General features: G+C 50.7%; 3 protein-coding genes across 17 annotated transcripts; 2 read left to right on the forward strand and 1 right to left on the reverse strand.

The window, feature by feature from the left end:
* The first annotated feature begins 2,824 nt into the window (after nt 1-2,824).
* On the forward strand, nt 2,825-7,926 carry PAFAH1B3 (platelet activating factor acetylhydrolase 1b catalytic subunit 3). Of its 3 annotated transcripts, none has more exons than XM_035117950.3 (6): nt 2,825-2,961; nt 3,715-3,810; nt 5,405-5,494; nt 5,589-5,705; nt 6,952-7,074; nt 7,289-7,926. In XM_035117950.3, exons 2-6 carry the CDS (start codon nt 3,730-3,732, stop codon nt 7,553-7,555), a joined length of 678 nt encoding a protein of 225 aa, XP_034973841.1. In that variant the 5' UTR covers nt 2,825-2,961; nt 3,715-3,729; the 3' UTR covers nt 7,556-7,926. The 3 variants fall into 3 exon arrangements, with proteins under 3 accessions (XP_034973841.1, XP_060131612.1, XP_034973842.1); XM_060275629.2 differs by lacking the exon at nt 2,825-2,961 and adding an exon at nt 3,099-3,344; XM_035117951.3 differs by lacking the exon at nt 2,825-2,961 and adding an exon at nt 3,262-3,620.
* Nucleotides 7,927-9,470: 1,544 nt separating this feature from the next.
* Nucleotides 9,471-53,518, reverse strand: CIC (capicua transcriptional repressor). 6 transcript variants are annotated; one of them, XM_060275626.2, is made up of 21 exons: nt 52,593-53,518; nt 44,670-47,267; nt 28,153-28,302; nt 27,765-27,981; nt 27,310-27,439; nt 26,917-27,099; nt 26,172-26,331; nt 25,888-26,078; nt 25,248-25,467; nt 22,377-22,477; nt 20,432-21,701; nt 18,931-19,151; nt 17,773-17,939; nt 17,422-17,615; nt 16,989-17,258; nt 16,197-16,651; nt 15,211-15,485; nt 13,443-13,594; nt 12,648-12,779; nt 12,252-12,383; nt 9,471-10,788 (listed from the first exon to the last, which is right to left on the reverse strand). In XM_060275626.2, the coding sequence occupies exons 2-21, from the start codon at nt 47,233-47,235 to the stop codon at nt 10,448-10,450; spliced, it is 7,527 nt and encodes a 2,508-aa protein (XP_060131609.1). In that variant the 5' UTR covers nt 47,236-47,267; nt 52,593-53,518; the 3' UTR covers nt 9,471-10,447. The 6 variants fall into 6 exon arrangements, with proteins under 6 accessions (XP_060131609.1, XP_034973833.2, XP_088528733.1 ...); XM_035117942.3 differs by having other exon boundaries at nt 13,443-13,597; XM_088672607.1 differs by lacking the exon at nt 52,593-53,518 and adding an exon at nt 51,334-51,493 and having other exon boundaries at nt 13,443-13,597.
* A 7,210-nt stretch (nt 53,519-60,728) lies between these two features.
* On the forward strand, nt 60,729-98,496 carry ERF (ETS2 repressor factor). 8 transcript variants are annotated; one of them, XM_088672613.1, is made up of 7 exons: nt 61,086-61,214; nt 65,099-65,276; nt 66,472-66,553; nt 67,503-67,595; nt 90,889-91,123; nt 94,218-94,333; nt 95,424-98,496. In XM_088672613.1, exons 3-7 carry the CDS (start codon nt 66,493-66,495, stop codon nt 96,641-96,643), a joined length of 1,725 nt encoding a protein of 574 aa, XP_088528739.1. In that variant the 5' UTR covers nt 61,086-61,214; nt 65,099-65,276; nt 66,472-66,492; the 3' UTR covers nt 96,644-98,496. The 8 variants fall into 8 exon arrangements, with proteins under 8 accessions (XP_088528738.1, XP_088528740.1, XP_034974455.1 ...); XM_088672612.1 differs by lacking the exon at nt 65,099-65,276 and having other exon boundaries at nt 60,729-61,214; XM_088672614.1 differs by lacking the exons at nt 65,099-65,276; nt 67,503-67,595 and having other exon boundaries at nt 61,075-61,214; nt 66,472-66,558.
* Nucleotides 98,497-110,587: the final 12,091 nt, after the last annotated feature.

Here is a 110,587-nt window from a genome sequence, read left to right on the forward strand (position 1 = left end):
TAAAGTGAGATTTGTTCTGCAGCAGTAGATCATACTATGATCTCCCTCACCCCAAACTGGACTGTTCTGTTGTTCCGCCTTTCTGCCGGAAAGGGGAGAAGGCTGGATGTATTAGCAAGAGGAGGTGGGGGAGGTGGGGCCGTGTTCTGTTGGTTCTCACTTCTAGAAAGGCTTTCATTATCAGCTCTCCAAACCAACAGAGCCCACATCACAGTTTGCCACAAGCAATAATTCCAGAAACAAGTAACTCAAACCACCCCATTTATTTATTAGAAAAATGGGCATCCAGGCCTTCCAATGCAGTCATATTGCACAAAGCAACTTAAAACGATTAAAATAATGTACAAGCCTTGGTTATTAATGCAAGATAAGCAGAAACATTATCTAAAATAGCTTAGAGACCTTTGAATTTCAGATACAGGGACAGCAACACTAATTTAAGTTCTACATGTATGTGAGAACATCCTCAGGACATGCCTTCTCTACAAACAATGTCAGTGTTTTACCTCTTGAAGCTTAAACCTTGCATACTATAGATATGAGAAGAGGCTGAGAATTATCTGCTATTGTTCTCTAGACCCCTCAGAAGGCTGTAGGACAATCCACCTAGAGTGTGGTACAGGCATGCCTACAGTACCATGCCTTCAGGGTTGATCTACAGCACTATTCCTTCCTATTGCTGTTCTGTTGAGATTCTCAGGAAAATGGGTCCCCTGTGTGGCTGAGAGAGAGAATGCAACAGCTTTCCACTGGTCAGTTCCTATTTGGATATACGGTAGGTAAAAAAGGACCCCTGGATAGTTAAGTCCAGGCAAAGGCAACTGGGGTTGCGGTGCTCATCTTGCTTTCAGGCTGAGGGAGGCGGCATTTGTCCACAGCTTTCCAGGTCGTGGCCAGCATGACTAAACCACTTCTGGCGCAACGGAACACCGTGACGGAAATCAGAGCGCATGGAAACGCTGTTTACCTTCCCACCACACTTGCCACAGCGGTACCTATTTATCTACTTGCACCGGTGTGGTTTCGAACTACTGTAACACACAATGTTTCTTCAAGTGCCATTGCAGGAGTGGCTGTACCACCATGGGGTGGACTAGGCCTCAATATACAAGAGCTGGGAAGTCCTTGGTTTAAAACTTGCATCAGCAAGGCCACTATTTCAGGCCAGCACAATCCTGGAGCTAAATGCAGTGCTTTATCAGGTGTATAATATGGCCATCCAGCTGCTTGCAGCAAAAACAGGAGGTTCATCAACTTGGTGGCCTATTGTATGTGGCCAATTGGCTGCATTCAGATTAATGTGTCACACATTGTGCAGGCTTGGAGTATTTTTTCAGCCTCAGCACCTCATTCTGCAATAAATTGACAATACTGATCCACCTTACAAGGTTGTTGCAGGGATGACTGTGTCAAAGTATTTAACACATTATTAACAGTCTGCTGTACAAATGCTAAGTTATTATTTTCCACCACCAACATCCAGAGATTCTAAAAAGAATGAGCTGTGCTAACTTCTGAATGGTTACAGGAATACACTGGGCTTCCAAATGGTTGTGGGAATGCATTAAACCAGGAATGCAGAACATCTGGCTCTTCAAATGTTGGGACTCCCAACTCCAGCCAGTCCCAGCTACTATGAGTTGGAGAGTTACAGTCCAACAAAATATGGAGAGCCAAATATCCCCTGACTTTTTTTAGCTTGCTCTCTCCCATTCTCCCCAAAATAGAAAGTGTTGCCAATTTTATTTTTACCTGGCAGGGCTGCAGTGCCTTTATTTCAATACGTGAATTTCTGCCCGATGTGCAGGAGCAAAGGCAGTTCTGGGAAACAGAAGCAGTAGCCTTATTCTCATGGTGCCTGCAGGGTGTGGTGAGCATTATATAAATGAAAGGAAATGCAGAAATCTAAGAATGTACACTACACCAAATAGGAAAACATTATACAAATATTGCTCCCAACTACTGTACTATCACACACAAAAACCAATCATGAGCGCAAATGTTGGATCCTGATACCGAGTTTCAGATACTTCAGTTGGTTAGACCAGAGGTTTTCAACCTTTTTGAGTCCACGGCTCCCTTGACCAACTGCATTCTTTCTGCGGCACCCCTGTGGGGCTCAGGAGCCCCTTTATGTTACCCCTTGCCTGCAGAACTGGCAGCGCCTCACCCCTTTTCGAACACCCCTGTGGAGCTTTCTCTCAGCCTCCTCTCCTCCTCTTGGGAGTCCTCTGAGCAGCAGCTGCTGCCTCCCCCCCGTCTCTGAGCTGCCCACCCCCTGCTCCACCCCAAAGAGAGGTGCCTCCTCCCACTGCCCCACAGGGGCATGGGAAGCACCCCCTGGCCAGCCCCAGAGGCACTATTCGCCCTGGGGCTGCTGCAACAAACAGATGTGCAAGCCTTTGGGAGGCAGAAACACAAGAGGGCATCAGAGGAGGGAGGGAAGGAAAGAGGGACAGAGGCCAGTGGTTCCCGCGGCACCCCTGACCATTGTTCAAAGGCACCTCAGGGTGCCACGGCACACTGGTTGAAAAGTACTGGGTTAGAGCATGATGCTGATACTGCCAAGCTTGTAGGTTTGATCCTGGACTAGATGATCCTCAGGGTCCCTTCCAACACTCTGATTCTATAAATCCTGCCTGCACCAACTGCTGACGCGGAACCTAGGAAGCAGCAGCCGAGGGGAGATGCATAGCACAGCCCGATATAGGAAGGGAGGGTACCAGGAACAGCCGGAAGATGAATGGAACAGCGGTACCATTTCCTTCAAGAGATGGGGGAGTGGCGAAGGAATGCATCCTCCCCTCAAATTACGGGGTCAGATGGTTCCGCCGAGGCCACACAAGCAACCGCTTCCAAGAGCGGAGCTGTGGCGGCTTAAGCGTCAAGTCAGTCGGCGGCTAAAGGGGCTTCTCCCGCCGCTGAAGTGTTGGACCAACTGGCTTCTTTCCGATCAACCCCGTGAGTATTTCCCCCCCTCCGTTTCAAATGGTACTGCCTATATATAAAGCGTAGAGCGGATGTCAGAACGAACCACTGCGCACGATAGGGGGAGGAAATCAGGCAAACTCGCTTTTCCCTTTGCTTGGGGAAACCTATTTCCCTCTCGTCAGTAAGAGTGTTTTAAAAGGCAAGCAGGAGCCTTCAGTCATTTCATAACTTTGGGGAAGGTTCTGTGAGCAAACCGCTCCCCCCATTGTGTTTATTGGTATTTCCCACTCGCCTTGAGGGGGCATCTTTGGATTTGTACCACTATGCGCTACACAGAGGGGGAAGCAGTGGACAGAGCTATTGTATCAAAAGGGGAGCCTGCAGGAAAATTAGTCGTATGCTCTGCTTCCTAGGTATTTCCCTCACCACCACTCCCACAAAATATAATTTTACTATTACGCTGCCTAGTGCTGTCTTCTTTGAAGCGGGAGGATCCACCAAGGAAGACCAATGGCATAAGACAAACCCCCCTTTTTTGATAAATGGGACTGTCGATTCATAGTGAAGCCGATGAGAAAGGACTAAACCACGCACGCCGACAGGAGGGTGAGAGGGAAAGGTTTGCACGCATGCAATTAGCCTGCCTAGACTGGGTGCTCTATGCACAGTCCCCTCCCTTCCCTGGCTAGGTTAGTGCAGTCCCCTGTGTAGGGCAGGTGGGGCGGGGACAGAGGTGGGGGGCTTTCATTGTGTGAAGTCTCATTATTGCTCTTGCCTTCCCAGGCGCCATAAGGGACCATGAGTGACGGCGACAAGAACCCAGCCAGCACCCCGACCCCAGTCACTGATGTGCAAGGGGATGGGCGATGGATGTCCCTGGTGAGAAGCCCAGCTGACTCAGTGGCCCATTGGGAGGAGGGGGGTGGGGGGGAAGAGAATAATTTTCCACCTTGGGAGGGTGCAGTTGCATTTTCCAGGGTTTTCGTTTGCACGTCTCCAAATGGTGGCAATCAGTTACGAGCTTCGAAAGGCTTGCAAGAGATTTGTATTTTTAGGTTGAAACGCATGCACCCTCCCGCAGCATTTTAAAAAAACAAAGCAAATGCAGGATAAGGTGAAGAGGGGAGGGAACATCCTTATGAATGAACCACCTGTGAAACAGACAAAAGACCTGAAGTAGACTCCTGCCTCTCACTTGCCCCAATGGGCTCTTTGAGTAGCCTTATTAGTTTTCATTGTCTCTGATCTTTTTGGTCACTCAGTGCCCTTCCTGGAGAAGGCCGTGGCCGTTCTTGCCTTTGCAGTTTTCATTTAGTATTTGTGACCCACTTTTTCTCCCAAAGTGGAAAATAACAAGGGAAACTCCAAATGACTTACAGTAAAGGCGATAGTGCATTGTGGTCCTCAGGCAGTGTACAGTTGCTTGTGTGCTCATTTCTTGTGTGCTAGGCCAGAATTGCCAATGTGCTAATCCTGAGGAGGATGCAGAATGGAGCCCCATCCCTGCAAAGGGTGCTGTTGTGGTGCAGAGTGATAAAACCACCTACTACCACCTCAGTTGTAGGGCTTTCATTTAACCATCAACATGGGACCTATTTTTAATGTTTCAGAAGTGTAGGCCGTGTCAAGTCTCTTGCAGCAAAACCAACAGACCACCTTAAATATTAACATTTTCATTGTATGTGCCCTCCTTTTCTCTTCTTTCTTTCGTTGAGGGAAAAACCCCAACAACAGTACTTAATCTTCATAATCACAAAAGAAAATGGTGCTGGTATCACCAGTGTGGCTCACCTGAAGCTGCAAAGGGGGTGGGCCCACTCTTATGCCACCCACTAATTGACGGCCAGTAACGGTTCCATTTCTAAGTCTAATTTCTCACCTTTGGCCTGACTACCACCTCACACATTACGATGTGGAAAGTGCTTTATGTTAGGTACCCCTTTTAGCCTCCTTTTCAGCTACTCCTTTCCCATCAGGGTGGACAGTAACAGTGGAGTTTTTTTCTATTTCTATGTCTTGGCATGTAAATATACGGCAGTCTTTTGTGTGGTAAGTGAACGGGAAATGGTTGGCGGTAACAATGCACAAAAGCTGCGTATGCAGTATTAACTTTTAAGGTACATTCTGAGCACATTTTGCCCCCTCAAAGAATTCTGGGCACTTTCGTTTGTTAAGGGTTGCTGGGAATTGTAACACTGTGAGGGGTAAACTACATTACCCAGAATTATTTGAGGGGAGGAAAATGCTTCAAATGTGATTTGAAGAATTGGTGTGTGCGCAGCCTTAGCGCAGCAGGGATTCAGGCGGCACTCCTGTGCAGAGTTAGGCATATTTTAAAGACTTTAGTGAGTCTCACCTGCATCTCATTTTGAAACGGGTCTGCACGTCTAGGTTGCTTCCACTCTCCACCCAACAGCGTTCCTTTTTTTAGCTTCGTCTCTTGAAATTTGCCCTCTTTCTCCCCATAAAACAGCACCATCGCTTTATTGCTGATAGCAAAGACAAGGAACCAGAGGTTGTCTTCATTGGAGATTCCTTGGTGCAGCTGCTGCACCAGTTCGAGGTAAGGTGGCTCAGAAAGAAACTTGTAAGGGGCGAGGTGGGTAAGTGGAATTCTCTTTTAATAGTCTGACAGCTGATTTGTTTCCCCTCCCCAGATCTGGAGAGAGCTTTTCTCCCCTCTACACGCTCTCAACTTTGGCATTGGGGGTGACGCCACCCAGCATGTGCTCTGGCGCCTGCAGAATGGGGAGTTGCAGCACATCCGACCAAAGGTAACCTTTATGAAACAGTGCTATGCCCACTCAGACCATTGGTCCATCCAGCCCAGAATTGACTGACTGCCATTTCCCAAGATCTCAGAGGCATTGATCAGCAAGATCCTTTAAAAACTGGAGATGCCAGGGATTGAGCACTCTGCCCGTGATCCTAAAGCTTTTCCCAAGAGATGTCTCCTTACAGGAAGCGTCCAAGGAAATTGTTAGTGGTGGTACAGGAACATAGAGCAGGATGAGGAAGTAACCACTGATCTTTAAGGAGAGTTAGGTTTGTTTGTATTCTTCACCAAGAAAACCAGCAGGAAATCATATAGATTTCCATATTTTCTCAATAATTTATTCTGCCTCTAGGAGTGTGTGTGTGTGTGTGTGTGTGTGTGTTTAAATGTACTTTGGCATTTTTTCCGAAAGGACAAGGAAGTATCCAAAAACTCACAAGGACTAAGAGAAAAGAGAAAAATTGACAGTAGCCCTTCTTGTATAATCTCTATGCAAAAAATATTTAACTCAGTTTCTGTGGCGCATGCATCATATGCCTATGTCTCTTTATTTTGCTTAATTCTGCTTTCACTAGTTAATGGGCTTTTGGGGGGAAAGTCCTGGAAATACTGTTCAGACTACTTCTCCCGATTTGCTGAGATTATCTACAACACCTCTTAAAGCAGGCATCCCCAAACTCCGGCCCTCCAGATGTTTTGGCCTACAACTCCCATGACCCCTAGCTAACAGGACTAGTGGTTGGGGAAGATGGGAATTGTAGTCCAAAACATCTGGAGGGCCGAAGTTTGGGGATGCCTGTCTTAAAGCATATTCTATAGCTGCTAGGCCTAAGGACTTGAAACAAGCTTTTAAAACATCAGCTAGGGGCTTCCATCCTTGCTCACCCACCCCATTGCCAACCCCATTCCCTTTGCAGCTTGCCCCCCCAACCCACCCCTTCACAGCTTGCCCCAATCGCCCCATCCCCATACTGTTTGTCGCTGCCACCACTGGTTAGGGGAGGGACTCCCCCCACTTTGTCCACCTTTGCTGAGAAAAGAGAGCACAATTGTGGTTTTAAAAACAGGATGGGGAACCTGTGGTTGATGGGAGTTGTAGGGAGGGAATCTGCAGGGAGGAATCTTCAGCTACAGGAGAAAATGATTGTTCTAACAATATGGGTGACCTCCTTTAGCCCAGGGCAGCAACCTCTCCTTTCCCCAAGCGAAACTGATTCCGCACCCCCCCTCTTCTTTACGCATAGATCGTGGTCGTCTGGGTGGGCACCAATAACCACGGCCACACTGCCGAGCAGGTGGCTGGCGGCATAGAAGCCATTGTGCGGGTCATCCATCAGCAGCAACCGCAGGCCCGTGTGGTGGTGTTGGTGAGTGCCGAGGGTGTCCGGGCGGGACTGCTCTGGTGGGAGGGACGAAGGTTTAAGGCAGTTGCTGTTGGACTGCAACTCCCATCATCCCCAGCTAGCTAGACCGGTGGTCGGGGATGATGGGAATTGTAGTCCCAAAACAACCCCAAGTTCGGGAAACCCTGGGGTAAGGTCTGCACTGCTTTCTGATCGGCTTGTGTCTTCTCCGACGCAGGGCTTGCTGCCACGGGGCAAGAACCCCAACCCCTTGCGGGAGAAGAACAGCAGAGTGAACGAACTGCTCGAGGCGAAGGTGCCGCTGCTGCCCAATGCCTCCTTCCTCAATGTCGACCCGGGCTTTGTGCATTCGGATGGGACCATAAGCCATCACGACATGTACGACTACCTCCACCTGACACGCAACGGCTACGCCAGACTCTGCCCCGGCCTGCACCGGCTGCTGCTTTGCCTGCTGGGAGAATGCAACGCTCAAAGCCCTTGACCAAATGCTGTTGCCCATGGCCAAGATGGAGCCACGCTCTGGCCTGCGTTGGCTGCAAGGGGAGACCTCCCCAGAAGTTAGAATCCTGTCTCTCCCGCCACCTCTCCTCCGGTCTTCAAGTGGGTATGCAATAAATACAGCTTCCCTCCCAAGCTGTTACGTCTTCATCTACCTAGTATTCGGCACTGAATGCGGATTTCTCTTCCCCCCCGAATCCCTTTTCTGCATGTTAGTTCTGTAGATTGTTAAGTGATTGTGGGAGACTGTGGGGTTGAGGGCCTATTGGCCGGCATCTGCCAAAAACGTAAGTTGGGCACAGGGCAAGTTGATGCAAACTTGCTTATGTTTACTTAATAAAAGTGGTGCACAAAGTTTCTGGTCTCCAAGACTGGCTTCTTCTTTTTCTCCACCCGGTAGAACACGAGACCCTTAATCTCAAGGCTGTGGGTTTGAGCCCCACCCTGGGCAAAAAGATTCCTGCATTGCAGGGGGTTGGACTAGATGGCCCTTGGGATCCTTTCCAAGTCTATGATTCTGAGTGGGTGTGGGGTTTTTTTGTCCCAGATTTGCAAGCAGCGACTTCTCAAACAAAAATGGAGGTTTTGCCAAAGCACTATCCTAAGCTCTGGGGGAGGCCTGCCTTAAACAGACTTTGAAAAATTACAGGGATCAGTATAGATCTGTCAAGCAGTTGGCCGCAGGATGTAATAGCAGGGGTGGAGAACGCGTAGCCCTCCAGCTCCCATTGGGACTCCAAATCCCATCAGCCCCAGTAAACATGGACAGTGGTCACAGATGATGGGAGTTATAGTTCCCCACCAGTATGTATGAACCTTCCATGGAGGGCCTGTTATGTCTCTGCAGCCGGGAATAGCACCTTCTCTGTTCTCTGCAATCTTTGCTAGGTAGTTGAATATTGAATGAGATGGAGCACATGCCAGCACCAGAAAGCTGGTTCTTCTGCATAATTGCACCCGCTCCCTAAAGCTGTTCCCTCCCAAACCTTTAGGTAATTGAAGAGCAGGGTCTCATCTCTAAATGGACAGGTGGGGCTTACTAGGGATACTGTTAATCGCCGTGGTGCAAGTCCCATATCGCTCCTTACAGCCACAGCAAGCAGTGCAGCTCTCCCAATGGTTGACTTTGACCCTGACGGCACTCTCTTCGGATGTCTCCTGAGACAAGACAAGACAGATGCCAACAGCACAGCAGGGTTTGAGATGTGGTGGAAGCCGACGTTACACAGCATCGGTGCAGAACCTCGTAACGCTATAAACACCTACCCAACAATCCTACCGTTCACCACCCACAAAAAGAAGTTGCCCCTCCTTATCAGGAAATGGCTGATAAACAGGCACAGGTCATCTCTCTTAATATGCAGAAATCTAGATTTTGGAGGGCACCGTCGTCTATACTGATTGCAACCTGCTGTGCTGCCTCCTCCTTCTGCCACTTGAGGTCCATTTGAAAATGAATCATTTTGAACAAGGATTGCAACCCAGAGAGACCTGTAAATCAGATGCATAGAAGGGCTCGATTTACACAGCCAACTCCACATCCTGCTGTTGTTGGTTTTCGAAGCATACACGCCTTGAGGTTTGAAGCCTGCACAAGTTCGCTGCAAATATACATACTCTTATTCTGCGGCTGCAAAGTCGCAGAAGGGAGAATGCCCAGGGCAAAGGCTCTGCTCACAGGAACCCCTCTGGCTTCAGACTCCTACACTCATTTCGAACATACCTTTTTTTCCTTTAAGGGTTAAAAGCCTTTGGAGGATGCTGCAGTAGAGGTTTTGGAAGGAGCTGGGTTCTGTGCCACTCTGCGCCAGACTTGCAGGAGAATTTGGTGGAAAGCATATCCCCCACTGGAAGATGTTCTCCAAAGATGTGCACAACTAAAACTTCACGGCCAAACGGATTGTTAAAGAGCTTTAATAGCATGTGAGGTGGGAGCACCCCAATACAGAAGGGGTTACACACATGGTCAACATGTGACGTGGGGCCGCCAGGGCACTCACGCTCGGGGGGGGGAGCCCCCCAGCTACCCACACTTGCTCTCTCTCGCTTCTTTGAGTGCTGGGTCAGCCCCTCAACTCACAAAAACTCCTCTCCACCTCCTGTCCAGACGGAAGCTGGTCTGTACGCAGTCTCTCCCCCAAATAACGCCCTCTTCCCTCCTTCTCATTGCCAACGCAGAGCCTTGACCGGTCAAGAGAAGCAGGCGTCGTAATCAACTGATCCCAGCAGCAGTCTGGGTGTGCTTTCTTCTTCCTTCGCCTTCCGAAGCAATAACCTGTCCAGGACGCAAGGCCGCAAACTACCCGCCCGACCCCCTGCAGCGGGGTGTGTGTGTGGAAAGACTTCCCTCCACCCCGGTTACGGACACAGAAGCAACGAATATGTGGGTTCTCAAAATATTTTACATTATTAAAAGGGCAGGGAGAGGCGTTGAAATTGGAACCTGACACTTCGCACGGGTCCATCGCTCAAGGCCCTTTGTAAAACTGTCCCCCAACTCGGCCCCATCGCCAGTCTCCACTGCAATGAGTGAGAGAGAGAGCAAGGCCTGTGTGTCCTGGAATGGTTTTTCAGCACCACCACTCGAGTCCTGGGGTGGAGGGGGAAGGGAGGGGCCTGGCAGCAGTCCAGAGCCCTTCCCTTTCGGAGCAGACTGGCTGGAGAGAAGTGCAATAAGAAAGGGGAAGAGTCTGCATAGGAAGGACAGCTGCCTCCCCACTTCCAGTCCCGGAGCAGGGGCACAGACAATGGGGGAAGCAGTTAGCAGGGGAAGGAGGGCAGGAGTGACAAACAGAGATGGCAGCGGGTGGGAGGGGGGAACCTCCAATATCCCCCCTCCTTTTCCACAAGGCTGTTTCTCTCTGCTCACGGCTGTTCATCTGCTGCTGGTGTTGCCTCCGCTGCCTCCTGGGGAAGGCTGCTGGTTAGAGTCCCAACCGGCAGCTGTGGTAGGAAGGGGGGCACTTGCTGTGGCAGCAGAGGTGGCCTCTGCTCCTTGCGCACAGTCCTGTGCCGTGGTCAGCTCCAGAGGCTGCCCCGCTTCCACAACGCCGCCCTGGCTGGCGGGGCCTCCGGGCTCCGGTGTGCTCGGGGCCTGCTCCGTCGGGGTGGCTGCCTGCATGATCTTCTGCCGCACTTCCCGGATCTTGAGCTGCAAGCAGACCTTGGTGGGGAATATGTCAGAGTAGCGGGCCTGGAAAGCCGCGGTGGCTTGGGCTGCGAAAGAGGAGGGGAGAGAGGAAAGGTTGTGAGTGCCGCAGCAAGGAGGATGGGGTGGAGGAGAACAGCTGGGGAATTTAAAAAAGGGGGAGCCTACCAACAAATGCAGAGAACTGAACTAGGCCACAAAACAGAGAGAGAGAGAGAGAGAGAGAGAGAGAGAGAGAGAGAGAGAGAGAGAGAGACTAAGGAATATCACAATAATCTCTGAAATGTTTTGAACGCTAGGGTCATGGGTTGAAGCCCCACATTGGGCAAAGATTTCTGCATCTCAGGGGGTTGGACTAGATGATCCTTGTGGTCCCTTCCAACCATATAATTCTATGGAGCGTATTCCCTCATATGAACCTTCCCTGGTTTTGAGATTTTCAGGGGAGGCCCTTCTCTCAAGTCTCACCACCCTCAGAGGCACTCTTGGTAGGGATGCGGGAAATGGCTGCCCCAGTGGCTGCTGCCAGACTTTGCAACTCCCTCCCTAGAGAAGTTAAGACTGGCTCCCTCCTTGTCCTCCCTCCACGCACTTGTTCCAACAGGCTTTTGAGAACTGAGTGCTTTTAATGAAAGGGCTGGCGCCATGCTGTTGTTATTTGTATGATTTTTATATATTTTCATGCATAGATAGATAGATATATTTAATTCTATTAATGTTCAATTTTAAAAATGATTGTTTTTTCAAAGGCAGGGCATATGAATGAAGTGTGATTCCTCTACAGAGATGCAGACACCCTTTCTAATAGAACAAATACAGAAACTCTTCCCCAGGCAGTGCAGTGTGCAGAACCTGGAGCATACACCCCACCCACCAGCAAAGCCAAAAAAATATACAGAAGAAGCCTAGAGGGGTACAGTCAGTCTCAGTTCCTGTTCCAAACTGAAAGCTGCCATTCAGATAGCAGCAGGAGGACACACAGTTATTATACGTCAGTCTTTCCTAACCTGCTGCCCTCCAGCAGCTGTTGGGACTACAACTTCCATCATCCCCAGCTACTGGCCTTGTCGTTGGGCCTGGTGAGAGCTGGGAATCCAAAAAAATGAGGAAAGCTGCTCTCAATTACATTTCCATGACTGTCTGGTGGACCCTAAAATGGCTGCTCAGTTGGAACCCAAAAACTACAGGAAGAACTTCCTGACAGTAAGAGCTGTTCGGCAGTGGAATTTGCTACCAAGGAGTGTGGTGGAGTCTCCTTCTTTGGAGGTGTTTAAGCAGAGGCTTGACAGGCATATGTCAAGAATGCTCTGGTGGTGTTTCCTGCTTGGCAGGGGGTTGGACTGGATGACCCTTGTGGTCTCTTCCAACTCTATGATTCTATGATTCTACAGTCATTTTTCTTGCAGTGGAGGAAGAGTCCAAGGGCGGGGGGGGGGGGGAGATGAATCCCCTGCAGGAAAATGAAAGTCCAAACTTCTACTCCCCCAAGGACAATGTCAGCTGGGAAAGCCGGGTTCAGCTTCCTCCTTACCTGAAGGGAAGAAGCCATGATCCTGGAAGAGCTGCATGACCAGAGCCCTCCTCTGGTCCAAGGTACGTCGGAGTGAAGAGTACGGCACCTTCTCGTATTCTAGCTCCCCGAGTACGTCTTCCGTGTCTGTGCCTAAATTCAGAAAGGATCTATGATGCACCTGGAGCCAAAATGCCCCTTTAAAAAGTTTGGGGCGGTCAAATGTTAGTGGGTACTTTGCTAGCGGATAGTTGGGAGGTTGCCTGCTCTGAATGGGGTCACCCTCCCTCTGAAGAAGCAGGTACACAGCTTGGGGGTATTTCTGGACCTTTTCAGTGTTGCTTGAGGCTCAGGTGGCTCCTCCTCCACTGCCAACTTTTCTCCCCAATCATCCCCCTGCCCTCCAACCTTACTCACCGGGTTTGTCAAAGGTGAAGATGTCTCCTTCACACTTGGCACTCTTGGGAGTGTTGGGCTCCGAACTGCAGCTGGAGCGGCGCCGAATCTTCCGCTTGGGGGAGATGGGGTCCTCTGTAGAGGAGTCCAGGTCTGAAAGGGACACCCGCACACAAATCGTGTTACCAAGTCAGGGAAGGGGAAGGTCCTGCCCCTAAAAAATCTGCACCCAAAGAAACCCAAGGATGCAGAATTACAGGAGAGCTTGGAAATAGGAAGCACAAGTTACGCTTCCTTTCCCACCTTATCCCAGAAATTTGAAAGGGGCAGATATCCCACATTGCTTTTTGACTCCAGTAACCTCCTGGGCAAACCTGTCCTGGCTGGAGACTCTCAACAAAATAGATGGAACCCCGTCCTCCATATCTGTCAGACTTCAGAGAATCAGATCCCTCCCACGGTGGCAGCCCAGAATCGGAGAAACTATAAAAGTTCTTACCAAGTAATTTATTCAATAATTCACAGAGAATGATGAAGGAATGGAACCTTCCCTATAATGGCATTGCTCCAAGTCCCCCCCCCCTCGTCTCTCTTATCTTACCTACGTCATCCCTGCACTGGTTGGTCTGGGCTTTGTGTCTCTGAGCCTTCTGTTCTGGGGGCGGCCACCACCATTCCTCCGTCCAGCCCCTGACAATATCTATGTCCACCGTTCTCATCTGCTCCTGTGTGTTTGTCCCCTCTGTTGCCTTGGACTTGCAATGCCCAGCAGCCGCTACCACAGAAGGCTATTCCTGGCCCTGCCCAGCTCCTTACCAGTGGAGTTCTTGCGCTTCTTCCGGTAGCTGCCGAGGATGGCACGGGGTGAGGTGGCAAGCGACTGCAGGGTGGGCGAGGGAAGCACCTCCTCGGGCTTGAATTCAGGCAGCTCGGCAAAGCGCTCCTCGAAATCCACCTCCGACAGAACCCTGCTGGGGAAGGGGACAGGGTGTGGGTCACACCATGCAGTCAGGGGCTCCCGCAGAATATGCCCCCTCCAACACACACGCTGCCCCCCAACCCAGCAGCCTCCTCATGCTTTGCTCTTCAAAAGAACAGTGCTTTCCTCCAGGGTCCCACCACCACCACCAGTGGCAAGCCTTTGTGGAAAACCTTGTCTACGGAAAAGGCCGCTTTCACCTGTGAATTGAACTTGCAACACCCCCCGTTCCACAAGAGAGTGCTAACCAACGTGTGTGTTTCTGCAGGATATAACACTGGCACATACTCTCTTACCGACGTGGGAGCTCAGACCAAAACAGGGCACTTTGCACACTTATTTGCACATTACGGAGGCACGTGCCTTTTCTGGAATTGGGCTGTTAGTTCGGCACAAGCAGCAACAACTGTGTAGAAAAGAGTGACACGGAAAGTAGCCTTCACGCATTCAGCCCAAGCTCCAGCCCTTCCGGGGAAGTCCGGTGGATGCCAAATCAAGCTCAACTCCCCCCTGGTGTCTGCAGCTTCCCAAGCTTCCTAGCTGCAAAGAGTTCTTCACACATTAGAATGCACTGCCACGGAACCTCCCTGGCTCCATGTCACTGCAGGGGCAGAACATCTGGGAGAACCAATCTCAAATCTCCACTTGGCCATGAAGCTCACTGGGTGGCCTTGGGCCAGGGACCCACTCTCAGCCTAGTCTACATCACAGGCTTGTTGGGAAGCTCTAACTGGGAGAGGAGCCCTCTTCAGATATCTCAAGGGCTGTCACATGGAAGATGGAGCAAGCCTGTTTTCTCCTGCTCTGGAGGGTAGGGCCTGAACCCATGGCTTCAAGTTAAAGGAAAGGAGATTCCAACTAAACATCAGGAAGAACTTTCTGACATTAAGAGCTGTTTGACAGTGGAACGGTCTTTCTCAGGTGGTTATGGACCCCTTGGAGGTTTTAAAGCAGAAGTTGGATGACCATCTCTCATGGATGCTTCAGCTAAGATTCCTGCAATGCAAGGGGTTGGACTAGATGACCCCCATGGTTACCTTTCCCACTCTACAGTTCTATGACTCTAGGAGAACCATGTGATAATACATATAATATAAATACAACCAGCATGAACGGAAGGTAGTCCCTTCAAGCTAACTGCGAGCAGCCAACTGCCCATTGAAGGAAAGGAGTGGCTGGGGCAACCCAGTCAGATGGTTGGCATGTAAATAATAAAATTATTTATTTATTTATTTATTTATTTATTTATTTATTTATTATTATTATGGTATCAACAAGCAAGCTGCCATTGAGGGGTAGGAGGGGGGAATTTGGCAACCCCCGATGAAGAACCAGATACCCCAGAACAAACTTTCCAAAACTTGAACTCCTGGGGAGGGATGTAACTTGGTGATAGAGCATCTGCTTTGCATGCAAAAGGTCCTGGGGTTCAATTTCCCGCAACACCTCCAGGGAAACACTCCCTGCCTGAAACCCCAGACAGCCACTGCCAGTCAGTGCAGACCACACTGAGCTACTTGGACCTAATGGTCTGACTCTGCATACAGCAGCTGCCTGTGCTTTAGTTCTTTGGCAACCCATTCCTGCAGCTCCCCAATCACTCACTTGTCGACAGAGTCGAAGGTTTTCTTCAGTGGTGGAGGCCGGACCTTGACTTTCTTCCCTACGGGGACCTCCTTCTGCTCGGGCCCTGCTTCGGATGTAGAGGCTGCTGCTGCTGCTGGAGCAAGGGTCGAGGGGCCGCCTCTAGGGGCCTCCGTGGAGCTCGAAGGGCCAGGGCTGAGCGAGGAAGTCAGCGGCCCTGCAGATGGGGTAGACGCTTCGCAGCGGCCCTCAGCACCGGCCATTCTCCAGTCTGGGGAAGTGGAGAACCTGAGGGCCTGAGGAAGAAAGGAATAGGGTGTTTACTACCAGAGAGCAGCTGGGAAGAGGCATTCAGAAGGAGGGCGGGCCAACATGGAGGCAGATCAGCAAGGCTGGCAAATGGGGAGGTGAACTACTAGGGGGAGACCTTCTCGCTTGCTTCGCAAGGCAAGGTGATTATGTGCAGGAGGTTATTATATAAATGCACAGCCCAGAACCCTCAATCCTGATGTTCAAAACCATGTTCAAACGCCTGTAACGTTTCATGAGCTTAAAACTGGGTGAAAGCAGGTGAAAACTGGGAAGATCTTCCAAAGTCTCCAGGAGATGCTCAGGCCACAGCTTGTGGGAATCTCCAGGGACATGCAGCTGTATTCCTACAGCTGTGCTGGTTGAGCTGATGGGAATTGTAGGCCAAAACATTGTCCAGGGGCAGAGCACACGTTGGTCAAGGCTGGCACAGAGAGAGGGATTCTCAGTGGCTGTGCTCTCCTGACGCAGAACCATCCATCTCCTTGGAGCTTCTGCTGGAGACTTTGTGGAGGATTTTTCCAGATTTCGCCTGCCCTAGTGAAACGTTTGGCGGGGGGCCTGGGTTGGCAAAGACGGTTGCAGGATTTCCAAGTGCTGTGAAGTGCTTGGTTACAGTCTACATCCCGGGCTAAAAGCACAGCAAAAGCCTGGCCAGAGGCCGGAGGTTGAGCAAAGGCCTCCTGTGTCCTTCTTACCGTCTCAGTCCCTTTGCTGCCCAGTGGAGGGTCACGGACCACCCTCTCTTCGCCGTTTCCTGCCTCCCGCTGGCTCCAGATTTCCGCAGGTGCCGCCTCCATAACCTGCGGCTGCTGGGGAGATGGGGGCGACACTGGCTCCCAGGACTCCCGCTTCAGATCCTGGGCTTTGGGCGGGAGGTTCTGTTCGCTGCCCCGGCACACGGGGGAAAGAGGTGGCTCCTGGGGCCCCGCCTCCCGCAAAGTCCGGGCTTCTCCTGTGGCTTCGGCCTCCCGGTGGCATTGCGACCCTCCGGGCTCCTGCTGCTGCCCTCCGGGGGGCCGGGCTGGACCTGGCGAGGGGGAGGATTCGTAAGAGCCCACTGGGATGCTGGCGATTGTTGCCTTCACCTTCTGGAGGGGCTTGAGCGGAGGCCGCTGAGGTCGGGGAACTGTTGGAGGAGCGGCAGGGGTAGCTGAGTAGGAGGCAGGTGGAAAAACGAAGCTGGTTAGAGTCAAGTCAGAAACGCCGGAAAGGGAAAAAAAGCCCGCCCAATTCCGGGCCGATCCAGCATCACAGGAATGTAGTGCTGCCAAGCAGGAGTGCCCTGCACACTTTTTTTAAAAAAAGAGCACGATTTCTACTCCTTATGGACTTCAAGTGATGCAAAGCGATGGGCAACATTTGCCAGGATTACAAACTGCAGCCTAGGTGTAGAATTTGTTTCTTTTAGCCCAGTGTCCTCCCTGGCTGCCTCCCTTACTTCTCAGTTTCCTCCCCCTGCTGCTGCTACCCACCCACCCACCCCATACCTGTGGAAATCAGGCCCTGGCTGGGGCCCCCTGGGCTCTGAGTGCTGCTGCCCCCCTTGGGCAGGATGGCTGTGGGAGATGAGACTGTGACGGTGCTTGTGGCTGCCACCGTGTAAACCACACCGTGGCTGGCGGGCTGAGCAGGACTGGTCCCCGTGGGGCTGGGGTAGATGGCAGTGATGACCTGCCCTTGTCCAGCGCAGGACGCCGGGAGCTGGGGGCTCTGCAGTGGGGACACCACTTGCCCTGGAGCCAGCAGAGGGTTCTGACCTGCAGGAAGCAGAACAGGCAGTGGAATCAGAGGCAGGGCACTAAGGCAAGCCAGTCGACCCTCGGCCCCATCTCTCGTTGCTGCCATACCCCTTGCCAAGTGCATCCGTCCAGCCTGGCCCCATCCGCCACCCCCCACCCCCCGCCGCTTTGCCAACCTTACCTGAGAGCAGCGGCTGCACTATGGCCTGCCCATTCGGCCCGATGGCTGTGAAACCCAGTGCCATGGGGGCAGGGCCCACTGGGGATTGAACGTAGGTTGTGGCAGATGTGCCCTGGGGGGCGCTGGGCTGTGTGTGGGAGGCCGAGGTGCCCAGGGAGAGGGGGTGCCCGGCTGTTGACTGCACGTAGGTGATCCTGGGGGCAGAGAGAGAGAGAGTGAGTGTGTGTGTTATAGCAGAGGCGGCAGCTGATGCTGAAATGAACAAGACCGCACCCCTGCCACCTTCCCCACCCCCCAGGCAGGGTTCCCCCAGGATCTGGCGCAGCCAATCAGTAGGGGGATGGTCTGTACCTGGTGGAGGAGGGCAAGAGGACTTTCTGGGTTTGGCTCGGGGAGCCCATGACGGCAGTGGCCACAGTGCCCTGGAGAGCAGCTGGGCTAAGGGGTGGAACCAAGGTGGCACTGCTTTGCGAGGAGGGCTGGGGCTGAACCACGGGCACCGGGGTGAGCTGGATGATCTGGAAAAGCAGAAAGACGAGGTGGCCAGGCAGACCTGTCAATCAGTGCTGTCAACCAACATCATGAAAACACTGTTTCCGCACGCTGTTCAGGTCTGATTTGTCAGAATCAGTACATCTGCAGTAGTAGGAACGGTATTCATGTAACCTATGCTGCCTTAGGTGCCCTAACTGGAAGAAAGGAAGGAGCGTTGAAGTGTGGGTGGGAACTGCAGCCTGTGATCAGTAGGGGAGAAACTGTCTGGGCCCACCAATCGCCTTTTAGTTTTATCTCTCCTTCATTTTTAAAGTCCCTCCCCGCAATCCTGAAGATGATAAACTTGTCCAAAAAGAAAGAGATTAAAGCAGAGTTTTCTCAGCATTCCAGTCGAAGCAACGCATCCTGCACCAAAGTTTCAATCCTCCAGTGTCGCAGCATGCCTGTGGCCCTACAGCAGAATGCCATCATTCAGCTGGGTTGAGTTTTTCTTTGCTTTACTTATAGAATGAGCAACTGAATTAAGCATATACTCAAAGAAGATTGATTACACTATTTGCAAGGAAAAGGGGGAATACAAGCATCAAAAACAAATAAAAGAACTGTACTAGCCAAAGGCCTCTTGGCAGGTTATAGAAAGTTTGGGGTTTTTTTATATATATATATACATGCCATGAATTAAAGACCTTGTGGTTCAAGGGAAGCACCTGGACTTTGAAACCCAGAGGGTGACCTAAGTAGGATATGCAGAGGACAGGGAAGACTCCTACATGGAGGTAATTTCAAACCCCCATCCCTAGGCTTATCTACTGCTCCATGAATTGGCCACCTACCCACCCTTTGTGCAAGAAAGTAATAATAGCAGCCGCCACAACTACTACTACTACTGCTACTACTAGACAGTCCTGCAGCATTTACGCCAAGCGTAGTATTCACAATTAGCAGATACCACCACCTTCACCCGTCGCATAAGGTACACAGCACAGCCCACCACCCCACTCCCAATTAACTAACCTTACTGGCTGGCTGGCTGCCGTTCTGCACCGGGACGGGGAAAGGTGGGGTCACCAGAGGCAGCTGGGTGGCAGTGGAGGTGCGCACCGTCACCTGTGGGGGTGCCATGGGCACCAAGACCTTGCCTTGTACCTGGAGCCCAGCAGGGGGCACCACCTGCCCAGACACGAGGTGGGTTGAAGTGCCGGGAGATGGAGCTTGAACTGGAGACACTGATTGAACTGGGGGGGGGGGAGAGAGAGAGAGAGAGAGAGAGAGAGAGAGAGAGAGAGAGAGAGAGAGAGAGAGGAGAGGGGCACACAACAAGGTCAGTTTGCGGATCTCATAAAGCCCAGCATCTGAGTGGAGCTACTAAGGTACCAACATCTCATAAAGCACTGTTTCCCAACTTTGTGCCTCCAGCTGTTTTTGGACTACAATTCCCATCATTCCTGACCACTGGTCTTGCTAGCTAGGGATGATGGGAATTGTAGTCTCAAAACATCTGGAGGCACAAGGTTGGGAAACACTGTCATAAAGGATGTTGCAGAGCTGGGAAAAGGTGCATGACAGGGCAACTACCGGGAGGACAAAAGCACCTCTCCCTACGAGGAAAGCTATGTTTGGGGATTCTCAAGTTTGGAAGATCGATCAAGGATTACGTAATTCTACTGTTTACCTGCAATATCGCCTTACCCTGTATGCGGCCGCCCAACCACTTTAATCCACAGAACTGGCACCGTGACAGAGGCCACGTAATGCTTGCTTCCCATTTGCAAGTAATAAAAATCTTCCAGGGTGGCAGCACTCCTACGGTGGAGCTCCCTGCCTGTTGGCATCAGGCAGGCACCTTCACCATAATCTTTAAAAGGGCAGCAGTTGGGGGAGGGGGTTAGACAAATTTATGGAGGGCAAAGGCTATCAGGGGCTACTAGCTGTGACAGCCACATATTACACATGTTTCTGGAGAGGCCAATTGACCTCATGCCTTGCACTGTGGGCTCCCCAAAGGCACATGGCTCTCGCCATGGAAAACGGGATACTGGACTAGACAGGGCCCTGGCCCAATGCAGCACGGCTCTTCTTGGCTTTTTTACACCAGGGAGAGCCAATGTGCATATTCTTGTTGGCCGGCCTCCTCTTGCTTGCCCAGGGACCGGAAGTGAACTCTGCCGTACAAAACGGTGACCCACGCCGTCACCACTAACAGGTAGGTGAGCTCTGTTAACACAGAAGTGGCAGGAGCAGCCAGAATCTGGTGCTTCTAAAATGTGTAAAGCTTTGGGGCGCAGTGACACTCCAGGGATGAGGGATCCATTAATGAAAATTCATCTCTTTCTGCACTCCATCATGGGGCATGGATAACCTAGCCAGGAAGCATCCTCAACCAGTCTTAGGAATTACAGAGAGACTAGGCAGGCTGAGGTCTAAACCTCTGATGTGATGCAATTATCTTTTTTAAAAAAATAAAATAAAATCTTGGAATGGAGGGCTTATCAAGCAAAAAGGCCCATGCCCTTACCTTTGGGTGCTGAGGACATGACAGTGACATTGCTGTTGCCGCTTCCTGGAGCAGGCTGGATGATGGGGATGGCTTGGGGCGTGGCGATCACCTTCCCGTTGGCTGGCGGAAGAGTGAAATGGATGCTGGCAGCTCCAGGAGCACCCGCTCCCGCTTGCACCTTTCCCCCGGCCACCTGCAGCTGCTGAGGCAAGGTGGGCAGGATGTACTGCACCTGAGTGATGCCGCCCGCCTTGCCCGCTGCCCCTGAGAGGATGCCTTGAGGCTGCAGGATGCTGAGCGGCACTGGGCCGTTCTGCCCGCCCCCAGGCGGATTCTGCGTGATGAACTGCACCGAGGGCTGCTGTGCGATGGCGCCGGGGGGCAAGACAGTCACTGGAACGGCAGCCCCTCCCGCGCTGCCCGCTTGCCCGTAGCCTTGAGCTCCCACAAGAAGGTTGGTCACCACGCTGCCCTGGTTGGCAGGCCCCTTTCCCACAGCAGTCAAGCCTTGCCCAATGAGAGGGCCGGCTACAAGGTGAGGCGACGTGGCTTGGATCCCGGGCATTGCCGAGGGCGGCTGAGTCTTCTTGTCGGCATAGAGGAGGCCGAGGCGCCCCACAGAAATCCCTTCCGCCTTCGTGGCCCCCTCCGAGGGAGGGGGGCTGAGCAGTGGGAGCCCCTCCCCTGACCCGCGCGGGAAGGGCTTGCTGGCGATGGGCACCGGGGTGCTGCTAACCGGCTTAACCACGTTGGTGACGACGGTGGAGGCCGTGCGGACCAGGCTGGGCGCACCGCTGTAGCCAATCACTCCCACATTCGGGGCGCTCATGGATGGGGCCGTCACCAGCACAGTGCCAGAGGACAAGCGGGCAGAATCGGAGAGCACCACGGCCTGAAACATTCCACCAGGCGGAGAGATGACTGAATGAGATGGGACAGCCAGGGGGGCCATCCCAGACTCCGTGGCTGCTGCCTGGGAGCCCCCTCCAGCACTGTCTGCCCGCTTCCGCCGGTAAGAGGCCACTGCCGATTCGAAGCGTGGCTCCAGGCGCTTGGCTGGGGTGTTGTGAGGGCGGAGCCCTCCGCGGGAGTCTTGGGCCTTGAAGGTGCTGGGTGCCAGCTGGAAGGAGCCGTACGTCTTGGGAGGGGGCTGCTGGTCGAGGCCGTGAGGAGGCGGGGTTGGCTCCAAGTCCAGAGGGGGCGGCGGGCGGCAGGGGGTGAAGGCACCAGAGGAAGGAGGCAGCGCAGCTGAGCGAATCACTGGGGAGAAGAGCTTCCGCCCAAAGTCCTGCGAGCAGATGGGGAAAGGGTTAGGAGGTTGCTGGAACGCCCGTGAGCAATCTCCTCCACAGCGCTGCTTTCATACTCTTCCTTACAGCATCACCAGTCCTGCATTGCAGGGGGTTGGACTAGATGACCATCGGGAACCCTTGCAGCTCTACAATTCTAAGTCCCAAAAGAGGAATGATTTCTGAACCAGAACAGTTCGCCTTTTGAATCTCACTTCCGCCAAGAGGGCAGCAAAGTCCTCCCCTCTCGGCTCCAGCCCCTTGCCTGCAAAGGACTGTGCTTGTGTTTGCTCATCTCAACACAAAACATTAATTAAAAACCTCTAAAGACACCATGCCAAAAGCCAGGAGTTTAGCTTGCCACAAGGAAGACGCATGTGGTGCTTTGAACACTCTAAAGCAGGCATGTCAAACCTGCGGCCCTCCAGATGTTTTGGACTACAATTCCCATCTTCCCCAACCACTGGTCCTGCTAGCTAGGGATCATGGGAGTTGTAGGCCAAAACATCTGGAGGGCCGCAGGTTTGACATGCCTGCTCTAAAGCATCCCACTACCAGACCGCCCCCTCCAAAAAAAGCAAAGATTCCTCTCTCGTTGCCACAACCTCTTTATGTTGCAAGGGTGATACTCCCCGGAAGTTGCACCCTTATTCCTTTACTTCCAGCCTACTCACCTTGTTGTCGGATTCATCCCCCAAGGACCCCTCGCTGTCGCTGTCCGTCACTCGTTCCTTGCATTTGAGGTCAACATCAGCAGGGTTGAACCCATCCTCAGCTGTAAGAGGGCAGAAGCATGAGTCAGCAAGACACCTGACCACCTCGAAACATCCCTCACTCCCTTTCCAAAACTCTCCTGGAGGGGCAGAGATTTTTATCTGAGAGAGATAGGATTACTGCAAATCAGCAAATTCACTTACTGCAAGTACAGGCAAAATGCGGAGGGTTTATTTTTATTTTTTTGCGGGGAAAGGTGTGTGTGTGTGTTAGAAATTATAGCTGCTGTCCCCTGGAAGAGATCTAAATTAGGGGCGCTCAGAGTGAAGAAGGGAGCTGAGTAATCGGAGGAAAAGAAGGTGCTGGTAGTGGGCCAATAACCAGGGTACAATGAAACACTGCGCAGGAGGGAAAACAAGAGGCAGAAATGTCCATCTCTTTACCTGCCCGCAGCCCAACTTTGAAGCAGAGCAATCTGGCTTCTGGTGCATTCAGAGAATCTTATTCAGTAAATAATCAAGACTGCATTTAAATGCAGATTAGTTACCTTTTAATGCCAGTACGCACCACCACGTTCACAATCTAAAAAGCAAGTAGCATCAAGAATGGGACTATCCCACTCCTGTAATAAATGCCTCTTGGCTAAAGTAGGGATTAGGAAGACACGTTATACAGAATCAGACCACTGGCCTCATCTACCTCAATACTGTGTGCAGTAACTGGCTGTCAGATGTTCTCCAGGGTGCCAAGCAGGAGTCTACCTGGAAATGTCAATGATTAAGCCTGGGGGTCTTTTGCATGCAGGTCACTTGGCTCTACCTCAGAGACCATCCAGCCTCAATAAAGCAGCACAGCAAACTGCCTCGATCTGCATTCTATCCCATATGACGGATTGTGTGCAAGGGAATCAGGACATAGAGGTGCTTGTTTGAGAGAAGCTTATTCCACATAAACTAATGCAGGCTACGGTGATCTTCTGTGGTACAGAAAACACTTTTTAAAATAAATAAATGGGGAAGTCTGAGCCATTGTGGTTATGGGAGTAAGACTGGATCTAGACTGCAATATGGAATGGCACATGGGAGCAGATTCCACGCTCCCCAGAAGGGCGTCATCACTCCACTCCTCTGCCCTCACTTTGCACCCCCTCCCGCCACCAATATTTTGAATTTTATCCCTCTTTCTTCCCTTCTGTGGTGCAATTTGGTGAGTACATCAGCTTGCCTAAAGCTACTGTTTGAAAAGAGGTGGCTGCTTCCACTGCTGAATTGAGCTTGTGTCTAGAAGAGGAAATTCCATTCATTTATTTGAGCTAATAAAATTTGAACGGTTTCGGTAGAGGGGAACATTTGTTTAGCTTACAGTGTAATAGCACAGCGTGTCACTGCAGGTAAAGAACAGTCGGTGTTGCACTGTGACCGAAGTAAATTAAAGGTCCTCTTTATTGGCAAGACTGTATAAATCGGGAGGAGGGAAAAAACACGGTGGAATCATAGAATCGTATTGTTCGAAGGGACCCTGAGGATCATCTAGTAGGAATATGGGATCAAACCTGCAAACATTGGCGTTATCAGCACCATGCTCTAGCAAACTGAGCTATCCAGGCATTCAGTACGGCCACACTATTCTGCAATCTGCATAAATCGTGCTAATGAGCGCATATATTGACTTGGTTTGCATATTTTCACTCTGCTTCTCTCCCAATCATGGAAAGGGAGAAAGTGTTGTGCAAGGCACTGAAGCCCTAGAGATCTTACTAACTTTCTCTACCTCTTCAGCTTCTGAGAGGGCAGCATCTGGGAGACAGTCCACCAGCCCATCTTTGCAGTCTTAAATGTTAGAAGCTTAAGGAATTCTGAAGATGCTAAATCCCAATTTCCCAGTACCATTTTCCATGTCCACAAACTACAATCTCAGAATACATAGAGAAAAAGGACACCCCCATAGATAATGGAAGAGTAGCCATTTCTTCATCCTTGCACTACATTATTTGTGCAGCAAATCACAAGGTATTTCACAAAAACCTAACTCTTTCTTAAATCCATGGGGGTCGCAGCCTTTCCAGTCCCACCCAATCAACTTTAGCATTGTAGAAATGAGAGTCAAAGATAACTTAGGGGGCCCAGCTTCTTCGCCTCTACAAGCTCCCAGAAACTGCAGAAAATCCTGCCTCCTTGGCTTCACTGAATTTTACCAGATGTAACATCATTTGATAACAGATGAAGTACAAGGTTTGTGTGGCACATGGTGGATTTGCATGAATTTGGGTTTGCAGGATGACAAACTGGGCTCCCACCGCCCCAGAAAGCCACTTTAAGGCATGCCTTGCTAGTCCCAAACTAGGGGTGCCTATAACGCAGTGCTGAATAACCTCTAGTCTGCCGGGGCAAACAGATCTCCTAGCAAGAGTTGGGTCGGTGGATAGGTAAGAATATAGGGACACTGATATTTATGGCACAAGAGCAGCATCAAGGCCATACAGGACCACATGCTATTCTTGTTGCAGATGTGAGGGCAACAGTTAGCAGACCAGCAAGACTATTCCCAAAACAGTGCAGGTCTTATTGCTGAAAATCAGTCCTCTAGCTTTCAACTTAAATTTAATGCTGAACTATTAGTTCACAGTGTGCATCAAGTTCTTGAAACCACAGCATTTATTTAACATGTCATCTTCCTCACCTCCAATGTATTTGCAATGTTCCTCATCCTTTGGTTTATGAGGGGGGCAGCCATGCAGGAATTTAGGGCAACAAGTTTAAATACTCTAAGCTCCGTGTGGTTCAGGGATAAGCGAAAGCGTTGTGCTAACATTTTGGGCAGGGACTCCTTACCAATGACGTCGTCATCACCCTCCTCTTCACAGATGACCATTCGCTCCTCGTCGCTGGTCATGTCCTCGCTGGTTGTGCGCTGGGAACGGGAGGCACGGGAGGGGTGCAGGTGCAAGGAGTGCCTGGGGCCTTCACCTGGGGTTGCAAATGGGGATCCCGAAGGGCCCAGCCCCCCGAACTGCCCTTTCCCACTGACATACAGAGACTGTCCTGAGCGCATCTGGAACAGAATAGTGTCATCTGTTAGAGCCTCCCATCTCCCAGAGCAACAAGGCAATCCTTGACCTGCAACCTGAAGGATTTTTGTCAGGTCAGACTTCAGCTGAAAGAAGGAACTGTGTGGCAAAACAAAAGACAAGGAAGCCCCAGAACTAGTGTAGGCCAGAAAAGGCTATGTGTGGTACCACAACACCCTTTACAAGCTCCCAAGTCAGGGTACGTGTCTGAGTGACACTGCCTTTGCCTTGCACTCTTTCTTGTGTGTGTGCACATGTGAGCTGGGTTTGCAGCAAGCAATGATCCCTTCTCCTCCCTCCTTCCCAAAGCCTCAATTCCCCTGGAACTGATCAGAGCCCAGATTCTCCATGACTTCCTACTGCCCCGCCCCTCACCGCCAAAACCCAAAAGTATGCCAACATACCTGGGTGAGCTCCTGCAGCACCTGGCTGTCATGGTTGCTCTCCATCCCATGCACCCCACTGTGGGAGAAGGCCCGTGGACGCTGTGCGCCAGGCCCTGCCGAGGGCAGGATCCGCTCCCCATGGCCGTGGCCAGATCCTACCATGCCTGCCTTGCCCTCTGGCCCCAGCAGCACCTGCATCTCGGAAGGGCCTGGTGGGGAAGCAGAGAGTGGTAAGACAAAAAGGAGAGAGACTTAAAGCAAGGGGCTGGGGCAGGCGGGCGGGAGACAAGAAAGGAGCTCACCTCCTGGCACAGCAGCAGTACCCGTCTCAGACATGCTGCGCTCTCGGGTCTCCTTGGAGCATCCGCCTGGCCCCGAGGGCTTCACATCTGAGCTAGACTTTTTCCGATCTTTGTTACACCACTTCCAGTCAGGGTGTGCTTTGAAATGAGCTTCCTTCACCTGGTTTTTTTATGGGGTGGGGGTGGGAGAGAGAGAAAAGTCGAGAACAGAGAGAAATGAAGAAAAGATTCCCAGGCAACGTACCAGCTACTGAGGGGGAAAAGTGGGAATGGCTGTCGCAGACTCCACGCTGCAAAAGTTAAAACTACTGTGCAATGGAGATCTGAATCCCATCTAAAATGGGAAAAGAAACAAAGCAATACACCGGATCCATGGTCCCTTTAAAACTGCTGCTTCTGAGATTTTACTAGGCTTTACCTACATATTTTTCAAGCATATCTTGGCAACCTAAAGGCCGGAGACTTGCTTTTGTAATTACATGAAAGCAGATATTCCTCAGAAACTCAGGTCTGCAACCATACAACCTTGTGTACCTTTCCTGTACTCCTGAAAAGGTTACATACATACAGCCCTGGCTTTCACCATCAGGCCCTGCTTAACAGCATCACTCTTGGGAGACAGAATGCTGGATGAAAGGAGCCACTGATCTGACCCAGCCATGCTAGCTGCACTATAGGAGGCAACAGCACTTGCAGATAAGATGCCCGACTTGCTCTCCGTGTTACGCTCCCTAGGAGGTTGTACCTGGAAGGCCAGGTCGTGGTACTTCTGTTTCTCCTTGGGCCCCAGCGCGTACCACCACTCGCCTAGGATCTTGCTGACGGTACGGTTGTCTTGGTTGGGGTGCCGTTGGTGCACCAGGGCCCGGTGTCGCTTGCTGAAGATCATGAAAGCATTCATAGGCCGCCGAATGTGATCTTTTTCTCTCTGCAAAAAAAAAGGGGGGGGTGGGTGCAAAGAGCACCAAAGCCACCACTAAATTTATATTTTACCCAGGGTGAACTGTGAATACTGGTGGAGCATTCCACAGCTGAATGAGGAGAAGGGTGGCTGAGGAATATAGGCGAGAGAGAGAGAGAGAGACAGAGACAGAGAGAGACAGAGAGAGAGGAGAGATGACAGAAAAAGATCCCTCACCTTGTTAGGACTGCGCCCATCCTTCTCGGAAGATGAATCTCGGTCTTTGGGCAGAGCACTCAATGACTGGGTACGACGCTTGCCCGGCAGCAGTGGGAGTTGCATCTCAGAAGGTACAACAGACAGGAACCTACAGAAGGAGGTTCAATTTCACCATCTTCTCCAAACTATTCCCAGCACCGGCACCTCACCCAGGTCTCCTGACATCCTCCTTCAACTTGACCATGCTCCCCGTTCCCTCTCTGTTTTAGGGTTCTCTCCCAACTGCCTCATGCCGCTGCTCCACTGTGCTGCGGTCCCACCTATGTCATGGACTTATAGCTTGTGCAAGTTGCCCACAGCTATAAAACAGCTGTCTATCAGGCGGGGGGCGGCAGCTGTGACCTCGCAAGGCTGTTGGAAGGAGAAACGCAACAAAGCACGATGAAGCAGCCCCAGAAGGCAGCAGAACTCACGCATCGTCGTGATCACTCTCTGTCTCGCTGTCCAGGCGTGAGTGCCCTGGGACATCGTCTTCGTGCTGGGCTGGCCCTCCGCTCCCTCCAGGAGTTGCCGCTGAGGGCTGGGAAACTGGAGTTGGGCTGTCAGGGTGCGAAGTGTTTGGCCTCCCTGCTTCGACACCCGAAGACACGCCAGGGAGCTCATGGGCCACAGCAGCTGATTCTGGAGGTTCTGAAATGGAAAGCCTCGGGTGAGAATGAACAGCCATGTGCTCTTGCAGAGGAGGGCAAGGAGTTGCACGCATGCCCGGTCCTACCTGCTGGCCTGTCCCATAGCAGGAAGCCTTGGTGGAAATTCTGCACCCGCCCCCTTTATTCCCCTCGCCCCGCCCTGTGCACTTGCCTTTGTTCTGATTGGATGTAGACGGGTGGCTGACAGGCTGCTGGCCTTCTGTCGGCTGCACGGAGGAATCGGGCTGGCTGGGAGCCAGGAAGGGCACAAGGGAGTGCCATGGGAATACAGCCACAGACCGTGGCTCCACATTTGTCCACACTGGAAGGAACGGGAGAAGAAAGAAAGTGTTGCAACAGTCGGCTCAGGCCAGCAAGTAAAATAAAGGGAATAGGAGACTGAGAGGCGGGACTCCAGGGTTGAATCAATCCAAGTCTCCCTTCCTCCAGTTCCCTTTCTCTCTCATGCACACCTCTTAACAGCCTCATCCCAGTTGTGTTTCTGTCCTCAGTCCTAGCAGCCACAATCTGTGCCATGCCTTATCACTAGCTTCTAGGTCCCTGGGGGGTGGGAGAGATTTTCTCCTTTGCCTGCCAGGAAGCAACACCCCCCCCTCTCCTCCGCCCTTCCCAGCTGGAAACCAGGCAAAGGAATTTTACAGCTGCAGGAGGGGAAGGGAAGGGGAGGGAAGGGGTGAGGGGCCCAGCTCACTCAGACTCCCACGCTTGCTGGGGCAGCCAAGCTACTTGGCTCCATCCCAGCCAGAGCGCTTGAGAGCATCCTCAGGAGCTCAGGCTATGTGGGGCAAGGGAAGCCAAACGCGCCCCAGGGTTGTGCCCCCAGGAGAAGAAGGTCCTCCCCATCTAGAAAGAAGTGTCCATAGACATCAGCACTGCCCCCCATTAGAAGCTATTCCTTGAAGGTGGAAGTGATCTGCTTGCACTGGCTCTCCCTCCCATCACTTCCTGCTGCCCCTATATCAGGCTAAGCAAGACTTCCTTCTTGGGGTTCCAAGAAAAGGCTATTATTGCGTAGGAGAGACCGACCTGAGCTGGCTTGCATGTGTTTGCGTATGCGTGTGCACACACAATCAAATTGGCAGCATCTGTACTTCCTGGTTCTACGACACCCAAAAAACAAACCGCATATGCAACACCAGTAAGCCCAAAACATTGTGTAAACACCTCTAGGGGACACTCTCAGCTCTACGGCGCGTGGACCCACAGTGTCCACTATAGGTTAAGACAAGTGTGACTAAACCAGAGCGTTGCACCACTGCAACAAACCACATCATGTGTTGTTGTTTTTTACAGGAAACAACCCAGGACACATTGCAGGGCTGCCTAGATCAACTTCAGTCATACAGTGGCTGCAGCAGGGCTCTCTGTTTCAGCATCAAACACACAATTAGTGCCACCTCTACCACCATCCCAGGAACAGCCTCTACAAAACACAGCTGACATGCATAACTGGAAAACTACATGCTAATCAGCTGTGCACAAAGATGCCTCAGGCTTAATTCTGTGGAGTGAGTAGTGTTGATTCTAAACAACAGCACAAATTTACAGCACAACCTAACATACTTTATGCTACCCTCATCCTTGTGAAGCAACTGCTGCTTTGGATCACCTGCGTTCTTAATTCATACTTAGTTTTGACTATACTTTGGTGGAATACACAGAAGGCCGCAGGTTTGATCCCTGGCATCCCCGGCTAAAAGGGTCAGGTTGGGAAATGCCTCTACCTGATGCCCTGGGATGCTGCTGCCAGCCAAAGTAGGCAATGCTGAGCCAGATGGACAATCTGTCCTGGTATATAAAGTTTCCCATGTTCCTGTATTGCTCATCATTCCTTTGCAGGCTGGGGCCTTTCAATTTTATTTGGATTTTACTTATGGTTTGGGATTTTTAAAAAATTGGATGTACTTGTTTGATAAGAAGAATGCTAAAATCATAATAGAACCGGGTGGTGGTGGTGTGCTCTGGTTTCCAGAAAGAAAGGGATAGTTCTATTCCCACTGCTGAGCCCCTTTCCCATCATTCCTCTCTCTCTTCCTTCCTTTGCATCCCCTGATGGATCAGTCACATCGCTCCTGTGCCTGCATGTAAAGTTAACTCAATTATTAAAAGCACTCAGCGCATCGTGGTTGGACTATGCCGGGAAATGCTGGCTCAGTGGCTTCCTGTCCTCCGGCTGGTGACCACATCCCTATGCAAAGGGGGAGGATGAGAAGGGAGGGGGGCGACAGCAGAAGGAAGGGCATGTAATAGTAAGACCCTCCCTCGGGTTTCAGCAAAGCAACAAGGCTCTTAAAATGTCATGACTGTAGGCTGCCCCCACCTATCCACCCCCAAGTAAAGATTACTGATTTAGCTTCCAAGATTGAAGCCGCTGTCCATCGTGAAAAACTACAACACACGTGACAAAGAAAGTACAGACACATCGGGAAGGGGCTCGTCTCTGCACCATGTGGAATCCTGGCATCCCTTGTCCTTCCCTGACCCCCAAGATGCCTCCCCCCCCCAGCATCAAACACAAAACAGGACAAAAAATCCAGTTTCCAATTTTGCCATAAACCAACCGCAAGCCCACCACCATTCTCTAAGCATCAATTTCTCATCTACAGAGGTTGAGACAAGCAAGCAAGTTCACAGAGCTGGCATGGATGCAAGACATGGCATGCAAATTAAAAGAACTGAAAGCATGAAAACAGCAACACATGGAATCTTTCTCCAATCACCTTTTCACAGAGGATGCTAATAAAGGGGTGGGGACGAGAGGGAAGGAGTGCCCATAGGGAGGGGCTTCAGACAAAACAGGGTGCCCAGCTGTAAACTCAGTTAGGGTTGCCACCTTTACCACAGGCTGCTGTGTCTTTTTACTGCATCCAGAAATGCTGAAAAAAATGCTGCTGTTCTGTCACTTGCAACATCTCCAACTCCCCCCAAAAAGTTCACCTGAGTGCCAAGCTGCTGCTAGCATAATGGACCACAAAACACAATACTGCAAATTCAAATATCCCAACATTTGCTCCTTGTCTTAAGACAAGGAATAGAAATAATAGCCACAGAAGGGGGAGAGGGAAACTTTGAATACCATTCCATATCTGCAGCCAACTGACCTCCTGAGCTTAAAAGGGGCCTATGTGAATGAAATGGAAATATCAACGAACCCACGCCCCCTTCCATCCTGCAGATTTCATCTCTACAGTCTTAGTATGAAATGGAAGACACCCTCAATCTCTTGCGACACAAGAAAGGTTAAAGGTCAGCTTCAGGTCAACTATATCTTCCAAATCACCTATCTTTCCAGCATGAAGAGAGTAAGAGAGAAGACCAAGGCGTGCCTTGCATGTCTCCATAGACAAACAAATCCAACTTTCAGAATTACCACTCTGCAACCCAGAATTCACTGACCGAACATGCCTAGCCCCCTGTGTGGCAGAGGGGGCAATGCTGACGGGGGTCTTTCTGTGGAAAACATCCCAAGGCGTGTTGAGCCGTTGTCCTGAGGGCAGGTGGACCACATGTCTCTCAGCTGCCCAGTCCGGAGAGCATTCTCCCCCTGCCCTTGCCCTGGGGAGGGAGGCGTGGGGCTGGTCTCTTTAACAGGCCTACTGAAGTCTGCAGCTTTGGGTGTGCGCTGGGTCAGCAAGCCAGTTCACCTCCACGGCAGAGGGCCACCTTAGAAAGTCCCATGCGGGGCGAAGGCCAGCTGGATGTCAACAGTCTGAAGGCTCACCACCGCACTGCCGCCCATGTACAACAGCAGCAGCAGGAGGGGCAACACTCTTCTCCTACGGCCTGCTCTGGTCCTCCTCACAGGCGCAGTAGCGTGTCCGGCAGTCGGCATGGGGTAAGTTAGGAAACATCTCAGGGTGGGGGAGCAGAAGGAGGCGAGGTAGGTAGCCGTGTGACGGTGGCATGTGTGTGTGTGCACCCATGTGCAAAGCCGGCTGCTCTGGCAGTGTGTGCAAAAAGAGAGGGGCGTGTGGGTCCAGCAGTGTTGAGAGGAAGGTGATGGTGGGAGAGAAAGAGAGGGAGGGAGGGAAGGAAGGAAGGAAATACAGGCTGCTTTGAGGTGCAGTTTCTAGAGGTGGGTGTGTGCGAGTATGCAAGGGCACTTTAGCAGCAGCAGCCCCTCAGCGATGAAAGCGGGAGGGTAGGAAGGAGAGGGGGCGGATGGGGGGCGGAGAGAGAGAGCGCCCACACCGCCTGCCCCGATCCCCGGCCAGAGGCTGTCGCCTGGCAGGATTACGGTGTGCGCGCATTGGGAAGGCAGGAAGAGACCGGGGGGGGGAAGGGGAGGGGGGAGAGGTCGCGAGTTGTCTGCCTATTCCCGTCTGTCCGCCTCCCCTTCCTCCTCCTCCTCGCAGCTACTGTCGGCGACAGGCGGGCGGTTGCTTGTCGCGGAGCGTCTTGACGGAGACGGAGGGAGGAGGCTGCTGTCGCTGCTGCTGCTGCTCCGCCTGTCGCGCCGTCCCCTCCGGTTGTAACGTTGTAACCAAACACCATTCACTGCCTGCCCGCCTCCTCCCTCTCCCGGCCGCTCTGGGCTACGAACAAGGGCGGCCCCCTCGCCCGAACCGCCCTCCTCTCGCTCTCCTCGCCCGCTCCCTCCTCCTCACTCACTCACTCACTCGCTCTCTCTCTCTCTCTCTCACACACACACACATACACTCTCACAGACTGCCGTCGTCACGCATGCCCAATTAGCCCCCGCCGCGCCATTGGCTGCCGCCGCGCTGGGTCATTCACATGCAAATGAGCACCCCTCCCTGCCGCACGCACCGCGGCCGCCCATTGGCCGCCCCTGGAATGTCAGTCATATGCAAATCCGCGAGTCGCCGCGCGGGTGGTGGTGGGGGTGAAGGAACGGATCGCGGGGCGGGCGGGAGAGAGGGGGGGTGAAAGGGATTCCCATTGGCCGTGGTTTACTACCAGTCGCGTTCTCCTCCTCTTCTTCTCCCGCCTCCCGCCGCTCCCCCCCCCCGTCTTCTCTCTTGTACTCTACCGCCGCCTCAGGCCCGCCCGTCGGAACCCAGGGAAAGAGGGAGAGACCACGCCCGGGGAGAGGGGGGGGGGAACGGAGGAGAGAAAAAGGGAGGCGAAGTGAGGGAAGAGGGGGCAAGAGAGGCGTGATAAGGGGGGCAGGGGAAGGATGGGTGTCGGGGGGGGGGTCGCGAGAAGGCGGGAAAGGCCGGAGGGGGTAGAAGGGTATGGAAATGAGGGTGAGGGCAAGGGGGAAATGAGAGTAGGGGGCATAGGGAGGAAGGGTGAGGAAAATAAGGGTGAGGGCTTAGGGGGAAGCGGGAGACGAGGGGCAATAAAAGGTAAGATAAGGGGGCAGGGATGGGCAGGAAGTAGTGACGGGGCCAACCAGGTCAAGAGTAAGAAAAAAGAGGAAACAAATAGGGCTGGTGCAGTTTTGTTTTGTTTTTAAGACAAAGCAAAGTAGGGGGGGATATTAAGGAAAGCTGTGCAAGTTTTGTGGTGTTTCGTCCCCGTCCCCGCTTATTGACTCAGCGCACAAAGGTCTCTAGGACCTGGGAGAGACCAGGGTTCAAATCCTTGCTCAAGAGGTGAAGCTGGCTGGGCCTGACCTTGGACCAGTCACCACCTCTGAGCCTGGGCTACCTCCTAGGGTTGTTGTGAACTTGTGGCTTGTGGGGATTAAATGAAGGATGGGAGGGGGGGGAGAACCAGGTACCCTACCTTGATCTCCTTGGGGAGAAAGGTGGAGTGTAAATGCAGTGCATACATGCCCCTTCCCCACCCACTTTGTGCCCATGTGGGCACCCGCTTGGATCATGCTCACTCCTGTGGCCACACATGCCCTGGCAGATGCCTGTGAGGGGGGCACCACATCGAATAGGTTCGCACGCAGAGACGTGGACACACACATACACATCAGCATACCCTTGATAAAGCGCACACCTGGCTAGCTATACGCATGGACAGACCCACATGTGGGATTAAGTGCATCCTTGTGTAACACCTGAATGGGGCACATGGGTGCGAGCCCAGTTTAGCATGCAGGCTGATGGAGACCCGTTAAGATGAGTGCCTCACCGTCACGCTCCCAGATACATACGTGTCTCTATATTAAAGTCACTCCTATCATACTACTCACACATATGCACTGAAGCTGCTTCTGCTGGCAGGCAGCCCAGTGCGGCTGGGGATTAAGAGTTTGCAGCACAGACGCATTCCTGGGATAATCTATCCTCCCTGGGGCAGGGTGGCGGGAAAAAGGAGTGGGGGGGGGCAGAGAGGCAGTGAATCCTGAGTGTCGTGCACTCCAGGGCACCCCCCCCCTCCATGCCTCCTCTTCCACAGAGCTGCCTCCGCTTGCCTCCCTATGACTCACACTCGCCTCCCCCCTTAGCCCCTTCCCCTCCCTGACTACCACAGCCCCTTCCCCCGCAAGACTGACTCAATGCTGCCTCTGCTCACAGCTGGGGGTGGGTGGGTTGTAGCCAGCCTCTTTCCCCCAGCAGGCAGCCAATAGGCTATGAGGTGAAGTAAGGAGACACGTAGGAACACCCCCCCAATCTCTCTCACTCACTCACTCACTCACACACACACACACACACACTCACCCCAATACACAAGCACACACACTAGATCTGGGCACAAGGCCAGGCCTGGGCGAGGATCCCATTGTTGAGGGAATTGGGGGGGGGGGTGAGAAGGAGAGGACACAAACACACCACTCCCAGCACGCACTGCCTTACGCCAAGGGCGGGTGGAGGGGAAGACTGACCATGACGCTGGGGCGCGGGGGGGGGGGGCTCAGAAAAACAATTGCACAGAAAAAGCGCCACCCACGCTCACTCTGCAATGCTCACTCTGGAATCCACATCGACTCACATGCAGATAACTCATAGGAGCCTAGCCTTCCTCATGCTTCTGCCCTGACACAGCCACGCATTCTGCATGCAGACCCGCTGCCTCACGCAACGCAGGAGCCCGCAGCAGCATAACTTTTTGTCTGCAAACTCTGCAGCCCAAGGGCAACGCACACACTCGCCTTCTCTCTCTCCCCGCCCTCGAGTGCAACGGACATAAGGTAGCACAGAGGGAGGAAAACATGACAAGCCCCTTCCCTCCTCAGAAATTCGCAGAACAGGAGGCACATGACACTCAAAACTCAGATATACCACACCTCTCTCGGTGAATGACGGAAATCAGAGCTGTATTTTAAGTTTTGTACTTCACAGGTGGCTTGAAGGGAGGGGAGACTTACAGCGCACCATCCTGACCGTCTAAAAGGAATGCAGGGGGCCTCCAGATTAAATGGACCTAAGCGTTGGCCACTAGATCCCCAACGATCCATACTTCCTCCAAGGAGTTCAGGGCCACATAAAGGGAGCTATCCCAGAAACACTGAGCCTTTCTAGTTCTCATCCACATAAACGCAAGCAAGCAGCATTAGAAGTTTCACTGGTGTGTGACTTGCTTCTGCAGTGCCCACATGCACTCTCTGTAGAGAAATACTGTACATTCTGTCTCACACACAAGCTCATGTTCTGTGAGGACACAGGAACACACTGCTAGAAATGAAGGTCTCCTTTTCTCATGGGAAGATGAAGAATCATAGAGCTGGAAGGGACCCCGAGGGTCATCTGGTCCAACCCCCTGCAAAGCAAGAATCTCAACTAAAGCATCCATGGCAGATGGCCACCCAACCTCTGCTTAAAAACCTCCAAGGAAGGAGTCCACCATCTCTGGAGGGAGATGGGCTCAACTGGGATTGCCCTCCTCTTTCAAGGCGAATGTGCTTCTGGCTTAATTCCTGCCCTGCCCTGACTGAGGCTAAGCCGTCACTCAATGTGGTCATCCCATAGCCGGGCTAAACCACTTCAAGCCTAAAGATGCACATGACTCTCAATGCTCTTCCATACAAAAAAAGCATGCACTCCGCACAGAAAACTGAACCGGGGGGGGGGGAGGGAGAAGGTGAGGCGAGAACCTTACTCCTCAACATGCTAGTAAACGGCATGAAGGGATATTGATCACAGTTATGCGGAAGATTATTCAATCATCTGAGTCACTGCCTGAGTCAAAAAATGGTACGACTCAGATACAGGTTGACCACCCCCAGTGACCACTAGCCATTAAACGTTTGTTGACCTAGTACTGTGTTGATACAAATACACCACCAGTCACTGTAGGGGAAAAGCTGCGTTCTTGTGCACACATGCAAAGCTGCGAAGAGGGCAACCGCATATGCCTGCTGCCATCTGTTCCCATCTGGATTTCCCACATAGCAGTAGGCTGTGTGCACACTCTGGCCCCTGCATGAGGAGTTTTGCATCCTGGCTGTATCTGGCTGTGTTACGTGTTATACAACTGGCTTGCTGGCTTGCTTTCAGCACTGTTGGGAGCACAATCATTTACCATACTAATATCCTGGCACTTTCCAGGGTGTAGGGAACATCCGGAATTGTGTAAGACCCCTAGCTAACAGGACCAGTGGTCGGGGAAGATGGGAATTGTAGTCCAAAACATCTGGAGGGCCAAAGTTTGGGGGGTGTAGGGAACATCCGGAATTGTGTAAGATCCCTAGCTAACAGGACCAGTGGTCGGGGAAGATGGGAATTGTAGTCCAAAACATCTGGAGGGTCAAAGTTTGGGGGTGCCTGCTCTAGGGTTTTGGGCAGGGGATCTTTCCCATAACCTGCTGCTACCTGATCCATTTTATTTTACCTGAGGATGTCAGTGGTTGCACCAAATACCTTCTTAGGTACAAAGCATGTTTTCCGGCACTGAACTATGGTTGGTCCTACTCCAAACATTGCAGAGAGCTGCATCAGAGAGCCAGAGCCTGCTGCATGTCTAATGCACATCGGAGTCCACATCCATCCCAGCCATGCTTTGCACGTTTATCATGGTGAGCATTGGTGGATCCAGGCTGGCTACTAAAGCGTGAAAAGCCTCTCAAACTCACACTGCAAGAACATCGGGGGGGGTTAGCCAGTGTGGTGTAGTGGTTAGAGCAGGGTTTCCCAAACTTGGGAATCCAGCTGTTTTTGGACTACCGTTCCCATCATCCCTGACTACTGGGTCCTGCTAGCTAAGGATGATGGGAGTTGTAGTCCACAACAAACTGGGTTAGAGTGTCCAGGACTAGGGCCTGAGAAACCAGGTTCAAATCCCCACTCAGCCATGAAGCTCATTGGGTGACCTTTGGCCACTTACTGTCTTCCAGTCTAGCCTACCTCATTTGGGGGGGGGGGTGCCGCCTTGAGCTTCTTGGAGGAAAGGTGGGATATAAAATAAACAACAGCAGCAAAAAACAACAACAACAAAACCCCAAAATGTCTGACAGCCCTTTAAACACTAATGAATCTATTGTGGTATAAGCTTTCATGGATTACTGGATACAGTGGACTCTAGTCCACAAAAGGTCATACTCCAATAAATGGGTTAGTGTTTAAGATGCCACAGGATCGTTTTGTAGTTTCCCTCCCACATGCAAGTCTCCCAAGCTTGATCGCTTTCCACAGGATGATGGTTTCCTTTTATAAAAGCATAAGACAGGTGTGGAACGCCAGCTTGCAAGCATGAAATTTGCACTTTCAGAGGAAGTGCGAACATACCCAAGGTTTGCTCGAGCGACACGACTGTGCCATGGGAAAATCCGTACACGGTGCAATTGTGGAACACACGTGTGCATGCGATAGATATGCCCATGCACACAACTGTGCAAGCACGCCCACACTCAGTGCAAGTACACAAATAAACCCATCACATGTGAGGGTGTGGGAGTTAGGGAGCTGGCACTACTGCAGTACGCGCAAAATGCACCTAAGCCCCAAGCCATATGCACAAAAGTACAACTCCCCTAAATCTGGATCTGGTCTCTCCCGTTGCTGATAAAAATAGAGATGGGGCTCCGAGCAAGCAGCAGGGAGATGGTAGCCTTGGTTACCAGTTGCCGAGAGACAGCAAACTGCAGTTGTGGTGCTGCAGGGAGATGGAGACAGTGCCTTGGGAATGGGAGAAGCACATGCCACGCTCTACCTTACCTTGCATGCTCAAGTCCTCACCTCTGTCCCAGGCGTGCTCTTCCCTTCATATGTCCTAGCACCCCAGAGCAGGATGTGCACAGACCTGAACAACCATGAGCCACGGTGTCCTGGACACACAGAGCTCCAGAACCTGCCCGTCACCACTGCCAAAATGAGGGTCCCAGAAAGCAAACCTCAAATGTAACCGCCTGATCACTAGAGTCCCCAAAGGGTGTATCTAATTGGGTGCAGAAACCTGGCAAAGCATTCTTATCCACCCCAAAAGGTCTCTCACAGGTGTGAAAGGGATGGGCTCAGAGGCAGTGTTTGAAATTAGCCAGGTGCCAGGTGCATTTTGTGCCTGGCCTTCGACCACTTGCGACCAAGTGAAGATGCCTGGGTGCCAGAAATCTCCACCATCTGGAGATCAAGAATTGGATCTGGACTGTTTCCATCCACTAATACCTCACCCAGTTATATTTCATCTGCACAATCGGGATGAATTTCTGGAAACCAATAGTTTTTTCCTATGCAGCCTGAGCAGGAGCCATTAAGAGAAAGAGGTAGAATAAGCCAATATATACGTGGACTGTTCCTGGAGCAAGAGACTTTTCTTCTTTAAGTTCTCAAAGCTTTTAACTTAGCTCATCTGAACCAGCCAGATGCTTACCTGAGAATCAATCATAGTCAGTCCATCGTCTGGAAAATAAGACTTTAGAGCCATCTTGCCCAAAAATGGCAACTAGACGTTCTGTTTTGGCGACAGCAACCTTGGTTTAATGAGCAATTTGGAGTGTAGCTTATATATCTGAGTGTCTAACAACTCCTCAGAGGTAGCCAGTGGTATGGAGTTTGGGTCTCGCATTGTGATTTTGGTGACAGCAGCCACCAGGGGGAGAAAAGAGGTCTGTGAGGCTTCTTATGGTACAGTCGCTGGGGGGGCAAACTGCAGCCAGCCAGCCGTTCCGTGTATGTTCCTCTTTCTCCGCTCACTCGTGCAAGCGTCATGTGATGCTCCAGCAGTCTTGCACATGGATGATACACAAAACACAGACTGGTGTGCAATTGGTCGTTCGTTCCTATGGGTACCTGCAGTTATATTAATGGCAGATCCAAGTGAGAAGCCTTGTCCACACATGGATGGAAGGGCAAGTGTACTGGCACATCTGGACACGTCTTCAGACACGTCGCAAACTGCACCTACCTGCATGTGGGAATGAGTCCAATGTCTAATAAAGAAAAGTCATGTCTGAATTGGTCTCTTGGCTGCGGCAAATGCTTCAACCCAGGTGTCTCAGGGTGAAGAACGGGATGGTGCAGCAGGCGTGACTTGCTGCAATGAGGGAATCGGGGGGGGGGGGGAAGGTCACAGAGCAGCCTCCATATTCATTCTGCACACTAAAGCCCCATCTGCACTACCTATTTAAAGCAGCATCATTCTGGGAACTGTAGCTCTGTGAAAAGAATTGGGGTCTCCTAACCACCTTCAGTACCCTAAATAAACTACAGCATACATGAGTAGATATTTAACCCTTACCGAGACCTCTGGGGTAAAGATTACCCCAGTGGTGCACTTTTAGTTACAGAGTTTACACAGAAGTAGGCTGACAGCAAGGGATTCGGGGAAACCTGAACCAGAATTTCTTCCTTTGCATCAGGAAAAATTCAGTTCGCATCAGGAAACTTTCTTATGCCCTGGAGAGCAACCTAATTGAGCATGTTCGTTTTACCTATATTTAGTAAGCAAAGCTAAACCGTTGGAAACTGCCGCGCTTGCCTAGCATTATACTTGGAACCAGCATCACTCCGGTGTTGCTAATGCGCTTATGAAACAGAAAATTCTCTGTGGGGAAATAAAAGCGCTTTAAAATTGCAAGTTGGAGCCAACCGGGTTCTCCCTCAGAGTGGACCCACTGAAAATGGGCCCAAGGTAGTAATGGAATCATAGAGTTGGAAGGGATCCCAAGGGTCATTTAGGTCAACATCCTACAACACAGGACTCATTGCTAAAGCATCCCTGACAGATGGCTGTCTAACCTCTGCTTAAAAACCTCCAATGAAGGAGAGTCCACAAGTGTTACTGTCAAACAGCTGTTAGCAACAGAAAGTTCTTCCTAACGTTTAGTCGGAATCTCCTTTCTTGTAATTTGAATCCATTGGTCCAGGTCCTACCCTTCGGAGCAGCAGAAAGCAAGTTAGTCATGGTCATCAAATTCAATGAGTCTTCTCCTGAGCATGATTGACATTCGATACAGCCCTTTCCATTTTGGAAAATTTTTCACCCCACATTATTTGGCTACCACATAGTCCTTCCAAGATATTACTGTGCTGGTGGCAAACAATATCCCCAAAGTTCGCCCACTTACCATTTGCAGTTCTCTTTAAGAAAGTTTCGGACATGTCTATGTCTTACACACATATATGTACACATTCCGAGAAACACAACTGACTTTTACATTAGGGGTTTTTCTAATTCTCTCAAAAAATGTAACGTGTTGGGGTAAAAGATTTCTAAGAGAAAGTGACAGGCCTAAAAGCCTTCAAGGTGGTCTTCAAGTCTCCCAGCCATTAACCATATGTCACACAGCTCTTGGCATCATCTAAGCAGGTTAAAAGCAAGTTGATCTCAAACTGATCAAAACTAGCACTTAGCCAAACTGGTTGGTTGGTTGGCTGGTTGGTTGGTTAGTTAGATAGCCCACCTTTTCCCCAGAACAAAGACTCATGGTGGCTCACAAAAAAAAGTAAACTGGAGTTGGTAGCGTGAGACTCTTAATCTCAGAGTCGTGCGTTTGAGTAAAAGATTCCTGCATTGCAGAGGGTTGGACTAGGTTATCCTTGTGGTGCCTCCCAACTCTATAATTCTGAGTTCAGACTCCTGCTCCCAGCCTACATTAAAACCCTATTGCTGTTTTGATGTGGACAAGACTAGGGCAACTTCTTTAGGCAGATTCAAGCCAAGAAAGCAGTGCCAGTTCTAAATATCCAAGGCTTCTTTCAGTGACATAGGAACTGAAGAGCAGCCCTCCTGGATCAGGCCAAAGGCTGATCTAGTCCAGTATCCTGTTCTCACAGTGGCCAACCAGATGCTGATGAAAAGCCCGTGCGCAGGACACAAACACTACCACCTGGGAACGTGCTTACTTATTTTTGAACAAACTTGTTTTTCTAGATCAGGCTTATCCGGCTCACGACCCAACCAAGTCAAATGCAACCCACCAAATGTGTACAGAGATGCACAGGATGTCTGGCTAACCTGGCATTGTGGCCTGCTTGGGACTGCAAACGGTAATGAGTGTAACCTGGCAGGTGGTTCAAAAGCAGTGCGGGCCTGTTCTCCATTCCAGAGTGCACTGGGAAGCAAGTAGCAGAACATGAGAAATCTAGGGGGGGAATATCTAGAATACTGTAGGATCTCTCTTACACAGACACACACACAGACACATAGACACACAGACACACACACTCATAGAATCAAAGAAGCGTAGAGTTAGAAGGGACCCCCAAGGGTCCTCTAGTCCAACCCCCTGCAATGCAGGAGTCCTCCATAACAGATGACACTCCATCCCTTGCAGGAGCTGGGACAAAACTTGGAAGCTCTGTGTGCCTCTACCTCCGGGAGGAGGAGAGACTCTGTTTCGTCAAACATCCAGCCAGAACCAAAGGAGACCAAAGTTGAAATCCCAACTCAACCCTGGACAGACAGGGCTGCCGCTTTGAGGACATCACATACTCTCTCTGCTTCAGATTCCACAACTATCAAAGGGGACGATTAATGGCCTTGGGCCCAATCCAGCCAAGGCTCAGTGCGATTTCCAACGGGAGAGTTCTCCGCCTACTTAAAATCTCTCGTACTGAAAACAAAGATAGGAGTGCAAGGACTTTGCTGCTGGGTCGTGATGTAGGCTAGAGACAAATTCACAGAGGAAAAATATCTCAATGGCTATTAACTACAACAGTAATCACAAGGAGGAGGAGTCTGAATAGCAGTTGCCCGAAGGCAGGCAGGCAGGCAGGCAGCGGGGTGTGGGGCTCCTTGCCCCTTGTGCCCCTGCTTCCTGAAAAACACAACAAGAATCATAGAAGCATAGAGTTGGAAGAGACCACAAGGGCCATCCAGTCCAAGCCCCTGCCAAGCAGGAAACACCATCAAAGCATTCTTGACATATGCCTGTCAAGCCTCTGCTTAAAGACCTCCAAAGAAGGAGACTCCACCACACTCCTTGGTAGCAAATTCCACTGCCAAACAGCTCTTACTGTCAGGAAGTTCTTCCTAATGTTTAGGTGGAATCTTCTTTCTTGTAGTTTGAATCCATTGCTCCGTGTCCGCTTCTCTGGAGCAGCAGAAAACAACCCTTCTCCCTCCTCTATATGACATCCTTTTATATATTTGAACATGGCTATCATATCACCCCTTAACCTTCTCTTCTCCAGGCTAAACATACCCAGCTCCCTAAGCCCTAAGATACTGGGCTACAGTAGGAGTGGGGAGCATGAACAAGAGTGACCTATAAGGAAAGGCTGGAACAGCAAGAAAACTGCTGGCACATTTGCAAAGCTGAGCAGGGTCCAGTGCAGTTCCAAATTGGATAGGAGACCGTGTGTTGAGAGTCCTGCATTTGCAGGGGATTGGACTAGATGAACATTGGGATCGCTTCCAACTCTACTATGATTTGGGACTCTTTAGCAAAGAGAAAGGTAAAGAAGAAGTGCCATGATGGAAGTTTATAAAATTATGCCTGCCATGGAGAAAGTGGGGAGAGTTTTTTCTCCCACTAGAACTCGTTGATATCCAAGGAAGCTGAACATTGAAAGATTCAAGACAGAGAGAAGAAATAACTTATTCACACAGCACAGAGTCTAACCATGGAACTTGCAGCAATGGCCAATAACTTGGGGCGGCTTTCTTGCCAGGATGGCTGTGTTTTGCCTCCACGGTTGGAGGCAGTATTGCTTCTGAATAACAGTTGCTGGAAATTGCAAGAGGAGAGAGGGCTCGGATCCCGCTTGCTGGTGTCCCCCAGGCACCTGGTTGGCCACTATGAGAACAGGATGCTGGACTATATGGGCCATGGGCCTGATCCTGCAGGACTCCTTCTTCTGCTCTCATGACCTTTGGCCTGAAGTGGCAGAACTCTCATGAAAATGTTGCCGCCAGCTCAGTGTTTGAAATTAGCCAGGCACCAGGCGCATTTTGCACCTGGCTATCGGACACTTGCAGCTAAGTGAAGATGCCTAGGTGCCAGGATAGGGCCTGACAACTCCACCATCTAAAGGTGCATGCCTGGGGATCATTGGATTCGGACTGTTTTCACGCACTAATATCACACCCTGAAGAATTCTACCAGTTATATTTTATCTGCACGGTCAGGATGAATTTCTGGAACCCAAATGCTGTTTCTGTGCAGCCTGAGCAGGATCAGCGAACAATGTTATAGTTAATTGTTTTCGGTTGTCTTCACTTACCCCACCCCACTGCCCTGCTCACATTCACAGTTGTGAAGAGTCTTTCTACATTATGAATGGTCCATAAAGAGAGAGAGGTCAGAAGAGGCCACTATATATGTGGACTGTCCCTGGATCAAGTGACTTTCCTTCTTTAAGTTCTCAAAGTTCTTAACCGAGCTCAAGGTTGTCATCTGAAATAGCCAGGTGTTTAACTGAGAATCAATCACATTCAGTCTATCCTTTGAAAAATAAGACTTGCCCAAAAATGGCAACTAGGCATTCCATTTTTCTCGACTGTAACCTTGGCTTAAGGAGGCATTTGGTGCCTAGTTTACATACCGTGTTTCTCATATTATAAGACACGTCTTATATTTATATTTTCCTCAAAAACCCCCACTATGGCTTATTTTCAAGGGGTGTCTTATTTTTTCCCTCCTCCTCCTGCCGTGGCCGGCATTGCTGCTGCACCTATCACTATGTCTTATTTTCGGGGTATGGCTTATATTCCTTGAATGCTTAAAAATCCTGCTATGGCTTATTTTATGGGTATGTCTTAAAATATGAGAAACAGGGTATCTGAGTCTCTAACATTGCACCAGCTATGCAGAGGAGGTTAGGGTACAAACCCAAAATGGAGCATCAACAAACCTTTTGCCTGCCCTTCATTGTCGCGTTTGAATCACATCCGCACCAGGCTGGCTGCACAGAGCTGGAGGAAAACACTATCCTCAGATGAACTATGTGGAAACTTTCAAACTCCCTCCTGGATGCAGCCTCAAAGCCAGCGTACATTTCCTGCTTCCGAACAGCACTGAGTAAAATATCTCTTTGTACCTACAACTCATGGAGCACTTTCAATTCACAATGTCCTTCACAGTCCTTAATGCCCTTTCTTTCACAACAACCCTGCAGAGCAGGATGCTATTGCTGCCGCTGCCCCCAAAAAGGAGTACTTGCTAACAGCAGAAGGGCAGCAGTGGCTGTTGAAATCAGATCTCCAAGACCTAGATCCAAAGCAACCTCTCTCAGCCACTAGGCCATACAGCACACTCTCTTTCCGAAACAGAGACACAGCCTCTCTCGGTGCAAAGAAGAAAACAGTTAGTGCAAAGTCGGAGCGGATTCAAAGCAGGTATATGCATAGGGCCTAACGCACAGACAAGTGCCTCATTTTCATCTTAGTTTGTTAAAGACAATAACAAACTAAGCAACCAGCCCAACTCACCTGTCCCAGGCCTTCCCATGATTATCTCCTTCTTAGGTGTGGGGTGGCTGGTGTACTCTCCAGGGACGATGACAGGGAGGAGGGCTGCAGGAGAAGGATGGAAGGCGACTGGCTGGAAGGGGGAGGAGACACTGAAGATGGGCGGGGCCTGCTCAGAGGCTGAAACCACGCAGGGTTGGCTGGAAGGCAGAGTCCGTCCCACGTTGATGGGCACCGGCATCTGCAGCTGTCCCTTGCCTGGCAGGTGCTCCTTGGAGCCGGCCTTCCCCACCCGTGGGCTGCCCACCCTCCCCTCCAGGGGCTTTTCGGTGAACTTGGAGGGCAGCGGCACGTCGGGATTGCGCACGATGACAGGCGAGTCCCTCTGCACGGCGGGCACCCTGCGCACGGTGGGGCTGGGGTCGGAGGTCAGCCCGGCCGGTGGGGGCACCAGCAAGAGTGGGGAAGCCTGTTGGGAGCGGGAGGAGAAGGGCCCCGCACCGGCGGGCGACACGGCCCGGAAGCCAGCCGGTGTGGAGGGAGTGGGCGTGTGTGAGACGGACTCGACGCCCGAGTCGAGGCTCTCATTCTTGTGGAAGTCGGCTGCCGAGCCTGTGCTGCTGTGGTGCGAGTCCCCGGCTTTCCGCTTGCTGGGGCTCATGGGCACGGTGAACGTGAGGTTGGTCTGGAAGGTGATGCCCGAGTGGTGGCGCTCGCGGGAGGCCGCGTGGTGCAGCATCTCAGGGCTCAGCACGGTGCCTCCAACGCCCTTTGGCGTGCTGGCGCTCACGTGGCGGCTGCGGGCAGCAGCCCTCTGGATGACGGGTGAGGCATTGATGGGGCTGAAGTTGGCCGGGCGGAAGCCAAAGAGGGGAGAGGGAGAGGGAGAGGGTGCCGGTGAGAAGGGAGACTGGTTGGAGACGGGTGAGAAGGAAGGGGTGCCCGAGCGAGAGCTGCCCAGGGAGACCAGCATGACAGCTGCTTCACACTCATCAAACTCGAAGCGGGACAGGTCGGCGGGGGGCACCAGGCGGGGCCGAGAGTCCCCCCGTGCACTGCTGGCCTCACTGTCCCGCGAGGTGTCATCCCAGTCAAATTCAGCGCTGCCCTCCCGCAGCCCGCTGGCCCGTCCCTCTGAGAGGCTCTCCATCTCCTTGGTGCGCATGGAGAGGTGGCGTGAGCAGTAGCCGCGCCGCTGCGACTCCTTCATGCAGCCCTCCCGGGAGCACAGCCGCCGCCACTGCTTCCCGTTGAACTTCTTGCGGATGCCGTTGGGTGTGCACACCACGTCCCCCTTCTTGTACTTCTGCTGGGCCGCCGTGAGGGGTGTCCGGGAGCGGGACGAGCCCGGGGTGCTGCATTTGTCCACGGACATGACACTGCTGCTGCGGCTTCCGCTCGCATCCGGGCTCAGCAGCGGGGACGGCTGCTCGGGGAGGCGAGGGAAAGCCGGGGACTTGGGCGGGGACAGGATCTGAGATGGCACCACCACAGACTTTTCCTCTGCCCGCACACAGGCGCTGATCTTGGAGACTTCCGCGTCTTCTGGTTGTTTTGGGTCCGGGCACGGGAGGGCCAGGGCAACCTTCTCTTCTTCTGGCAACGGAGGCGACTTTTCAGGCGGTTTGCTGTCCTCGGGGGCAGCTTCACAGCTCCATGGTGGGCGCAAGAGGCGCAGGGCCGAGCGTGGCACCCAGGCAGAGTCTTTGCGGGCTGCCGCAGTGCCGGGAAGGACGACGGGGCAAGTAAAGCGAACTTTGTAGGAAGCCGGCTTGGCGCTCACCTCGACAACAGTGCCTTCCCGGTAGGCCGTCTCCTCAGGGTCCGCGCAAGCACAGACCAATGTGCCAACCGCCAAGGCCCCCGGTGGAGGTGTGGCGTCCAGGACCACGTCCACCACGGCGGAGCCCAGAGCCCCTTCGTAGTACGCTGTGACGCGGTCGCTCACAAACTGCACCCCCAAGTCCTGCCCACGGCGGATCTGCTTCACTACAGCCGGCTGAAAGAGCCCTTCACGCCGGGCCAGCACCCGCTGTGAGCGCAGCTGCCGCAGGTCGTAGTCGCTTGGGGCCATGGCCCAGGCGTCCCCCGCCCCCTTGTCGTTCTCGTCCGCAGAGTGCTCACTGGCGGTGTCAGTGCTGGACGAGGGGCAGCGCCTGGGCTCGTCCTCGGCAGGCCCCGCTGCGCCTTCGCTGCCATTCGACTCGTCGCCCCCCGGGCACTTCCTGCAGGGCGCCCGCGACTTGAAAGTGGCCGTCTTGCGGTTTAGGGAGGCTTCCGCCCCACAGGCCTCAGTCCCCGGGTCCCTGCCCCCCTCGGGCAGCTTGTAGGGGTCCTCGGGCATCCCTGCCAACTCCTGCAGGCCGGGATCCATCTGCGTTTGCAGGCACCGGGCACCTGGGATAGGCGGGGCTTGATCTAGAGACTCCTCCCCTGCTCCTTCTTCGGGCTTGGGCCCCTCCTCAGTGGCCTTCCGCTTCTGGGCTTTGGCCGCCCGGGTGGAGGGTGGGGAGCGGCTGCTGCTGCTGCTGCTGCTGCTGCTAATAGAGGAGGAGGAGGAGCCAGCAGCCTTCCTCGCTGGTTTCATATTCCCTCCAGGCTGGGTGTGGACTCAGGGAGCTGAGGTGAGAAAGACAAGAGGCAAAGGTTACAAGAGCAGGCAGAGGCTCATTCTGCCAAGGTTCCAGCGAACCAGAGTGACAAAACCCCATACCTGCTCTTTTACTGGTCCAAGGATCTGGCCTCTCGTTCCCCACTATTGCAGCCACCCAGCTTCTGAGAACCTGGGGATTTTGTTTCAAGCTAAAGGGTGGGGATGTCATATAGAATCATAGAGTTGGAAGGGAGTCACCTGGCCCAACCCCCATGCAATGCAGGAATTTCAGCGAAAGCATCCATTATATTCTAAACATTTAATAACAGAACTCTTGGGTATCAAATGAACCTGAATGTTGGGAAGATTCAGGGTAGAAAGTACTTCGCCAGTGCAGAACTCACTCCCACAAAGGGCAGTGACAGCCACCAGCTTGGACGGCTTTAAAAGCAGCGCAGGCGAGTTCATGGGAAATAAGCCTATTGGTGGCTGTACCCTCCATGGCTATTCTCTGCCTCCACAGTTGGAGGCAGTAATGCCTCTGAACACCAGTTGCTGAAAACCACAGGAGGAGAGAGTGCTCTTGTTTACAGCTTGTGGCTCTTAATCCAAGGGTCATGGGTTCAAACCCCATGTTGGGCCAAAGATACCTGCATTGCAGGCGGTTGGACTAGATGATCCTCCAGCTCTAAGATTCTGTGATTCACGTTCTGCTCATTGGTTCCCCAGAAGCAAATATAGGGCCACTGTGAGAACAAGACGTTGGACTAGATGGGCCCTTGGCCCGATTCAGAAGTCTCCTTGTAGAATCACAGAATTGTAGAGTTGGAAGCGACCCCCAAGGGTCATCAAGTCCAACCCCCTGCAATGCAATTCTTAAAACACTCCCTGCTCCCATTGTCTTTTCCCAGCTCTAACCCTAAAAAAGACCCTTCCCGCAAGCACAAATCCACCTGCTACTTCTCACTTGTGTGAGGCTCGTGGCAACATATTCCATAGCCTCGGTCCAGTATACCTGAAGGAGCGTCTCTACCCCCATCGTTCTGCCCAGACACTGAGGTCCAGCGCCAAGGGCCTTCTGGCGATTCCCTCACTGCGAGAAGCCAAGTTACAGGGAACCAGGCAGAGGCCTTCTCGGTAGTGGCACCCGCCCTGTGGAACGCCCTCCCACCAGATGTCAAAGAGAAAAACAACTACCAGACTTTTAGAGGACATCTGAAGGCAGCCCTGTTTAGGGAAGCTTTTAATGTTTAATAGACTATTGTATTTTAATACTTCTGTTAGAAGCCGCCCAGAGTGGCTGGGGAAACCCAGCCAGATGGGCGGGGTATAAATAATAAGTGTTGTTGTTGTTATTATTTTGCCCCGTCCCATCATTCTCTGCCCACCTCCCAGCCCTGAGCTCCTTCACCTCATATAACTGTATTCAGAAACAGAGAAAACACAAACACCGCTTTGGTAGGCACTTAGCAGGCTACACTAATGGTTGGGTAGCACTTATAGCCACCCCTTGCACCACTGCCATAAAAATCAAGAACAAATGAAATAAAAAAAAGAGCATAGGTATTCCTGCATTGCAGCGGGTTGGAATAGATGACCCTTGGGGATCCCTTCCAGCTCCCACCCACCCACCCCAAGGAAAGTCAGTCATGACACTTAACTACGCTATGTTATAAATCAGGAACGGGGAACCCAAGTCCCTCTTAACACCACCAGACTACAATGCTATCCTTCCTGGCCATTGGCTGCGCTGGCTGGGGCTGATAGGAAATGGAGTCCAAAAATACCTGGAAGATCACAGGCTCCCCGTGACCATTCTACAGAATGGGAGAGCAAGCATTCAAGCAACACAGAACTCTTCATCAGATGAAGGCGTTAAAACTTACTATATAATACAGGGTTCGGTATGGTACGGCTTGCACCTTCAACATTCTGAATAAGAGGCACCTGGGTGATGTTAACACCAGGAGGAGGTCCTTTGCCTTTGTTAGGGCAAAATTTCCCTAACAGCCTTCATTTTTAATTATGCAGCAGAAGCATCCATGGGGAATAAAAAGTGAGAGGCAAGAGGGTCCTGGGGACTGGGTGTTATGCCGTAAGGACCGTCAGATTTTATGGACCAGGCAAGTTTTGCAAGGTCCCTCAAAAAGGATGTTCCCTGAGCAGCTTATAAAGAAACGTGTAAGATAACCCCCCCCCCCAAGCAAGGAGGCTTGCTCGGCCTAAACAAATCGGGCTAGCATAATAAAAAGATTTCATCCTTTCCAGCATCTCTTGAGACACACTTCTCTCCATTTCTGTTTACCTCATCAGATGCTTCCCGAGTTTGTCTGTGCTTCATTGTGCCAAAGGCCAGAGAAGAAACTCACATGAGGCAGCGCAAGAAAACGGCATATCCTCACTTGTTCAATATGGCCAACACGTATTCTCAACGGCTTTCCATAATGTGCTACCCTGGTAAGGGGTGCAGAGACCTCAGGCATAACCCAAAGAACCCCAAGTTCTGCAGGGGGAGGTTCCTTCCTTGTTCACATGTCTCCCCCTGCTGCTACTGGCTTGGGTACAGTTGGTGGGCAGGGAGAGGAATGCTCGGAGACCTCCGGAGGAATCCTTCCTAGTTCCCGTCTAATCTGAGGCCTGGAGACAGGAGCAGGGTGCAAAGGAATGTGGAAGAGTTGCAACCCATCCGCAGGGACGTAGGCCAAATCCCCTCCTCTTCCCCACACCCCACCAAAAAGGGAGGGAGAAGAGGCTTCCTGGAAAAAAACAGACTATGGTTGAACAGTCTCAAGGATTGGCTCGACACAGCATTCCTAATGTTATCATTCCGGACGCTCTCCCTGGCTTCAAGCTTCCTCGAGAGAGAGGTTATGCCAGACTCTCCATGGCTGCTGCCCCCCTTCCCCCATTTCAAACCCTCTAAACATGTTCCTCTTACTCCCACCTTTCCCCCAGATCTGCTCTGGATTCCTTCAGCTGAAGATCTGGGTGCTCTGTTCCCGAGTGGTGAAGCAGCGGCACTCTGTATGAGCTCAGAGGCACACGCTGTTACTCTACATACCTTTGGGCTGAAATGGCAATCGGAACAGGTCCGCATGCTAATACCTCGTGTGGCCGGGGAACAATTAAACCTGATCTCACTCCCACACACACCTTCTCCCTGCACAATCTCCTCCCCCCCACCCCATATAGGAAATGTTTTGAGTATTTTCATGTTACTACCCCCCCCAGAGTCATATACACACAGCCATGTCATTCTTCCTTAGCATCCCCCTCCCCAAAGGCAGCAAAGTATCACCTGCTCCTGTCCATGGCCTTATATCTGAAAGACAGACCCTCTATCCCACAGCACCTCCCACAAGTGACCTTGCTCACCCCAAATGCTGAGCAGAAGACTTTCCTTCGCTCTTGGCAATGGCCCCACCACGCAACTAACTTCCCAAAGACCCCTCCCATGTTATGCAACTCCTCTCCGCACCAGCCTGGCTCCCTCTTTCTCTCCACCCCCACCCCCACCCCAACACACACAAACACCTCCTGCCACGCACACACAATGGCCAGGCCTCCCTGCCAATCCTCCCATCCCATAATAACTGGTGTTGGGTCTCAGCCTGGACCGCTGCCCTGCTCAAAGTCATCCCACCACAGCCAGGATCATCGCTCCTCTCCTCCTGGTGGTGCATCACAATCCACTTGCCCTCCCAAACATGCCCAGGGAAGGGGAGCTGGGGGGTTGGGTGGTCGAAGCTGGTCTCTCGCCTTGATCCCATCTGCCTTAGCAGTTTCAAAAGAGATCGTATTCCCCCTGCTAGAATTATTTTGAGTAAAACCACCAAAAGTTGTGGCACATAAAAAGCGGGCATCTCAGCTGCTGCTGCTGCTGCCTCTCAACTCTGAGGGTCCCCATTTTGGGGCTGCGGGAGTTGGTACCTCCCGGGACCTAATGGGGAGGAGGGGGAGTAAAGTTGGTGCATCCCACTCCCTCCTTTTCCTTTGGAGGCTATGGTGAAGATGTTAACCCTATGTGGAGCCTCCTCTTCCCCTCCCCCTCCTTGGGAAGGGGGGCACTGGAGTTAATATCACCCCCCTTACCTGAATGACCCCCTCTTTCCAGGGAGTTTAGGATAGCCAGAATTCTTTCTGCAGGGAGTCTTGGTACAGTCCAGTTTTTACTCCCCCCCCCCGTTTCTCCGATGGTCCAGCCCGAGCCCCTCTCGGCCCCTCCGAGCCCCTTTTACTCCAACAGACAAAATGGTGAATGAATCTGGACCAGCTGGAACCACTGTCCAATCGGCACCCACAACTCCATGACAGATTTTCGTAAACACCAATAGCTCGCCTCCAGAACTTGCGCATTCCCCACCTCCCGAGACAGGCAGCGCGTGCGGCCTATCAGTGCTGAAAGGGGTCGGCCAGACTATTCAAAGCATTCCTGCCCCTCCCTTGAGAGAAGCACTTACAGTAGCCTGTAGAAAGGTGAATTAAGGAAGAAGTGGGAGAAGCCCACCATACAGTAGCCAATAGGAACGGAGAGGCGGAGCAAGAACACAGACTTGTTTACCGGGCGCCGGGAGAACAGGAAGAGCGAGGTTCCTCTGAGCCTCATGGGACATGTAGTCTTTAAGGACTTTCACCCACAGCTGATTGATTCTTCCAACCCTCGATGAAAGAACTTTAATTCCCATGACGCTACGCGAAACACAGCTGAGGCAGAAACGGGGAGCTACGCTTCATGGGACTTGTAGTTCTTGTCACTCATCCTTCCCATACTGCGTAGGTGTGAAAGACAACAATTCCCATAGTGCCTTGTTAACCAGGCTTCTACCTCATTAGAAACGCTGAGCGCGCAAGGGCTGCCGGCCGTAGAAGTCATGGTTCCCAAAGTATTATGGAAGAAAGCAGGAAGTTACCAGAGAAAGAACCACAACTCCCAGGATTCACCGCGCCGTCCCTCAGGATGGTCAGGGTGCCGTAGAATCTTCAGGGCCAGCGATACCGATAGGAAAAGCAGAGGGACGTACTCGTAAAAGACTAGCGCACCCATCATGCTTTGGGGCAACAGAACTCTAAAGAAGCCAAGGCTCCGCGCACAGCCTTATGGGATTTGTAGTCCAAAAGAGCTGCCAGCCCTGTAAGACATCCTGGGGAGTTCCCCTAGGAAAGACTACAACTCCCATCAAGCTCTTCCGCTTGTTACTTCTAGCCCGTCCCCTCCCCCCGCAGGGCTGCAAAGTACAACTGAGGCAAGCGGAGCGAACGGGGAGGGTGGACTTCGTTCCCATCCCAAGTCTCCTCGGCGGAAGGTCCATTTTTACGTAATTTGCATGTCATTAGCATATTCATAAACTCACCGGTCGTACGCTCCTGGCCTCCCTTGTCCCGGCCGGGCCGCTCGCGCTTCCCCTCAGCAACAGCGGAGCCGCCGCCGACAGCTCCACGGCCAATCAGCGTCCGGACCGGGATCCCCTTCCCCACGTGGGGCTGAGGAGGCGGGATCGGCAGCGGCCAATCCGCGCCTGGGGCGGCCGAGGAATGAAGTCACCAGGGCGGGCTCGCATTGGCCGGCGCTGCCGGAGTTCGTAGCCAACCAGGACGCGCTTTCGGCAGACAGGAACGGGCGAGAAGTCGGGAGTTGTGAAACCTGGAAGATGCGGCTGTCGGCGGAGGGGACGCGCGACTTATCGCTCGCACGCGCGCGCACACACCTGCGCGTGCAGGCCCGTCACTTTCCCACAAGAGCGTGCAATGCACACACACACGTTTTGCGCCAGCAATTGACCCCGATGCAACTTGAGCAAATGCAACAAGCACGATCTACTTGGCGTTCCAGTCAAAACAATTATCCGGAGCGCTGTGCAGTTTTCGCCTTCTCAGCTCCGCAACACACACACACACACACACACAAAAGAAAGCAGGTCAGCCACACTGGCGCGTGCTACGAAAATGCACGTAGGCCTTCTCGGGTAGGTTAAGTTAAAGCCTTCACCACCAGCTTTACCATCACCACCCTCTTCGCCTCTGCTGAGTTTTTGCAGAAAGGAAGGGGAAAGGCGTGTTCACGCCGCCTGTAAATTACCCTCCAGAAACGCCCTGGCTGCGTGTTATTTAACTTGCGCGGCGGCGTGTCTGGTCGTGCACAGCTACGGATTCCTTCTGCCTGAAGTTGTAGTTTTAAGTACAGTAAGCGGAGAGCGCAGCGAGAGGGGCCTCCGTGCCGTGGCAGCTGTTTTCCTCGGGACAGTGGTGTGTCTTCTGATGCTCATTCTCTCACCTCCATGTGGACAAAGCGCTGGCCCGTTAGGTTTGACTTCCAAAGCAGCTGCTCCTCAAGGCACCCAGAGCCCTCGGCCAAATCCTGTCTCCTTGGAAGAGTGTTTGCAGTTGCCAACACAGAAGCACAGCAGGGTCCGGGAAGTGAAGCAGTGTTAGGCCACATCCTCACCATACATTTAAAGCGCCATGATGCCACTTTTAAAAGCCATGGGTTCTCCCAAATAATTCTGGTAGCTGTGGTTTGGTAAAGGTGCTGAGTTGTTAGGAGACCCCCTGCATTCCTTCATCATCATCATCCTGTTATTATTTATATGGCACCCATCCGACTGGTTTCCCCAACCACTCAGGGTGGCCAAAGCACTTTCTTTCCCTCAATGAATTCTTAGCACTGTAGCAACCCTTAACAAACTACAGTGCCCAGAATTCTTTTGGGAAGAGAAAATATTCAAATCTGGTAGTATTATTATTATCTTCTGAGATCCAGTGATCTCAGAGTTCACTTTAAATGTATGGTGCATTCACAGCCTAGTGAAATGGGCCCTGCAAAAATGCATTTAACCTGTTCAGTTGTTGTTTAAATAGCAGCTGAGGAGGGAGAGGTCCCAACCAAATTTGGGAAATTTGTACCCTGAAGAGAGGGAGTTAATCTTTCCACAACATGGTCCTGATGAAAATCACTGTCATCCCTTAGAACCTGCCATTCCCTCCCAATGTGAATTCTCCTTTTTGATTTATATCGCTGGTTCCCAAAACCACTTGAAAATTGCGGGTCTTAATGACTCTCTTGTCTTTTGTAACAATTGTAATGCACTGCACTAGATATAGGGCTTTAACTGTTATTTTTTATTGCTTCCCCCCCCCCCTTATCTTGAATTTTTATTGTATTACAATTCACATTCCATAGCATTCAAAATGTAATACAATAAAATACAAGATAAGAAAGAAAAGAAGCAATAAAAATGCAATTACAAATCAACATGATTATTTCATGTGGACATGGCTGTGAACCACCTGAATGAAGCTTGTGGGCCACTGGTGGTTCACAATCTAGGGTTGCCATATTTTGAAGAGCAATAAGGAGGACACACTTGCCGAATTCTACTTTTAACTATGGATCTCCATGACTACTCTCATCATGGAAAAGAAGGGGTGTCCAGAGAAAAAGAGTACATATGGCAACCCAAACATAGACCACATTTTGGGAATCCCTGATCTATACCATAGCAGGATTCAGATGCAAGATTAGGAAGGCAGAGAAGGGTGTTTCTCCTGTAGTGAATTTCTATGGGGAACAGGGTGTTGCACTCATGGAAATAGGCATTGTGGAAGCATGCTTTAAAGGCTCAAAACGTGGGTGGTGGTTCTGTTTTAAAAGCTTGACATTTAGGGTACTTTTCAGCCTTGTGATCTGTGCAGGGCTGCAGTTGAATCATCGCCATGTGTGCCTGAAGGCCCTTTGCTCACAAAGCATCCCAAGGTGACCCAACGGCCTGGACACGTAGAAACATATTCCCTCTTCTCCTGGTTTGCTTTGGCTCCCAGCAAGTCTTACTTAACAAGAAAACGTCTCGTGATGTTTGCAAGTCAGCAGCACTTTTAAGAAGAAGCTGGTGCTGTAGAAGATACAATCTCACCTATTGCTCTGGGACTTGGTGTTGTTTATGTGAGCGCAGGCAACGGACGGCGTCAGAGTCCCCTTGCTGGATCGGTTCAAAGCCCCTCTAGGCTAGCATTCTGTCTCCAGCAGGAGACAGACGCAGGAAGTTCCACCGGCAGTGCAGAATAGCTGCAGGTTTATGTCAGCAGGGTCACAGTCAAGAAGTGAGAGGCTGCTACATGGAAGCCATATTCAGTTGTCAGATGTGGTGTAGTGGTCAAATGCTTGTTACATTCTGCAAGAGGGTCCCTGTCTCCAGCATCCTAGAGCTGCCCAATCAGCGTGAAAGGGGAGCTTTCTAGGCACTGCTTGCGACAAAGCTAAACTGAAAACACAAGGTTTTGTTACATGCAATGGAATTTCAAGGAAAATACAAGTCACTCTGAAAGGAGATCGCTCCGAAATCCCTTGCCTGTGTATATGCACAGAAGATCATAGAATCGTAGAATTGGAAGGGAGCCCCGAGGATCATCTAGTCCAACCCCTAGAATATGAGAGAAAATAAATAATATTAAATAAATGCCTAAAATAATTATTACGTTGGTCTAGTACAGTGCAGGTCCACCACTGCTTGGCTGTGTCCCCACTCTCCTGAACTGTCCTTTATTTTGCCTGGCAACTTCCTGCAAAGAATCCTGGGGGTTGTAGTTTGGTGAGGACACTGAAGATTTCTCACTTGGCATTTCCGCCTCCCAGAACTTCAAGGTCTTTGTTGTTTGCAAAAGTTGGCATTCAATCATGCTCACAAACAGACAAATGCCGATGTCAAGGCTGGTGCCAGCAGCGGTGTGGGGCTGACTGAAAACCCACATGTCCTCCAGTTGATTTCTGGAACAGGACAATCAAGGCTCCTCAGCAATGTCGATCTTCGTGAAACATCCAGTTCTTTTTTGGGGGGGGAGGGGGTAACAACCTCTTAAACACCACAAGCAGAATTTCCAGACCGATAAAATGGTGGCATTCCCTTTAACCTTCTTGTTCCCTTTAACATTATTGTACCCTTTCCTAGAAAAGCCTTGAAGGAGTGATGATGTGATGCTGTGGGAAGCAGGAGGGAAGCTGGTGGTGGCCTTCTCTTCTGGGCAACTTTCCAGGGACCACATGCTAGGGGTGGGCAGGGCCAGAGCCAAAAGTGGGTAGTGCAATTAAAATGAATTTAACTTTGCTCGCACACCCATCTCCATTCAGGTATGTGTCAGGCAGCTCTCCAGGGTCTTAGAAAGACGTCTTAGTTGTGCCTGCCCAGGAATTGAACCTGGAACCTTCTGGACGCGAAGCAAGATGCTCTTCCTCTGAGCTGCAGCCACTTGGACATTGTAAAGAGGACAAAACTGCACATGATACATATATATACATATATATATATATATATATATATATATACACACACACACACACACACACACAAACACACACACACACACACAAAATATTATATATATACCGGTATATGGGGATATTGCCATATATGATGAGTACCACTCAGGAAGCTTGGCCAAAAGAAAAGAGGCACATAAAATAACTCGGCGAGAAGACCCAAGCAGGTTGCTTTTTGGTGCGTTCACTGGTTGCAACGTTGCAGGGAAATTTGCTGGGATAATGATAGTGTGGGAGACTTGGTCTGTTTTCTCAGGTCCACCCCTCCTCCCCTTCACATTCTCAGTACCGGAAGGCAGAGGGTTAAAGTCTCATTCAGGCAGCACCTGGTGGGGGAAAGCTATAGGCCTACTGATGTACAGCAAATGTATAGGATGGCTTTGCATCGAGAGAACAAACTGCTGCTGCATTTCTACCCCACCTTTTTTCTCCAAGGAGCAAAAGCTAGGGTACAAGGTTCTCCCCATCTTCATTTAAACCTCCATCATCTGGCAGTCCCCAGGTTGGCAAAGGCTGAGCTAGCTTAATCTGATGCCTACCCCAGGCCCTAGGGCAGTCTTTCCATTTCCCCCAGGCCTTTTAGACTCCTCCTCCTTAGCAGTTTCAGCAATTATTCATGTTTTATTAGCCCGTGTTTTTTAATATCAATGGCTGTTCCCATACGACGGGGTTTCTCAGCTGATTGCTGTCTTTATGCTATATAGGATATTTTGTTGACAGTTGCTGTTTTTCCAGCGTGAAATTTTATTTATTGTGTTTGTCATATTGGATGTTGCATATTTGTTCTCAAACTGCTTAGCGGCATTTTTGCTGCTGCTGCTTCCCCCGCCCCCCCTTTTTTTTTGCATAAGGCATAAATGAAATAATAATAGTATGTCAAAACTCAAGCAGTAAAGCTGAACCCGCATGCACTGAAAATAGATGGTCCAGGTTGCTCCGTGGAACGCATTGTACAGTACCTCTTTGGGGCTGCAGTCCTATACCCAGGTACCTGGAAGTAAACTCCATTGAACTCAACTGGACTCGTTCTGAACATTGCACTGCAAAACTCTGGTATAAGATCTGAAGCCTGCACTGGAGGGGTAGGGAGTCTGTGTCACTCCAGATGTTGGGACTCCAACTCAACAGGGATGATGGAAGTTGTAGGCCAACAACATCTGGAGGGCCAGAGGCTCTGCACCCCTGCTCAGTATCCTAAAATTAGATATTTAGAAGAAGGAGAAAAAGAATTATCTGGAGACACCCAGTCTCCCAGCACCCCACCCAACTGCTGGATCCAGGATTTTGCGGGCCCTTGGGCACACAGCAGCCTCAGGGGCCAACATATAACAAGCAGGACTTACAAACAGAATTATCTTTGGCTGCATCTGATACTCTGTGCAAGGTGGAAACGGCAGCATTCTCAGTGCAATGGGCTCTCTGCTGCTCTTGAAGCTCCCACAAATGTCCAGTCATCGTGCCACCCTCTGGAGCTAGCTTTGCAAGTTCCTCTAGCACTTTTCCTAAATAGAACTGTGTTGATGCTGTGAGGATATCCTTGGAATGCAGAACATAATCTCTATTTTAGAAGCTAGTCCCCACCCAGGGCAATAGAACATATTCTCCAGTTAGCTTTCCGTAAGCATACCAGTGACTTACACACACACACAGGACATAGGATCCGGATCTTTCCATATTAGTCAATGACTGATTTACATTTGACTTCCAGCTTGGCTGGAAAAGAGTGTCTCTGAGCATGTGAAAAGCATCTTCCTCTTGCCACCTTCATGTAGTAGGGGTCAGGGACAGCACTTCCAGACAGGCATGGTGTGCTGCATCAGAATATTGAGCCACTGGGTTTTCTGTAACGCAGCTGCTGGTGTTTCAGATCTGATATGTAAACAATAGTGGGGGGGGGGATCTGCTGGGAGCACTGTAGAGGTCCTCGATGAGTGGGAGGAAATTGTTTGGATAACCACAAGAAATGCAAAACTAGAAAAGAAATGTATTTTTTACCCCTTTCTGTTGGTATACAAACACACAAGCTTTAGAGACTCTTTAACTGGGTGGAATGAAAATACACCTGATTCTCAGCTATGTCAGAAGCAGTTTAGGTGACCAAAGCAAATATTTGCCATTTCTACTTAATCACACACACACACACACACACACACACCAGTTCAAATGTTGACAAGTAGGGTGCTGCAATTATCCAAGAAGCTGTGGTCTGTATTCTTGGTTTCCATTTTGCCATGATAAAACGTTCTATGGTGCTTAAAAGCTCATCCGCTTCTGATCACACACACATACACAAATTGTCCCAAGATGCACGAATCCAGAGCTGAGATTTGGCAGAGAAAATAGGTTCAGATGGCCTCTGGCCCCACCAAACCCTTCAGCTAGTGGCCAGACACAGAAGCCCTTAAGTGCACTTTGAAGCCCTTAGGTTTCAAAATTGGAAACAGGTGGCCTCTAAAACGATGGGCACCTCTCTTTTTTAAGAAAGAAAAGAAACAGAAACAAAAGCTCCCTTTAGTTTTGGAACATAAAGAAATACGCGCTAATCTCAGCAGTTTGACATTCTCCCAGCAGAGGGGAGACAAATTGATGTTTCCTGGGACCCAGGCTGCTGATAACTACGGGTTTTCTTTTTCCCTTTTAATTGCATTACAGTTAGATACACTTCTATGTCTAACCATAAAACTTTTCTTTTGAGAGTAATATATACTTAGAGGAAACTCCTTTTGCAATAAAACAGCTAGCACATTTGTGAAACTAGCAGGATCTGGTTATGGTTTCAAACTGGATGGGAGACCATGTGTTGAGATCCTTGCAGGGGATTCAACTACCTGCTATGGCTTATTTTATGGCTACGTCTTATTTTAGGAGAAACAGGGTAGCTGAGCTTTGGGATCCGTTCCAACTCTACAATTCCAGGGTCCCCCTGCCCACCTGTATTTCACTGATCTGGGCACAAGAGAGCCAGTGGGCAGCCTCTTTCTGAAGCCCAACAATTCCACCGGCTCTTTGTATCAGGAGTGAATGAATTGACTGATTATTTGATTTCTATACCACTTAATATGTTAAAGATATATCTGAATCGCACTGAGTGCTGTGGAAGCTGGTGTGTGTGTGTGTGTGTCTCATAGGAGCCAACTCCTAGGGGCTGAGGACCCTTCAGACCCCCCAATAAAATATTTGAAGCCCCTCCCCCCAAGTTGATGGGCATTGCCATTCAGATGGTGTGCTTGCGCCTTGACCAATTATACGGGGCGGAGCTTGCATCCCCTCCAACATTTCTCCGGTGAAAATCAGGGCATCCTAAGGAAAAGTGGCACATTCTGGGATCAAATCAGAAGTGTCTGTAAATCTGGGCCTGTCCCTGGAAAAGAGGGACATTTGGAGATTCTGAGCTTGCTTGCTCCCTCTTTCCACAAATATTTTATTCAAGGTGGCACTCCTGATCAGTGTTGGATTTATGTATAACCTAAACAAGCTATACTGTTTATATTGCCCCCACTCCCAAAAAAATTTAAAGAAAAAAAAACTGGATGTACATATCCAAAATGTAAGATAAAAAACAAATAAAATAAAACCTACATACAGCAACAGTGTTTTGTGTTGTGTAGGCTCCTATGGTGTAAGTAACGGCCCCCACCTGCTAGCCTGCTCCCTAAAATATCACTGGTTTGCTCGTTTCTTATATTTAGGGGGCCTACATTCTGCATGGACTTTGCATTCTGCATGGACTTTTCAACAATTACTTTGATAAAATACATATTTTGTTATGTGCAAATGGCTTTAGTGATACCTATTAGGTCCATAAATTACCATATAGCATATACAGTATTCAACACAAAAAACAGCGACAATTTGTTGTTGACAAAGGACAGCTGGACATATAAAGGGCCCCATTACCTTCAGTAGCTTAGGGCCTCATGAAATCTAAATCCGGCCCTGAGGAGGAGCCGAGGAGGAGGACGAGGAGGCAAGCCAGAGCGGAGACTCACACAGAGGCGCGGCGGGAGCTGCCTTGTCGCCGCCTTGTATCCGGGCGCTTCGTCCTTAGCGCCCCCTGCCGGCCGCGCCGGGCCGCCGCCGGCAGGAGGCGCTGCGCAGCCGAGGGCGCCAGCGAGGCGGAACCCACGCCTTTTACGGGCGGCGGCGGTGCTAAGGAAGCGGCAACAAAGGGAGCCTCGCCGTGCGTGCGAAGGGCCGTGCGGGCCTGTGCTTGTGTCTGCCGCGCTTCTCGCTCCGAGCGGGCAGGCAGGCCGGGCAGGGCAGGGCCGGAGCTCGCTGCCAGCTGGCAGGCGCCCCGGGCCAGGGAGGCGGCGGCGGCGGCGCTTTCGCTGCAGCTGTTTTTAGTGCCCTGCTGCTAATTCCGCCGCAGGAACAAACTTTTCCTTTCGCCTCGCGCTGCTATTTCGGCGATGGAGGAGTCACAAGGCGCCGGGCGTCCCCTTCTAGAGTTTAATCCCGCTTTACTCCTTCTTTTCCTCCTTCCCTCCTTCCTCAGGCGGCCGACCCCGCCCTGCGGCTAAATATACCCGCTTCGCTCGCTCTTTCCCTCCGGCCGGCTCCCCGGACTTGACTTTCCCAGCTGGCCGGGGGCAAAAAGGGAGGGGACGACTTAGCCCGTCTATGGGGGAGCCCCACACAAAGAAAGCCCTCTCTTCCTCTTTGCTCTGTAAGTCTCTTTTTCTCTCTCTCCTCTTCCCCACCCTCAGCTCTGTCTTTTTGGGGGGGGGGGAGTGTTGCATATAAGTCCAGACGTTGCATGCCTCTGATTCTTGGACCCAACACCAAGGGGGTGATCACGAACTCTCCATTTATTATGATTTTTTTTGGGGGGGGGGACCAAGGAAGATGTAGAACAACAGTCTTGAATACAGGTAGAAGTAAGAGTGTGTGTGTGTCTAGGTAGGGGAGAGTCTTCGCATTAAAAACCCCCAATACCCTTGAAAAAAGGCTTAAACCTAAGGACATTTATAAATCATAAATGCTATGATTCTAAATGGTGCTCAGAAGGTTTTAAAAAAACAACCACTGAGTCCTAGAATGTGTTGCATCATTATGAAAGCAGAAGAGTGACTTTAAAAAACCCCGGAAACTTATAATTGATAGAAGTTGATATTACAAATTTGGTGTGTGTGCTTTCAACTGTATTGGAAAGAGCAGGTTTTCTTGAAACGCTCAAGGTCCCAGCGTGGAAATTTTTGCCTTTTAAATATTAACTTTTGCCTATCAGGGGCTACAGTTTTCAAAGTTCTTCTCCTCCCTCCCTCCCTCCCTCCTTCCCCCATGGGATACAGTTCAGCTGCATCAAAAACTTTGGTCCATGTGTGGATGTTGGAAACACAAGGGAGCCGTTTTAAACCTGGATTGCCAGTCCTTGCGAATATTGCTTTAACAGCATGCGTAGGGAACCTGTTTCAGTGTAAAACAACAACAACAACCACCTGACCAAAACCTCATCTGCAGTAGACTTGTGGAAGATGAAGGTTTTAAAAAAGAGAGGCATGTAAGCATCACTTCTGACAGGGCCTTTTAATGAAAGCCTGAATTCCTAGGTGCCGTATTTTAGCCGTGCCAAAAAAGAAGGCTTGTTTATTTTGAATTCATCTAGATTTATTTCTCACTGTACCGTATTAGAGGGACTCCGTGAGTTACAAAATATATATAATACTATGCGTCTGATAAAACTGCGTGAGGTATGCAAGGTTGAGTAACAGAAGGCCACCCAGTGAGCTGTGTGAACAGAGTACATATTTGAAACACAGTCTTTAATGCTGTGTCCATTGACCTCTGTGACTTACTTCTGAGTAGACCTGCATAGGGAGGTCAGATTGCAATTCTCCCACAGCAGAAGGGGGTGCCCTTTATTCCATTGCCATCTCCCTTAAGGCAAGATGGTGCTGTTAGGAACAAACAGGCCTGCATTCGTCATCCCTGTTCATGGTGTTTGCCTCAGTTTCCCCACCCGTGCTGGCTTGGACACCCCCGATTTGCTAAGATTCTGGATGTAGTCAAAATTTGGCGGGTTATATTTCTGAGATGCCTGAAGGTGTTTTCAGGTGTCGAGGAAAGCAGATTTGACAGTTTGCCTCTAAATAAGGGAGCTAAACAATTGGGCTGGATATTAATTACTACTGCATTATCAGTGATTTGTAAATTGCCTTCCATACAACTGCCTCAGGGTGATTTAACACATAAGACTAAAAACAGCAAATACAGTTAAAACAGGACTAAAACCCTAACAAAGTAGATGTATTTTAAATGATATACCTAGGGAACTTTAGTATCATGAGGTTAATTGTAAGCTCCTCGGGACAGAGACCTGTCCTCTTGCATGCTATAAACTGCCATGCACTGATGGTGCTATATAATAATAATAATGATGATAAGTCATGATGAAGCGGATCTTAATTTATGCTGGGACTGAGCCCCAGAGCATGCTAAATATCCAGAATCTACCCTGTAACATGACAAGTGTGTTTCTGAGCATATCCCACCTGCCTTTCCCTCACTACCGAGTAACCCCGGGCAACCCACACACATGTCGGATTAGGGAACAGGCTCTGTGGGTCAGAGGGGCACGTCTTCTCGACAGGCTTAAAGCCGAGCGGGTCAAAATTTCTGCCTTCAAAATTAACCTCAGGCTAGCGGGGGCTCCAATTGCAAAAGCTTTTGGGTGGGGTGAAGTGGGGAGGCGGCTCCCTTTCCCCTCCCGACAGTGGGCGAGGGTCCCACTCCGTATTTCCCGGGAGTTTAAATGAAAAGGATGCGGCCTACGCCGTGGAACCTTTTGCGCGGGGGTCCAGAGTAATGGAGGGTATCCGGTTGCTCGATTTGTCCGTCTGGCAGGAGGGACGGACCAACAAGCCCGCGAGGAAGGAGTGTAAATTAGGAAGACTGGCGTTAAGGGAGGCAGGAGGGTGCCGGCCTGCACAGCCGTGTAATACGCCAGCCCGGCCACAAACTTCCCACCCGATAATTATAGAGGGAATAATGCTGCATTATTTATAACGCCGGCTATTTATAGCCGGGCCCCAGAAAATGTGGCACCAGACCTCGGCTGCTGCCTGCTCCCTGGGCTTGTGACCCTCTCCACCCCCCACCCCACCCTCCTTGCCTCGCGCCCTCCCTTCACCCAGAGGGAGTCCCAAGGACAGCGCAGGGCAAAGGGTGGCGGGTGGGGGGAGCTGGGTAAAAATTGCATCTGCAAAGGGGTCTTCCCTGGGAGGTGCAATGGGAGGCTGAAAAAGAAAGAAAGTTTAAAAAAAGGAATTGGGAGGTTGGGATTTGTGCGGTGGGGGGCAGGGAGCGGGTGGATGCAAGGGGCATTCAGCCCGCCCCAGCCCCCTCCGTCTTGGGTCCTTGTATAGCCTCTCCCCACCCCCACCCCTGTCATTCCATTCCCCCAAGCTGTCAGTTTTCATGCCTGGGGAGATTGTTCCCATATTTTGGCCTGGTTCCCCAGTAGCCTGGTCGCCAGGGGTCAGCAGCAGGGGTCAGGACCGGAAAATTCCCACATGTCTCTTTAAACAGGTGTCAGGCCTCAAGCTCCTCCGGTTAACCCCTTGTATTCCGGGCCCTAGTGGGAACTGTCCTCCTTCTACTAGTTTTTGCATTTGTGTTCCACACCCAGTGAAAAGTACTGGTAGCTGGCACATCTTTTCCTTCGTAGTCTTCATTATTTGGTTGTATTAACTGCCCTTCACCATAAATGCCAGTTAACGTCCAGGAAAGATAAATGCAATAGATTGGATCGAAAATGATCCCACCACAAAATGCCATGCAGCGCATATCAGCTGGACCAGGGGAAGCGGCCAATAACATTCAATAATAAGAGGCCAGCCCTCGTTGACCACTTAAAGCTTGGCAAGGATGGTGCCCAACACACTTCTATAGGGAGGGCGTCCCACACTGTTGGGAGCCAACACCGAGAAGGTCTGGTTTAAAACTGCAAGGCCACTTTACTCTTGGACCCCAAATTATTTACTTTTAAGAACACGTAGGACTAAAAAGCAACTTGCCCTCCAAAGAGCTCAAAACCACCAACCAAGCCATGTGGTTTAGTGGTTAGAATGTTGGACAAGGACCTGGGAGACCAGGGTTCAAATCCTGGGTGAAACTCGCTGGGCGACCTTGAGCCAGTCACAGTTTCTTGGCCTAACCTACCTCACAGGGTTGTTGTAAAAAGAGAACCACATGACCACCTTGAGATAAATGTGATAAATAAACAAATCTGGCTGACTTGCAGAGTACGTCTCCTTCTGAAGGCAGGGAATCTTTTCCTGTGTCATGGTTTGGGGAACCTGTGGCCCTCCAGAGGTTGGGCTACAAAATTCCCATTGTCCCTAACCATTGGCAATGCTGGTCACAGCTGGCGGAAATCCAGAAACATCTGGAGGGCTGCAGGCTCCCTGCTCACCCTGTCCTTTCCAGATATGGGGCAGGATTACCTGGCCAGTGACTCATCCTGAAACAGAACAGACACCCTTCTCTTTTAATGGGTTACTTTGGGCTCCCCAAAACTTTTCATTACTAAGTTCTTCCCACCCACTGCAGACGCATCAGTGTGGAAATGTCTGCTCGGTATGCACCCACTTGGAAGTTGTGTTTTCTAACAAAGGAGGGGTACTTGCGGAGTTTTACTGGAAGAAGTGCCTCCGAGCAATATCGTGCCATATGCAGGCTGTCTTCTCCGATGCTTCCGACATAGATCGAGACAGCTTCCTTTCTGCTGGTAATATCCTTCAGCTGCTTTACATTTCGTTCCTATTTAAGAATAATGCATTCCTACACAGAGCCTTTCAAAGTGCTGTGAATGCACAGGCTCAGCAATCGTTACAACAGCCTTGTAATGTAGGCTACTGCTACCCCTCTGGAAATCATTATTGTCCATATAATAATATGGATGGGAGGCGTGGGGGTGTGTGGAAATATGCATAAGACCACCTACTGAGTTTCTGGTAGACATGACATTTTAATTTGGATCTTCTGGGCTCACACGTTAAACACTTGTCAAGTGTTTGGAAGTGGCACTGGGCTGCAAACTTACACAACCTTTTGGGACCCCAAATCTCCACCTTCTGAGTCCTCCCTTTCCCCTCTACCGATGTGACATTCTGGTGTTTTCTGTTGTAGTTAATGCAGGAAAAGTTTATACATTAATTTGATGTTACTGTAGGCGAGGGCTGGGTTCAAATCCCCACTCCGTAATCAAGCTCGCTGGGCGACCTTGGGCCCATCGCAATCTCTGAACCTAATCAACCTTGCAGGGCTGTTGTCAGGATAAAACAGGGAGTGGGAAGACCTATGCTGAGCTCCCAGGAGGAAGGGCAGATCTAATAATAAACTAAAAACAAAAACCTGTTGCCCTGCAAATTTTCAAACTACAACTAACACCAGCTTCCGCCTGCATTGCCCAGGGGATTTTGGGAGCTATAGCACAGCAGCAACTACCAAGGCTATTAAGGGCTGCTAGCTATAATCACTCGGATCCTGATGTAGATACTTCCTCCCTTGTTCCTGAGGTTGATCTTTACTCCCCAATGTTTCCTGGCGGGGGTGAGCAGACGCCATTTTGTGGTTCTCCTCAGGTGCCCAAATGTCTTGGGCTGGCCGTGGTACAAGCCGTATATTCAAAACAACCCCTGCCCAAAGAATCCTGGGAACTGTAGTTTGATAAATGTGCTGGGAATGGTAGGTATGTTGGGGGTAAACTACAGTTCCCAGGATTGTCCGTAATGTGCTTTAAATGCATGGTAGGTACACAGCCACAGTCTTCGGTCCGTTCATTTTCGTTTGGGCTTGGAGCAGTGAGGTGTCCCCTTCGGTCCTCGACACCTTTAAGCCAGATTCTCTTGGCAGAGATTCTAACCCCACCCCACCCCACACTTTTTGTGCTAGTATCCTAACCCTCTGCTTTGTTTGCACAGGCATCCTCTTGCCAAAGTCAAATGTATTGCAGATGTCGATCTCCAGCAAGCAAGCAAGATGGCGCTGCGGACTGGAGGCAAGGTACGGTAAGCCTCACAACCCTTCTCTCTCCCTCTCCTTCTCATGCCTGCCTACTAGGCTCCACTTCCTCTGACCGACTAGCTACGTACGGACCCTTCATTTAAAGCACATCTTCCCATCCCCCATAGAATCCTGGGAACTGTAGTTCCCCCCCCACAGCAACATTTCCAAGCTGTCTCAGAAACTACAGTTCCCAGGATTCTTTTCTCTCTCTTTTCTTTAAATGTATGAGATATGCACAGCTTGTGTGTATGTGTGTGTGTGTGTTCCAGGCCACCTCAGGTGTTTCTAACAGCATAATTAATAAAGTTAGGGATAATTTGGGCCCGTTCCCCTGGCCACAAAGTCCTCCCTCACTTCCACCCATAGTTACAGCACTTCTAATTTTAGTTGTGGCTGTCTCAGAAGAGTCCATTTCTAGGGATTTTCCAGGCCTCACTTTCTCATAGCCCTAAAATGTAGGGGTTGCGGGGGGGGGGAATACAAATGGAAGGCGCCCCCTTCGGAAAATTCATGTGGGTCAAAAGTGTGTGTTCCCCCGGCCAATTTTGGAGTCTTCCCCCTTAGCGATGGATGACGGATCTCCCCCTAGATAAGAGGGGAGTGGGCCCCATCTTTCCCTCTCTGAGTGTTCAGCTGTTGCATCAGACAGGCAGATATAGATATACAGACACGCACATGCACACGCAAGGCGGGTTCTGTGCTGAGCTAAAGCCACTTGTGTCTAAATGAGGCAATCAAAAACAAACACCTTTATAATTACCCCCTTGGGCAACGGCAGGCAGCCCAGAGACCTGGAGAAGAGAGGGGCGTCCCCACGGGAGATTTCGGCTGTGTGAGACATTTCTGTCTGCATACATGCAACATATACACAAACTTAGTGCACCAAGGAGAGGATTATATTTTGATCTGGGAGAGCAGAGTTCTAATCCCACTTTTGCTATGGCAGTTCACAGGGCAGCCTTGGAGCCGGTCGTAATCTCGCAGCGGCACCTCCCCGGCAGATTAATAGCTCAAGGCTCAGGAGAGCCGAAAGAGAGAAGTATTTCATATACAACGTGCAATTAACTTGCGGAATTCACCGCCACTGGATATATTTATGGCCGCTAGCTAAGAGGACTTAAAAGGAAGAAGCAGCAAGCAGGCATATTTGTGGAGGATAACCAGTCTTCCAGCACCTATTAGCCAGGAGAGCTAGATGGAAACTCCTACATTGCAGGGGGTTGGACTAGATGACCCTTGGAGGTCCCTTGCAACTCTATGATTCTGTCAACCAGAGGGCAATATGCCTGTGTGAATACAAGACACTGAGGGCAATCAGCTTGGAAGGGATGTTGCCTTTGCGCTCTGGTTTTAATGTTAAGATCCTTTAATTTGAGGATAGGGAACCTATGGCCCTCCAGATTTTGTTGGAATTATTGGAGTTGGAGTCCAGCAGCACCTGGTGGCCACAGGCTCTCCCCCCCCTACTTTAACTAGTGATGCCTAGAGTTGAACATTGCCCGTAAGAACAAGCCTAACTGTAAACTCTTATCTTGATAGCCCTTAGAGGACATAGCTATCTTAGGTTCATTGATTTCAGTTGCTCTACTCTAAATAGAACTTAATTGGCTAAGACCCTTATTGTTACATGTGAACCATGCCCAGCAACTTAACTATGGTTTGTTTACCATCAACAAAGAATGATCTGAAGCTATGGCTTGTATTTGGCTTATGAAACTTGGTTTCCTGGTTTCATTGTTGTTTTTTGGACTGACCCCATCCTGGATGGTCACCAAACTGCAAAGTCATGAGGCGAGAGCAGCTGGAAAACAAACCGAGCTTTGGGGAAACAAACCATAGCTTGTTTGATAGTCTGAGGGTGGGAATCTACCAGAAGATAACTTCAAAGGCTCCTTGCAGCATAAAAGGTAGTTGGATGACATATGCTGGGATAAAACAAATTTGCGCCAGGATAAATGTAGCAGTAGCAATTCTGTCCCATAGGCTAGCAAGAAGACCAGCTTTTCTTTGGTTATCCACTCTCATGCTATTGAACATGTGCACCCATAAATGCATTTAGATGTATTCAGATTTATTTATTTATTATTTTTTTAAGTTGTCATGGCTTAAAATGGACGCTAAAACAAACACTGGAGGCTACAAATTGAAACAGGCAGGCAGGTTAGGAACCTGTTAGATTGCAATCTTAAACCCATCCTCCAAACCCCTTGTTTAAACAGAAGGAGACACGCATGCTCATGGCTTGCAATTCAGCATCATTCCCTGTGAATTGTGCCCTGGCGGTAGAATCCTGACAGAATTAGAGCCAAAAAGGGGCTGCTGGAAATCGAGATGGCATGCTTAGGTAAATCCCAAGTTATGCAGAAGCAAGTACTAAGCTTTTGCATCCCCCTCCTAAACTCCAAAAGGGGAAACCCACTCCCAGCAGTCCAACAGGGAACGAGCATGCTTAGTGCTGCCCCACCCCCACCCCGGATTCACAAAATGTTGAGTATCAGTCGGAAAGGGAAAACAAAACAGCTTCTTGACATAGGGCATGGTTGACTGGAACCCTGAACAGGAGCACTATTAGGTGTTAGGGTATAGTGCAGGAGTAGGGGAACCTTTGCTGCCACCGCGCCCCAAAAATGTTGCTTAACTCCTATCATCCCTGGTCATTGGCTATGCTTGCTGAGGCAGATAGGAGTTGTGGTTCAGCAGCATCTTGAGGGCCAGAAGTGTCCCACACTTGGTGTGCTGCAACATTTTATTGCAGATCTCACTTGTTATATGTATTCCACTTGATCGTGCGTAGATGATACAGGTCTCTCCCGTGCATGCTTTGGGCACAAATGGATGCAAAGACCGACTTGCTGAATCCGAGGAAGCCCCATCTAGCCCCTTGCTATTTCCAGCAATGATCAGGTATTGATGCCTTTGGAAGCTCGCCAGTAGATCACAAAAGCAATGGCTTGTCAATTGTCCTTGGAGTGTGTTGCTACAACAGCAATATAATGTTACCCGATGACCATAATAAAGGCTTGACAGAAAGATGCTGAAATCGTTAGATACATCAGCAGCAGGGCTGGAAAAAGTTGCTCCCAGTTTTTTTGGAGCCGATTCTCAGTTTTTAGGAAGGAGCACAAGCCTGGGAAAAAAATCTCCCCTCATGGGACACCTGGGTGAGCAGACAGAGCACATTCAGCCAAGCCCTGCTTTTCTGTTGAGACAATGCTGAGGTTTAAAAGATGGCTTTGAATCAGATTATCCTAGTTGTGGATAACAGCTTTCAGAGAATGAGAGAGGGCTGTTGTCAAATAAGATTGCCCTGAATTTTTGGATTAAACTCTATGTGTTAAACCGGTGGCTTTTAAAACTTTCCGCTCTCGAGGAACCCTTTCCGAATTGACATTCTGCCATGTGAACCCCTGCCATAGAAGCTCTGCACAGTGCAGAAGATTCTGGGGGCTGGTTCTAAGGCATCTTGTGCTAGGTAAACTCTTGAGAGCATCCTAGGTCTTTTAATATAGGCACAGGGTTCCCCCACAATTGTGTATGCTGAAGGACCAGTGGGCAAGCAATATTTCGCTGAAACCTGCCCTCTCTTGTTCACCTTCCCGCTGGAGAAATCCTGATCAGCTTCCACAGCCATCCACCCCCAGATCTAGCTGGCATAGCAAATCTAAACCTCGTGTGGTATTGGAATTCACTGCCCCAAGACATGGTGGTGGTGATGGCTTTAAAAGTGCATTAGGGGGAACTCACGGCAGATAGCCCTTCCTAACTGGCCACTAACCAGCATGATGGCAGCATGGAACCTCCAGGGGCAGAAGCCGTATGCCTCAGAATGCAATTTGCAGGGAGGCAACAGCAGAGGGGGCTGCGCCATTCATTACTTGCTTGTAAGGCTTCCCAGAGGCAGGGGATTGGCTGCTGAGGGAAGATGAACCTTGGCTGGGCTCTCCTTGTGTTCCCACATTTTAGAGTCATAGAATTGTAAAGCTAGAAGGGACCCCCAGGGTCCTCTAGTCCAGCCCCCTGCAATGCAGAAATCTCTTGCCCAACATAGGGCTTGAACCCGCGACCCTGAGATTGAGTCTTGTGCTCTACCGACTGAGCTATCCCGCAGCATCCTTTAGCAACTGTGACTTTAGCAATTCTGAATTTCCCACTTCAGCATCAGTATTTATTTACTTACGTGCGTGTGTTGCACCCTGCTCTTCAACCCCAAAGGGGGGGGGCTTCCTAGAGTGTATTGAAACCATCAGTCATTGAACCCAGGCTTACAGAAGACATGACACAAAAGGAAAAGCATTTGGGAGGGAGGAGGAAAAAAACAAACCCAGGCACTAGTTCTTAGTTGCAAGGTGTTATTTCTTCTGGCAGGGAAAGAAGAACGAAGCAAGCTCTCTGCACTGCTCCTTTTCTGGTCAACAGACGGGGCCAAGTTAGTCTCTTCCTTGCCATGATATTTTCCCTAGCAAGCAGGGGGAGCAGCCAGTAGATTTCAATGTAAACCCCCCCCCCCTTTTCAGGTTTGGTGGGCAGGATCCAAGTTTCAATTCAGATCATTGTCTGGCAACATGCAGTGCCTGACTGAAAGGAGGTTGACACTGTGTTGCTATCAGATGTTCATCAATTTGTTGAATTTGTGCCCAGCTCTTGCTCCTGCAGAGGGGTGTATTGTCATTCCACAACAAACATGCAGGGTGTGTCCTGCACTCAGCATTGGCTCCAGGATTTTGGAAGAAGCGGGACATGCAGCCCAGTAATTATTTGTGTGCACCCTTGGCCAGTCTTGAGGACCCAGCAAATGCAAATGGATCCCATTCTCTATTTCTGGTTCTTCTTCCTAGAACACCTTGCTCAAAAACTCTCTTTTCCTATCTCTTCACAAACACACACACACCATCACCTTTGCAACACCTGTCTTCCCAGTCCAAAGGATTCCTCTAGGATGGCCCATTAGGTCATGTTAACAGATTTGCTCTTCCTTAGTCCAGCCAGGCTGTTTTACATAAGCCAGCCCAGGGATTTCTTGCCTGGCACAGTCCTGCAGCTTGTATTTTCACCCATATCCCAATTAATCAGAATACTACCATTTATTAATTTCTAGGTTTTTTGGGGGGGGGGATCCCCTCAAATCTATAACAATATGGTTCCAAAAAGTGCTTTCCTATCCAGACAGCTGACAGGGCCAGGGACTCATCTGTCTGCTAATGGATGGATCTGCCCTGTTCCCAAACAGCATGCACTAGAAAACAGTTCCTTATGACCAATCCTGTAGCACAGCCTCATTTAAGGCTTGTTTTGCAGATGACTTTTTCAAACCACATACTGATATTTATATAAAAAATTAAGCCCTTAGAGGTCCATGGGCTGCCCATCAACGCAGCCAGGTCTTGAGAAAGTTCGTACTGTATATGGTGCAAGGAAGTCTGTGTTCTCGACCATTTGCTCCTAATTTATAGCCTTAATAACAGCACAATCTTGTGTGTGTTTACTTAGGAACAAGCCCCACTGTGCCCAATGGGGTTTGCTTCCTGGCCCGCTTAGGACTGCAGCCTGAAACTTTAAAAGACTTGTGCTCCCTTGCCTTCCTACTCTCAGGAATAGAAGAAAACCTCAATATATTCCTTGCTGATATTCCTATCATCTGGCTATTCAGAGCTTTTTTGCATAACCTTTCTCTCTGTCCAGTGTGCCTTCCTCCCCACCCCTGTGGGCCCCTCTGAGACTTTGCTGCTTGCTAGGGAAAATCCTCCTCTTTACAATATTGCATGCCATTACTATTTACTCTTGGGAGGGTGGGGCGGCGGGGGGGGGGGAACCCTTAAGTTAAGATGCCATTAAATTAAAGACCCTTTGGCGATGAGCTTTCAAGAAGGCTTCGGAGGTTTTTCCAGGTGTTGCACGCAACAGGATTAAAATAAATAAATATTGAAATTTTAACTCCGTCACCGTAAAGGCAAGGAGCTTGCTCTTCTCTCTCTCTCTCTCTCTCTCTCTCTCTCTCTCTCTCTCTCTCTCTCTCTCTCTTTTTCCCCACCTCTCTCTCTCCCTCTGTTTTCTTTCTTTTTTTAAAGTGGAACCTGAGAACCTCAGAATGCTGAATTCTGCAGCCTTTGTACCGAATAAATGCAGCCTTGCTGAACATCTCTTTGGGGCTTACCATTCCCCCCCCCCTTCCTTAGAGCTGGAAGCAGGGACATAGCGCGCGCGCACACACACACACACACGCACACCGGCCTGCTGCCTCTTCCCATTGTGGCTTGCATCCCTTCTTGCTTGGGCCTGCACATCATCCCATACTCCTCTTGCCCAGTGTGAATGCCCCTTTCACCACATATATAACTCAGATTCGTGGGCTTCCCTTCTCCTTCTCCTCCTTGGGCCACCCTTTCTCAGCGGGATCAGGCAGCAGCATACCAGATAGACTACTAGATGGGCACTTCGTACGTCAGGAACACGGGAAACCACCTTGTACACTGAATCAGGCCAGTGGTCCACCTTCCTCACCTTTGCCTACACTGACTAGCAGCAACTCTGTCCAGGAAAAGCCCAAACTGGATATGCTGCAGATTGAAACAGCGACCTCTGCCCCCCCCCCAAAAGCGAGGCTGGTCCACCAAGGCTTTTCTTATGCACTCACGTTTTTGTATGGGCTGCTGTCCACGTACCCCTAGATTACATAGTGCAAAAACTGCATTGCACATCCTGTTTTAAACACAGAGCTTTAATACCCACGTTGGGAAAAGTTGTGTTTTCTGTAGTGTTTGGTTTCCCGCCCTTTGTGTTATTTTTAAACTGTATATCCCACCTTCCTTGAGAAACCCGAGTTTATTTGCAGACCCGTTTAAGGCGGGCAACAACAGTTGTTCAAAACATTTGTGATACTTGGGCTGTCACTCAGTGACAGGCCACATGCGTTGCTTGCAGAAGGTCCCAGGTTCAATGCTGGGCATCTCAAGGCTGAGAGAGACCCACTTTAAACCTAGAGAGCCTCTGCCAATCAGTGTAGTCCATACTGAACCAGATGGACCGGTGCTGTGGCTCAGTATGTTCCTACCTTCCTAGGAATGCCGCTGTAAGTGTCTTCTTAATGAAAGATATATAGGTTAAGAAGACAACTAGGTAGATCCACATCAAACATTTAAAGGACATGGCTTCCCCCCAGAGAATGATGGGAACTGTAGTTTGTTAATGTAATGCAGGGGTCATCAAACTTTTTCAGCAGGGGGCCGATCCACTGTCCCTCAGATCTTGTGGGGGGCCAGACTATATTTTGAAACAAATAATGAACGAATTCCTATGCCCCACAAATAATCCAGAGATGCATTTTAAATAAAAGCACACATTCTACTCATGTAAAAACACGAGGCGGGCCCCACAAATAACCCAGAGATGCATTTAAGACTGGAAAAACAGAAAATGGAGAAAATAAAAACCGACCCCTATATGGAAGTAGGTTCCATAATTAAACCATGGGTAGGCAAACAAAGGCCCAGGGCCCAGATCCGGCCCAATCGCCTTCTAAATCCAGCCCACAGATGGTCCGGGAATCAACATGTTTTTACATGAGTAGAATGTGTCATTTTATTTAAAATGCATCTCTGGGTTATTTGTGGGGCATAGGAATTCGTCCATTTCCCCCCCCCCCCCGTCAAAATAAAGTCTGGCCCCCCACAAGGTCTGAGGGACAGTGGACCGGCCCCCTGCTGAAAAAGTTTGCTGACCGCTGATGTAATGGGAATCACAGCTTCATGTAAATCCCCAGGATTCCAAACCTCCAACATTTCTCCGATGAAAACGGGCGTCCTATTCCATAACAATATTGCCCGTCTGACTGGGTTGTCCCAGGCACTCTGGGCAGCTTCCAACATATATAGAAACATAATAAAACAAATGTTGTTGTTGTTTTTTAAACTTTCCCATACAGGGCTGCCTTCAGATGTCATCTAAAGGTTGTAGAGTTACTTATGTCCTTGGCTCGGGATTCACATAACTCCATACCCTCCAACATTTCTCCAGTGAAAATAGGGATGTCCTAAGGAAAAGCAGGACATTCCTGTATCAAATCAGAAACCGGGACGGCTTCTGTAAATCCAGGACTGTCCCTAGAAAATAGGGACACTTGGAGGGTTGGGATTCTTTGGGAGAAGCCATGTGCTTTAAATATCCGTTGAATGTGCTTTACGCATAGGTTGTGTACAAGGTAAATAAAAGGTAAAGGTAAAGGGACCCCTGACCATTAGGTCCAGTCGTGACCGACTCTGGGGTTGTGCGCTCATCTCGCATTATTGGCCGAGTGAGCCGGCGTATAGCTTCCAGGTCATGTGGCCAGCATGACAAAGCCGCTTCTGGCAAACCAGAGCAGCACATGGAAACGCCGTTTACCTTCCCGCTATAGCGGTTCCTATTTATCTACTTGCACTTTGACGTGCTTTCGAACTGCTAGGTTGGCAGGAGCTGGGACCAAGCAACGGGAGCTCACCCTGTCACAGGGATTCGAACCGCCGACCTTCAGATCAGCAAGCCCTAGGCTCAGTGGTTTAGCCCACAGTGCCACCTGGGTCCCTATACAACGTAAATACCTGTGTCCTAATGCAGCTTGGTGCTGTGTCCTAGTTATGTAGGGAGGCCTCCTTGATACCATTTCTTCTTTGCTCCATGCAAGGAAGTTGGGAGCTAGCAAGCCTATTCCCCCACCGCCCAGATCCCCAGATCTGCACTGTGCAAGTCCTGCAAAATCGGCCTTTGCAGAGAAGAGGCGGCTTAATGGCACACTCTTCATAGGCATGAATAGAAAGTGGTCCTGCCTGTTGTCCTCAGGGGGGCTTCCTGATCAGCGCTTCCCTCCCTGCAGCCAGGCCCCGTTCGGTCTCTGCCTCTCCCCACCCTTGCCTGTCTGCTTGGAGGATGGAATCTTCCGAGCTCCCCAACATGCCTGGACAGGGATCCCTCCCCGCTCACATTCCTTCAGATCTGCTGCTGCCTGTTCCCTGTGTGCCCCGTGGCCCAGGAACAAGTGAGTGAGTTGCCGTTCCCACCCCTGATCCTTCACTTTTGTGCTAGCACCTTCTCAGCTGCACTCCTTCCCCCTCGAGTGTGCTTTGCAGCAATCACCTCGCCCAACCTCACAGTAGCTCCCAGCAGCCGGGTCATTAATATTCCTGCTTTACAGATGGGGAGCTGAGATGGTGACAGACTGTTTGTGAGCCCAGGAATACCCCTGGCTAGGCAGGAATCTGGACAAGGAGGTTCATGTCTCACGAGGCCAGGCTCGAACCTGTTTACACAAAGGCCTTGCTTCTGTTTCAAACATGGATGGGGGTTTCTCGGCCCTAAACTCTCCTTCGTCAGTGGTGTAGCAACCCCCACCGGCTCCTGAGGCAGAACTTCTTTTAGGAGACCCCCCCAAAAAAAAAGTTGTTGAGCTTTTTTTAGAAAATCCCCCAAAGTTGAGAAAACGCACTGTAAATTGTTCAACCTTTCCTATCTAAGCATATGCATCAAAAGTGCTTTGCAAGGACCTCTTGGTTTGCTTCCTTTCCATTTTTATTTTTTTTCGCAGGTGGAAACCTGTAGAGCAGTGGTTTTCACTCAGCCTTTTGGAGTTCATGGCTCCCTTGACCAACCACATTCTTTCTACAGCTCCCCTGTGGGAAACATTTACATGACACATAGGACTTGGGGTCATGACCTTCCTTTATGCGGGGCTGCAGCTTGGCAGAGGAACATAAGGAGAGCCCTGCAGGATCAGGTCAGTGGCCCATCTAGTCCAGCATCCTGTTCTCACAGTGGCCAACCAGATGCCTATGAGAAGCCTATGAGGACCTAAGTCAGGGGTGCCCAAACTTTTTCCAAAGAGGGCCAGATTTGATGAGGTGAACATGTGTGAGGGCTGACCAAAGTTGTTAATCTTTTTTAAAAAATTGAAGTTGTTGAGCTTTTGGGGGATTTTATCCCAGAAATAAAGGAAATAAACTGCCACAGGGGCTGGATTAAACCGGGCCGGCCGGATTAGGCCACCAGGACAGACTTTGGACATGCCTGACCTAAGTGCTCCAGCGGTCTCCCCTCATGTATTCTTACAAACTGCCTTTCTGACTGAGCCAGCACTGGTTATTCAGTCTTCCATCTAAGCAACTGGCCAGGTTGGAGACCTGCTTAGTTTTAACAACTATACAGTACTGGTAATAGCATCATGTGCCATCAGACCATTGTCTGGACCTTCTCCCCCCACCCTCCTCCTCTTATCTGCATCTGTATCCTTTCCCTTTTCCTCCAGGCTATTCACAGAATGTTTTGCAGTTCTTTCCTCTTCCCGATTCACTCTTGCTCTTTGTTTTTGATCCTGTGCAAATTGCTGGCTGGTCTCCCCCCCCTCCCCTTTGTTTTAAATACACCCTCGGGCTACTTGTAGCAAGTGGCAAACATCTTCCTCCAAGTCCTTCCCTGCATCCCTTGCTGCAATTTGGCCTCCTCCAAAGTCTTGGAAGCCACTGGATTCTGAGCCCTGTTCCCAGATTCTGTAACGAAAGGTGGTGGACTTAATTTTATTTATTTATTTACTAATTACATTTATCACCCACATCCCCCCCCACGGGAGCTCATGCTTCCCCCTCTCCCCATTTTATTCTCACAACAACCCTGTGAGGTAGGTTAGGCTGAGAGACAATGGATGGCCCACGGTTGTCCCAGTTATCCAGGTTTTGGACCCTGGCTTCCATAACTCTGGTTCTTGGATGTTGAAAGGCATAAAAGAAGAAAAAAACAACACAAACCAACTCCTCCGCCTCCCCCCCACAAGCACATTTAAAAGCCCTTAAAAAAAATCCCTGTGAGGTCACTAAAATTGGGGGAATGGATTTTAATCCCTTACCAATTTATTTATATATTAGATTTCTAGCCTGTCTTTCCTCGCAAGGGAGCCGAGGGCAGCCAAGGTCTGTCTGTCTGTCTGTCTGTCTGTCTGTCTGTCTGTCTGTCTGTCTATCTATCTATCTATCTATCTATCTATCTATCTATCTATCTATCTATCTATCATCTATCAATCTATCTACACATCTTTCTTTCTTTCTTTCTTTCTTTCTTTCTTTCTTTCTTTCTTTCTTTCTTTCTTTCTTTCTTTCTTTCTTTCTTTCTTTCTTTCAGAACTCTAGAGTCCCCCCCCAAAATAAAAGCCTGTCCCCCCCACCCCCACATGGAAGGGGTCTCCTCAGTACTCACTGAGTACTGGGCATTAATCTCAAGGGAGAAACGTGCTAAGGGGAAGGCATGCTTGGCAAATCCACACTGTGTTCAACTCCTGCCCGGGAACCAATGTCCCCACTGTGGAAGGACGCGTGGATCCAGAATTGGCCTCCACAGTCACTTACGGACTCATTGTTAAAACCGTGTTTATGGAAGACAATCTTACTCGGCTAGGAGCGATCGCCAAAGAAGAAAGAAGTGTGATTTCACCACAAAAACTTCAGCCCTCCAAAATGTTTTAGGTACAATCTCAGAAGTTTTGGGTGGAGCTCACAAGCAGGACTTCCAGTTGAGTGCCTCGCACAGCTCTTTCTAGACCTTTTCTATGACTAGCCAATGTAGGGTAAATCCCAGTGTGCCACTCCTCATTCCCTCCCCCCCAAAAAAACAAAGAGCAGGGCCTTCTCAGTGGTAGTGCCGGAATCATGGAATAATTTTGACCAGGTGTAGCCTTTGTATAGGCCTTTCATGGCCTTGGCCTTTCCCCCTGTGGTGCTGTCAGGGCAGGACTTTGCCAAAGGACCCCACTCGACAGAATGAGTTGCAAAAAGCAAGCGAAGCTGCACACAATACTATCTTTAAAACCCCTGCCACAAAAGACTCTGAGGTCCAGAGCCTAAAATTATCTAACTGCTTCACTTCTCTCCGAATTTCTCCACCCATATGTCTCAATGCAGTCCTGCCTATGAACTTTGGTCCTTCAGCCTCAGCCACTGGATGGATTCCTTATGTGACTTTGGAACTCCCTTTCAGAACACCTATATGATACCTACTGTCGTTATTTCCCTTCCATACTGTCTCATTGCAGCACTTTTTCGAACCCTTGGCTAGCTCCTTAGAGCACAGTCTTATCCATAAGAATGTAAGGATAGCCTGCTGGATTGGGCCCATGGCCCCTCTAGTCTGTCATCCTGTTCTCACACTGGCCAACCAGATGCCTGTGGAAAACCACAAGCAGGATCCATTCCAAGCACAAGTGATGATGATGATGATGATAATTATTTTTTATTATTTATACCCCCGCCCACCTGGCTGGGTTTCCCAAGCCACTTTGGTGACTCCCAACCAAATATTAAAAACACAATACAGCATTAAACATTAAAAACTTCCCTAAACAGGGCTGCCTTCAGAGGTCTTCTAAAAGTCAGTTGTTTATTTCCTTGACATCTGACGGGAGGGCGTTCCACAGGGCGGGTGCCACTACCGAGAAGGCCCTCTGCCTGGTTTCCTGTAACCTCACTTCTCATAGTGAGGAAACCGCCAGAAGACCCTTGGAGCTGGACCTCAGTGTCTGGGCTGAACGATGGGGGTGGAGACGCTCCTTCAGGTATACTGGCCCGAGGCCGTTTAGGGCTTTAAAGGTCAGCACCAACACTTTGAATTGTGCTCGGAAACATACTCTCCCCTCCTGTGGTTTTCAGCAACTGGTATTCAGAAGCATTATCACCCCCAAGCAACCATCGCCATCTTAGCTAGTAGCCATTGATGGCTTTATGCTCCATGAATTGGTCCAGTCCTCTTAAAAGCTACCCAAGTTGGTGATCATTGCTGTCTCCAGTGGGAGTGAGTTCCCTATTTTAACGTGTCCATGTCTACTTAAATTCCATTGCCTTTAGTGGGGCTTTCTCACTGGTGAGCAGGTTTAAGATTTCAGCCAGAGCCCTCATGGCTTGCTAAACATAAATACAGTGGTACCTCGGTTTTTGAACGTCTCGGAAAGCGAACATTTCGGTTTTCGAATGCCGAAAACCCGGAAGTAACTGTTTTGGTTTTCAAACACTTTTCAGAAGTTGAATGTGCCACATAGTTTCCGTATTGAGTTTCCTGTAAGTAAATGCTTCGGTTTTTGAATGTTTTGGAAGCTGAATGGTCTTCTACCTGACATTTAGAAAACATATTCTAAAGGCAGCCCTGTTTAGGGAAGTTTTTAATCTGTGATATTTTAATGTATTTTGGTATTTGTTGGAAGCCGCCTAGAGTGGCCGGGGAAACCCAGCCAGATGGGTGGGGTATAAATAAATAATAATTCCGGAATGGATTACGTTCGAAAACCGAGGTACCACTGTACTGAAGTTTCATTTATTTTATCCCTTTAATCTCCCATCTTCCTGTTGCCTTTCGGGACAGTGACCTGTTTTCTTGCGCACTCTAATGTGCTCTGTACATTGACAGTACTGTAAAAATAAAATCAGTGTGTGTGTTTCTAGGTTAAGACTTCTAAAAATGTTTTATTTATTCAGTGTCTAAGAATGGTTAACACTGATATTATAGTCAAAGAGAGTTTGTTTTAGTTGTGTTGACTATTGTATTAGTTTTTTTATATCGGTTTTTAATATTTAAGGAGCTTTTAAGGGAAGGCTGTTATGTAATTTTATAAATAAGGCACCATGTACCTATTATACAACATCTTTTACTTTCCTTTTTTTTGGCACTTAAAACGATGAGCCCTGTTGTATCAGACTACTAAATCTACAATCTTACACACACTTAGTGGGGAGCAGGGCTGGGCAATATATTGATACATCGTTCAAAACTGGTTTGACCTCTATATTGTGATATTGGTTTCATAATTTTTCACCTGGCAATAGAGAATGAATCATTATGTGTGTGTGTGCGCTATGCAAAAATCACAAAGTGGGGAAAACATTGAATTCAGCCAATGCCTCTACATAACTCCATCTTTATTTCAGACATTTTGATCTATCATTATATCACAATGTTTAGCTGGTGATATGTCGTGATGTTGCAAACCAAATATTGCCCAGCCCTAATGGGGGTAAGCTCTGAGATTTATGGATGAAGGGCAGTGTGCAGATTTTCTTTTTATTATTTTCATTATTAAATGCAACAGGATTTAATTCTGAGTGAGTAGGATTGGGCTGAGCATGCTATTTGCAACACTAGCCCACAAAAAGGGCATGGATGCAATCACCTTCCTCTGCCATTGCCCCATTCAGCAACCAGTATTGATAAGATACACTTCCTCTGAAAGTGGAAGTTCAGTTTAGGTATCATGGCTGATAGCTGTTGATGGACCTTTCGTCTCTGGATTTGTCTGACCCCCTTTCAAAGTCATTTTAACCAGCAGCCATCACTGCTGAGTCTTGCAGCAGTAATTTCTCAAGTTAACAACTGGACCTACAATAAAAAAAAGTGGGGCAAACAAATCCAATAGGTGCAAACTTGCTAATTTTATGCAGGCAGTAATTTATACAGGTTCTACCTTGTGTAAATAAATATAAATAAATAAAATAAAATTAAGTCTAGCTTTCCTAGGCACAAAATTAGGCTTGCAATAGGTTGGGAAAATTCCTTACATCTTCTGGTTTTGGGGTGTAAAAATGGCGTCGGGCAAAATGTCAGGGAAAACCTGGTTTATGGCAATGCAATGGGAAAAGCAGCTCAAAAAGCTTTAAAATCGCTATTTTCGGGGTAGGCTTTCCCCCAAAAGCTCAACACTTTGGGTTTGTTCCCCCCCAAATAACCTCAACAATTTTGCGGGTGTCAGGAATTTTACTTTTTGAAATATGGCAACCCTAACAAAATCTTCCTGGCACACTTGCTACTAACATTTGTTATTACAGAAAAGGGGGGGGGAGACTTGTAGATGCGTGCCTCATCGCTCTCCCAGACTCCCACCCACCACCCACATGCGCCTCTTCCAATTGCCTCCCTCCTTAACTTCCCAAGCGCAAAACTTCCATCCCACTCCGGCCCGCGGCTCCTCTCCGCGCGGCCCCTTTAACTTTCCCCTGTCTCCCCCCGCCCAACCCCGCGAGCCCCGATCCCTCCCCGAGCTCTGTGGGCGGAGCCGAGCCAGGCTGGGGCGGAGGGGCGGGCTCAGCGTGTCCATGGCGACGCGGCGGTGACGTACGACAGGGGGCGTGGGCGTCCCGGCTCCATATGAGGCGGAGGGGGGGAAAGCGAGGGGGGCCAGAGCCCGAGTCCAACCCGGCGGCTGCAGCGCGAGGAGCCATGAAGACCCCGGCGGACGCAGGTGGGGACCGCGGGAAGGTCCCAAGCTTGGGTGGGGATGGGGTCCCCCCGTGGGGAGGAGTAAAAGGGGGGTGTCGCTTTGGGGGGGGGGGTCGGGCCGCGGCACGTGGGCTTGGAAAGTTGGAAAGATGCAGGGAAGTTTTCCCAGCAAAACGACCCCGGGAGAGTTCGGACTTTGGGGATCCCGGTGGGGTAAAGGGGTAATTGTGCGTATCTGTGCGCAAGGGATTCCTGGGTGAAAAGAGGGGGACGGATCCTGCTCCGGGGGAGGGGAAGGAGGAAGGGGAAACGTTTCTATACAATCCTGCAAGGAGCGGCAGGGATCCACCGGGGAGCGAGGGAGGGAGACGAGGCAAGAGCCGCAGCGGGCTTCGGCTCCCATGCCTGGGGTGAAGCTGCAATGGAGGTTCCTGCAGGGAAGGGTGCAAGCAAGTTTTTTTCCTTCCCCTTTCCGCCCCCTCCTCCTCCCCCTCCTGGAGTCCATCTCTGGCAGCTAATGGAGGCTACTTAACTCTCGTTTCCTGTCCATAGAGCCTCTCGGGGGAGATCCTTTTGCAGGGAGGCGGGCGAGGAGTGGGAGGCAGCCCACCCCTCTCTTCTCCGGGCACCGCCGGAGTTTGCGAGCAGGAGCGGCGCAGGAACCTGTTGCATTTCCCTTCCCGGCTCTGTCGCGGTTCCGTTTCGCGCGTGGCAGTGCTCGCTTGGCCTCGGGACAGAGGCGCGGAGTGCTCCAGTCGGGAGTTTCCGCTGCTGTCCTGGAATGGAGGGGGTGGGGGAGTGAGCGGAGTTATGGGGGCGACTTTGTGGAGGCAGCGGGGGTGGGTGGGGGGGTCGCCCTGGGTGCTTCTCTCCCGCCTCCCCCTGGCCCGCTTGTACTGCAGTGGGTGCTGCTGGCAGACTGAGGGGGCAGGGAAATGAATGGGGGGGGTGACTGAGGCTGTGTGGGCCCTGATTTGTGGGGGTGGAATCTGCGTGTGTGGCAATTGTGGAGGCCTCGGGCTCCTTTTTTCCGCTGTCTACTTCCCACCCCCAACCGTCCCACTACCGTGGGGTTGTGGGAATTTTTGAAACTGGATTAGCTTCGGTTTCGGATAGACTGAATCCCGGTGGGTTTTCTTTAGGGGGCTCTGGGGTGGGGAGATGTTGGAGAGACGTTACTAAACGCCACGTTGCCGAAACCAGATTAGACATCCATAGCCGAGTGGGGGAAATGTTTGTGTTAGCTTTGGGGAGAGGGATTCACTTCGGATCTGTGGAAGTGACCGGGGCGCTCTCCTCCCGTCCCATTGTCACCTTGGAAGCAATTAAAAGTGATAATACGGTAAAAAGACAAACGAGGCATGTGGTTTCCTTTTCCCTGGTTACGGTGTGTGTGTGTGTGTGTGTGTGTGTGTGTGTGTTATATTCCTCCGCAAAAAAAAGCAAATCTGGAGAATATTGTTGGCAAGTGGAAACGGTTCACGGCGCATCGCGGCGTGTGTGTATGTAAATATGGGGCGCCGGGAGTGAGGGGAGCCCGTGAAATGGAGAAAAAGTTACAAAGCGTTCCGAACTGGAAATTCTGCGTTCGAAAAAGGAACTTTTGTTTCCGACAAACAACGTGGTGTTAAGGTGGCCTGGCGGGGATGGTCAGTGGAAGCGCGGCGGTGTGGTGGGTGGCCTGTAAGTTGTGCATTATTTGGTTTGGGGATGGGGGGAGGTCTCATGCCTCCTCTATCACCCTCAAACTCCCCACCACCTCAAACATAAGTAAGCCAGGTACATGGCGGGCGGGGCCCTCTTTTACACCAGCTGGCAAATGCTACCTTAACTGTAGCTTCAGTCTTCTTGTAGCGGGGTGAGGGGGTGTGTGTGGAGGTTAATCTCCAACCTCAAATTCTGGACTTTAACCTCTTTATAAGGAAGGGGGTGTCCCTGTAGAAGAATGCCCTCCCCTCCCCGCTTCTCGAAATAAAAACATAAAAACCAGATTCAAAATCCTGCCTGAGTCCAGTTCACTGGATTGGCGAGTGTGGGGGGAGGAATTGTTTGGCCACCTTTAAGCGGGATACCCTTAGATGTGTGTGGGAGTGTTGTCGGATCACTTTTACTAAGCTGGGCTCTTGCGGGGGTGTGTGTGTGTGCCGTCTTAAAAATGGCCTTGCAGCGGTTTCCGTTTGAGGACAAGTGGTTGGTGGACTTTGCTCCTTGAAAGGAGTTTGCGGGGGGGGGGAGGCGGATACGAAAAAAAGCTGAGGTTGCATTAGGAGGTGGAGAAACAATTTGTTTGAAAGGTACTTAAAAAAATCTTTTTGCATTGTGTGTGTGGACAGACATAAGTTCCTTTAAATTTTATTTTTATTTTTATTTGGCAGAGCCTCTGGGGAGGGGTCAGATTCTTTCCTCTGTTCTCTTCTCTCCCCCCTCCTTCCTCTCTCTCACTCTCTGGTTTTGTTCAGAGCTTCCACCCCATCCCCCCCTGGCGCCACCCTCCCCCCTCCCTTCCGAGCCCGATTGTCTGTCTCCTGGAATCTTGTGTGTCTTTTTTTTGAAGTGCTTCTGTTCGGACTTGTCTTCCCCTCACACCTCCTCTTTTGCAGTAATCGAGGCCACTGAAAACTCTTCTCTCTCTCTCTCTCCCCCCCCTTCCCCTTAAACTCTGGGAAAGTTCTTTTCTTTGGGCGTCTGTTTAAAAAGAAAAAAAAGAAACCCTAATAATAATTCCTGGGCCTCGCCCAAGCCGCTAGGAAAATAAAATCTTGCAGCGTTAACCCCCATGTTGGAATCTTTCTCACACGCAGAGCGAACGCAGATCCCAGATCTGAATGCATCCAGATCCCAGTTGCAAGGCGCTTAATTTTTCCACCGTCTGAAAAACGCTTTGAAAAAAATCAACTTTGTTTTTGGCGCGGGAGGGGAGGAGGAAAGAGGTGTCTGGCTTCGTCTTTATTGCCACCCCTCGCTGGCATGCTGCATGCAGACGGCCTCTGATGTGGCTTCTGCTAGCTGAGCGTGGGCCCCCCTCCGACCTCCCCCCCCCTCACCCCGCTTGCCTTGCTGAAAGCCAGAAAATGGTAGACTTGTGCATGTGGCTTTAAGAAAGCTGTTAGTATTGGGGAGTGATGTAATATTAAGGGTCCCCCCCCCTTCTGAAGCTGGGATTGAATTCCAGCCCTTTTAGCTTCTGGCTCCGGGGATTAGTCACAGGGGTGGTGTGGTTTGGAGTGTGTAAGGGGGGGGGTGATTTAAAGAGATATCAACTTAATTTCCAGTTTTCTTCTCTTCTCCCTCCTCCCTCCCACTTTTTCTTCTTTGCTGTCTTCCAGGAAATCCCTGAGCAAATAACCATAGAGCCCCTTCTTCAAAACAGACCATAGTTCATTGAAGGATGGGGAGGGGAGGGAGGAGGGTCTCTGTGTGGCTAGCCTTGAGTTAGTCAACCAAACAAAAGGAGGTAAAGTGTTTTTAAAATGGAGTCCCCTTTCAGCTGAGCTTTGAAATAAAACACACACACACACACATGCTAGAACTCTGGCAAGCAGGAGCAGTTTTAGGCCCCCCACCACCTTCTCTTAGGAAGCAGTGGAAAATAGGAAGGGGGGCGTGGAGGGCTTGCCTTGGCCAGAGGAGTCTTAAGCCAAGCCTGGGGTTGCGAACACTGTGTGCATTGTGTGTGCGTTTTCGTGCGCCTTGCTCTCTTGCTGTCAGGGGAAAGACCCCTAATTGCATTCAGTCCCCCCCCCCAATCTGGGGCATGTGCATGGGTCAAAGGTGTTCTCCCCCTGCCTGCCCTCTCTGGGACATAGCTGTGGCTCTGGGCTGCCCTCCTGCCATAGCTGGTAGCCCTCACTCCCTGCTGCAGAGCCCTGCAGAGATGGGGAAGCGGGTGGGCTTCATTTGATGAGAGAGATCTCTTGCCAGTGGGGCATCTGGGACCCATAAAGTGCTGGGAGAGGTGGCTGGAAAGGGTTTGGCGGTGATGACAAACTCTCTCTCCCCCTGCTTAGTATGGCTTGGGTGGGTGGCACAGACCTGCCACGAGCTCTGTGGTAGGGACTGCTGGTGTCTCGTCGTCTTCTCTCCCCCCACCCCGGGCCAGCCAGTCCCTTGGCACAGGCCTGCCTCTGGTTCGTGCCAGAGCTGGGGGCACTGCCAGCCAACAGACGGTGGTTTTTGCCGCCTCCCTCCCCGTGGGTTGGCAAAGGAGGTGGCTGAGTTGGTGGAGACATGGTGGCAACAGCCATGGGCAGGGTGGGTGGCAGCAGAGGACTTGTTGAAACGGTCTTGTGCCTCTTCCACTTTGGAATAATGGCGGGGAGGGGGGAGAAAACCCTCTTGGCTGTGGCGCATTGTGGTAGGACTTGGAAGGCAAGGATAATAGGCTGGGTGTGATCCTGGGTTCCTCGGTTTGGGTGCAAAGGGGACTTTTGTGAATAAAGAAGGAAGTGTGTCTGTGTGTGTCTGCATAACTACTTCTTTTTTTTTAGTAGAGGAGATAGCAACCTAAACCCTTTCCCCTGGAAGATTAAATCTCTGCAGCTTGATCATTGCAAGGGAGCTTCTGGGTGGGTGTAAAATGATAAGAGGATTGTGTCTTTGAGCAATGGGGCAATGCAACAAGCACCATCCTTCTTTCTCCCCTCTCTCCCTTTTCTCCCAGCCATAGGAACAGGAATGTGCCTGGTGCGTTCCTGGGAGGGTGTTAGTTGGCGAGAATCTAAACAGCAGGACAGGGTCTGCGGGATAGGCAACTGGAGGGGAGGGGGGTGTCGGAAGAGTGCCCTTTTAACTGGCTGTCAGCTCTGCCAGGCTCTTCCTCTTCCTCCCCATCTCCTGCCAGTTGGCCTGCCCCCATAGCAGGCACCCCACACTTCGTTAAGAGGAGACCAAAAGTTTTGCAAGAGGCCTTGCCTCTTTGGCTGATGGGACTCTATATCCCCTTCCCTCAAACCGCCCTGTTCAAAATGATTGTGCCAGCTTGGATGTCAAACCCAACTGCAGGATCCCCCTGCAGAGAAGAGAAGAGCGGGGTGGACCAGGAAGCCAAATTTCCTCTCCCCCCCCCCAACCACCACCGCTCACAGGAGGCCTGATGTACACAGGTGAGTTGGTTCCAGCGTGGAATATCATTGGCACACACACCATTCTTTGTGCATCATTTAGCACATCAGTGGGGCCCTGCATGAGCGTCTGGGCTCCCAGCTTACACCGGATGGAGGTTTACAGTCCATTTGGAAGGCCACATGTTCCTTAACCCAGACTTTTTACTTTAGGGGATGTGCAAATGTCCGCTAGCATCCTTGAGGGCCAGTCTGCACCTCGCAGCATCAGTGCATGAGCCTGCAGTTGGGTACCACTAGGTTAGACCACAGAGCCTAGGGCTTGCTGATCAGAAGGTCAGCGGTTTGAATCCCTGCGACGGGGAGCTCGGTCCCAGCTCCTGCCAACCTAGCAGTTCGAAAGCACATCAAAGTGCAAGTAGATAAATAGGTACCGCTAGAGCAGGAAGGTAAACGGCGTTTCCGTGTGCTGCTCTGGTTCGCCAGAAGCGGCTTTGTCATGGTGGCCACATGACCTGGAAGCTGTATGCCGGCTCCCTCGGCCAATAACGCGAGATGAGCGCCGCAACCCCAGAGTCGGTCACGACTGGACGCTAATGGTCAGGGGTCCTTTATGTACACACACACAATTTTTCTCTTGACAACATGAACACTGCCGTTTTCCTATTTCTTTTTTTAAAAGGGTGGAGTTATAGCCCTCTCCCACAGATAAGGCCTCCTGCAGACACCCAGGCTATCCTGGTACATGAGGTTTCTGCTGAAAGCAATCCTATGCGACGACGTGGGGGGGGGGGAAGTTTTGCATTGCTGGGAGAAATGCCCTGATTGTCATAATCATGTGAAGGCCCCCCCTTTAACTCCCTGACAGAGGGAAGGGGGATTGCTCCTCCGGCTCTGTTACACCCCGAGAGGACTCCGCTGGTGGGGGTGGCGGGGGGGGGGGAGTGTATCTGGTAGCACCAGCCGGAGAACAGTAGCCCATTCAGCACACTGTGTTTAGTTCTCTGCAGGCGGCTGATGTCACGGCCTTCCCCCCCCCTTTTCCTCCACCGCCTTCCTAATTAGTGAGAACAGGACTGTGTGTGTGTAAAAGAGAGTGAGTTTGGGCTGACTCACATGCTGCAGCCGGGGGAGGTGAGGGGAGCAGGGCTGGCTTGTTTCTTCCCCGTCCCCTCTTTTTCTCTCGCGCCCCCTTCCACCCTCTTCAAACTCACAGGAACTGGGAGATGGGATGTCGTCCACCCACTCCACTGCTGGTGGAAAACAATCGGAGGGGGGGGCTGGATGGGGTGCAAAACCAGGAGTCAAGGGGGGGCATATAGGGGGCTGGGGAGGGGAGCTTAAGTTGTACCTGGAAATGGCTTCTTCCCCACCCCCCTCCACCAGCCCCAACAGGTGCTGCTGAGATTGATGCTTTGCAATGCACTCCTTTTGTGAAGAAGAGGGAGCAACTTGCTCCAAACTTTCTCCTCCTCCCCCCCACCAAATGTGGCTGGTATTGGGGAGAAGGGACCCCACTGCTTTTCGAACCAAGAGTCCCGCGTGGGCACCTGCTGTATGCAGGGCTGCTTTTGAGCCGGGCATCGGGATGGGACGGGGGGGTTTGTTGTGCCTCCCTGTGCCATCAGTGCATGGTTGTGGGGTGCCTGTGGCTGCCTCTCCTTGGGGTGCTGCCCAGTTCACGCTGTGCCTTCTCTCCCTTCCTCCCCGTTTATTTTTAGCCTCTTGTCTCCCTTGCTGTTGCCTGTTGCTTGGAGACTGGTACTTTGTGGGGGGGGGAGTGGGGTGGTTTCTGTTTGTAAAAGGCCCTTGTGGTGCCAGGGAGCAAGGCAGCGAGGAAGATGCTCAGCTGAAATGGTGGGTGGGGGGGGGGGAGAACAACTCTGCTTCCCCATCCCCGCTTGGACTGCACTTTAGCACTGCCCTTTTGGCTGTTGGGGAATTCATGGGTGCTGGGGCTGTTGGGACACACATGCAACACGGAATAGCTTTGGAGCGTCCCCCTCCAAGGCATGCATTTATGGGACCCACCTCTAAGCCCTCCCACCCCCCCCCCCACTCTCCTCTCTAGATGACATCACCACCCTAATGGCTTGGTCTGTGCGCCGAGATGCCCTTGAGCCGGCGCCCGCCCGCGTCCCCAGCCTCCATTACAGGGCCCTGAATTATTGATGGGCTCAGAGCGCCTGGGGTTTGGGAAATGGGAAACCACAGTGCCCCCCTCCTTCCCCCCCCGGCAACGCTCAGACACCCCCCTCCCCCAAGGCATTGGGCATAGGCTCAGCAATTTCAAGCCAAGGAGATCATGATGGGTTTGGCGGGGTGGTGGGGGAGGAGAGAAAAGCAAAGAAGGTTGTGGGGGGGTGGTCTCCCTACAACCACCCATATACTAGTTGCTGCGTGAGGAAGTTCCAACTGCTTTCTCTGTATGGATTCGGTGTGCCAGGCATGCCCTACTGACCCGTACACAAGAGAGTGGCATTTCCCTTGGAGCAGAGGCTGGTGGACCCAGGACTTAGAAGATCCGGATTCAAATCCCCCCCCCCAGTTTGTTCGCTGTAACTGCCTGAGCTACCTCGTAGGGCTGTTGAGAGGGTTTACAAACAACCCTGTGAGCCTTGGTGACGAAAGGAAAGATGGGATGTAAATAAGTTTAAAACCAAATGGTGGGTTCGCGTGGCACTGGGTTTGTGAGACGCGCAGAGGTCGGAGCGTGTCAAACTGGAAGGGCCCCCAGGATCCTTTAGGGAGAGCTCCCCCCTCCAAAAAAAGTCTCTTAACTTGTGGGTGATGGGTGTTCATCAGGCCTAGTGGGAGGCCCCATTCCCCGCAGGGCAAGCATGGAAACAGCCCTATTGTTTTCCCTTCCGACTTCCTGTTTATGAGAGGGCAGCTAAAACTTGGTGAGGTGGGTGGGAACAGGCATGTTATTTCCCCCCCCCATCCCAGGATGGGTCGGAAACAAGTCTGTGTGGTGTTCGGGGACCCCCACCTGCGCCCTACCCTCCCCAAGAAAGTTTTGCCCCTTGGTGCTGCCAACACAGGCCTACGTACGAGGTAGTCTTAGGCCCTGGGTGTGCTTCTGACGTCCTCTTGTGTTTTCCAGCCCCCACCCCCCCCACCACCACTGCAGCAGCCCCACAGCCACCCCCCTCCCCAGGAATGCTCTGGGGCTGGGCTAGGCTGCTGCCTCGTGGCTGGAAAAAAGGGCCCCTTGTCTGGGAGCTGCTGACCTCAGCCACTAACCATCCCCCCCCCTTGCCCTGTGAGAACATGGCACAAAGAGCCTTCCTTCCCCCCTTTCTCCTCCCCCCTTTTAAACATGTTGATGCTTCCCTCGCTGTGTGTGCCATAATGGGGCTGATTCTTCCCAGAGTTGCTGAGCTGCACCCCTTAGGTCTCCTTCCCCGTCCCTCTCTCTCCCTTTGCTCAGTGTGTGTTTTGCTCTTGGGGTGGAGATTGTTGTACAGGTATGGGTCCCCCGGGGCAGGACTTTGTAAGTTTGCTGATGGAGGCCGCCAGCTCTGGCTTCTCCCCCCCCTTTCCTACCTCCTCCCCCCCAGGTAGAGGGAGGCTTAACATCAAGAGGCAAGCCTGGGCTGTTCCTCCCTCCCACCCACGCTTGGAGGAGGATCTGGTTGGGACCCAGCCTGGAAGTCGCAAGGCGGCTTGGCCCGCCTCCCAGCCTCCTGGCTGCACAAGAGGAGAGGCGGCGGCAGCAGCCGTCGGTTTCCTGTTTTTCCCCTCCCTGTGTGTGCGCTGGGGGGGTGGCAGGGAGGGGAGAGAAATCCATGCGCCTCGTAGTTTCATACTGTGTGGGCCGGCAGAGTCCTGAACTTCCAGCCCTCCCTTGGCTGTAACCACTGTGCCCTACTGCCAGCACTTACCGATGGGATGCGGGAAGCGGATCAGAGTATGGGAAATGGCAGTAGCTTTGTTCCAAGACTCCCCCCTCTTTTTTTTTTTAAACAGAAAAATTATTTGCTTCTCTCTCTCCCCCTCCCCGCAACCTGGCTGCTGCCTCTATCCCGAGCTGGCTAACTCTGCTTTTCTCGTTGCCAGGGTTCGCCTTCCCAGACTGGGCCTACAAGCCAGAGTCGAGCCCTGGCTCACGCCAAATCCAGCTGTGGCATTTCATCCTGGAGCTTCTGCGCAAAGAGGAATATCATGATGTCATCGCCTGGCAGGGGGACTACGGCGAGTTTGTCATCAAGGACCCGGACGAGGTAGCCCGCCTCTGGGGGGTGCGGAAGTGCAAGCCCCAGATGAACTATGACAAGCTGAGCCGGGCCCTGAGGTGAGTCTGTGGGGCAGGAGATGTCAGAAAAGGGTGCTGGAAAGAGAAACCCCGAGAGTCTGCTTCGCTTGTCCCTACCCTCCTGGGCTGTTTTCTGTTTTTCACGCCTGTGCAACTGCCCTGGGAACCAATATCTGGAGTGGAAATCTGTATCCTGAGACTGCAGCCTTTTATTATTTTCAAAACTGCATGGTGCTAGTCCTTAATGGCTCCAGAAAGGACTTGGCAGCACCTGGTGAAATCCAGAAACAGGGCTGAGTGAACAGAGGGGAAGACTCCAGAGTTCATTGTCTGTCTCCCACTGCGTTTGTGAATGCACTTCTCTGCTTAATCCAGGCACCCCCAAACTTTGGCCCTCCAGATGTTTTGAACTACAATTCCCACCATCCCTGACTACTGGTCCTGTTAGCTAGGGATCATGGGAGTTGTAGGCCAAAACATCTGGAGGGCCGCAGTTTGGGGATGCCTGGCTTAATCCTTTCCCCGTCAGACCACACACACAGATACCGTACACTATTTTCTGAATCTTCAGAGCAGAATGAATTGTGGAAGCTGTCAAATGTTGCCTACTTCATTCTGAGTTTATTTTTTTGCTTTCATTGGTGCACAATACATAATTTTTAAGAAATCATAAAATTGTAGGGTTGGAAGGGGACCACAAGGGTCATTTAGTCCAACTCCCTGCAGTGCATTCATCTTGGGGCACAAACACTTGGCCCTTGTGCTTATCATGCAAGCTCCCAGTTCCCTGCTTTGTTTTGTTCCGCTCAACTTTGCAAAAGAAGCTCGGCTCAAAATGTGTGGCACGTGTGTGAAACCGCACCAGCCCATTGTGCTTGGCATTGCTTTTGGAAGGGTGCCTCACAATGGCCCTGTGAGGTAGGCCTCTCTTGCTCCTCCCTGAGAGACGAGTTATCCCATCACTCCAAATCCACAGGCGCAGGTTTTCACTGGTTCTGTGTATCTAAATGGAAGACCTCTGGCTTTGTAATGCAGCTGTGGGGAACCTTTGGCCTTCCAGATTTTGCTGAGCCCCAATGCTCGTCACCCCCTGGCCACTGACCGTGCTTGCTATGGCTGATGGGAATTGTAGATCAGCAACATCTGGTGGGCCAAAGGTTCCCCATGCCTGATAACAGTCATTTGTGTATACTCCTGCCAGGGGGATTCCATCAGTTTTGCGGAGGGGTGGCTGTAGAGCAGAGGGTGCCGGATTCAGTAGCAGGTGATGAGAATGGCTGCTGTTCAGAGCAGGTTGTGCTGGGCAAGATGGCCAAATGCAGTAGCACCTCAGGTTACAAACTCCGCTAACCTGGAAGAGTTTCCTCGAGTTGAGAACTTTGCCCCAGGATGAGAACGGAAATCGTGTGTCGGCGGCGGCACTAGTTAAGAATAGTTTAAGGTTAAGAATGGACCTCCAGAACAAACTAATTTCATAACTAAAGGTACCACTGTAATCCAAAATGGTATAAGGCAGCTCTTTGGGTTTCATTGGGCCAGAGCTGTAAGCCGGCATGATGGACATTTTGGAGTCTGTACGGAATTTGTAGCCAGAAAGGCACCTTCACACCATATATTTAAAACTAGCTGGCCCTGCCACGCGTTGCTGTGGCTCATCCACGTGATTCCCCACCCCACACTGTGCCGATCCATGACGTATCCCACCCCTTCCTCCCCCACCCCTGGCTTATCCCTGTTATCCCCCCAACCTGTCCCGACCCATGACTTATCATGCCCCCTATTTCCCCCCAACCCCCAGCTCATCCCTGTGACTGGCCCTGCTGTGTCCTGACCTATCCCGTTCCCTCCCCCCCGACCCCCACCCAGGCGAGTCAGTACCTCCATTCGGCCTAGTCTGTAAAGGCTTCGGCCTAGTCTGTAAACGGTAGCTGAGCTGCTGTTGGGAGGGAAGTTTTTATAGGTCCAGTACCAGTGTAGCCGCCGTTAGAGGGTGCTGGTTTGCAACCTAGTTCTTTTCCCAGCATGCACTTTTGGCTGAGTGGTGCGTTCTGGGTTTTTTGGAGTTTCACCTGGCGGAGGTGTGACATCTGTCCTAGCAAACTTTATAAGAGCCTTCGGACATTCGCTTGGGACGTTGTGTCCAAATTTGAACACAATCAGTGAAGCGGTTTCAGAGAAAAGTGGATAATAATCCACATGCCCAGTTTATATATATATATATATATATATATATATATATATATATATATATATACACACACACACACACACACACACACACACACACACACACACACACCAGGCATCCCCAAACTTCGGCCCTCTAGATGTTTTGGCCTACAACTCCCATGATCCCTAGCTAACAGGACCAGTGGTCAGGGATGATGGGAATTGTAGTCCAAAACATCTGAAGGCCCGAAGTTTGGGGATGCCTGATATAGACTATACCACTTCCTGCAAAGAATTCTGGGAGCTGTAGTTTGTTAAGGATGCTGAGAGTGGCCAGGATACCCCCTGTTCCCCTCACAGTACTACAATTCCCAGAGTTCCCTGTGAAGAGAGATTGACTGATAAAGCATTCTTGAGAATTGTAGCAGCTTAGCTGTCTGTGTGTTTGCGTGCATGCACATGTATGTGGTGGGGGAAGTTGATAAATCACTGTCTCCCCACCTCCGGTCTCCACCTATGCAATGGGGAACATAACCTCACAGCAGGAAATAATATGCATGCTTGTGGGAGCTGACAACTCCAAAGAGACAAATAGAACAGAGGTTTCCCTCTTGAGTTGGCACCAAGTAAGGGGCTTAAATCTGTTCCCGCCTCCTGTGGGATGGTGAAAATGAAGCTTTATGAATGTTCTCTAGCCATCACCTGGAGGAGATGGGTAACCCAGGCATCCAAGTGAGTGATAAATTTCCTGTGCCACCATGATGTCTAGAAACTTGTCTTTTGTTAACAGATAGTGCTTATTAGGTGCCCAGGCTGCAAAAAACTAATCTGCTCTTGAGTGTGCAGGAACCACAGAACCGCCCACCAAGTATTCAGAGCCTGAAGAGTTTCTGTAGTGGGTAGTGAATGGGGCTTGTGAGTCACTGACCTCCCCCTTCTCCTCCTGCGCCTTGTCCTCCTTCAGGTACTACTACAACAAACGGATCCTACACAAGACCAAGGGCAAACGTTTCACCTACAAGTTCAACTTCAACAAGTTGGTGCTGGTCAACTATCCGTTCATTGACATGGGCATGGCAGGTGAGTTTGTGGTGTGGTGGGGCAAAGAATCCAAAAGTTTAAACCAGGTGCGGGGAACCTTTGGCCTTCCAGATGTTGTTGAACCTACAGCTCCCATCAGCCCCAACAATCGGAATCCATGGGCCAAGAACAATGTTGGGAGTTGTCGTTCCGGCACCATCTGGAGGAGCCAAAGGTTCTTTGGACCTGGCTCGAGCGAAAGATTGCATTACAGAGGAATGTTTAGCCAGCAAACGCATGTCAACATGCAGAAGTGATGAAAGTGATTGGTTTTTGTTTTTTGCAAAGATTGGGGGTGCTGCCTAGGTGTATGAACAAAGCAGCCATCCCCTATATGGAGGTGGCTACACATAGAAAGGCATAATGTAGAATCTAAATCTGGAATCCAAGCACCTGCTGTTCCCTGTGCACAGGGCCAGGGGCAAAGTCACCTGTTATAGGAATGTATGCGTTCTGTACATGAGGTTCAGTCCATGGTGTCCCTACCCAAAAGGTTTGGGGGGCTGTGCTACAGCTGATAGAAATTGCAGCCCGAAACATCAGTGAATGTGCAGTGAAGAAGCCAGAATGAATTACACAACTTTTGGGGGCTGCCACCAAGAAGACCCTCTCCTGTGCCACCACTATCACCCAAATGTCTGAGGAAGGTGGAAGATTGGCTGATCTCAACACCTAGGAGGGCGGGAGGTCATCTTTCAAGAACTAAGATAGCTCAGTTGGTTAGAGCATGGTGCTGATGACTCCAAGGTTGCAAGTTCAAGCCCTGTATGGGGCAGCTGCATTGCAGGAGGTTGGACTAGCAGATAATCAGGATCCTTTCAAACCCTACAATTCTGTAAGTTAATCAAGGCTTTATACACGAATGGTGAGCACCTTGAATTGGGCCTGGAAACGGAACAGCTAGCCGATACTGGATATGTTCATGCTAGAATTTTATGTTGTCAACTGCCCTGAGATCTATGGATGGATGGATCTATGCAAATTTAATTTAATTTAATAATACTGTAATAGAATTTTGGGTCAGTTTTGGCTACTTCTTCCTTCCTCCTCCCATATGTTGGATCTCCCTAACTACTCTCCCTTTCCGCAGGCGGGGCTGTGCCCCAGAGCGCCCCTCCCGTGCCGTCCGGTGGCTCCCACTTCCGCTTCCCCCCCTCGACGCCATCCGACGTGTTGTCTCCCGCTGAAGACCTGCGCTCGCCGGGCGTCTTTTCGGCCGTGGCACGCCGCCTGGCGCGGGGCTCAGTCAGCGACTGCAGCGACGGCACCTCTGCCAACTCGGAGGTGGAGGAGTCCCTGGCTGAGGAGCAGCGTCGCAGCGGTGAGCCCGGTAGCTTCCGTGGGCCCCCAGTGCCCGGCCACGCCCGCTTGACCCACGACGGCCTCTTCCGGGTCTACCCCCGCCCGCGGGTTCCTGAGCCCCTCAGCCCTTTCCCCGTGTCTCCCATGGCTGGGCCAGCGGGCCTCCTGCCCCCTCAGCTGTCCCCGGCCCTTCCCCTCACGCCCACGCACATGAACTACACCCCTTCGCCCACCCTCAGCCCCATGTACCCTGGGGGCTCCCACTTCTCCTTCAACCCAGAGGACATGAAGCGCTACCTCCAGGCCCACACTCAGAGCGTGTACAACTACCACCTCAGCCCCAGGGCTTTCCTCCACTACCCAAACATCGTCATCCCACAGCCCCAGCGCCTCGAGAAGCCTCCCCTGCCGCCTCCACCCCCACCACAGGCCGAGGAGCCGCCTTCCCCTTTCAAGTTCAAGCTGCAGCCGCCGCCGTTGGGGCGCCGCAACCGCGACAAGCAACAGCACCCCGGTCTGCCCCCGGGAGAATCCAGCAGCACCATCCCCTCCTCCTCTTCCTCCTCTGCCTCTACATCCGGGGCGGAGGCGCCTCTGCTGCCCCAGATCAAGGTGGAGCCCATCTCGGAGGGAGAGTCGGAGGAGGACATGACCGTCGAGGTGACAGACATCAGCGAAGACGACGAGGATGTCTTCAAGGCTCCTCCCGTGCCTCTGGAAAAGCTGGAAGAGGAGGAGGAGACCCCGGCAGCCATGGCGGCTGCGCCCCCCGCCTCCCACGCCGGGGAGAGCAGCGGCAAATGCATCCCTCTGAAGCTGCGCTTCAAACGCCGCTGGAGCGAGGACCAGCGGCTGGAAGCGGGCGCGGGGGCCGAAGAAACGGATGATAAGAAGGTGAAGGGGGAAGACGACGCCAGCAGCCACGGGGACGGGGTGGGCGGCCGGCGGATCAGCACTGAGCTGCAGCGGGCCACGGCCCAGCTGACCCTGGAGAACCGGGATTCCTAGAGCTGGGATGCGCAGCCCCCCCTCCCCCGGCTTCCTTCCCAGGACAGACGGACAAAATGGGCAGGAGGGGGAAGAGGGGGGGCTGGTTTTGCTGCCTTAACTCAGAGATTATCTTTTTACCTTTTGTCAGTTTCCCTTCTCTCCACCCCCGCCCCCTGTTTATTCCGGAAACTCTGTAAATTTTATTATTATTTCTTATCTGGAAGTCAGAAAAAAAGAGAAAAAAAGGAGGAAAGAAAAAGAATTAGGGGGCGAGGTGAAAAAAATTTTGAACAGTTTTTACGTGTCTATATACATATATAAATATATATATATAAACTCTTTGCGGGGAGGGGGGATTTCTAAAAAAATAATATGCTGGGATGACTTTTAAGGGTTCTCTTTATTCCTGTTCAACCCCCTTTCCCTTAAAATCCTTTAAGGTTATATAGTCCAGGGCCTTTTTTAAAAAAGAAAACTCCGCAGGAATGAGTAGGGTTTTTTTATTTTTTAAAAGAGCGAAAGTTCATAATTTTGTTTTTGCCTTCACGGGGTTTTTAAGGGGTGGTCTTATTAAAAGAACCCACCTCCCCGATATCTTCCTTCTCTACCCCACCCCCCTTGCGATTGGCAAGTTTTAAGCACAATACACTTTTTAATCCTCCAGGGGATTGAGAAGAGAATTAGCCATATTTTTCACGCGTCTCACTCCATTTTAATAGCGCCCGAGAAGTGGGGTGCGGGGTAATTAATATCCCCTTCTAACTCATATTATGTAGAAGTGATGTACCTTTTAAAAAATAAAATGCACCCCCCCTCAACCATGCTCTTCCCCTGCCCCACCAAAAAAAAACCCACAAGCCAACCTCATTTGCCTGAGGGTTCTAGGGCAGAGTGTGTTGGACTGCTCTTGAGTCTCACTCCACAGCATCATCTCCATCTCTTCCTCCAGCCCATCTCTCCTCTCCTATGAATAAATAGTAAGTTGGTATAATTGTGAAACCTTGGGATCCAGAATAATAACAGAAGAAGAGGGATCCCCCCCAGTCCTCCAAAGAAACTCCTTCATAATCCATTGCTTTATGTAACCAAAAACGAAATAGTGGGCTTGGTCACAGTGTGCCCGCCTCTGCCTGTCCCACTGTGGGCTTGGGTGGGTGGGATTTCAAAGGGGATTTTAAGTGCCTGTTGCAAGTGCTTTTTCCAAGAGATTTCTCTTTTTTCTCCCAACCCTACTTTTCCAATACTCTTGTACCACAAAACCCCGCCTCCTTCTCCTCTCGACACGCCTCCTCCCCCACCCCCAAATTAAGGCACTGTTTTGCCACCTCGCTGAATAAATCCCTCCTCAAGAGGGAGGGCTGGAACCGCCCCACCTCCCCCTTTCTCTCAAAGAGGGTGATTTGGAGCCAGGGGGTAACTGCAGGATGACAGTGCCTTGCAAAAAACAAAGCAGGGATCCCCCCAAAACAAACAAACAAACACTTGTGTACCTCCTAATTGCTCCCCAAACCCAGGCAGGCATACCCGCCTTTGTTTTCAGCTACCCCACATTAAAGCAGGAAAGAGACTTTTTCCAGTTCCCAGCAGGAGAGAGAAATGTTGTCTGTTGTTGTTTTTCTGCATCCAGACGAAAAAACAAAACCACCGCTCAAAACTGGTTTCAGAAGGGTGCTGTTAGCCCGGAAGGCCAGGTCTTCAATCATAACCTGCTGTTTGTAGGGTGGACATAACGAGGCATCATGCTAAAGGTTTTTTTTATATATACAGCCTTATTCAATTTCTTGTACATACCGAGGAAATGGGGGTGTCTCATTTTAAGAATGTAAAAACAAAACAAAAAACACCAATAAAAGGGTTTTGAGATTTCATAACTTTGTGCTCCCTTAAAAAAAGAAAAGAAAACTGCTTCGTGAATCTTGGAATGTTACTGTTTAAAATGCAGGCGTCCCCAAACTTCGGCCCTCCAGATGTTTTGGACTACAGTTCCCATCTTTCCCGAGCACTGGTCCTGTTAGCTAGGGATCATGGAAGTTATAGGCCAAAACATCTGGAGGGCCGCAGTTTGGGGATGCCTGGTTTAATGCATTGCTCTTGATTTGAATGCATTGCTATAATGTTTCCCTAAAAAGTGGTTCTGCATTGGCTGCAATTTCTCTACCAAGAACATCTGAATTCTGCCACATGAAGCTTTAATAGTGGAAGCTAGCTTCTAAGAGTGCGGGGATTATTGCCCATGGATTTACAAGCACAGTTTGGTAGACATAGTCAAGATAAAAACTGAGATTCTTGAAAAGGTAAAATTCCTGACTATGCTGCTATAGATGCACATGACTCCACTTATATATAACATGGTAGGGGTGAGGATTATGTGGTCCTCCAGACATTGTTGGACTCCCAACACCCATCATTCTGAGCAAGTATGGTCAATATTTGGAGATGTTTGGAGAGCAACAGGTTCTCCAAAGAGGCCTTGCTTCTGATTAAACATATTGCATGGAATATCTCAGATGAGATTTCCTCCTTCCCTCAAACTCTCAAAGGCTGATGAAAAACTTCTCTCTCACATTTTCATTTCCTATCTTAACTTTAATATCAAACGTGTTTTGCAAGGAGTCCTGGGCTTGCTTGCTTTTCGCCACACATTTCCGTTCTGCGAGTGAAAAGCTGTGGAGAAGCATTTTAAAGGATCCTTTCTAGGATCGTGCCTAGTGTTCCAAGGCCGCAAAATTGCAGATAATTCCATTGCAAAGAGCTAATCTTGAGGGGTAGCTATATATTTCCCACAGAGACCCTGCTGACCCACAGAAGCAGCCCCGTTACATCAGAGTCACGCGGTTTGAACATGCACGCTTGGAAAATGCTCGGCGCTGTGATAAGTGGCAGGGGAACCGTTGTATATTGCAGAATTATAAACGGGTGCTGGCAAGGCCTAGCAGACCTTCCTGTATCTCTGGATAAATCAATTGGTCCCTGGGACAGTCCCCTTGTGGCAGTCCTTTGCGGTGGACGACAGGACAGTAGTGAACAAGCTGTCCATCAAAGAACCATGGACAGTACCCAAGACACAGATTCCATTAGCACAAGGATTCTACAAAATTGCCGAGTTCGAAGGGACCCAGAGGGCCATCTAGCTCAGCCCCCTGCGATGCAGGAAATTCAACACTAGCACAATGGAATTTCCTACCCAAATTTGCTCCAGAGGATTGAGAGAACCCCAAAACAGTACAAGAGGAAAAGGGAGGAGGTTCTGTTGCACAAGTGTAAATCCTTACATTAATGGAACTTCGTGCTACCTTGGGTGCAATCCTCCTTTGCCATTATTCTCACTGAGGAGCCTCTTAATACCTTATTTTAAAAGCTGCAGAATCCTGAAGGCAGGCATGTTGAAGATTGTTCATGGAACAAGTGGAAGTGAGCTGTGCTCTGGCCTGAAGGAAGGAGTGATGGGTGGCCTAGGGCAGTGTTTTTCAACCTTTTTTGGGCAAAGGCACACTTATTTCATGAAACAAATCACGAGGCTCACCACCATTAGAAAATGTTAAAAAATTTAACTCTGTGCCTATATTGACTATATATAAAGTAATTCTCCCACAGCACACCAGTGGTTGAAAAACACTGGCCTAGGGCACGGTTAGGCAGACTTCAGGTATTTCTCCCCCCCCCCCAATTATTATTTGGACATGAAGATCCCCCAACCAGAGTCAGATGCAAAATAATGGTGGGGGTTGCTCCAGTACACTTCAGATGAAGAGCATGGTGACTCCTAGGCACAGGAATTTACTTTCGGGATCAGAACTGGTTTCACAATCCTCACACGAGCCCATTCTGCGAGATGTTTCTCCCCCCACACCCTGTGCTTTGGAGCTAGAAAACCTTCAGATGTTGTTATCAGAACTATAGGCTAGACCAGCTGAACCTGATGCAAACTAGGGTCTTAACCATCTGAAGCTTCACAGGGTGACCATCTCTGCTGATCGATTAGCAATGGATGGATGGATATGTTTCTTAGTTCTGTGTCAGCTCTGCATGTGTTTGATAGGCCTCCCGTTGATGTGGATTTAAAAACAAAACAAGTTGCATTTAAAATGTATGCATTTTTATGTGCAGCTCTACATCAAAATGCAGAAGCGTGCAGTTGATTTGATAACTGCATTCTGAGCCACAAACAAATCTTGAGACTGTGAATTAAGCTGGTTTGTTTTAAAGCGGACCAGGTGGAATTATTAGAACAGCACCGTACATCAAGGCAGTTTCACTGCCCTCTTTGTCCCTCCATTATTCATTCCCCTGCCCACTTGTCAGGGACCACTGGTCTTGCAAGCTAGGGATGGTGGGAGTCCAAAAACAGCTGGAGACCCAAGTTTGGGGAAACCCTGATCTAGGCCACTGGCATGCCTCCGAATACCAGTTGCTTGCAACTGCAAGCAGGGAAGTGTGCTGCTGTTGCACTCTGCTCCTGCCTGTGAGCTTCCCACAAGCATCTGGTTCACCGCTGTGAGAACAGGATGCAGGAGCAGATAAGACCATTGGCCTGATCCAGTAGGCTCTTCAAGTTCTTAAGCACAATTCAGGGGCACCAATTGCACAGAAGTAGCTGGAGGCAGTACATGCATCTGGTGGGTCATTGAGATGCTGGACAAGACGAGCCACTGGCCTAATGCAAAAAGGCTCTCCTAATGTCCTTAGGGGACCATTTTTATGGTTGTGGTTTTTTCCCCTCTGCAGAATTTTGGGGTATCGCAGAAGTATGCACAGTCTGCTAGTAAGTCTCTCGTAGTTTTTGGCTAGATAACCACAAGCACAGGAAGACCGATCTCTTGGTGCACAGTTGCTTTTCCGAGATTGCTTTGGAAATGCTGTTTTTCTTCCCCTCCCTTCCCCATTGCCACAATCTCCATTATTGTGGAGGTTTTGAGAAAGGGTTGCTTCAACCCTGGATACCCCCCCCCCCCAAATGATGCAACTTTGTGGAATTGTGGTATGGACTGCAGATTTCAATTTTTGGAAACTCCGCTTGCACATATGTTGCGTTTTTTGTTTTGTTTTGTTTTTAAAAAGGAACAAAGGGGTTGTGGCAAAGCAGTTTCTGGCACTTGATAGTTGCAAATATACATGTTGAAAATGAAGGGTGAAGTTTTCTGGAAATCTCAGAAGCCAGCGGCAATGGGGCAAGGAGAGGTAAACTAAGATCAGGATGCAATAGGACTTCTTTGCATGTCCCTGCAACTAGAAAAGACATGGAAGTAAATTGTGCAAGTTTGCCTAACTTAACGCAGGCATAAGAATCTGCCATGACTGGAAGCAGGACCTTAATTTCTTTTCAGTACAAAATAAACCCAGGCCAGTTGTTGAAGTCCTTTTCTAGAAACTGCCATGCGTGTTTGTGGTTGGTTGGGGCTGTTATCTCTTCAAGGTTTAAGGAGATGCTTGTGGAATTAATAACCTCCTTTTGCTCCTGTTTGCTTTTAGAGGGTGGGGCTTAAAGGATTTTAAGACCCCAGAGCGAGCCTGAAAAGAACTGCACTCGTTCACCTCTCTTAATACCTATGGAGCCAGCCTCCAGCATCATGCCTGCCAGAAAGACCGGTTTGTGATGCACAAGATTGGGGGGTGGCAGGGAAGAGAGACAGCATACATCTCAGGTACTTCCCTGGGGCAAGGCTTGTCTGCAGAACACGCTTCCTCTTCCACCTAGGCTGCAACCTAGCCAAGCACCCTTGGGTGCAAAAGGAGGTGGAGAAGAGTTGTGGACCCTCAAACGCAGCACCAAGGTCTCTAACATTTTCAGTGTCCGTCCAAGTGTTAAATTACCACTTTGCTTAACACTCTCCGACAAGCTTTAAGTAAGAGGAGAAGGATGGAGTCCAAACTAGATTTTGCTCAACTCTTCACATTGGTTTCAATGGGAGTTAAGGAATGAAGTTAAGTTTCAGTGATTTCAATGGGAATGAACAGCTGATGTAAATTATGATCCGGCAGAATTGTCTGGGCCATATCACTTAAGTCTTAAGGCATGGGTAGGCAACCTAAGGCCCGGGGGCCAGATCCGGCCCACTCGCCACCTCAATCCGGCCCGCGGGCAGTCCAGGAATCGGTGTTTTTTTACATGAGTAGAATGTGTGCTTTTATTTAAAATGTATCTCTGGGTTATTTGTGGGGCATAGGAATTCGTTCATTTTCTCCCCAAAATATAGTCCAGCCTACCACATGGTCTGAGGGACGGTGGACCGGCCCATGGCTGAAAAAGGTTGCTGACCCCTGTCTTAAGGCAACAAATGCGTGAGGTTTGTGTAGGGTTCTGGGGAGGGAAAAATGTGTTTTCCCTTAAAATGTGTTTTCCCTTAACAGGAGCCAGCACATGTAAAATAACCCATCCCTAAATACTTTCCCAAAAAATACTGGCCTGCAATTCTGCAGAAGGTAAATGAGGAATGAGCAAGACCAGTGTCTCGCTGGGGGGGCGGGGGTGGTGCTGCAGTTCAGGGTCAGCCATCCTCTGGGGGTTATTTTGGACTACAACTCCCATCATCCCTGATGGTTGGCTAGGGCCATGATGTTCCCCAGGGCTGCTAAAGTTTCACCGCAGAAGAGACCCTGTTTCTTTGAGCTACCCGTCACAATATCTGAAACAGCAATATGTGGAGCTGTGCAAGTAGGATTTCATGGAAGTGCTATAGCAATGTCTGTACTTTTTAATATTATTGTCAATTTATTAACATGAGACTGGAAATGTTGTACCACTTGACCTGGAAGCTGTACGCTGGCTCCCTCGGCCAATAAAGCGAGATGAGTGCCGCAACCCCAGAGTCGTCCACGACTGGACCTAACAGTCAGGGGTCCCGTCACCTTTTCATTTATTAACATGAGACTGGAAATGTTGTACCCAGGCAATCCAATTTCTGCAGATTTGCAAAAAAATAAGAGGCTGTCAAGGACGGCCAATCACTGAAAATCCTACCAATATTTCTTGTTTGAGATTTTAGTAGGTGTTTTCATACCCTCCAACATTTCTCCAATGAAAATAGGGATGCGGGTGGCGCTGTGGGTTAAGCCACAGAGCCTAGGGCTTGCCGATCAGAAGGTCAGCGGTTCAAATCCCCGCGACGGGGTGAGCTCCCGTTGCTCGGTCCCAGCTCCTGCCAACCTAGCAGTTCTAAAGTACAGTACGTCAAAGTGCAAGTGGATAAATAGGTACCTCTCCAGCAGGAAGGTAAACAGCGTTTCTGTGCGCTACTCTGGCTTAATCATGCTGGCCACTTGACCTGGAAGCTGTACGCTGGCTCCCTTGGCCAATAAAGCGAGATGAGTGCCGCAACCCCAGAGTCGTCTACGACTGGACCTAACAGTCAGGGGTCCCGTCACCTTTTCATTTCATAATAATGACAATTTTATTATTTCTACCCTGCCCATCCGACTGGGTTGCCCCAGCCACTCTGAGCAGCTTCCAACATACATTAAAAACACACATTTCTCTGATGAAAATAGGGACTGTGATAAGGAAAAGCAGGACATTCCAGGATCAAATCAGAAACCGGGGCGGCTTCTATAAATCCAGGACAGTCCCTGGAAAATAGGGACACCTGGAGTGTCTGCTTCGTTCTATCTTCAAACATAATTATCCTGAGGTGTCTCCTAGATGCTCATTTCTGCACTCTCATATCCCTATTTTTGACCTTCATTCCGTATTATCAGGCGGCAGCGTTTTAGGCTGTTTCCTACACCCATTTTTTAATATTTCTACACTGGTTTTCTACCTTGCATTGAGTCCACCCTTCTGGACAAAAAAAGACACATTGTTAATAAGTCCTCCCAATCAGGCCTCCTTGCTTCCCTTTGCTGCCTGGAACATGCTTCCCAAAATGCTGATGTGACGTGTTTTCCATGAAGCATTGGGTCTAATTCTCTATAAATTTATGCAATTTTCTGAAACCGAATAAGTTTCCCCCTCTTACCACCATCTTATTTCCCCCACCCCACCCTGGTTGTCAAATTTTTTAGAATGTAAGCTTTCTGGAACAGGGACTTCCTCCCACCCCTCAAAAAATAGTCTTCCCCCCCACCGCCCCCATTGACTGTGTTCTATAAATGATACAAACCATGGCTTACGTTCTGACAGTTAGCTGGTCTCAAGGACAGCCAGCTCCTCCTCCTGTTGCAAAGGTTGCTCGTCTGAAAGTCCCTCGCACCCCTGTTGAAGCAAGTAGAGGGAGGAAATGTGGGGCAGCTGTGGGTGCCGGAATAGCTTGTCCTTCCTGTTCTTGCCATGGCCTGCAGTGCGATGAAATAATCTGCCCACCCAGCAGAAATCAGGGCTCCGTCATTCTGGAGACAGCAGACTTCCTAAGCGAAAAGAGGAACGTTGTCGTTATAAGGTTGCCTGTTGGCCAAAACCTGCAGGCCCCCCAGAACAGGACTCTGTGGCATATATGTAGCAGGATAACTCATGTCTGAGGTAAGGGAAGCATGGGCCACCCATATGTTGCTGGACTATTATTCATTCATTCATTCAATTTATACACCAATAGACAGCATGTGAACAAAATAATCTTAATAACAAACCTCCCCCCAACAGCACATTCAACAGGCCATAGATTATTTAACGGCTGAAGGCCTCGGTAAAGAGGAGTGTTTTTGCCTGGCGCCTAAAGACATATAATGATGGCGCCAGGCGAGCCTCTTTGGGGAGAGCATTCCACAGACGGGGAGCCACCACAGAAAAGGCCCATTCTCGTGTTGCCACCCTCCGAGCCTCTCGGGGAATGGGGACATAGAGAACAGCATCTGACGATAGTGCAGGGTCCTGGTTGGTTCGTATGGGGAAAGGCAGTCCTTTTAAGATATTAAGGTCCTGAGCTGTGTAAGACTGCATAGCACTTTGAACTGGGCCCGGAAATGAATTGTTCCGGTGAGCAATCTGGCTGTTGAGTTTTGACTACGCTACCTAATGTTGACTGTCTTGCCTGGAGTTGGAGTCCAGCAGCCTCTACAGAGCTGCAGGTTCCCCGCCACAGATTCTGTGCTCACAGGTACAGTATATGTTCTTCAGGGTTTCATAGAGGAAGTCTCTCCTGGGCCTACCTGGCGACTGAACCTGGGACCTTCTGGTGCAAAGCAGAGTCTCTTGTCCAAAGGGACGGCAGCAAAATGTACCCCATAGCTCTGATGGCTGCCAGCGTACCTGGCTTGCACGGCCCGAAAGGCAAAGAGGGTGTTGTCCTGTTCAAGAAATATGGCTGGGGTGGGTGTTTGTACAGGGAACACAATTGTTCTAGAACGGATCATCAAATGAGCAAAAGGAACCTTGCCAGCTATGGCAATAAACACACTATGCTGTAGCCTGAACATTCGTGCACATGCATGTTTGTGCAGAGGTGACAGGTTTGGTACACAACTCGCTCAATTTCTTAAGAGCCGGGGAACGCGGGAGAGGAGGATGGTGACATGCTAAGGACATTTTTTAACATGCATCTCTCAAAGCAGAGATAGTGGTTTGCCTGGGATGGGCATCAGAAAAGGCCCTAATAAAAAACAAACCAACAGTTGGAACGCACTTCTTGGGCTATCTGTGGCGGTTCCCTGCCCTGCCCCCACTGTATCCTCACTACAACCCAGTGAGGTAGGTTAGGCTGAGCGAGAGAGACACTGGCCCACGACTACCCTGGTGACTGTTGGTAGAGCATGAGACTCTCAATCCCAAGGCCATGGGTTCGAGACTCACGCTGGGCAAAAAGATTCCTGCGTTGCAGGGGGTTGGCCTAGATGACTCTTGCAGTCCCTTCTGAACCAAAAGTTCTATGAACTTCAAGCCCTACTGTCCTGGTGCGGATCCCTAATAATTAAACACATCCTTTGAATCATATTTCCAGGCAGGTAACAGCCTTGTGGGGCCTTCCACAAATAGCTGGATCCGGGCCTATCACAGGGCGAGAGCTGGGCCCAGGAGAAGGCAGCACCCACCACCTATTGCCGGGAGGGATGCTGGGGAGGTCAATCTACCTGCCACCCCTTCTGAGGTGTCAGAAGACGGGGGAAGAGCGGCGGGTGCGGCCTCTTGCTGGCTCTGCTATTTTGGAAAGCAAGGCCTGAACCAAAAGACTTGGTTGTCTCTTAGCAACAGCGATGCCTCCCCTACGGAGGAGCAGCGATGTGAGGGCCCAGCAGCATTAGAAATTATGCTGAATGCATGCATCAGTATAAAACGGCCGGCTGCCCGCACATGAGCTTCGTCCCGATTTTGCTGCCCCCCCCCCAGCATGCAACTCTGTTGACGTGAGCTGGCAGGAGTGGGCCTGCATGTGTGCCTGAGTGCCGTCATCCCCTAATTGAATTAATCTTGCCTGCTCCCGGTGGGAGGCTCTTTGCTTCTTACCCTTGACTTACTCAATAATTCATTAACCTCTCCAGCTCTCCCCCCCCCCGAAACTTTAACCCTTTGGGGTCGCGCACATTCCCGAGTGGAGATCTAGGGTGGGCGGGCAGAAATCCCCGCCAGCGTTTACAGGGCGCATGGACTCACGCCCGGCTACTGCTGGGCCGAGCGACAAAGGTCCTTGCTTTCAGCACACGGCGAAAATATTCTTGGAGTGAGGCGTAGGCCGCAATGGGTCAGCCACATTAATCGGGTTTAATGACAGCTTAGCTTCCGAGGCCGAGGGGGCTCTGCCTTCGTCAGTGGCAGGCCACTGAGTAGCTCAGAAGATGATGGAGGTTGCCTTGCCTAGGAAGAGCATGGCTGCTGGAGGTGGACCAAGACCTATCCTGTTCCCGCAGTGGCCGACAGGAAGCCCGCAAGCAGCAGCTGAGGTCAACAGCTGATCCCCGGCAGCTGGCATTCGGGTACACGTCGTCCCTGACCCCTGGGCACAATACACAGCCATTGTGGCTAGCGGCCGCTGAACGCCTTGCACTCTATTGATTCATTCCCTCCCATGTTTCTCCAATGAAAATAGGGACATCCTATTCTGTGTGGCTTCCGACATATGAAAACAACAACCATTTAAAAACATCCCCACACAGGGCTGCCTTCAGGTGTCTTCTAAAGGTTGAATGGCTACTTATCTCCTTGGCTCAGGGGTCGCATAACTGCATACCCTCCAGCATTTTCTCCAATGAAGATAAGGACATCCTAAGCCTAAGGAAAAGCAGGATATTCCGGGATCAAATCGGAAACTGGGGTGGTTTATGTAAATCCGGGACTGTCCCTGGAAACAGGGACACTGGGAGGGTTTGTTGATTTCTCCCCTGGTGCGACATGTGGCAGCAAATTCCAATGTGTTTTGTGAGGAAGTACTTCCTTTTGTAATTTCTAATAAACTCCTCCTGGATGTGGAGGTTTTATATAGCTGTTGCAGCTAATATTTCTCCCATGAAGCTGTCTAAGCCAGGGGTTCCCAACAAAATTTTCTCGAGGACCCCTCATCGAGCCGCTATTGTGACAAGGACCCCCATTAATTCCTAATCCTAAAATTAAAAAGTGGTTTTATTTATTTTTCAGTTGTTTTCCTCTTTTCTTTATCCTTCTTGGGGGGGGGGGCGTTGGTGTGGTGGTGGCTGTGGTGGCGGCGGTGTGATGGCCGTCTGGGGGTTGGGGGGTTTCCCTTTGGAGGGGGGGAGGTTTCTACCCTTTCACCTGGGTTGAGGGTGGTGGTGGTGCCCTCTCTTCCCTGTCGTCCCCTCTTCTTTTCTCCTCCTCTGGGGGTGGCTGTATTTGTGGCAGTAGCAGCGCCAGCAGGTTCGGTGCAGCCTTTGTTCTTCGGGTCCCCACGAGGCTCCCCGTGTGGCGCGCAGGAGCTGCGGGATCGGGGGCCTTCGCTTGGGGGGGCTCCTTCCCCCTCTTGGGCAGCTAGGGGTGATGGCGACTGCAGTCGCGAGGCAGGCCCCCCAGGATTGTTGCGCGGTGGGAGGTCTCGGGCTACGGAGCTCCGCTCGGCCGTCGGCCTGCGGGGGGCCTCAGCAGCTCCTCGCTTGCTCCGCCGGACGTTTCCGACGCCCACGCGGTCGCCGCGGGGTCCATGGCCTGGAAGCCGGTTTCGGGCCTCTAGGCCCAGGGGTTCCGCCGAGTCTCCGGCCGGGCGCACTCAGCCTCGGTCTGGGGCGGTCGCCGGGGGGCCTTCAGCAGCTCCCCGGTTGATCCACTGGGCTCACTTGGCGCCCGCGCACCGGCAGCGGCAGTTCTGCCGGTTCCGGCGGGCCAGAGGCTTGGCATCTAATAGCATCTTGAGGACCCCTCTGGCATAGCTCGCGGACCCCTGGGGGTCCCCGGACCACCTGTTGGGAACCACTGGTCTAAGCCTTTCCCTGCAAACAGCCTTTGCATTTCTTTGGGAACAAGAATCCGATGTAATTGCTTGCAAAGCTGTAGGGCAAGTGTTTATTATGCACTGATTCTAGAGGCAGAGGCTTTGGGGTGGGACACAGCTCAGCATCTGCTTTGCATACCAAAGTCCCAGGTTCAATCTCTGGCATCTCGAGGGAGGGTTGGGAGTGACTCCCTGCCCCTGGCTGATACCTGAGACATGTACCTGTCATGAACCAGCTGGATGCAGGGGGGTGGGAGACACCAGCTGAGGAACCCCCAAGGGAAGACGGCTCAGGAGTGGTCAGAGGGAGAAGACTGAGAAGAGAAGGTATCTGAAGCTGAAGAGGTAACAGGGTTTAGTGAGCAGGGAGGGTCTGTGGCAGAGAGAAGGGCAAAAGAAAAAGCAGGAGAGGAGGATGGCCAAGAGACAGAGAGGAGTCAGGCTGGTGAAGAAACCAGGGTATCTCCCCCTCCTGCTGCAACAAGCTCCCCTCCCTGCTGGTCTCCCAGGACCAGAAGTGGCATGAAGTGGGAATAGCAAAGGCAGGTGCCCTGGCGTAGTATCAGATTCCTTGGAAAGGACCAGTGGAGGAGGAGACATAGGCAGCTGTGGGAAGGCAGGGACCTTCAGTCTCCACAACGGCCTCAAAGGGGCAATACCTACCAAGCTGGCTCCTTTCCTCTGGGTAAAGATGCTTAGGATCAGGCTGCTAGTGTGGCAGGCTTTGTAGCGTGGAGCAAAATCAAACTCAATTGGTATGTAGCTCAAGTGCTCAGTGTTGCCTTGGAGTGAATGAGTGTGTGTATTTCCACTGGCACTCTCCAAGGAGGGTCATATCTGCCCTCAGATCTCCTTTGAGGTCCCTTGGCTTCTGATCTTCCAAGGTACTTGAGGCAAAATGATGTGTTTGTATGTGACTTCTCCACCGTGGGAGCAGTCCTAGGTTGCGATTTGCTCTTCCCAGCCACAACCAACGGGTGGCTGACCACAAGTGCCTGGTCTTACATGAAAAGAAATTTGTTTATTACAGAACAGCGGTTACTCTCCAAAAGGGCTGCCTTTCAATCACGCAAGGACTCTGCTCCTAACCCCAGGTTCATTTGGGGTGGGGAGAGGAGTAGGCTATCGCTTTCCCCTTGGGTGGAGCAAAATACATTTTAAACATGCTCAGAAGCACTCTGCACTTCATAACTGCCTTGCATGTTCCAGGAACTGGGGGGGGGGGGACCAAGCAAAGAAGGTTTCTGAAGGCCGAGACTTGGCTCAGGTGAAGTTGTACTGCTCCACAAAACTTGTTTTGACAAGCAAAGGATCTCTCGGTCTCATTATGGAGTCTCTCTCCCACCTCACTCCATAATTATACAAGAAGCTGAATTCACCCGAAGAAGTTGATCAACAATTATAGCTCAGGACTTCTTCGCACAACATGAAATCAGGGTGCAGCATTCCCTGCCACGAGCCTGTAATGACAGCCACCAACTCTGACAGCTTCAAGAAAGAATGAACTATCCTCCTCCGTCGATTCGCCTTATCAGCAGCTGGAAGGCATGATAATAGAGTGGAACCTCCGCAGCCAAGAGGATGTATATCAATAATTAGCTTAGATCTGCAAAACTGGGACCTTTACAGGTGTTGTATAATATCATTATTCGCTTGTAAGAAA

The sequence above is a fragment of the Zootoca vivipara genome, chromosome 6 (genome assembly GCF_965207765.1).
Source record: "Zootoca vivipara chromosome 6, rZooViv2.hap1.1, whole genome shotgun sequence".
Lineage (NCBI taxonomy): Eukaryota > Metazoa > Chordata > Lepidosauria > Squamata > Lacertidae > Zootoca > Zootoca vivipara.

What these genes read in the sequence shown, in the direction of transcription:
- PAFAH1B3 (XM_035117950.3), top strand. Translation starts at nt 3,730, where the DNA reads ATGAGTGACGGCGACAAGAACCCAGCCAGCACCCCGACCCCAGTCACT. An exon ending in TGCAGCACATCCGACCAAAG is followed by an intron (nt 5,706 to 6,951) that starts GTAACCTTTATG and finishes CTTTACGCATAG; the next exon opens with ATCGTGGTCGTCTGGGTGGG. An exon ending in AGGCCCGTGTGGTGGTGTTG is followed by an intron (nt 7,075 to 7,288) that starts GTGAGTGCCGAG and finishes TCTCCGACGCAG; the next exon opens with GGCTTGCTGCCACGGGGCAA.
- CIC (XM_035117942.3), bottom strand. Translation starts at nt 47,235, where the DNA reads ATGAAACCAGCGAGGAAGGCTGCTGGCTCCTCCTCCTCCTCTATTAGC. An exon ending in GCAGCCAGCCAGCCAGTAAG is followed by an intron (nt 17,940 to 18,930) that starts GTTAGTTAATTG and finishes CTGCTTTTCCAG; the next exon opens with ATCATCCAGCTCACCCCGGT. An exon ending in TCATGGCTTCTTCCCTTCAG is followed by an intron (nt 10,789 to 12,251) that starts GTAAGGAGGAAG and finishes CCTCTTTCGCAG; the next exon opens with CCCAAGCCACCGCGGCTTTC.
- ERF (XM_088672612.1), top strand. Translation starts at nt 66,493, where the DNA reads ATGTATTGCAGATGTCGATCTCCAGCAAGCAAGCAAGATGGCGCTGCG. An exon ending in AGGAGAGCCGAAAGAGAGAA is followed by an intron (nt 67,596 to 90,888) that starts GTATTTCATATA and finishes TCTCGTTGCCAG; the next exon opens with GGTTCGCCTTCCCAGACTGG. An exon ending in CATTGACATGGGCATGGCAG is followed by an intron (nt 94,334 to 95,423) that starts GTGAGTTTGTGG and finishes CCCTTTCCGCAG; the next exon opens with GCGGGGCTGTGCCCCAGAGC.